Source organism: Pongo pygmaeus, chromosome 8 (assembly GCF_028885625.2).
Source record: "Pongo pygmaeus isolate AG05252 chromosome 8, NHGRI_mPonPyg2-v2.0_pri, whole genome shotgun sequence".
NCBI lineage: Eukaryota > Metazoa > Chordata > Mammalia > Primates > Hominidae > Pongo > Pongo pygmaeus.
Genome location: NC_072381.2, coordinates 80,303,493 through 80,447,671, shown reverse-complemented (window position 1 = coordinate 80,447,671; position 144,179 = coordinate 80,303,493). Strand labels below are relative to the sequence as shown.

Below are 144,179 nucleotides of genomic sequence, written 5' to 3'. Positions count from 1 at the left end.
TTATTAATTTATTTATTTGAGATGGAGTCTTGCTCTGTCACCCAGGCTGGAGTGCAGTGGCGCGATCTCGACTCACTGCAAGCTCCACCTGCTGGGTTCACGCCATTTTTCTGCCTCAGCCTCCCGAGTAGCTGGGATTACAGGCGCCAGCCACCACGCCTAGCTAATTTTTTTTTTTTTTGTATTTTTAGTGGAGACGGGGTTTCACCGTGTTAGCCAGGATGGTCTCGATCTCCTGACCTTGTGATGTGCCCGCCTTGGCCTCCCAAATTCCTGGGATTACAGGCGTGAGCCACGGTGCCCAGCCCAAACTTCTTTTATATGACTATTTGTGGACATATTTACTTAGTTCTTTTAGGTATATGTTTAGGAGTAGTATTTCTAGTTCATCGGGTAGTTGTACATTTATCTTTAGTGGTTATTACCAAATAGTTTTATTAAGTGATAATCTCCATTCCCATCAATGTTTAAATGTTCTAGATGTTTCACATCCTCAACAACACATGGTGTTTCCAATGTTTATAATATTAGTCATTCTAATGGATATATACAAGCATTTTAGTGTGGTTTTAATTTTCATTTTCTTGAAGAATAATGATGTTGAGTACTTGTCCGTATGCTTATTAGTCATTTGGATATCCTCTTTTGTAAATTATCTGTTCAAATCTTTTGCTAGTTTTTCAATATAATTTGGGGGTCTTCTTAATATTTTTAGAAAATCTTTATATAATCTGGATTCAAATATTTACTTTCTTGATGAAGTCTTTTGATAAACATAAGTTCTTAATTTTAGTCAATTCCAATTTATTAACATTTTATGATTAATACTTTTTGTGTCCTATTTAAAAATTCTTTGCCTACTCCTAGATCATTAACATGAATTCACTTATTTTTCTTCTAGAAAATTTTAGCTTTAGCTCTATATCCATTTTGCGTTAATTTTTGCACATGGCATGAATAATGATTAAGAAACTTTAACAAATATATGAATGTCTTCCAGCACCATTTATTAAAAAGGCCAACTGTTCTCCATTGAATAAAGGGGTACCTTTTCTATAAACCCAATGACTATATATATGAGTGGGTCTATTTATGACCTCTCTATTATGTTCTATCACTTCACATCTAGCCTTGTGCCAATATCACATTGCCATAATTACTGTAACTTTATAGTAATATTCTATGCAGAGAAGGAGGGCTGGAGATTGAGTTCAGTCACATGACCAGTGATTCAATCATCCATGCCCATATAGTGAAACCCAATAAAAACTCTGGACATGGAGCTTGAGTGAGCACTTTCCATACCATTGATATGCTGGGTAGGTGATGTGTCCTGAGGATAAGGAGCTTCATATGTGGGACTCTTCCTGACCTCACCCATGTGCGTCCTCATTTGGCTGGTCTTGGTTTGTATCCTTTATAATACAATTGTAATCAAAAGGAAAACACTTTCATGAGTTCTGTAAGTCATTCTTTTTGTTTGTTTGTTTTTGAGATGGAGTCTTAATCTTTCATCCAGGCTGGACTGCAGTGGCGTAATCTTGGCTCACTGCAACCTCCGCCCCCCAGGTTCAAGCAAGTCTCCTGCCCCAGCCTCCTGAGTAGCTGGGATTACAGGCGCCTGCCACCATGCCTGGCTAATTTTTGTATTTTTAGTGGAGACAGGGGGTTTCACCACCTCGGACAGACTGTTCTTGATCTCCTGACCTCCTGATCCACCTGCCTTGGCCTCCCAAAGTGCTGGGATTACAGGCGTAAGCCACCACGCCTGGCTGAGTTCTGTAAGTCATTCTAGTGAAGGATCAGGCCTAAGAGGACAATGGGAACCCCAAATCTGTAGCCATTTGATCAGAAGTGTGGGTAGCCTGGAAACTGGGAGCTTGCAGCTAGTATCTGAAGTGAGAGGAGATTTGTGGAGGACTGAGCCCTTAACCTGTTAAGTCAGCATCAGAAATACATTGCAGGTGTGGACATATTAAGGATTGTAATGTCTCTTGAATAACTTAACCCTTTATCATTATGTCATGTTCCTCTTTATCACTGATAATATTTCTTGCTTTGATGCATGATTTTTTCTTAAGTTAATAATAGCTATTCTAGATTTATTTTGATTAGTGTTAGCATGCTCTTTCTCCTTTCCTTTATTTTTAATGTATCTGTATTTTTAAATTGAAAGTAGGATTATTTTTGTCAGCATATAGTTGGCTCTTAATTTTCTTATCCACTTAGAATCTCAGTCCTCTAACTGTGTATTTGGACCAATGATATTTAAAGTGATTATTGATGTAGTTGGATTAATACATACTATATTTGCCCTTGATTAACTGATCAATCGATTGATTTTTATCTTCCATTATTTTTCTGCCTTCTCTGTTTGTTGTTGTTGTTGTTGTTGTTTGTTTTGTTTCTTGTGACAGGGTCTTGCTCTGTCACCCAGGCTGCAGTAGAGTGGTATGCTCTTGGCTCCCTACAGCCTTCACCTCCTGGGCTAAAGTCATCCTCCCACCTCTTCTTGAGTAGCTGAGACTACAGTTGTGTAGTCATGCCAGGCTAATTTTGTTTTTCTTTTTTGTAGAGATGAGGTCTCTCTATGTTGCCCAGGCTGGTCTCGAACTCCTGGGCTTGAGTGACTCTCCCACCTCAGCCTCCAAAAGTGCTGTGATTACAGGTGTAACTACCCCACCCAGCCCTGCCTTCTCTGGTTTTAATTGCACATTTTATATCATTCTATTTTCTTTCCTGTCATAGCATATTAATTGTATTTCTTCAAAAAATGTTTTTAGGTTGGGCATGGTGGCTCATGCTTGTAATCCCAGCACTTTGGGAGGCCAGTGTAGGCGGATCATTTGAGGTCAGGAGTTCGAGACCAGCCTGGCCAACGTGGTGAAGCCCCACCTCCACTAAAAATACAAAAATTAGCCGGGCATGGTGGCATGTGCCTGTAATCCCAGCTACTTGGGAGGCTGAGGCAGAAGAATCACTTGAACTCAGGAGGCGAAGGTTGCAGACCACTGTACTCCAGCCTGGGTGACAGAGCGAGACTCTATCTCAAAAAAAAAAATTAAAAAAAATTGTTAGTGATTGCCCTAGAGTTTGCAATATACATTTTCAAGTGAAGCCAGACAATTTTCAAATAACATAGTATCACTTCACAGGCAGTTCAAGTACCTTATAACAGAATATTCCCATTTTAACCACAGCTGGTTAATTTTTGTATTTTTAGTACAGACAGGGTTTCACTATGTTGGCCAGGCTGGTCTCGAACTCCTGACCTTGTGATCCGCCCGCCTTGGCCTACCAAAGTGGTGGGATTACAGGTGTGAGCCACTGCACCCGGCCCTCTTGTTCTTTTTAGTTTCACTGTTGTTCATTTCACTTATCCATAAGGGATAATCACCCACTATGCTGTTGCCATTATTATTTTGAACATACTGTTATTCATTAGATAAATTAAGATCAAGAAAAAGAAAAGATATCATCTTCATTTATTCCCTCCCTGAAGCTCTTCCTTTCTTCATGCAGATCTGAGTTTTTTACCTGTATCATTTTTCTTCTCTCTGAAGAACTTCTTTTAACACTTCTTACAAGTCAGGCCTACCGGTGACAAATTCTCTCAATTTTTATTTATGGGAGGAAGGCTTTATTACTCCTTCAGTTTTTAAGGATTTTTTTTTTTGTTTTAAGAGACAGAATCTTGCTCTGTTGCTCCAGCTTGGAGTGCGGTGGTGGTATGACAGCTCACTGCACTCTCAAATTTCTAGACTCAAACAATCCTTCCACCTCAGGCTCCTGAGTAGCTGGGACTACAGGCATGTGCCACAACATCCAGCTATTTTATTTTTATTTTTAGTAGAGACAAGGTCTCCCTATGTTGCCCAGGCTGGTCTTGAGTTCCTGGCCTAAGTGATCCTCCTGCCTCGACCTCCCAAAGCATTGGGATTACAGGCATGAGGCACCATGCCCAACCACATAATTTTATTGGGATATGAAATTCTAGGTTTTTGGTTCTATTTCAACACATTAATTTTCTTTAGCACACTCTTTTCATGCTTGCATGTTTTTTTTGGTTTTTTTTTTGAGATGGAGTCTCGCTCTGTTGCCCAGGCTGGAGTGTAGTGGTGCGATCCCGTCTCACTGCAAGCTCTGCCTCCCTGGTTCACACCATTCTCCTGCCTCAGCCTCCCGAGTAGCTGGGACTACAGGCACCCACCACCATGCCCAGCTCATTCTTTGTATTTTTAGTAGAGACGGGGTTTCACCTTGTTAGCCAGGATGGTCTGGATCTCCTGACCTCGTGATCTGCCTGCCTCGGCCTCCCAAAGTGCTAGGATTACAGGCGTGAGCCACCATGCCCTGCCTCTTGTTTGTATGATTTCTAAAGAGAAGTTGGATGTAATTCTTACCATTGTTTCTCTGTACATAAGCTGTATTTTTCTTCTCTGGCTTCTTTAAGGATTTTCTCTTGATCTTGACTTTTGGTAGCTTGAATACGATATGCCTAGGTATAAATTCTTTTTTTCATTTTTCTTTTATTTATTTATTTATTTGAGACGGAGTCTTGCCCTGTCGCCAGGCTGGAGTGCAGTGGCGTGATCTCGGCTCACTGCAATCTCCACCTCCTGGGTTCATGCCATTCTCCTGCATAGCTGGGGATTACAGGTGCCTGCCACCTCACCTGGCTAATTTTTTTGTATTTTTAGTAGAGACAGGATTTCACCATCTTGGTCAGGCTGGTCTTGAACTCCTGACCTCATGATCCGCCTGCCTCGGCCTCCCAAAGTGCTGGGATTACAGGTGTGAGCCACCGTGCTCAGCCCTGCCTAGGTATAAATTCTCTTAGTATTAATCCTGCCTGGTGTTCTCTGAGCTTCTTGGATCTATGGTTTGATGTCTGTTGTTAATTTTGAAAAATTCTTGCCATTATTATTTCAAATATTTCTTGTGATCCTGTCTGTCTTTGTTCTCTTTATTTATATTCTTACTACATATTAATGATATTAATCATTTCTTATTTCTTGGATTCTGCCCTATTAAACATTTTTTTCCTTGAATTTTAATCTTTCAGGTTTCTTCTCCTTCCTTCCTCTCTCTCTTTTTCCGTGTCTCTCTTTCTCTCTCCTTCCTTCCTTCCTTCCTTCCTTTTCTTTCTTTCTTTTTTGACAAGGTCTCGCTCTGTCACCCAGGCTGGAGTGCAGAGGCGTGATCTCTGCTCACTGCACCCTCTGCCTTCTGGGTTCAAGTGATTCCTGTGCCTCAACCTCCTGAGTAGCTGGGATTACAGGCATACGCCACCACACACGGCTAATTTTTGTATTTTTAGTAGAGACAACATGGTTTCACCATGTTGGCCAGCCTGGTCTCAAACTCCTGGCCTCAACTGATCTACTCGCCATGGTCTCCCAAAGTGCTGGGATTATAGGCGTAAGCCACCATGCCTGGCCTAGTTTTTGAGGATACTGACTTATCTTCAAGCTCCCTGATTCTCTCCTTGGCCTTATCTACTCTATTGATGTGCCCATCAAAGGTCTTCTTCATTTCTGTTACAGAATTTTTGATTTCTAGCATTTACTTTAGATTGTTAGATTGTTAGAGCTCTAGTCTTTCTGCTTGATAACATGATTTTTTAAAATTTTATTTATTTATTTATTTTTTTGAGACAGAGTCTTGCTCTGTCGCCCTGGCTGGAGTGCAGTGGCACAATCTTGGCACACTGCAAGCTCCGCCTCCTGAATTCACACCATTCTCCTCCCTCAGCCTCCCAAGTAGCTGAGACTATAGGCACACGCCACCACGCCCGGCTAATTTTTTTTGTATTTTTAGTAGAGACGGGGTTTCACTGTGTTAGCAGGATAGTCTCGATCTCCTGATCTTGTGATCCACCTGCCTTGGCCTCCCAGTGCTGGGATTACAGTTGTGAGCCACCGCGCCTGGCCACATGATTTTATATTTAGAAAACCCCATAGTTTCCGCCCAAAAGCTCCTTGAGCTGATAAACAACTTCAGCAAAGTTTCAGGATACAAAACCAACATACAAAAATCAGTAGCATTCCTATAAACCAGAAACCACCAAACCAAGAGCCAAATCAGGAACACAATCCCATTCACAATTGCCATAAAAAGAATAAAATACCTAAAAGTACACTAACCACAGAGGTGAAAGACCTCTACAATGAGAATCACAAAACACTGCTCAAAGAAATCAGAGATGACACAAACAAATGGGAAAATATTCCTTGCTCATGAATAGGAAGAATCAATATCATTAAAATGGTCATACTGCCCAAAGCAATTTAAAGATTCAATACTATTCCTATCAAACTACCAATGGCATTCTTCACAGAACTAGAAAAAATTATTTTAAAATTCATATGGAACCAAAAAAGAGCCCAAATAGCCAAGGCCATCCTAAGCAAAAAGAAAAAAGCTTGAAGCATCACATTACCCTACTTAAAAACTATACTACAAGGCTATGGTAACTAAAACAGTGTGGTACTGGTACAGAAACTGACACACAGACCAATGGAACAGAATAGAGAGCCCAGGAATAAGGCTACGCACCTGCAAACACCTGATCATCGATAAAGCTGACAAAAACAAGCAATGATGAAAGGATTCCCTATGCAATAAATGGAGCTGGGATAACTGGGTAACCATATGCAGAAGATTGAAACTGGACTCCTTCTTACGCCATATACAAAAATCAACTCAAGGTGGATTAAAGACTTAAATTTAAAACCCAAAACTATAAAAACCCTGGAATATACCCTAGGAAATACCATGCTGGACATAGGAACTGAGAAAGGTTTCATGATGAAGATGCTAAAAGCAATTGCAACAATAGCAAAAATTAGCAAGTGGGATCTAATTAAATAGAAGAACCTCTGCACAGCAAAAGAAACTACCAACAGAGTAAACAGGCAACCTACAGAATGGGAGAAAATTTTTGCAAACTGTGCATCTGACAAAAGTCTAATATCCATCTATAAGGAACTTAAACATATTTACAAGGGAAAAAAACAAGCAGCCCCATTAAAAAGTGGGCAGAGGACATGAACAGACACTTTTCAAAAGAAGACATACATGTAGCCAACGTTCAACATCACTGATCATTAGAAAAATGCAAATCAAAACCACAATAAGATACCATCACACACCAGTCAGAATGGCTACTATTAAAAAGTCAAAAAATAACAGATGCTGATAAGGTTATGGAGAAAAAGGAATGCTTATACACTGCTGTTGGGGGTGTTAATTAGTTCAACCATTGTGGAAAACAGTGTAGTGATTTCTCAAAGAACTAAATACAGAACGACCGTTTGACCCAGCAATCCCATTACTGGGTGTATATCCAAAGGAATATAAATTGTTCTACCATAAAGACACATGTGTATGTTCATCATAACACTATTCACAATAGTAAAGACATGGAATCAACCTAAATGCCCATCAATGGTAGACTGGGTAAAGAAAATGTGGTACACAAACACTATGGAATAATATGCTGTGACAAAAAAAATAGAACAAGATCATGTTCTTTGGAAGAATATGGATGGAGCTGGAGGCTATTATCCTTAGCAAACTAATGCAGGAACAGAAAACCAAATAACGCATGTTCTCAATTAAAAGTGGGAGCTAAACGATGAGAACATATGAACACAAAGAGGGAAAGAACAGACACTGGGGCCCATCAGCAGGCGGAGGGTGGGAGGAAGGAGAGGATCAGAAAAAAGAACTATTGGGCACTATGCTTAGTAGCTGGCTGACAAAATAATCTGTACACCAAACCCCTGTGACACAAGTTTACCTATATAACAAACCTGCATATGTACCCCTGAACCTAAAAGGTTTTCTAAAAAAGAAATAAACACACCCAGTTTTAGTTCTTATCAAAAAAGAGAAATCATTCTGCTTACATTGCCCATCTTTTCTTGTAGGTTGTCCATTTTTTTCTCTTAGAGCTCTTAGTATATTAATTAAGAGTTATTTTAATTTCAAAATCTCTGCTATATCTGAGTCTGGTTCTGAGGCTTGCTTTGTCCCATCAGACTGTGTTTTTTTGTTGTCGTTGTTCATTTTGCCTTTGTGCATGCCTTGTAATTTTTAGTTGAAAGCCTGAAATGATTAGGTCAAAGGAACTGAGTTAAATAGGATTTTAGCATGAAGTTTCATGTTTGGCTACTTAGGTTGTGTTTACTTCTTGCTGCATCTGTGATATCAGGGGCAAAAATTGCCTCTAGCATTCTTTCGTCTCACCCCTGTTGTTTTGAGTTTTCTTAGAGACCTATTAAATAGAGACTGAGACTTGCAGTTCTGTTAGCTGTAATCCTGCTACTATTCAGGAGCTGGCCTGATATGGTGGTGAGGTGTGGACAGAGGAGACATTTTCTATAATCCTACAGTGAGGTCCCAGTGTTTTAGAAATCCTGAATTGGGTATTCCCCTTCTTCCAGGTTGGTTAGGCTCTGGTAAAACCACAGTATGTCAGGAACTTGGAAATTAGTTTCCCTTGAAGTTGGGCCTTGTTAAGGAGAAGAGAGAGCTCTTGGTGCTGTTCAAAAGGTCACTTTTCCCCTCCCTCTGCATAGAGGGATTTTTCTCCAGTCCTCACAATGAGAACCTGGAGAGAGTACTGGAGATAAACCTCTTCAATGTGTGAGAGCCTCCATAAAATCGAGTTCCCTTAGAGTTTTAAAATTCTCATGTTTGTCCACACGGAGCCTTCAGCAATTCATCCATATTAGCTTAAAAACATTCCTATGGATATCAGCTGTGGCCAAGGGCTTCTGCTCCATGTAAGCTGTGGTTTTCTGAATCCACCTGTTTGTCTCTGTAGTTTTCAGGGCAGCAGTTGCCCTGTAACCTCAATTCTCTGATGGATCTAGGAAGAATTACTGATTTTCAGTTAGTTCAGCTTTTTTCTTGTCATAAGGATAGGAGTGATGACTTCCAAGCTCTTTACATGTTGACAGACATCAGCAGTTTACCAGGTCTGTTTCTGATACTTAAATTAATATAAAGTCACCATATGTCTATATGAGCAGGAAGTAGTATCTTTATCTCGGAACCCCCTGGCTACACTGTCTTAGAACCAGAGCACTTAGTCTAGTCAGTGGAGTTTTCAGACATCCCTTTGGGAGGAATTGCAAAATCTGACCAGTCCACTAACAGATTTCCCTTTTTATCCCTAGTTGTTTCTGTTATTGCAATGACTACATTAGACTATGTCACCATGGAAAAGACGTGGCCCTCCCAGCCAAATGCATTCTTGCCCACTACTGCCATAATGCCACACACAGTTCAGACTGCAGTAGATTTTTGAGGAAGGGTGGCCTTGTTAGCTTAGTGTCATGCTTGTCTATGATGCTCCACCCTTGGGCTCTTGAGGTTATAATCCACCCTCATACATTCAGCCAGTGTCCCAAAGTGAACCCACCATGCTAGGTAGATGATTTAACAGGCGCATCTTCAAACTCCAATTCCCCTAACTTAATGGTGAATTCCTTCTCACTTGACCTTCCTTTCTTGTAAGTAGGCCTCACTCAGGACGACCTCAGTTCATCAGGCCTTCAAAAATGGGAGGGTTCCAACGCTAGATCTATTTGATTTACCCACTGGTTGTTCAGAAACTAGTCCTATATGCCCAGGGGTATAGAGAGAAGTAACATTGTTAAGGCACCTGTGGGTCTTCAGAGGTGTCCCGTGAAGCTGGAGCCACTTTGTTTGCATTTGTATAGAGGTTTCTATTGTCATATATTCAAGCTCAGATATGTCAGTGACTGAGACTTTACCTCCAGCATCCTCCACCGAATGTGGCCCTTCACCAATGTAGAAAACCCAGCTAGCTCCCTTACCTCTGGTTGGACAACTGAGAGGTGTAACTAGCGCTCCAAAGTTTCTCTGTGGGAATGGCGGTGAAGCAACTTCATCTCCTTGTTCAGTTTCTTTCCTTTCCTTGTTCTGCTTTCTTCACCCGCTCACTGAACTCTCTTGGAAGCACTTCCCTAATCAATCACTTCTCATGATCCTCATCTCGGGGTCTGCTCTTAGGGAACTCAACTCAAGAACTCAACTCAACTATATCTAACGAGGTCAAGGCAGTGAATGCCTTCTATTGTATGTATGTATGTATGTATGTATGTATGTATGTATGTGTGTATTTGAGATGGAGTCTCACTCTGTTGTCCAGGCTGGAGTGCAGTGATGCTATCTCGGCTCACTGCAACCTCTGCCTCCTGGGTTCAAGTGATTCTCCTGCCTCAGCCTCCCGAGTTGCTGGGATTACAGGCATGTGCCACCATGCCCAGATAATTTTTGTATTTTTAGTAGAGATGGGGTTTCACCATGTTGGCCAGGCTGGTCTTGAACTCCTAACCTCAAGTGATCCACCTGCCTCAGCCTCCCAAAGTGCTGGGATTACAGGCGTGAGCCACCATGCCCGGCCGGCAGTGAATGCCATCTAGTCTTACATTTTCATAGCCAAGAGGGTCCCTCAGTGTGCTCCAGAAGGATTTGTTTCCTCCAAGTGGAATGGCAAACACCGTTGAAATGGTAGCTACTCATACAAATAAATGAAATTCTCTATTTCTGCCCAAGAAAACTCTTTTCTATTGGTTGCTCCAATATTTTTACTTATTAGTTTTCTTGTGATTATCCCTAAGAGGCTTGAAGATGGCCAAGGTCCACAGTCACCCAATAATTCACTTGACTGATCATCATATTCAGGAAACTTGCTTGAGTATTTACTCTGAAGTCAAAGACTTTCTGACGCCTCCTTTCCCAACCTCTCCTTTTTTTTTCTCCTAGTGCCTTTATTCAGGTAAAACTGACACCCATATGTCCCCCGTCTTGCCCAGTCAAGGCCTATGCATGGAAATGATTAAACCAGTTAGTGGCGAAAGGCATGGTTTCTACTTTTCTTCACTTGGTAAGAGACGGTGGGGGAGGGTCAGGATAAGTAATGAAAAGCTCTGGATGGTGCTCAAGGCATTTCAGAGATCAGACAATCAGTATGAGGAGAATTCTGGAACACAGGGGCCTTTGAAGATACCCTCTGGCATTTGTCCCCAGTACACAGTTGCTGGTTGTAGGCTATTCCTTATTCACAGTTTGTAGATTAATCCTCGTGAGAGAGGGTTGTGCTGCCCCTTGTCCCCATTGCTGTACCTCACCTGGTGCTGGTGAGAACTCAAGAATACTGGTTACTTGGGTTTCAGGTCAGCAACACAGGTGGCCACGGAAGTCTACATGGTGTGGTGGGCGAGGCCTCAAGTTCAGCAGAAGACAATCTTGATTCAAATCCTGGCTCTACACTTGCGAGCTATGTGGCTATAAGAAAATCACTTAACCTCTCTGTGGCTCCATTTCCCTGGATAGAAAATGAAGATAATGATAGTGACCTCCAAGAGTTGTTCTGAAGCATAGAAATGAGATCAAACATGTACAACGGTTGGCACCAAGTAAATACCTGAGAAATAGCAATTCCTTCCTATCCTCCCATACAGCAAGGTTTAGTAAATGACACGAGGTTTATCTGAGTCACCATTCAGCTTCGTAAAGACTGAACATGCCTCCCTCGCCCCACAATTAATTCCCCAAATTAACATTCTGGAACATTGAAATTAGAAGGTAATTTTCATGTCACTTGTCTAACCCACCCATTTTGCAGGTGATAAAACTGAGGCCTAGAGGATTCAGGGCTTTGTTCAAACCTGCTGTTTCTCCTCTATTACCCTTGCCCTACACCTTGTTAATTATCACCTTTTTGAAGTCCATGTTTACAAATCCTGGTGAATGTTTAGCTATTTGCGCTTGCAGTGTTATTTTGTGAGGTGTGGCCATGTGGGGTTATTTCAGGTCTTTCGCTATGGTCCCCCCAAAGGAAAATGCTGTCAATTCTTCAGAGCCCCCTAAGGGTGTCAAGTCAGTACTTAGCCATAGGCCATTGGTTCTAGATACTTCCTTCCTGAGAGAAGACTGTTCTCTCTGGACGCATTTCTCCCCTGGCCTAAATGCATTCTGCCATGGTCAAGGTGGTGAGGCTGGAGGAGAGAGTTTTACATAAGCTGGGACAGTCCAATCAGCTTCCTGGCCTTTAGTGGCTGCTGACTTTGCCAGACACTTGTGCTCTGGGGAGACAGCTCTCCCTCTGTCTAACCCCAGGCTCTGTTGCAAATTTAGAGATCCAGAGTTGGGTCTTCAAGGCCAGAGGCCTCCAGAAGCCTAGAGCTCTGCTTCCTCACCAGCCAGCTAGCCCATTTCTGCACCATAGCCTTTCCAGAGTGGGACAGGCCACCAGTGGTCCTGGGGACAAAAATTATGAAAACGGATCAATCAGAACATCGGCATGAGCGTCCTGCAGATTCCCAAAGAGTTGTTCTCGCAGTGTCAAATGCATTAAGTCCTACCAGGGAGAACAGGAGAGATGTGACTGAAATACTCTTGGCGCCTCCTCAACCCCAGAGTGCTTCACCGCACAGCCCCCACTTCAATGCCACCCTCAGCCCCCAGCTTCTAGGATACCCTTGGGAGAAGATATCAAAGTCTGAGTGATGGCAGTTGGGTGGATAGACATATCAGAATCTGGTTGTGTGTGGGGAACACAGGACAGGTTTGAAAAGTTCCTCAGCTTATTCTGATGAACTTCTCCCTCTGTCTAGGTTTGCCAGACTTAGCAAATAAAAATACAGGACACTGGCCAGGTGCGGTGGTTCACACCTGTAATCCCAGCACTTTGGAAGGCTGACGCCGGCAGATTACCTGAGGTCAGGAGTTCGAGACCAGCCCGGTCAACATGGTGAAACCCCCGTCTCTACCAAAAATACAAAAATTAGCCAGGCATGGTGGCACACGCCTGTAATCCCAGCTACTTGGGAGACTGAGGCAGGAGAATTGCTTGAGCCTGGGAGGCGAAGGTTGCAGTGAGCCGAGATCATGCCACTGCACTCCAGCCTGGCCGACAGAGCGAGACTCTGTCTCAAAGAAAAACAAAAACAAACAAACAAAAAACAAGACAGGACACCTAGTTAATCTGAATTTAGATAAACAATGAATAGTTTTTAATTTAAGTATGTCCTATGTGATATTGGGAGAATACTTATACTAAAAAAAACTGTTTATCTGAAACTCAGTTTTAACAGGGCATCATTGTATTTTATCTGGCAACTCTCCCACCTTCCCCACCCTCAAACAGGAAAGTGACATTTTAAAATACCATTCTAAAAAAAATACACTCACTGTCAAAAAGTAGAGAAGTATAAAAAATAAAAATAAAAACCAGGCATAATTTTACCATCCAGAGTTGTTAAGCACTGCTAACATTTTGGTCTATTCCTTGTCAGTCTGTGTGTGTGTGTCAGAGGTTTATTGTCAACCATGTATTTATTTATAAAATTTGGATTGCACCAAACATAGTTTCATGTTATCCTTTTCCTCTATAAAATTATATATATAAAGGCCAGGCACGGTGGCTCACGCCTGTAATCCCAGCACTTTGGGAGGCCGAGGCGGGCAGATCACGAGGTCAGGAGATCGAGACCATCCTGGCTAACACGGTGAAACGCCATCTCTACTAAAAATACAAAAAATTAGCTGGGCATGGTGGGCAGGCACCTGTAGTCCCAGCTACTCGCGAGGCTGAGGCAGGAGAATGACGTGAACCCGGGAGGTGGAGCTTGCAGTGAGCCGAGATCGCGCCACTGCACTCCAGCCTGGGTGACAGAGAGAGACTCCGTCTCAAAAAAAATAAAAAAATAAAAAAAATTATATATGAAAATATATAACATATTTTCTTACATATAATGCATAACAAATTTTCTTATATATAATATATAGCATTAAACCTAAAAATATATGTTATATATATCTTTATTTCACATATCATTATATATATTTAATGTTATATATCTTCTTATGTCTTTAAATATCCTTTATGAGCATGTCTTTTTTAACTTTTATTTTAAGTTCCCGGGACACATATGCAGGTTTGTTATACAAGTAAACTCATGTCATGGGGGTTCAGTGTACATATTATTTCATCACATAGATAATAAGCATACTACCTGATAGTTACTATTTCTGATCCTCTCCCTCCTCCTACCCTCTCCCTTCAAGTAGACCCAGTGTGTGTTCTTCTGTTTGTGTTCATGTGTTCTCATCATTTAGCTCCCACTCACAAGTGAAAACATGCGGTATTCGGTTTTCTGTTCCAGAGTTAGTTTGCGAAGGATAATGGACTCCAGCTCCATCCATGTTCCTGCAAAGGTCATGATATCATTCTTTTTTGTTGTTGCTGCATAGTATTTCATGGGGTATAGGTATTTTCTTTATCCAGTCTATCACTGATGGACATTTAGGTTGATTCCATGTCTTTGCTATTGTGAATAGTGCTGCGATGAACATACGCATGCATGTGTCTTTAGGATAGAACAATTTATATGCCTTTGGTTATATACCCAATGATATGGTTTGGATCTGTGTCCCCAGACAAATCTCATGTTGAATTGTAATCCCCAGTGTTGGAGGTGGGGCCTGGTGGGAGGTGATTGCATCATGGGGGCGGATTTCCCCCTCGGTGCTGTTCTCCTGATAGAGAGTGAGTTCTCCTGAGTTCTGGTCATTTAAAAGTGTATGCACCTTCCCCCATCCCCTTCCTCCTGCTCTGGCCATGTGAAGTGCTGGTTCTCCCCTTTGCCTTTGACCATGATTATAAGTTTCCTGAGGTGTCCCCAGAAGCTGAGCAGATCCAAGCATCATGCTTCCTGTACAGCCTATGAAACCATGAACTAATTAAACCCCTTTTCTTTATAAATTATCCACTCTCAGGTATCTCTTTGTAGCAGGGCAAGAATTGACTAATACACACAATTAATGAGATCACTGGGTCGAATGGTAACTCTGCTTTGGGTTCTCTGAGAAATCACCAAACTGCCTTCCACAATGGCTGAACTAATTTACATTCCCACCAGAATTGTGTAAGCATTCCCTGTTTTCTGCAGCCTTGTCAGCATCTGGGTTTTTTTTTGACTTTTTAATAATAGCCATTCTGACTGGTGTAAGATGGTATCTCATTTTGGTTTTGTATTGCATTTCTCTAATGATCAGTGATATGGAGCTTTTCTTCCATAAGCTTGTTGTCTACATGTATGTCTTCTTTTGAAAAGTGTCTGTTCATGTCCTTTGCCCACTTTTTAATGGGGTTGTTTTTTTCTTGTAAATTTGTTTAAGTTCCTTATATATGCTGGATGTTAGACCTTTGTCAGATGCATAATTTACAAATATTTTCTTTCATTCTGTAGACTGTCTGTTTATTTTGCTGTATCTGTTGATAGTTTCTTTTGCTGTGCAGGTCTTCTGTTTAATTAGATCTCATTTGTCAATTTTTGCTTTTGTTGCCATTGCTTTTGGCATCTTCATCATGAAATCTTTGCCAGTTCCTATGTCCACCATGGTATTTCCTAGGCCATATTCCAGAGCTTTCATAGTTTTGGGTTTATATTTAAGTCTTTAATCCACCTTGAGTTGATTTTTGTATATGGTGTAAGGAAGGAGTCCGCTTTCAATCTTCTGCATATGGCTGGCCAGTTATCCCAGCATCATTTATTAAATAGGGAGTCTTTTCCCCATTGCTTGTTTTTGTCAGCTTTGTCAAAGATCAGATGGTTGCAGGTGTGTGGCTTTATTTCTGGGCTCTCTATTCTGTTGCATTTGTCTGTGTGTCAGTTTCCGTACCAGTACCGTGCTGTTTTGGTTACTGTAGCCCTGCAGTACAGTTTGAGGTCGGGTAACATGATGCCTCCAGCTTTGTTCTTTTTGCTTAAGATTGCCTTGCCTATTTGGGCTCTGTTTTAGTTTCATATGAATTTCAAAATAGTTTTTTTCTAGTTCTCTGAAGAATGTCATTGGTAGTTTGATAGAAATAGCACTGAATCTGTAAATTTCTCTCGGCAGTATGGCCATTTTAACGATATTGACTCTTCCTATTCATAAGCAAGGAATGTTTTTCCATTTTCCCTAAAGAGATGTGTCAACTCTTTATGAGCAGGTCTTTTTAATGGCTAAAAATGCTCAATGTTATTTCAACTCAGGCATGTAGGGGAATGAGAAGAACAGATTTGCTCAGACCCCTCAATTTTTGCAGATGGCAATTAGCAATCAGATGCTTGATATAGCAAACATCCAGCACCATGCTAGACCCATAGGAGGGGTTCATAAAACGCTTGTGGATTAAGTGAATAAAATATTCTCTCATTATAATGAGAGAATAAGTATTCATTATAAATGAGAGAATAAATCCCTTTAGACTCTGGGAGCACTCTAATCCAAACACAATATCCACATTTCCATTGTACAGTTTCCCGATGAATGAAATAGGGGCTCTTTGGACTTCAGCAAGAAGTTGATAATGTAGCATTCTGGCCTTTGCTGTTGAACACAGGCAAAGTTGTGATTTTACTTTAAATTTCATAAATACTCAGCATCCATTTGGTGTCAGGCCCTATTGTAGGTACTCAACACAGAAACGAACAGGAGGAATGACATACACATGAAATTATATTTGTATGTGGTGATAATGAAGAGACAGATACTAAAAGAGTAATTAAATAAACATAATAATTTTATAGTGATGAATGAGAACTGAAACCATTATAAGCGCAGAGCTTACTGTACATCCTAACATGATCCAACTATTTGACTCAGCATTAACATGATTGCACTATTCCACAAAATGCTAGCCCTAAAATGATGAAGCTGCAAATAATGTTATTGTTTGTTTCAGGAAGTTCCTGGAAATGCATTTGTCTGACCAATAGACTCTTCACTAGTCCTCATCAGAGTAGCTGGCCCCTTCTCAGAACAACCCAAGGGGGTTGCATACCTGTTGGGGTGCTGTGTGAAAACCTCACTTCACTATATTCATCAGTCCCAAACTATTATATCACAACTTTGCACAATTCTAATTAGTCTCTACATTAAAAGACCCACCTAAAGTAGTTCCTCAAAATCTTATCAATATTCCATCCTTGACCACCCCCTTCTAAGATGCTTCTAAGATTCCATCAAAGGAGCCATATCTCTTACTGCACTGGGCAATAAACTTGGCCTTTGCAATTAGCAGTTTATTTCAGTGGTCTGTGTGCGATTCAGCAGTCAACATGAATGGTCTAAAGTCAAAGATGCAGAAACATACAATCCGCAGTGATGGAGGTGGGGCTGGTGGTGACAGTACTTTCATGTGGATGAAACCTCTTAAAAGTGGTTAACATTTGAGCTGAGACCTAAATGAAGAAAGGATCTGGTCTGGTCATATCCTGAGGACAAAAATTTCCAGGTGTGAAAGTAACAAAAGGAAGATTGATAGTAAAGCAAAGGAGGTCAGAGAGGTAGGGGTGCATGGCAGATAGTGTAGTTCATTACAGGCCAATGTAAGGAATTTAAATTTTATGCTAAATATGATTTTTTACACTGGAGTATTTAAGCAAGAAAGTAACATCCCTTCATCTGTCCATCCAGTCAATGAATGCTAACTGAGACCTTTCTCTTGCCTGGAATTTATGGGTATAAACTGCACTGCAGATTTAGCATTCTGGAGGAAATATAGACACAAATAGCCCCATGCAGAAGACCAATCCCAGTACATTGCAGGAAGTGTGGGAAGAAAGAATGACCCCTAAGCTACACAGTCAGAACTGGCCCTTCCTTGTTGTGGTTCAGCTCCCACATATCCAGGGTTCAATGTGAGCAAAGTGTGCCTGGTAGTGGTTCCCAGTCGTTGAGGTTCATAGGGCACTACAGCACACCCAGGTTGTAAACTCCCCAGGAGCATCGATCTGTATTATTTTTATCTAAGGGCCTCAGGACCAAGCACAGGGCATGGCATAGAGTAGGTGTTCAATACATGTTGGAATGGATGGTCCGCTTTTTAGGTATTTGTGCTATACCCAGTTCCAGAAAGTTTTAAAGTTGTGTACAGAGCTCCATACATTATTAAAACACAAAAATAAATGATGAAATGGATCAAGGGAATGGGAAGTTAGGGAAATAAGATAAAACCAGGGATAAAGTCGGTGGTTAAAAATCCTTAATGAGCAGTTTTGAGTAGAGGTGAACTACAAAGTCTTCTAGCAGCCAGTGAAAAGAGAGCAAAGGCCAGTTGCTATATTCACAGAAACAAAATTAGGAGCAATAACAAGAAGCCAGCGCCTCAGGAAGAGCCTAGCTCTTTCTAATGTTGACTCAAAGACATTTTTTTTATGGTCTTCATGAAGGGATTTTCTGTGAGACAGTAAATAACAACATCCTTAGAACAAATACAGTTGTGGGTTTCAAATGGCCATTTCTTGAAACACCCCCTGGGAGCATTACCCAGGCACATCTGAGCATAACTCCATCAAGGAGACTTGGCCAGGGAGGAGAGGGTAGAGCACACAATTCTGATCAACAGCTTGCTGGTGACTGTAATGTAGAATGGTAGAGAAACCGTGATGGGTGCTGGAGAGAGTGGAGGATTGAGCTGACTGACCCAGTGCTTACTGCACTTGCTAGAGTCAGGTGCATGTGTGCCTCTTACACACCTATGGCAGGGAGCAACTTGTAATGCGGGAAGTACCTTCTTCTTACAACCTGTATGGAGCACTCTTAGGCCCTCTTCCTAAAATGAGGGGGAGGGGGCCTCCATAGAGGAGGGATTTGTGGAGAAGGGAATCTTCATGAACTGCTATAGTAAACACTTCATATATTAACTCTGTGAAGAAAGCATCTCCTGGCAGGCAAGCTTACAAAATGTGTGCAGTTAGTGGCGGGGTCGTCCAGGGCCTGTCTGCGGCTCCATCAGGGTGCCCCATTTCCTGGCTCTTACAGGGGCCATAAAAGCCTGCTCTTGACTGATCGTTGACATACGAGGTGACAGGCAAGGAAATGGTTTCCTTTGGCCACATGTGTGTATCCTAATTTACAGCTCCTCTGGAATTAGCAAGGGCAGATGCTATTGAACAATTATGGACTTCCAATGGCTTCTTCATAAAGGAGAACACTTGGTTTTGAAAAGAAAATCATGGTGAATTCAATACAAAAAACTAACATCTTTTTATCATTGTCATTACTGAATATTCATAAGCAGTCTTTAAATTACTGGATTTTCTTTTCTTTTGTTTTTGTTTGTTTGTTTGTTTGTTTTTTAGACAGAGTCTTGCTGTTGCCCAGGCTGGAGGGCTGGAGTGCAATAGCGTGATCTCGGCTCACTGCAACCTCTGCCTCTGGGGTTCCAGCAATTCTCCCTGCCTCAGCCTCCCAAGTAGCTGGGATTACAGGCACCCATGACCACACCCAGCTAATTTTTTTGTATTTTTAGTAGAGACAGAGTTCCACCATGTTGGCCAGTCTGGTCTCGAACTCCTGACCTCAGGTGATCCACCCACCTTGGCCTCCCAAACTGCTGGGATAAAGACATGAGCCACCGCACCCAGCCAAGAGAGATTTATCTCTTGCCAAGCTCATTGTCTTGTTGGATCCTGACATCGCTCATAGATGGGAAAATGGAGGCCCAGTGGGGGTTAAGTGATGTCTCTTCAAGGCCACAAAAAGTTGTTCCTAAATCCTAGTTTCCTAACCCCTAGTTAATAGCTCTTTACATGACATGATGTTGATGAAGTGTCCAGCCCAGTACCTGGCACTAGCAGCAGAAGCCTGGTGATTATTCATTTACCCTGCTTCCAAACTTCCTCCTTTCTACTTTTCTACTAAAGAGATACTCATAGATTGAAGGATAAGGTGTAACTCTCCCCATCGGTCTACCTGCTATTCCCACTTTGTGGAGATACGTGCTTTTCTTTGAGTCCCAACTGGAATGCTCTAAACATGTGTTCTTAATAAAATACAGAGACCAACTAAAATGTAGAAGGTTGTCAAGTCTCAGATCTATAAGGTCGGCAATAGAATCCCCTCTTAGCCTTCTAACTCAGGCTTGTCACTGAGTCTGTGACCCCAGACCTGTCCCCATGTCTTTCTTTTCCACACGGCTTTACAGTTACCACGTGTTTTGGGAGTGCTCACATCTGAACAGAGGGATAGGGAGAAATATCAAACAGGATGGAGCCATGAGCTTCCACAAGAAGAACAGAAACAGAGGATGGGAGTGTCCGTGCAGACCACAGGTTGTACATTCTGGTGAAAGAGATGAGGCAAGAAAGAAGTCCATACATTCTCAGACAATAAGGTCTGGGAAATAAATTCTTTGGATGACGACAGGGAGGTGGTGAAATTTATGAGTATGATTACATAGTGCTGGATTTGTACTGTTTAGACTGGAAAGTCAACAACAATACAGAGCTTGGGGTATTCTCCATATGATCATTTTCCTTCCATTAGGCATAGAATTTTAAAATTATTTCCAAATTACATTCTGACTTTGTATTATGCACATATTTGTTTCAGTGCTATTGTAAGGGAGGGGAAGCAGGGGAGGAAAGATGGTGCCCAGTGCCTACCAATACTGATCCTAAAGAGATTATTCTCTAAGTAAATGCCTTCCGAAGGCCCACCTGATGAATGAAAAGATGCACTTTAGGATGGGTTGCCTGATGTTACAACGGACTATGGAAGAAATATTAATAGTCTTTTTTTTTTTAATGGCAGAGGAAGAACTGTAAGTGGCTTAAGGCAAACAGGAAGGGGAAATAAATGCAAATTGCCAGTATCCCAAGTATAGGAAAAGAAGCTAAGGTACTTCCAAAGGATTTCAACATCAAGGGTTGAAACAAAAGCTTTGCCTTCTGCTAACCAGAACACTAATTAACCAGATCGGGCTTCTCCCTGACATTTGTCTATTTGCAGACTCTGAATCCTTAGTCTCCTTTTATCCAGCAAGTTCCCCAACTATGATTACCTCCAATATATGAGCTCATTTCTCTGCACTTATTCCCAAATGGTTGACATCGATTTGCAACGTTAATGAAGTAAGTACCCAACTATCCTTGTTCATGAGCTATTAGCTTGGTATTGATTGTAGCCTTAATTGACAATTACTTGAATGGGCCGGGCTACACTGAGCTTTTATTAATTTTCCATTGTGATGCTCATTACTAAACTTCTTTGCAATTGTGTAATAATGTAAACTCCCACTGTGGCTAATTGAAGTGGAAAATTCCACTGGCCATTTCCCAAACCTATTTATCTTGGAAAATAAAGAATTTCGTATTGTTAAATTTGATATCAGGATTCTAGATTTTGATTCTGTGGGAAGTGAATCGTGACTTTGGCTCTGAAAATAAATAGAATTTGCTAATTATTTTTCTTTCACTGCTATTTCAGAGGACATGTGGTATCCAGAGACTTGATTCTTCCCTCCCCTCCTAGACAAACAGTAAACTGCATGCTATTGTTAAATTTTGTTAATTCTTCTACCTCCCTTAAATTTTTTAAAAAATAATTAGAGGTGGAGAAGGGACAGAGAGAAAAGGAGATTATGTAGTTTTAGGGATTTTCATTTCTTTCAGCTAAGCCCTATAAATCAATTTTTTTTCCATTCTTTCCAACAAACAAAAAAACTCCTCTGCTTTTAAACCTCCCTCAATTAATACACAAAATGTAGGAGAAATACCAAGAACCTGTTGGAAATAAAAGTCAGAGTTTTGTCACAGAAGAGCAGTTAGGAAGAGGAAGGACTTGCTCACCAGTACAGCTCCCAGAGACACATTGAGAAACCCCTGGCCTCTCACATCTAGACATCAGAAATCAGAAACATCTCTGGCCCTCACCTCTTAGAGAGCTTCATGCTGACCACCCTTCATCACCCTAATTTGCCCTTTAGTGTCTCCGACCATGTTGGGATTGTCAACATGCACGCTAGGCTTAGTTACAGGTACACTCAGAAAAATGTAATGGTAAGGCTCACGCCTTCTGGTCTGTGACTGAGATGAGCTGAGTTTGGGGCATATGATGGGAGAAAGTGATTTGGAAATGTGACTTATGACTGAATAAGTCAGAGGAATGGATGTAATGTAATATATAACTGATTAAAGTTGGAGTTCACTTTGTTGTGAGCTACTAAAATGGAGCCACTCCTGTGGTCTTCTGAGAGAACCACAAGTGTAACAGAAAGAGAGTTCAAAAGTGAATCCATCAGGGAACTGCTTAATTCTTAGTTTTGCTGCTCTAGAAATATAATCAGTGAATGTCCACAAATTTTTTGTGAAAAAACATTGGCACTCAACAACTTGAACTTTCGATTAATAAGACTAGTGACCTTTTTGTTTTGTTTTGTTGACCGTCACACATGCCTTCTGAGCCTCACATTTGTCCTTTTTTTTTTTTTTACCCCTTTACAATCACTGTTTTTCCCACTTTATAAAATGCAGTAGATATGAAGATCGACTGCCCAGCCATCCCTCAACAAAGGACTTGCTGCCTGTAGTGGGGTAAATGATGACCCCAAAAAGATACATCCACCCTAAATCTCAGAATATTACCTGAAAGTAGCAAGTTTTCTTATCAGTGAGATGTTTTCAGAACATCTTCTTCAGAGAGATGTTCTGAAAGAAAAAAATTAACCAAGATTAGCTGACTTTGAGTACAATCATCTCCATCTGTGTGAAAGGCAATGCAGTGGGTGGAAAATAATCTTCCCTGGGAATCAAAATTCTCATGGGTTAATGTCTCTAAACCTTATGATAAAATGAGGGGTTTGGCCCATATGACCTGAGGGGCTTTTGTTCTCTAAAATGCTGTGATTTGGTCTTGAGACACTGAGCTGCATGACAGTAGAATAGTGGAAATGGTACTGGCCTGAGAGTTCAGAGCATGGCTTTGCATTTTCATTCTCCTGGCCAGCTGTGTGAGCTTGGACAGGTCACTTCCCCTTCCTGGGCCTTCCTTTCCTCCTCTGCACCAATGAGTGTGATTGAGGCAGCTAACATGTCAGCATGGTGAGTAATGGCTCTTGGGATGGTCACTTTTATGTGTCAACCTGGCTATGCTATGGTACTCAGTTACGTGATTAAACAGTAATCTAGGTGTTGCCGGGAAGGCTATTTCGCAGATGTGGTTGACATCTATCATCAGTTGACTTCAAGTAAAGGAGATTACCCTCAAAATTGGCCAGGCCTCGTCCAATCAGTTGGAAGTTCCTAAGAACACGAACTGAGGTTTGCAGAAGAAAAAATTCTTCCTTGAGTCTGCAGCATTAACTCTTGCCAGAGTTTCCGACTTGCCAGCCTGCCCTACGGATTTTGGACCTGCCAGTCCCCACAGTTGTGTGAGCCAATTCCTTAAAATAAATCTCTTTATATAAATATATATCCTGTTGGTTCTGTTTCTCTAGAGAACCCTGACTGATACAGCCCTCTAAATGAGATGGTAAATCTGTGGTCATCAAAGGAAGATGCCTTTCTTCTACTTGCTGTGGTAGGAATAGTTTCAGAAACATTGTAAAGTGCAGGTTACCTCAGGGGCCATTTTCAGCCCACAGACTTTTTTTTTTCCTTCTGCCTACATCGTTTGTTTTGAACTAGCTAATATTTAAAAACAAGGAGATATTACTTAAATTATGAATTTCTAATTCTCTTCAATAATTAGAGACCTAGCAACCTAAGATCTGTATTCCTGCAAGGAAATAATCAGCTTAAACTAAATCCTCAAACTGGGTTACTTGTCACCCTAGGGTACACAAAGGCTTTCCAAGGAGTATCAATTTCCAGACGTTCGTCTTCCATATGTTCTCATTTCTAAAGCTGATCTGCTTGGCAACCTGCTTGCCTTCTGAGCCTCACATTTGTCCTGTTTTTCTCTCAGCTCCCCTTTCCAATCACTCTTTTCCTACCTGATAAAATGTAGATATGAAGACAGGCTGCCCAGCTATCCCTTCAGCACAGGACTTGCTGCCTGTAGTGGGGCTAATGGTGACCCCCAAAAGATACGTCTACCTGAGACCTCAGGATGTTACCTTACATTGGAGTAAGGGTCTTTGCAGATGTAATTAAGGTAAAGATCTTGAGATGAGATTCTCCTGGATTAGGGTGGGCCCTAAATCCAGATAAGGATCCTTATAAAAGACTGAAAAGGAGAAAGCAGACAGGGAGACACAGAGGGGAAGGCCATGTACAGACAGAGACAGAGACTGGAGGAACGCATGTGCATGCCAAGGAAAGCCAAGGATGGCCAGGGGCCACAGAAGCTGAGAAACGCGTGGGATACTTCTTCCTCAGATCCTCCGGGAGGAACCAGCCCTATACACACCTTGATTTTGGACTTCTGGTGTCCAGAATTGTGAGAGAATAAATTTCTGTTACTCTTAGTTACAAGTTTGTGGTAATTGGCTATGGCGGCCCTAGGGATCCAATCCACTGTCCATCTGTGGAGAGTGTGGCCAGCAGACAGCCCCCCAGCAGACAGACCCAGCTCTTTCAGGGTTGGCCTCAGCTGCAGGGATCACACCCTTCCTGGTGACCAAGCCTCTAGCGGTATAAAGACCTGTCTCCAAGACAACTCTAATGGGCAGCACTCACTTCAGAACTCCTAGCCAGGTTGGCCAAGGCTTCACAGATTTCGTCTGTGCCCAGGCCTACTCCCTTTCACAGATACTGATCCCTAATAAACATCTTGCCCCATGTTCTGCTTCCTGAGATCCTAACCTGCCCTGCAAAGGAAATGCACACCTTTTGCCCATCTCAAATCTGTCTGTGGCGCATTGCCTCAGGGTGTTAGAACTTTCTCCATGACAATGAGGCAATTCAAAATATTCGTATGGAAGTAACAAAACAGTTCCTATTCACATTTACTTATTTTTATAAACCAGGTTTCTCAGCCTTTATAGCTATAAATGCCAAAAATAGGAACAGACTTGATGCTGAACCCTATCTCATTCTAGCATTAAATAATAGCCATCCATGCATACATGAACTAATTAGAACAAATAAAACCCCATGCATTTTATATAGCTATGCACTTTTAATAAATTTTTAATTTCATGTTTAATAATCATTCATAAAAATGTTTAAAGTACATTTATATTGTTTTGATCAATTTTTCCAGATGATAAATTTCATGAACACCTATGGCTTACAGTAGCAGGAAATAAAATTTCAGTTTGTATTTTTATTTATATTATCAAGAAGCCTGATAGGGTGATGCATAAAACACTTGAAAACAAACATACTATATTAGAATGAAATTTTTTGGGTAATAGAAATTAAAATATGAGTTCAAGGAGAGAAAAGAGGTAAAATTTCTGTATGTCAAAAAGAACTTGTGTTTTTTATTTATAGTTGATGATATCAAATTGCTATGGGGTTTACATTTTACTAGAGGGATGTAAACTTTTATGTTTTTATTTATTTATGTATTTATTTTTGTTGAGATGGAGTTTCGTTCTTGTCGCCCAGGCTGGAGTGCAATGGCACGATCTCGGTTCACTGCAATCTCACCTCCGCCTCCTGGGTTCAAGTGATTCTTCTGCCTCAGACTCCCGAGTAGCTGGGATTACAGGCCCCTGCCATTATTTTTGTATTTTTAGTAGAGACAGGGTTTCACCACGTTGACCAGTCTGGTTTCGACCTCCTGACCTCAGGTGATCCGCCTGCCTCGGCCCCTCAAAGTGCTGGGATTACAGGCGTGAGCCACTGTGCCTGGCCTAAACTTGTATTTTAAAATGTTGCCATTTACCATACACCTCTAATTACCATCTTAAAAATAACTATTAAACTTATTATTAAAAAATTTAGATGTTAACTTAAAAATCTGATATGGGTTACATAGTTTTGCAAAACATTTTTAGGAGGTTCATGAGCAAAAAGTTCGATGACCACTGATTTGTGTTGCCTGCTGGCCCCTGAGGGCTTTAGCTAAACTACTAAATACCTCTGTGCTAAAGCACATGTTAACACTTTAGTGCAGTTCCTGGGAGCTTTAATTTTTTCAATCATCTAAGAATCATGGCTGAAATACAGAAATGGGGAAGATTTTCTAATTCCCACCAAGGTTATTTGAAGGCAAGGGCCACAGGAGAATGCTCGGAGGGGCAAGAGAAAGACACACAAATTCCCCCAAAAGAATTTTAAGAGAAGCTGCTCCTTCTGCACCCTCTCCCATGCCCTCCTGCCACTACCACCAGCTTTCTCTCTTTCCCCTCTCCTGTAGGCTGTATTAGGGGTGGAGGAGAATGAGACATCAGAGGAGAATGTATTCACTTTGCATATTGCCGTGCCTTCCAAAACAATAATTATAACCAAAATAATGACTGCCATTTACTGAATGCTTACTTTGTGCCAGGTTAAAAAAAAGAATTCTCTTAACAGCTGGCATCAGGATTCTTCATAGGAAGGGAACTATGTTTGGGGAATCCCTTGAATAAGCCCTCTTAGGGACTGATTCTAAAAATTATTCAGAAGATGAGTTAGAAAAGCAAGAAAATCTGGGGAAAAATTATGACAAATAACAGCCAATAACTTTATAAATGCTTGCCATGTGGTAGGCACTGTTTTAAGCACTTTACATACAGAAATTCATTAAATCCTCACAATCACATTATTATTATCCCCACCTCAAAGATGGGACAACTGAGGTACAGAATGACCAAGCAAATTGTCTCAGTTCAAGTAAGTGGTAAACTGTCCCCTGGCCCCAGAGTCCAATGCTCTTATCTACTATGTAGTATCTAAGGTCTTAATAACAACTGTGCTGTGCTATGCTAGGATTTTTAAAAACCAAACAATAGTAATTAAACCAGTGTTATGCCTTTTCATTATACAGTAAGGAAATAGGAGAGAGACCAAAAGTAGACCCACATGTAGAAAATTAGCATATGATAATTAGGCATTTCAAATCAGTAGCAAAAATGAAAATAAATTTCTACTTTACACCTAAACTGAATTATATTCCAGATGGATCGAATGTATATAAATGTAAATGTATCAAAAATCTTAAGTACTAGGAGAAAATATTGGAATATTTTTATAATTTTGGCATTTCCTTCTAGGCAGATGATGCCTGGAATTTTTATTTAAGAAAGAAGATTAGTATCTTTTTCTACATAAATATAAAAAATTGAAAAAACACTTTAAGCTGTAAGACAAATAATACTCTGAAAAAATATTGCAAAGATATGATAAACAAAAAGACCAAACCTTATAGATATAGATATAGATATAGATATAGATATAGATATATAGATATATGGATACATAGATATATAAACATTTATTTATTTTTGAGAAGGGTCTCGCTCTTTCGCCCATGCTTGAGTGCAGTGGCATGATCTCGGCTCATTGCAACCTCCACCTCCCGGGTTCAAGCTATTCTCCTGCCACAGCCTCCCAAGTAGCTGGGATTACAAGCGTGTACCACCAAACCCAGCTAATTGTTGTATTTTTAATAGATACAGGGTTTCACCGTGTTTGTCAGGCTGGTCTCGAACTCCTGACCTCAAATGATCCGCCCACCTTGGCCTCCCAAAGGGCTGAGATTACAGGCGTGAGCCACCATGACTGGCCCTCATAATATATTTTTGAAATTTCTGTAAATTAACAAAAATGCCAAACTACCAATTAGAATAAGAAAAGAGATACAAATATGCAATTCACAGAAAAATAAATGCAAATGGAAATGAACAAATAAATCACTGCACAATCACACTCAAAGCCAAAGGTGTACGAATTAAAAAACAGCAGCTAAAAAAATTCAACTCATAGTAGAAACATGGTTGCCAGAGACCAGGAAGGGTGGGACTCGGCGGGGTAAAGAGGAAATCGTTAATGGGTATTAACCCAGCCTGGGTGACAGCACAAGACTCTGTCTCAAAAAAAAAATACAATTAGATAGAATGAATAAGATATAGTATTCAATAGCACAATAGGGTGACTATAGTTAAGAATAATTTATTGTATATTTTAAAATGAGTAAAACAGTAGAATTGGAATGTTCCTAACACAAAGAGATGATACATGCCTAAGGTGATGGATACCCTAATTACCCCGATTTTTTGATCATTACGCATTGTATGCCTGTATCAAAACATGACATGTACCCCACAAATATGTACAACTATGTATCTATAACACTTCAAAAAATAGGGAATATCACATTTAAAGAAGAAATTAGCAAATATTAAAATGTTTGAAAAAATGTCAAGTGAGAAAACTCTTAAGATATTATTGGCATATGGATGGTAGTGTAAACGTTAAGCTTTTTTGGAGAGAACTCTGGCAGTAGCTATTCTAACAGAAAATGCATATTCCATTTGTTCTAGAAATTACAGGGGAAGTTATCATGTCCCCAATATTCAAAAACCTAGAACGAGTACACATTTCCTCGCTGGGTCAATTCTGCATGTCTGTCTGGTATTCAGACTCCTCCATAACACAGGCCCACCTACCTGTTCAATGCAACTTCCCCACACCATCCTGTCACCCCCAAGCCTGTCAGGTCCCAAACAGCACACCTCCCACCCCCAGGCCTTTGCTCATGCTGTTTCATCTTCTCGAAGCACCCTCCCTCCTTGCTTTTCACGTCTCCCTACCTGCTTCAAGGCCCAGCCCAAGCTCCATCTCCACCAGGATGCCAGGTCCTTAGCACAGTCCCTGATATTAAGTAAGGACTCAATAAACGCAATATTTTGTTATTTTAATATTATTAACATTTACACATTTACTTTCTCAGGTTGCTCCCTAATTCTTTGGGGTATGTTTTCTTTACAATTAGGTTGAAAGTTTATTGAAGACAAGAAATACTTTGGGCTTTCCATGTAAAGACAGTATAGTGTCCAGGGTTTTAACATCAGACAAACCTTGGTTGTCCCTTGATCTGCCTTTTTCTTTTTCTTTTTTTTTTTTTTTTGAGATAGAGTCTCGCTCTGTTGCCCAGGCTGGAGTGCAGTGGCGCGACCTCCGCTCACTGCAAGCTCCGCCTCCCAGGTTCACGCCATTCTCCTGCCTCAGCCTCCGGAGTAGCTGGGACTACAGGCGCCCGCCACTGCGCCCGTTTAATTTTTTGTATTTTTAGTAGAGACGGGGGTTTCACCATATTAGCCAGGATGGTCTCGATCTCCTGACCTCGTGATCCGCCTGCCTCGTCCTCCCAAAGTGCTGGGATTACAGGCGTGAGCAACCATGCTGAGCCTGATCTGCCTTTTTCTACTGATGGTTAAAGTTATTCCACCTGTAGGCACTAGCCCATAATACCTGCTAAATGCATTGTTACTAGGATGATTACAGCCGTTTACCTGCTCTCTGTATCACGGTTCCCCAGTCCCATCAATGCCAAAATAGAATCAAACTCATGAAAAGTATTCAGCAAACTCTTATTGGAAGCTGATCAGCTAGAGGTCCAAATTGTCATGCATTCTATCAAATACGCTTTAAATGACATTTTGTGTGTGTGGTGCACGTGTGTGTGTGTGTTTTCATTCATTCATTCATTCATTTAACTAAGAAGAACTCTTTGCCTTTAAGTGGGCTAGTGACTATTCTCAGTTTAGAACTAGCCAAAGAATCAATCTTGACCCAGTTGCTAGGAAACCCTGTCTTTCGAAAGAAGTTAAGAATCAATTTCCCCATGCTTTAAAGAACATGTATTTAAGTAAATTACTTCCTCAGAAATATTGATTCATTCCAAAAGCATTTAAATAATATGAAAAACAAGAGGGTTTTTATGTGGAAGCTGTATCTTGACAGTAAAGTAGATGTGCACTTAAGAAAATATATTTACACAGATAATCTACATCTTGTTCAAGAGAGAAAATAGACTTTAATGTAGTAATAGGACTATTTATGTAATGAACTCTCATGGGCTCTTGCATAAATCATGATTCCTGGGTTGTGTGAATGTTTTTATGTGCCTTTGTGAACTTTCATAAGACTTTGGTTATGTGATTATATCAAAGGCTAAATTTATATTAGCAAATGAAGCATTGTGAAGACATGAAGACATTTTCTAATGGAAACATCATAACCAGAAGCACATTTTCCCAAAAGATGTGTTTTGAAAAATGCTAAATCATTTTAATGACCTCAATGTCTTGCAAAGGATTCTCTTGGTCAGCAGCTGGCTTCATATGCATTCTCGGACATCAGCAAGCCCTGCTCCAAAGAGGGATGCCAGCCAGCCTGTGAAATGTTTCTGCAAGAACTTTTGGCTGCCTTAACCGCCTAAAGCAAATGTTTGTTTGCTGCAGTACGAGAATCAAATGCTTTTGTGTGAAAACACTTGCTAGAGAAACAAATGTTTGTTTTGGTAATCGACATTTGGACTGTTGGAACATTACCACTTAAGATATTGGTTTGAGAAATATACATTTAATTTGGAAAGCACCAGTCAGGATCAAGCGTGTGACACAAATCTAGGCTGTAAGGAAATGAGGTTGAAATTGGACCCAACATTTTCACTTCCCCTTGTCAGTTCTGACTAAGAAAATGGTTCCTTGATTTACATGTTGCCTTATAATGTTACTGAGCAGCAGCATAAAAGAAAAAAAACTGATTTACTTCCTTCTGGAAGAGTATGACTTATAAATTATCAAAGATAGCAGCAAGAGTGTATTTATCTAGTATTAATATTTAAATGCCATTTTCCTATTGAATGTACCACATGCTCCATATTAATCTTTTAGATTAGACTTAGTTCAAATTGATGTTTCCTAAATGGAAGATTTCTCCTTACAGTTCACTTTTGATTATCCATGCTAACTGGCAGAAGGAAAGGTACAGACACTCCAAAACAGCAGGAGATACAGAAATAAGCTTTGGCTTCTGAAAGCATTAAATTTTTTAGTAGCAAAAAGAAACTAATTACATTTTAAGGGAGAGAGATACAAGGAAGTTTGTGTGGCAAGAGTGTCATTTATACATTAAACATATTATATTTGGTCGTAGATAATCCATAATTAGGAAGTCAAAATATACTATACTGATGTCGAGACTGATTGCTAGAGCAAAAAGGGTTTTAATTTGAAAGTTTCTTTTTTTCTATACATTTTAAACTATACTTTTTGCTTGATGAAAGCCAGAAGCATATGTAAATGCATCTGATTTTTTTTTACCATTATGTTTGAGTTTTTCTCTTTTGTGAAAATAAATTGAGGATCTAGGTTCACCTTAAAATGTATGAGCTGAAACCTATAATCAAATCAATACTTACTTAATAATACAATACAATTATAGCTTGAATTCTTTGTTGCTGGCCTTAGCCCTATTTGGTCTTTAGCTTAAAAGAGACTATATTTTGAAATGGAAAAGAAAGATCAGTTCAAAATAGCCAAATGTAAGAATTATTCATTAGAACATCGAGAAACATGACTTTGTATCCTGAATCCACCCACTACTAACTGTTTCCATTTGTAAATTTCATTATTCTGTTAAAAAAGATAAGTGATATAATGCATGTATATTTGAAGTAGTACTTTGAGCTCCCCAGAACTTAATAATTCAAAGTATTACAGTAAATTCTCATTTATTCTGAATCCAAACTACCAGAAAGCTGAAATAATGAGAATTTTTTTGTACAATTTATAAAATGGTAATGTCCCTGGAGCATTACAAGATTCTAAATTCCTTTGAACAGTCACAGAAAGATTAAATTTTGTTCAGCATAATTTTCTGGTAAGAATGTTTGATAGAGTTCTAATTCTTTGAAGATGGTAATTAATCCATGTGTAGCCTATGGTAATTCTTTTTTAACTTCAATATAGAAATAGTATCTTTGCATTTCCAGAAAACCTTGGTCTTGTGTTTCTAGCTGATAAGACCCTAAAACATATGGCACATCATAAACCTTACAAAGGTTGAGAACAGATCACATATGTCCTACCTTACCATATTTTAGTTTATTTATTTTTTTTTAGAGATAGGGTCATGCTCTGTTGCCCAGGCTGAAGCGCAGTGGCATGGTGATAGCTCACTGCAGCCGCGACTGCCCAGGATCAAAGGATCCTCCTACCTCAGCTTCCCAAGTAGCTGAGATTAGAGATGAGTGCCACCAAGCCAGGCTATTTTTTTTTTTTTTCTGCTATGTGGCCAAGTCTGGTCTTAAACTCCTAGACTTAAGCGATCCTCCTGGCATGGTCTCCCAAAGGTCTGCGATTACGGGTGTGAGCAACGGCAGCAGGCACGCAGGTGGTACCTAACTATAAGTGATTCAATGTGGTTGCAAGTAAAAGAAACCCACTCAAACTGGCTAAAGGAAAAGATAATATTTAGTAATATGACACTGGGCTCTTTTATAGAACTCAAGCCCATCTTCAGGCATAAACTAGAACCAAAGAATGGAGATCTGGGAAACCCTAGAAATTTGTGCTTTTCTGTCTGTCTCTCATCTTTTCCCCTCTTCGTGTATCTGCTTTATTCTCTTCACGGTCTTCAAACCAACTTCCCCTCTTGTTCTCTCCACTACGTGGGAAGTTGGACCCTTTATGTAATTTACATCATATACTATGGGGTCAGGCTTTAGATAGACATTAACACGCTTTTGACCCTACTTGAATTGTAAGGGGAGAGTAAGATAGGCCCTGCTGGGGTCAAAATCGACACCCCATACCCCTACCCATTAACCCTTCTATCCCTCAATACACTGATCCAGGGAGGAGAGGAAGGATGATAGCCTAGGTAAAACAATAACCTAGGCTATCTTCCAGTATCCTTCATGGATAGAGGGAGAAAGAGCAGTTATCAGAGAAAAGGAATCAGTGTGAGCTGAGAATCTACCAACAGTTCTCACACTTGTTTTTCTCAGAATCCCTTTATAGTGTTAAAAATTATTGAGGACCCTGAAAAGCATGGGGTTATAGTTACCAACATTTACCATATTAGAAATTAAAACTGAGAAATTGAAAACCATTTAATTTTAATCCATTAAAAATAATAAACCCATAATGTTAATACTGATGTAATTTTTTTTTTGAGATGGGGTCTTGCTCTGTTGCCCAGTCTGGAGTGCAGTGGCGCGATCTCAGCTCATTGCAACACCAGGGTTCAAGTGATTCTCCTGCCTCAGCCTCCTGAGTAGCTGGGACTACAGGCACATGCCACCATGTCTGGCTAATTTTTTGTATTTTTAGTAGAGACGGAGTTTCACCATGTTAGCCAGGATGGTCTTGATCTCCTGACCTCATGATCCGTCCACCTCAGCCCCCCAAATGCTGGGATTACAGGCGTGAGCCACTGCGCCTGGCCTGATATAATTTTTATTTAAAATAAATATATTTGGCTGGGTGTGATGGCTTATGCCTATAATCCCAGCACTTTGGGAGGCCGAGGTGGGTGGATCACCTAAGGTTAGGAGTTCGAGACCAGCATGGCCAACATGGTGAAACCCTGTCTCTACTAAAAATACAAAAATTAGCAGGGTGTGGTGGTGCACGCCTGTAATCCCAGCTACTTGGGAGGCTGAGGCAAGAGAATCACTTGAACCCAGGAAGCGGAGGTTGCAGTGAGCCTAGATCTTGCCACTGCACTCTAGAATGGGCAACAGAGCAAGACTCCGTCTCAGAAAAAAAAAAAAAATATATATATATATATAAAATAAACATAAATATATTTTCCAAAATAAAAAGAAATTAGTGAGAAAAGTAGCACTGTTTTACAGTTTTGCAAGTTTCTTTAATAAGTGGCTTGATAAGAAAGAGCTGTAGTCTCATATCTGCTTTTGCATTTACTCTGTTGTGATATGTTATTTTGGCTGAATATATTTAGAAAACTGGTTTTACACAGATATGTATTTGGGAAAGGGAGGAGTATTTTAGTAGCCTTTTCATATAATCATAGATATTCTTTTTTGATACTATACTGGTCTGACAAATAATAGTTGTAATACAGAATCTGAGATCATATCAACTAACATTTTGTACTCTGTTACAGTAGTATCCATTGGTTTATCTTGCACTTTTATTCAGGCATGATCATGCACTGGCCATTTGGAAAATATTGGCTGACTGAGTTATAGAGATTTTCCAAATGTTGATACGTTTTATTATGCGATGTAAAAAATCATATTTTCTAATATCACTATCAATTTATCAGAAGAGTTTTTAAGTATTAGGAAGCTGTCACATTCATGGTGACAGATACAAGTTTTCTAAAGTTCTAATTTTCACTTGAAAGAATAATACATTTTAGCATTGGCAAAAAATACTGTCAATTTTATGTCTTATAATGACAGGCTGACTTCATTCATTTTTTAAAAAATGTCTGCCAAATATCCAAGTATAAATAGCCATAAGTTGTCTGTCAGTTGCACCTTCAAGTAAAAGTAAGTTTCTATTTTTTTTTTTAAAGGAGGTTAGTTGCACTCACAACTCAGGCAACCACACACGTGCTTCTCCTTGAAACAATTGTTCTTTAGTATGCAGAAGAAATACTTATGCATACTTCCTCTTTCATCACACAGAATATTAAAAACATGTAATCAAGGGTTACTGTTCAACAAAATCAATGATTTTTAACTGCTCCATCAAGGATATTAAATAAAACTGTCTTTTTCTTTCCCTTTGAGTGCACTGCAGTGAAGAATATGACTACTAATATAGCCCTGGCGTTTCTGCTAAGGCACCAAAAGTTTTATCCAATATAGCCTTTTTATCATCAGTGCAAATGTCAACATAATGAAGAAGGCAAGTGTCTTTTTTTATTTTTTGAGACGGAGTCTCGCTCTGTCGCCCAGGTTGGAGTGCAGTGCCGCGATCTCGGCTCACCGCAAGCTCCGCCTCCCGGGTTCACGCCACTCTCTTGCCTCAGACTCCCGAGTAGCTGGGACTACAGGTGCCTGTCACCACGCCCGGACAATTTTTTGTATTTTTTAGTAGAGACGGGGTTTCACCGTGTTAGCCAGGATGGTCTCGATTTCCAGACCTCGTGATCCACCCGCCTCAGCCTCCCAATCTTTTTAGTGCTTTTATAAAAATAGTTTTGCCCTCTCAGATCATCTAAAGGTGTCAGAGACACACCCTTTACCTGCCCTTACCGCCAGAGATTTGTGGACCACGCTTTGATAACCACTGTTATATGCCAACCTGCTAAACACGGATCCACATTAACTGAAATCACTGAGCAATTTAGAGCAATTTATTATTTTGGTATATTATCTTCTTGACAAAAAAAGGAAATATACATCCATATTAAGTGGGAAAACATCACATTTTAAAAACAATAAATTATAACTTTTTAGTAATCAGTTCTAGGGGAGAATTAAAAAACTCAGACTGGTAAAGTTGGTTAAAAAAAAAGGCAAACAAAAAAAAGAAAACAACCCTCAGAGCTGGTGGAGTTCAATGTTATACCCAGTGGAAGACTATTTAGAACAATAAATGCCGTGGTTTCTGTTTGATGGATTACTTTGCAGGAATTGAGAGGGCCATGCAATGAGCCATGTGGTATGGCAATTTTCCAAATCACATAAAATTAAAAATGCAAGGAAATCCTTAATGCTTAAGTTACCACAAACAGGTTTGTGAATTAAAACAATAACCATAAAAGCAGTAACACTAAACTAAATTTTCAAAGGAGGCAGTTACCACATATAGTATTGATTTGTCATCACCAACATAAACTTACTAACACTCAGAGATCCAGGACTAAGGAAAGACGAGTTTAATCCAAACTCAACCATTTACTAGCTGTGTAACCATGAGCAAGTGTCAGTATACCTGTTAGGTCTCAGTTTTCACATGTGTAAGATAGGAGTAACAGTCCATCCTCCTAGTATTGTTATATTACATGACCTGATGTATTTAAAGTGTTGAAAAGTATGTGGCACAGAGTAGACAGTAAAAATGTTCCTGTGAAAGTTTTAGGAGGTAGGTAGTAACACAATAGAGAAACCCCATAGCTTATCTAACAAGATGGCCTTTACTGTACACCCTAAAGAAACCACTAAAACAACAGAGTTGTATCTTAAAAAGGCAATAAGGGTGATACATGAAATAATTTTTAAAGCCTAATTAACCCAGAAGAAGGCAGAAAAAGAAGAACAATGAACTGATGGGACAAATAGAAAACAGCAAGATGATAGATTTAAACCTAATCACGTCAATAATCACATTAAACATAAATGATCTAAACAGCTCAATTAAAAAACAGACACTGTCATATTAAAAAACAAGACCTTAACTGTATAATGCCTACAAAAAACTTGCACTAAACACAAAGAACAAATAGGGTTAAATGTAAAAGGATGAAAAGAGATAACCATGGTATTACACAGAAAAGAAAGAAAAAGAAAGCTGGAGAGGCTGTTAATATCAGAGGAAGTAGTTCAGAGCAAAGAATAGTGCCAGGGAGAAAGAAGGTCATTTCATGATGATGAAGAGATTGGTCCATCAGGAGGACATAAAAATCCTAAATACCAATAAACTAGTAACAGATTTTCAAAAGGCGTTAAGTAAAAACAGATAGAACTGCAAGGAAAAATAAATCTATAATTCAAGGTGATTTTAATGCCTCTCTCTCAATAATAAACGATAGATAAAATTCAGCAGGTATATAGAAGACTTGAACAACACAATCTGTCAACTGAACTTAATTGATACTTAAAGAACGTTCCACCTAATAACAGCAAATTAGACATTTTTTTCAAGTGCACATGAAATATTTACAAGGACAACCACATTCTGGGCCATAAAATAGATCTGAATATTTTGAAAAGAATTCAAGCCATAGATAGTATGTTTTCTAACACAATAGTATTAAATTAGAAATCAATACCGGGAAGATCTTTAGAAAATCTACAAATATTTAGAAATTAAATAACACTCTTCTAAATAACTCATGATAAAAGAAGGGATGAAAGAAATTTTTCTTCATTTGCATTTCTCTGATGGCCAGTGATGATGAGCATTTTTTCATGTGTCTTTCGGCTGCATAAATGTCTTCTTTTGAGAAATGTCTGTTCATATCCTTCGTCCACTTTTTGATGGGGTTGTTTGTTTTCTTCTTGTAAATCTGTTTGAGTTCATTGTAGATTCTGGATATTAGCCCTTTGTCAGATGAGTAGATTGCAAAAATTTTCTCCCATTCTGTAGGTTGCCTGTTCACTCTGATGGTAGTTTCTTTTGCTGTGCAGAAGCTCTTTAGTTTAATTAGATCCCATTTGTCAATTTTGGCTTTTGTTGCCATTGCTTAACCCAAATGTCCAACAATGATAGACTGGATTAAGAAATTCTGGCACATATACACCATGGAGTACTATGCAGCCATAAAAAATGATGAGTTCATGTCCTTTGTAGGGACATGGATGAAGCTGGAAACCATCATTCTCAGCAAACTATCACGAAGACAAAAAAACCAAACACGGCATGTTCTCACTCATAGGCGGGAATTCAACAATGAGAACACATGGACACAGGAAGGGGAACATCACACACCGGGGCCTGTTTTGGGATGGGGTGAGGGGGGAGGGATAGCATTAGGAGATATACCTAATGTTAAATGACAAGTTAATGGGTGCAGCTCATCAACATGGCACATGTATACATATGTAACAAACCTGCACGTTGTGCACATGTACCCTAAAACTTAAAGTATAATTTAAAAAAAAAAGAAAAAATTTTTTTTTTCTTTCACCATGGAGTCTCGCTCTGATGCCAGGCTGAAGTGCAGTGGCACAATCTCGGCTCACTGCCACCTCCACCTCCTGGGTTCAAGTGATTCTCCTGCCTCAGCCTCCCAAGTAGCTAGGACTACAGGCTTGTGCCACCATGCCAAGCTAATTTTTGTATTTTTAGTAGAGACGGGGTTTCACCATGTCGGCCAGGATGGTCTCAATGTCTTGACCTCGTGATCTGCCCACCTAGGCCTCCTAAAGTGCTGGGATTGCCACCACGCCTGGCCGAAAGGAAAATTTAAAAGTGTTTTGAGGATAGGCGTGGTGGCTCATGCCTGTAATCCCAGCACTTTAGGAGGCTGAGGCGAGTGGATCACTTGAGGTCAGGAGTTCAAGGCCAGCCTGGTCGACATGATGAATCCCCACCTCTACTAAACATACAAAAATTAGCTGGGCGTGGTGGCATGTGCCTGTAATTCCAGCTACTCAGTAGGCTGAGGCAGGAGAATCGCTTGACCCCGGGAGGCAGAGGTTGCAGTGAGCCGAGATTGTGCCCCTGCACTCCAGCCTGGGCGACAGAGTGAGATTCCATCTCAAAAAAACAAACAAAAAAACCCCAAAATGTGTTTTGAATGGAATAAAAATGAAAACACAGAGGAATAAAATTCGTAGGATGATGCTAAAGTTGTACACAGGAGAGAACTGATGCACTAAGTGCCTGTAGTAGGTAAGAAGAGCAGTCTCAAATCAGCTTCCATCTTAAGAAACTAGAAAACATAAAACAAACGAAATCCAATGTATACAGAAGAGAAAGCATAGAAAGCAAGTAGAAATCTGTGAACTTGAAAACAAAGAAACAATAAAGAAAATTGATAAAATGAAAACTGATATTTTAGATCAATAAAATTAATAAACCTCTAGCCAGAATAGTCAGGAAAAAAATGAGAAGAAATTACCAATATAAGGATAGAGAGGTGACACTACAATAGTGTCTACAGATATTAAAAAGGTAATAAAGGAATATTACAAACAATGTTATGCTGGTAAATTTGAAAACCCAGAAGAGACGTATAAATTCCTTGGAAGATACAAACTGCTAACGATTTCTCAAGAATAAATAGATAAACTAAATAGCTCTACATCTATTAAAGGAATTAAATTTTTTGTTTAAACTTTCAAAGAAAGAAAAATTCAGGCCCAGATGGCTTTACTAATGAATGCTATCAAACATTTAAAGAAAAAATAATACCAAGTTTAGGCAAGCTCTTCCAGGAAATTGAAGAGGATGAAATATTTTGCAACTCATTCTTTGAGGTCAGCATTAGCCTGATTCCAAAATCTGACAAAAACATACAAGAAAAGAAACTACAAACTCAAATCCCTCATGAACATGTATGCAAAAACGCTGAATAAAATTTTAGCAAATTGATTCTACCAATATATAGAAAGGATAATGATGAAGTGGTCATTTATCCCATGAATATAAGTTTAACTTTTTAAAATCACCATAAATATGTCACCAATGTAATTCACTATATTAGCAAGTTAAAAAAGAAAAAACATGTGATTATCTCAATAGATGCAGAAAAAGCCATTGACAAAATATCACAGTATTCCTGATAAAAATTATCAGCAATCTAGGAATACAAGAGAATTCCTTAACCTAATAAAGAACATCTATGAAAGATCTATAGATAACATCTCACTTAGTGATGAAGAACTGGATGTTCCTTCTAAGGTCAGAAATAATACAAGAATTTCTGCTCTCACCACTTCTATTCAACATTATAGTGGAAGTTTTAACTAGTGCACTAAGGCAAGAAAAAGAAATAAAATAAATTCAGATTGCAATGAAAAAAAGTAAAACTGTATTTAGAGATGACATAATCATCTATGTTAAAATCCAATGGATTCCATAAAAAACCTATTGGGACTAATAAGTGAGCTTAGCAAGGCTGCATGATACAAGATTAATATACAAATATCTACTGCATTTCTATATATTGGCAATGAAAGAAGATATTGAACTCAAAAATATGATTTATAATAGCACCACAAAAATGAACTAGTTAGGAATAAATTTGACAAATGATGTGCAAGATCTGTACCCTAATAACTATAAAATATTTTTGAGAGAAATTAAGGAAGACTTAAACAAATGGAAAAATATCCTGTGTTCCTGGGCCAGATGACAGTTAAGATATCACTTTTGGCTGGGAATGGTGGCTCATGCCTGTAATCCCAGTAATTTGTGAGGCTGAGGCAGGAGGATCACTTGAGCCCAGAAGTTCGAGACCAGCCTGGGCAACACAGTGAGACCCCATCACTACAAAAAACCAAAAACTTAGCTAGGCATGGTGGTGCATGCCTATAGTCCCAGAGACTTGGGAGGTTAAGGAGGGAGGAAAACTTGAGACCAGGAGGTCAAGGCTGCAGTGAGCTGTGATTGTGTACTGCACCCCAGCCTTGGTTACAGAGTAAGACCCTGTCTCAAGAAAGAAAAAAAAATGTAACTTTTCCCAAATGAATCTATAGATTAAATATAATCCCAATCAAAATGACAGCAGGAGTTTTGTAGAAATCAACAAGACAATTCTAAAATTCATATGGAAATGCAAAGAATCTCAAATAGCCAAAACAGTTTTGAAAAATAATAGTTTTAGAAACAATAACCTGGTTTTAAGACTTATCAGAAAGCTGAAGTAATTAAGACAATGTAGTATTGGTGTAAAGATAGAACAATAAATCAATGGAACAAAATAGGGAATGTCTGAATAAAAAAATTGCTCACAAATACATGAACAATTAACTCTACAAAATCTACAACTGTAAAGGCAATTCAGAGAAGAGAAAGTAGTCTTTTAAATAAAGAGTGCTAGAGTAATAGGATATTCATATGCAAAAAAATTAATCGATATATCACACCATATACAAAATAAACTATAAAACAGATCGCAGACCAAAACTGTACAATTTTTGGAAGTAAAAAACTTATGAGAAATATCAGTGATGTTGGGTTAGGCAAACACTTCTTAGACATGACAACAAAAACATGGTTTGTAAAATAATAAAAACCAAGATTCTGATAAATCTGATCTCATCAAAATTAAAAGCACTGGTCAGAGAATGAACAAATAAGCGAGAGTCTGGGAGAAAATACTTGCAAACCACATATCTGATAAAGGACATGAATCCAAAGTACACAAGTAACTTCTGAAACATAATGAGAAGAAAAAATTTAATTTTAAATGAGCAAAAGATTTGAACAGATAGATAACCAAAGAAGATATACCAATGGGAAGAATGCACATAAAAAGATGTTCTACATCTTTAATCACAAGGAAAATGGAAACTGAAACCTTTACAAGATACTACTATCTACCAATTAGAATGGCTAAAATAAAAAAGTTGGCTACCATTATACATATATACTGAAATTTTACATAAATGGATAATGGATGGTAGGAGCCAGGTTTTTCACTGTTTTAGTGAGAGATTACAGATAATCAAGGGGAGGGGGCTAGACTGATCCTTGTGGTCACGGTTTAGAGTTGGAGACATCAGTTTAAACTCACGTTTAGCTTAATATAGATAGAAGTATTTATAGATATGAATATATACATTCATATATACACATTTATTTTCTTCTGTCTGCAGAGGCTAGAAGCAATGAAATCCCAGTAAAAATGAGGCCACTAAACTACCAGATCTTAGTTTCTAATACCATTCTTTAAATAAAATAAACTAGGGCTCTTTGGAGAAATGGCTGGTTCTAGGATTGGGGGAGGAAATATATAGGAGGAGCCTGGAGTATTTTGTTTTACCAAAAAGAAAAGAAGTGCTCAAACAAAAACACATTGATGGAGGCATGTCAAAGGAACAGAGGAGCCAACTGCGAGCTCCCACCAGCCTGACATGGTGTTTGTCAGCTTCTTCTATTCTGAAGCTACTGGGTTTTTTTCCTACCTTTTCACGCTGTACTCTTTGAAAGGAAGTCACCAAGTGAAGCACTGGCTTAAGAAGTGAAGTCATGCTTCACCTCCTTGATAGTAGAGAATCTGCATAAATTATTTTGAATTCTTCTTTCCTATTTACCTATTCAACAATTTATATCAGTATGGATAAAAAATAGTTATTTTACATTGTGTTATCATCCAATAATACTTTATTTTGTTGCTCAAATGTTTCCAGCTTTGGTTATTGAGGGTATTTTTTGGAGCAACAAGATATTCCAGGCTCATCATGTACTGTCCCTATCCCAGAACCAGAATCAGTCAAGGATCTCTGGTTCCTTTTACTGGAGAATAGTATTTAGAACCAAGATCTGGGGGCTCAGTATGTTTATGGCTACTGGTATGAGCTAGGATAGATATGTAAAAAAAAAAAAGTAGCCCATAGTGATACTTCCAACTCTAACCCAACACTACAGTGTATGTTCTAGTCTTCCCCTTTCCATACATGCAAGTTCCATTACCAACAGTAAGAAACCTGGCTTCCACTATCCTCAATATATATACTCATTTATCAGGTCTAGATTGCACAAAAGATTGTTTCAGAGTTGCTAGTCCAGTCATTGCTATGGAATACAACAATGCAGCACTTAGAGATAAGGAGTTCACTTTCTGTAACAGAGGCAGTAGAGAAAGAAAGTTAAGAGCATAGCTGTGGAGTCAGAATTGGAATCTATCATTTTCAAAGTGTTTGACTTTGGGCAAGTTACGTTGCCCCCTCAAGTATCAGTTTCCTCATCTATAAAATGGGAATAATGATGATATCGACTTCACTGGGTTGTTGTGAGGATGAAATCGTCTATTGTATGGTGGCTGCTATATTTTGGATATTTGTTCCTCCAAATCTTATGTTGAAATTTGATCCCCAATGTTGGAGGTGGGCTTAATAGGAGGTGTTTGGGTCATGGGGGTGGATCCCTCATGAATAGATTAATGCCCTCACCCCAGGGGTGTGTGAGTGAGTTCTGGCTTTATTAGTGCCTGCCAGAGATGGTTGTTTTTGTTTTTTTTTTTGAGATGGAGTCTTGCTCTGTCGCTGGAGTGCAGTGGCACAATCTCCACTCACTGTAACCTCCACCTCCTGGGTTCAAGGAGTTCTCCTGCCTCAGCCTCCCGAGTAGCTGGGATTACAGGTGCACGCCACCACGCCCTGCTAATTTTTGTATTTTTAGTAGACACGGGGGTTTCACCATGTTGGCCAAGATGGTCTCAATCTCTTTATGTTGTGATCCACCTGCTTCAGCCTCCCAAAGTGCTGGGATTACAGGCTTGAGCCAATGTGCCTGGCCCTTCCCACCTTGCACCTCCCCCAGTCCCTTGCTTCTGCTCTTGCTATGTGATCTCTGCTCACACTGTCTCCCCTTCAACTTCTGCCATGAGTGGAAGCAGTCCGAGGCCCTCACCAGATGCAGATGCTGGCACCATGCTTCTCGTACAGTCTGCAGAATTGTAAACCAAATAAACCCCTTTTCTTTAGAAATTACCCAGCCTTAGGTATTTTTTTTATTTTTTTATTTTTATTTTATTTTTTTGAGACAGAGTCTCACTGTCACCCAGGATGGAATACAGTGGTGACATCTCTGTTCACTGCAACCTCCCCCTCCTGGATTCAAGAGATTCTTTCACCTCAGCCTCCCGAGTAGCTGGGATTACAAGCGTATGCCAGCACACCTGGCTAATTTTTGTATTTTTAGTAGAGATGGGGTTTTCCACGTTGGCCAGGTTGGTCTTGAACCTGTGACCTCAGGTGATCCACCCATATCAGCCTCCCCAAAGTGCTGGGATTACAGGCGTGAGCCACTGTGCCTGGCTTCAGGTAATTATTTATAGCAACACTACACAGACTAACAAGAGTAGCTATAGTAAGCATTTAATAAGTAAAAGCTAATTGTTGTTGTAGATGCCTTTAGGAAAATCTCTTTAAGATACTATGTAGGGTGAAAAAAGAGAGAACAAAATAGAATGAATCTTAAGGCCTCACTCATGCCTAGACATTTTCTAACTACTACCAAAGGAACTGTTAACTTCAGGGTAAAAGGAAACTCTTTTCCTTCTACAACTTTCTGTGTTGTATAAAAGTTTACCATGTGCCTGTGTTACTTTGCATTTAAAAAGACAAGCTTCATCTTAAAAGATGATTTCGCTTATTAAAAGGTTGATTTAATGTCTCAGAAAAAAAGGTTTGAAGACAATGTCTGTGAAACTGGTTTTCCTGAGATATATTGCCAAGTGTTCTCTGCATCCTGGCCAGCCTGGGAAGCTGGCCCTGCAAGGCAGCACGCCCATGGCCACTAATTTCTCTTATTACTGCCATAGTTAGGTTCCATATCCTATTTTTTCATGGCACTGGAAAGAAACATGGATCCACTAGTGATGTTCTCTTCATTATGTTCTCTCTCTCTTTCATTCATATATTCATTCATTCAACAGATATTTACCAAGCACCTACCTCGTTCTGAGCACTACAGCAGGCATCAGGGATGCAGCAGGCAAAAAAATAAAACAAAAACGATGAAAAGTCTTTATCCTCGTGGAGCTTGCATTATAGTATAGGAATATTTCAAGAATCTATTGCTGCTTAACGAACTATTCCAAAACATAGTGTCCTCAAACAACAACCTTTATTTCATCACAATTCTATGAGTCAGGAATTCAGGGCTCAGCTTGGCAGTTCTTCTGTTCCATCTAGTATTGACTGGATCTCTTCCTTGACTCCCTTCAGCTGATTGGTGATGTTGGCACAGACGGCTCCAGAAGGCTTTAGTCACATGTCCAGAGCTTTGGTACGTGGCCTCTCTTCACCTGGCTAGTTTGGGCCCCCTTAGAGCATGGTGTTCTCAGGGTATTTGTTCTTCTAATATGGCTGTGAACTTCCAAGAGGAGGCATCCCAAGGATGGAGGGCAGAAGCCCAGATTCAAGTGAGGGCAAAATAGGCTCCATTTCTTGATGGAGAATGACAATGTCACATTAGAAAACAACATGTGGGATGAAAGTTAATGTTGTAGTCATCTTTAGAAACATAATCTACCTTAGAGAGATAACTAAAAAGACAAATGAGTAAAAATGAATTTTAAGGAGAAAACTAAAGCAGGAAAGGGAATACAGAGTGTGAGTTTGGGGATGGAGTTGCAATTTTAAGAGGGGCTAGAGAAGGACTGATTGAGAAAGTTACATTTAAATTAAGACTTGAGGCCAGGCGCTGTGGCTCACGCCTGTAATCCCAGCACTTTGGGAGGCCGAGACGGGTGGATCACGAGGTCAGGAGATCGAGACCATCCTGGCTAACACAGTGAAACCTCGTCTCTACTAAAAATACAAAAAATTAGCCAGGCATGGTGGCAGGCGCCTGTAGTCCCAGCTACTTGGGAGGCTGAGGCAGGAGAATAGTGAGAACCCGGGAGGTGGAGCTTGCAGTGAGTTGAGATAGCGCCACTGCAGTCTGGCCTGGGCGAAAGAGTGAGACTCCATCTTAAAAAAAAAAGACTTGAAAAAGTGATGATAGTTGGCGTAAGAGCATTCCAGGCAGAGGAAACAGCAAGTGCAAGGCCCTGAGGCAGGAGCATGCCAGGCATGTTCAGGACAGCGCAAAAGCCAGTATATGTGTAACAAAGAGACTGAAGTTTCTCTAGAGTAGCGGGAGATTAAGTCATATAGGTAATGGGGTCAGCAGACCATGGAGAGTCTTTTACTTCAGCTTTTACTCTGAATTAACTGGGGAGCATTTGAATGTTTTTTGCGCATGGAAGGTATATGATCTGACTTGTGTTTTCACAGGATCCTTCTGTCTGCTATCTTAAGTATAGACCGTAGAAAGCTATGTAGCAGCAGGGAGACCAGTTAGAAGGCTATTGTAATAATTCAGGCAACAGATGCTAGTGGCTTGAGTTAGGGTGGAAGCAATGGAGATGGTGATAAGTGGTTGGATTCTGGAGATATTTTGAACATATACTCAATAAGATTTGCTGGTGAATTGGATAGATGGTGTTTTGGGTAGAGAGGAACCAAAGATGACTTAAAGGTTTTGATCTGAGCAACTGGAAGGATCGAGTTGGTGTTTACTAGATGAATAAAACTGTGAGAAGGTCAGAATTGGAACAGAATAGCAGAAGATCTTTTTAAAGTTTGAAATGACTACTATGCTTCCAAGTGCAGCAATTTAATAGGAGCTGCAACACACAAGTTAAGTCCTCACTTAACGTCATCAGTAGGTACTTGGAAACTTCAGCTTTAAGGAAACACACAATGGAACCAAATTACTGCAGGCTAATTGATATAAACAAGAGTTAAGTTCCTATGGCATATTTCTGGTCACAAAAACATCACCAAACTTCTAAAGACTAAAGCACTTCTAATATTAAACACTGAAATAAATGCAAACTATATATACTTTTAAGAAAGATTAATAAAAACAAGATAATTATTACCCAATTATTCCAGTTGAGGGTTGAGGGTGGCCAGAGTCCATCCCAGCAGCTCAGGGTGCAAAGCGGAAGCCACCCTGGCCAGGACACCATGCCCTAGCAGGGGGCACCTCACACACACACACCCATGCAGGCTGGGACAATGTAGACACGCCAATTCACCTAACATGCACATCTTTGGGATGTGGGAGGAAACCACAATACCCAGAGAAAACAAACACAGACATGGGGAGAACATGGGAACTCCACACAGACAGGGGCCCCAGGCAGAAATCAATTTTTTTCCAATCAACAGTATAATGAAATGACGTTGAATGGAATGATGTTATTTGAGGACCAACTGTCATTGCGTGTATGTATATATGTACACATTTTTATTTTACTTTTTATTAAGTCTTTATTATGTTATTATTTATTTCAATAGGTTTTTGGGGGAACAGTGGTGTTTGGTTACGTGAGTAAGTTCTTTAGTGGTGATTTCTGAGATTTTGGTGCACCCATCACCCACATGCACACACTTCTAAATGGATAAAAAATTTTTGGAAATATACATTAAAAATTATTAACAGTGGTTACCTCTGGGTAATAGGAATCTTTGGAAACTGGCACTGGAATGTTAGAGGAGGAAGTAATATATGTTTTTGTTTTTTGATACCTTTCTGTATCATGTATGTATGTATATACATATTACTATGTTCTATGTTACTTTTATGATTAAAAATTACTTAAAATCTGTGTGGTTGGTGAAATGAACCAAGTCACTGCAAACAGAAGTCTTACTAGGAAAGTCCACATTGGATCAGGGGTTTATAAGGTCCTTTCAAGCTCTGACATTGATTTCTGCAACTGGGCGTTAACTGGTAAGTCTCCCCGTCATTTCCTCCATAGGCTTCTGTGAAATTTGGTGTGTGAACAGCCTCTCTAATTCATCTGCTTCATCTTGAAAACAGTACCAAGAGCTCTCGGTGCTTAACTACCTCACAGGAAATTTGAGGTTGCATGAGATAAGGTGTTCAAATACTTTGAGTTACCACAAACACAGGTGCTCATGTAGGCAGAATATTATGAGTCCTGGAATATTAACAGACCTAGTAAAAAGAAGCTGTTTCTGCCTTTTGATCACATAGGCATTTTGATACTCATGAACTCCATTTAGTCTGCGGTGGAATGAGTGTTTCTCCACAAACAGTATTAATTTTAGCATTTTTGTTCATGCCTTCTGTCAAACAAGATTTCTTCAGCCTTTGATTTTTATCAAGATTCACTTTATTCTTCAAAGCATTTAATTCAAAGTTCACTCCATCAGTGGGTGGATTAGTTGAGTAACTGAAATACCAGTGTTGAATGCCATAGTACTTATAATATTTCTCTTCACAGGAGATATATTTACCAAAGTCATGTACTAATGAACAATGAAGTGACTGTCCAAATAGCAGACACCTGGTAAACACTGAATGGAAAATAAACATGGACAGCTCTACAAAATGTTTATTCAATTACTCTTAAATATTCTTCTAAGGTCACTATTATGTGTCAGATGCTGTACTGGGTGCTAGGAATACAGGAAGGAGACGTGTGTCTTTTCCCTCATGAAGCTTATATTCTACTAGAGAAATGTCATGTTGTATTTTAAATTTTTCACACTGGTTCTAATAAAGTATTTGAGAAGCTATGTGAAGAGGAATTTGGAAGTTGCTGGCAGTTTCTGGAGATTATGTAGTTGATTACTATTATTCTGAAAAAAAAAAAATCATCTTTAGTCCCCCACAAAGGTGAAGAGAAAACCAGAAAGTCACCACCAATCAGAATCACAAAAGGCAGTCAGTGGAAAAGATTGCAAGTTTCAGGAAAAATGAGTTGTCTTAATATGTAAAAAAGCCTTTCTTGGAACTGGAACTTACAAGAAATGGGCTGAAAATTCTAAAAGCAAACAACCTTAAAGAATAATGTCAAACAGAGGCTGGATATTCATGAATATGATTGGTTGGGAGCATGGCTTCTGCCTACAGAAAGAGGTTGAAGTAGGTTACCTCTGAGGAGCCTTCCTAGTCTAATTGAATAAGTACTGCAGTTATGAAATTATATTTTCTCTAGAGAACACTTTCTCAACAACCAAATAACCCAAGATGCTAATATTCTATTTATATTTTATAATTTCTTCACAAAGATCTCAAATAAGAACTAAGTAAAGAAAAAAACAGGCCTTGTTAGTTGCCGAAGAGTAAATAGAAGTATAGTTTTCACTAGACAGTCTTGCCTGAAGCTCAATTAGAAATCTTACCATTCACTGGTAAAACATCTGCCAAAGTTAACAGGTAAACCACTAATTGGTAAGCGGTCACTCCAGAGCCCCTGCCATCATCACCATCCCCAACTCCCAGGAAATCTTGCAAAAAATTTTCCCATTGTTCTGCCTCCCTTTTCTAACTAATTTGCCAGCCAAATTTCTGTTTTCAGTACTAACTTTAGATGACTCTCCTCTCATGACAGCTTGACTTGTCACTCCTTATTTCTATAATCTATCAAAAATAGGACCTTCACAGTTAAAAAAAAAAACCCTCATAATTTATATGGCAGACCCTCCAAGTTGACTGGTACTCAGGCACCAAGTCAGTCCCAAACTAAGGAATATTGATTCCATCAGTTCTTCCAGCTTTGATTCAAAGATTGCTTTTGGCAGGCCGGGCACGGTGGCTCAGGCCTGTAATCCCAGTGCTTTGGGTGGCCGAGGTGGGCAGATCATGAGGTCAGGAGTTCGAGACCAGCCTGGCCAAGCTGGTGAAACCCTGTCTCTACTAAAAATACAAAAATTAGCTGGGTGTGGTGGCGGGCGCCTGTACTCCCAGCTACTCAGGAGGCTGAGGCAGGAGAACCGCTTGAACCCGGGAGGTGGAGGTTGCAGTAGTTGAGTGGAGATCGTGCCACTGCACTCCAGCCTGGCAACAGAGCAAGACTCCGTATCAAAAAAAAAAAAAAAAAAGATTGCTTTTAGCAAAGACATTGACTCAGTTTCAAATCATGGTGAGACATCAAAGGAAAAAATTCTTGGTTTGGTTCCTTTAGGAAGAGACCCAGTTAACCTGACATCTGAATTCATGGCACAGTTACATGTGACTGCTGACTCCTCACCTTGCAGCCACCCCAATTTGGGGAGTCTCCAAAACAGTATATCAGGTGCTTCTTGTGCCCAGAACAACCTCTGGGGTTGGGATAATAGTAATAGCCACAGTAGCTAACATGTATTGATTATTTGCTGTTTTCTTGGTATTTCACGGTTTTATATATAACCTCTTATTGAATTCTTGCAGTGGTCCTATGATTACCATTTTACAGGGTCTGGGCCTTAGAAGAGTTAAGTTGAACTGCCAAAGGCCAGTCGGTGAAAGTAGCAAGGCTAGGATTTGAACCCAGGACAGTGTGCTTTCAGCACTGCAATGGCTGGAGACTGTAAGGTGTGGCTGCCGCGGGAGGGAGCTGGGCTATCATACCTTTGCCTTTGTTTGCTCCATGCCTGGCTCCCCTGCCCTGGAGCTCTCAGTCTTGCGTATTCTTAATGTATATGCTTTCATTTCATCTTGTTTTGTTTTACATTAGGGGCATTTTTTATAATTCAGCTAATGTTTCTACTTAATGCATTCAGAGAGTGAGAAGTTCCAAAAAAGTTTCCTTTCTGTACATGTAGTTAGGTTTTGCTAAAGAAAGGTGAGTTAAACTGGTGATGTACTAAAAATAAGATCGATGAGGGAACCTTATCTCATTTTGAAGATGACAAATATGGAGACTTTTCAACCATGGAGGAAGACAGAACGCAGTAGCTGAATGAAAAGGAGATTAAAGCAATAAGGAAAGTAGCTTTCTGCCCCTTGACAGAAGACGTGTGTCCTATAGAGAAGCTTCTCAGAGTGCTGGGGTGGGGGTGAGGGAGAGGCATAGTGGGAGGCCAAGTGCTCCTCAACCTTCCCGCTCTCGTGTAGTTCCACTTGGCTCTGTCTTATGTATTAAAAGTCTACATAAACTATTGTTTGGAAATACAATTCTGCTGCTAAAACAAAAGTACGACATTGTACAATGGTTATTTTACTGCTGGTTAATGGTCAGAAAAACATTTTTTTTTTCTGATACTGGAACTAAACCCTATGAATAAATCCAACTAATTTCATCCTCCATCCTCAGATGCCCAGGCAGCTAGCAGAGTCCTGTATACGATGAGGACTAGCAATAAGTTGGCTGAGTACATTTTTCCTAAAATATTTTATTAATAGTACAAGTTATTGATTGCGTCCCAGGAAGTTTATGGCAAAAAAATTAAACATACTATTTTCACTGGTGTTGATAAGATTCGTGGTTCATTTAGTCCAAAGCTTTCTGGGTTCTCCACCCTAAGCATTTTATTTTAGTAATTGATCTGGGTTGAAATCGGTCTAAAGTGGAATTATTATCTCCAAATTATTCCAAAGTTTTACTAAACTTAATTTCTTGGGCTGCTTTGCTGCCTAATACAACAAAGATGTTGAAGTATACCAGACACACTATTCTGATTTCCCAGATAACCTCTGAGTGACTGATTCAGGGATGACGGCAGCTTTGTTCTCGTAACTGACTATTTAAGGAACACTTTTGGCATCACAAATTACAAAAAAAAGAAAAAAGAAAAAACATAGGGAAAAAGTTCAGTTGAATAGTCCTCAGAGGGAAGCAGAAATCAGGGACTCCATTCAAAGTCCTTGGACACATGTAAATGAGGTTTGCCTGAAGCCCCTAAAGTTTCCTCCCTTCAATCTGTTCACCCGTCTGTGTCACCCTTCAGAGCCCTCAGGCCTCTCCTTTCCTCTTGTGTACCGAAGAGAATTTGATACATTCAGGCACCTTAAGATGTCACAGGTGGATGCAATTTAATGTGTCACCCTCCCCTTGCAAAAGAGCTGCCAGACAAGAACAATCAAGTCAATAGTGTCACATTAGTGACCTGGATATATGTGAACCACTTTTTTTTCTTTTTTAGAAATTTTTAAATCAAGTCAGGTGAGGTGTGATTCTCTCAGCATACTTATACTGACAAAGCATGCCTAAAAAACTGGCCTGTGCCCTCGGTGAACATAATGTGTAGCGGTGGCATTTACAGGCTGCTTTTCTTCTTCTAGAGACAATTTATGAGGATGCTCCCCAATACTATCTGTAGCTATCCCTGCCCCAACTACTCAGAGAGAATCTGTCAGAGATGTGATCTGAATCCACTAAAGCCCATATGGCAAATTTCTTCAACATACCAGAAAAAAAGCAAACTTTAGACTGACATTCAAGGCCATCCATGATCTGACCACATCTGCCTTATTAACCTTATTTCTCAGTAATCCCTAACCATATACAAATGAAACAGTTTCAAGTTTTTAGGTAGACCCTACATTTTCATGCTTTTTAAGGTATCAATTACAGTGGAAACAACCCCAAAACTTAGTGGTTAAAACAATATGCATTCATTATCCTATTATCAGTTACTATAGGTCAAGAATTTAGGAGCAGCTTAGCCATGTGTTTCTGGCTTGGAATTTCTCAGAAGGTCGCAGTTATGCCTAGACTTGAGGTTCTGCTGCCAAGGTGTCTCACTAGCAAGTTGGGGCTGGTTATTGGTGAGAAGCCTCAGTTTCTTTCCGCATGGGTCTCTCCCGGGACTGTCTGAGTATAGCTACTGTCTTCCCCCTAAGTGAGTGATCCAAGAGAGGGAAACAGCAAGGGTGTGCTATCTTTTTATGACCTAGCCTCATGTGTCACACAGTATCACTTCCATTATATTCTCTGAATTAGAAATGAATCACTAAGTCCAGCCCACAATCAATAGGAGGGGAACTAAGCTCCACCTTTGAAGGGAAGAGTGTCAGAGAGTTCGTGAACGTATTCTAAATCACCATCATGCTCTTACCCCTTTGCTCATTCTGTTCCTGCTGCTCAGAATGCTTTTTCCCATATCCGCGGAGCCCAATCAATCTTACGTCTTTCGAGACCCAGTTCAACTGTTACTTCCTCCAAAAATCCTTCCCAAATGTCTCCTAAGAGCTTTCCTTTCTTTTCATTCCCATTATATTTTCTATATATATATATATATTTTTTTTTAATTTTTTTTTTATTTTTATTTTTTTGAGACTCAGTCTCCCTCTGTCACCCAGGCTGGAGTGCAGTGGCATGATCTTGGCTCACTGCAAGCTCCGCCTCCCAGGTTCACACCATTCTCCTGACTCAGCCTCCTGAGTAGCTGGGACTACAGACGCCTACCACCACGCCAGGCTAATTTTTTGTATTTTTAGTAGAGACGGGGGAGTCACCGTGCTAGCCAGGATGATCTTGATCTCCTGTCCTTGTGATCCGCCCACCTCGGCCTCCCAAAGTGCTGGGATTACAGGCGTGAGCCACTGCGCCCGGCCATGTTTTCTACATTTTTTTTTTTTTTTTTAACTACACTTGTTATTTTAGATGGTAATTATTTGGTATTCCAAGCCCGGGTTTATCAACTTTGGCACTACCAATGCTTTCGGCTGGATAATTATTTGTTGTGGGGATCCTGTCCTGTGTATTATAGGATGTTTAGCAGCATCCCTGGTCTCTTCCCACCAAATACAAGCAGCACCTTCTGCCGCTAGTTGCAACGATAAAAAATGTTCTCACACATAGTCAAATGTTTTGTGGTGGGCAAAAAAAATCACCCCTGGTTGAGATCATAGTTCTAGGCAATTATGCTCTGTGATTCATTTTGAATTTCCAACTAATGGCTCTGAAAGGCCATTCTAACAAGCTAGGAGAGGAATAGACTATTCTTTCAATCTTGATGTTGCTGAGGACCCCTGAGTTTTCCTGTCCAACCTTTTCTAGGCATTCTTCAGTCTTCTGAGTGATTCCAATAGCCTATCAATAAATTCGTCCACCAGGTGCAGTGGCAAACGTCTGTAATCCCAGCACTTTGGAAGGCTGAGGCGGGCAGATCACCTGAGGTCAGGAGTTCAAGACCAGCCTGGCCAACATGGTGAAACCCCATCTCTACTAAAAATACAAAAATTAGCCAGGCATGGAGGCACACGCCTGTTGTCCCAGCTACTTGGGAGGCTGAGGGAGGAGAATGGCTTGAACCTGGCTTGAAGGGGAGGTTGCAGTGAGCCAAGATCACGCCACTGTACTCCAGCCTGGGCAACATAAATTTTTTTTTTCTTAAAATAAATTCACCCACCATTTTTTTTTTTTCATTTTCAGCTTAAGTTAGTTTCTGTTGCCTTCTACCTAAAGAAATGTAATTAATGAAAACCAACTCGTACTTCAAGGTCTGGTTCAAATACCACTTCTAGTTGTCCCAGATGTCTCTGGATAGAATTTATCTTTTCCTCTCATTCATATTTTTTTTAGTGCTTTCTGCAGCCTGAGAGTGGAGTCTATCTAGGTTTACATATGCTCAAATGTTCCTTCAACCCAGGGCCAAGCATTATGCACAGAATAATATAGGCTGGATCTAATTGTGAAGGAAATGGATTTTCATTTAGGGCTTTAATGCAAAGGAATACATCAAGTGACCACATTACTGGGGAAAAAAGAGTTTGGAGGCTAGTCTGGCAAACCTTTGTCTCAATGCTTTTTTGCTATTTCACGTTTATTAGAGGCTGTTGGTATACTGAGGAGGATGAGAGCACTTTCTTCAATAACTGATTAGGTTCAAATCCTGTCTCCACTTACTGGGAGACTGTGAGCAAGTTACTTGATTGTTTTGTGCCTCCAATTACTAATCTGTAAAATGGGGATTGTTAAAATACTACCTCATGGGGTTAAAACATAAAACAGATCAACTTAGAGCTGCTCTGGCCGAATTAGGAGAGATCCAGAGACTCCCCCACTTGGCATCACCCTACTGGTTGCCACCTCCAAGGGCATCAACTCAGGGACCTAGGGCTGTCTAGATCAATTTGAGACAAACACCAGTAGCCATCCCAGTTGTTAACTAGCCATGTTGTCTTGAACAAAGTATTTACTCACCTGTTTAATGTTAATAAGGAAGTTGAACAGGTGAGTAAATACCTTGTCCAAGACAACGTGGCTAGTTAATGGTAGCCAGGGGCTGAGTGCTCATTCTACTAACTCTGTCAGCTCTAGTTCTGATGCCAACTATTCCAGCTTAACCCGTCTTACTTTCTTGAACTGGCATTCAAGGTCCTTTATGTGGTCCAACATATCCCATCTCTCCCCTACTGCCACATTTGTTTCAATCATGCCTACTTGTTTTACCTACAATTTACTTCACAATATGCTCATTCAATTTCTGCCCAGCCAACTGCCCTATCCATTCATTCCTTTCCACTTCTACGACTACTAACCTCCCCTTGAATGCTGCAAAATGAAACTCCTCCAGGAACCCATTGGATGAATTATCTTCTATTTTACTTATCCCTTCTAGATTTGAAAACCCTATTATTAATCCTTATATCTTTGCAAGATATTCATAGTATACACTTTTGCACTTCTTAACTCGTTAGTTTTTTGAGGCAGGGTCTCACTCTGCCCAGGCTGGAGTACAGTGACTTGATCACAGTTCATCGCAGCTGGAACTCTCAGGCTCAAGTTACAAGTTATCCTCCCACCTCAGCTTCCCAAGTAGCTGGGACTGCAGGCATGTGCCACCACACATGGCTATGTTTTTTTTATTATTATTTTTTGTAGAGACAAGGTTTCACTATATTGCCCAAGCTGCTCTTGAACTCCTGGGCTCCAGCAATCTGCCTGCCTTGGCTTCCCAAAGTACTGGGATTATAGGCATGAGCCACCATGCCCAGCCTTAACTCAATCCGTCACAGATCTTTCATAGCACTTAAAATGAGATGCTAAATTGTGTAATACTGATTACTCTTTCATATTGCCCACAGTGTTTTATGTATTTTTTAATCTTTATAACCTAAGTTTCCCAAGTGGGAGGTAGAGATTGCTTGTATCCAGACAGATTTATGTTAGCTATATGGGACGCAGGTCAAACCATGCTTCATCTCCATAATCTCTAAGGATTGGTTCTACTCACTGGAATTCACGTGAGCTTAAGAATAGGCTGTCTTTTCATTTATAAGCCCCAACAGTGCCAAATATAGAGTTCAAGAGACAATGAACAATAAGTTTTTGGATACACTTTCAGGTATTTCCTAAACTTTTATGCACTGTGAGCCTAACATGTTCACATCAAGCAAGAAATGAAAATAGGAGAGGGGTTATAAGTGACTAAGTTACTGTGTGTATGTTGGGTCTCTATCAGCTGTATCCTCTTCCCTCTTCATACACGTGTTACATACTATATGTCAACCTATAGAAACAAGGCAGGAACTTAAGTATTAGGTCCTAGACTATGTGTTACATGCATTATCTTATTTAATAAACACAACTATAAGGTTTTTATCTTAAACATTAAAATAAAAAACCCAAATGAGGTTAAAAAAAAAAGCCCCAAATCATATAGCTAAGTCATGACAGAGCTAGAATTTAACCCAAGTCTAACTCCAGTCTGTAGTCAACTACCATGCAGTATATGACCCAGAGCAAGTCTTCCACTCTTGTGTGTGTGTTAAGTGGGGCTACTGAGAGAATACGGTAATGATTTATATAAAATATTTAACACAGTACAGTATCTTACACATATTACCCAATAAGCTGTACTCACTCTCATTACAGTATACTATGAGAGGGTTAAATGTCAATAAAACATGATTTCTGCCCTTGAAAAATCTAATAAGATGTGGTGGGTAGACTGCTAAAATAGCACTCCAGTGGCTCTAATTCAATGGCTCTTTATCCATGAAGACGATGAGATATCACACCCATGATTATATTGCATGCAAAAGGGATTTCCGAATCAGTTGACCTGGAATTACTCAAAAGGGAAATTATCGTGGTGGGCATTCCTCATTTAATCATATGAGCCCTTTAAAAGCAAAGCACTTTCTTCATTTGGGAGCAGCTGAAATAGTCAGAGATTTGAAGCATGAGGGAGGTTTGATGCACTGTTGCTGACTTTGAAGACTGAAGGGGCTACCTGCAAGGGCCGGAGCACAGTTTCTAGGAGCTAAGAGTGATCCCTAGCCAACAGCTAGTCCTACAAGCACAGGAACTGAGCATAAAGCACCTAGTAGGGCATGGCAGATTGGAGCAGGGTTGTAATGGTTTCTGTAAACTATGGAAGGGGATTTGAACTTTTTATTCTGCTCCATTGGAAGCACATTTTAAAAGAATTTTTTAAAACTAACTGAAAATACCTGAAGAATCTAACACAGTATGTGTATGAGTATGTATGTATGTACGTTATATCTATAGTATTATATTTTATATACATAAAACACACATTTTAATATTTGAGGTAAGTGAATAATTCCTCTTACTACCATTCTCCCTGTTAATATAAAATTACAAAATTGCTACAACTAATTCAGTTAAATATATTTATTAAGATGGCTAAGTTCTACAAAAATGCATCCATTCATAATTTTGAGTAGATAAACAAAATATAAAAATATTTTTAAGCAAGACACCAAAAAGTATTCATTTTCAACAAAACAATTTATTTTGATATCTTGAAACATCTGACATAATTATGTATATACAAGATCATTTCAATCTACCTCTCCTTTAGTAGTTACATTAAGAGATTACCATATGTCTCAAAAGCAAACTGCTGCAATTTGAAACACAATTTTCCATAAGATCTGGAATGATCTTTCCTAATTATTAAATGTGTCAGCATTAGTATTTTCTCCCATACTCAGATAAAGAAAAATGTTAAAATTTCTGTAACTTTTTTTGTTGTTAATTGAATGTAAAGGTAGTTTGTTTCTCTAAGCACATTGATTGGTAGGCCTCTCTCCCTAAAGTTTTTTTTTAATGTTAAATATTTCTGATCACATTTTCAGATTTAGAAATAAAATGCTGAAATAGTCCAACTGAGCCAGGATTGCTCATTTCTCTCCCCCACTCTGAGGCGCTCTGCAGGAATAAAGTACTGAGGGAGGTACATTAAAATAAGGAGACTCCTTGTGGCTAGCAGCGACTAAATATCCTAGGTACCTAATTTACTGCAGTGGCTTAAGCTCTGGGGAAATTCTGGATCACTAAACTAAAAGTAAGGTTATGTCAATGGATTTTTAAAAGAGTATACTTTAAGAAGGATTATATATAAACATTTAAATAATGTTAATTATACCATGGCTTATCAGAATGTTAGTCTTATAATAATTAGTACCAGCTATTTGGTATGTCTTTTTCTGATTAAACTGATTCCACCACACTGTCTACTTCAATCAGTCTAGTCTAGAGGAGCACTTAAAGAGAAAAAGTTAGAAAATGTCTTCACGAATCAGTTCTTTTAATGTATAGAAGTTTCAATTACGTGACTTGGGCTTGCTTACCACATACCTTTGGTACTTTAAAAAATGTATGTCCATGATATAATACTTTTTAATCCAGAAGTCTGACCCATATTTAAAAATAAAAATTATAAACAAAGCCAATTACACAAGCATGTCGGAAAATAACACACCCTAATATATTTTCAAACGATGACTTGTCTTTTAAAAACCCAAAGGTAACATCTTTCCCAGAGTTAACTAAGAACATCTATGATCCAGAATAAGCAGATTTCATTTAACTATTAATAGCAATGAAGCAGTTGCACACAAACATGTAAACATATGTAAACATTTAAAAATAGAGATACCTTTGAAATGTAAGGGGAAAATGTCAACTTTACATTATAATTTAAGACTAACAGTGAAGATAGCTACTAGAATATAAATGGTCATCAGTTAAAGTTTAATTACTATTCAATAATTCACTCTTTAACAAGAAAATGAGTTTTGATAAATTCAGACCACAGGGACAGATATTTTTCTTGCAGAGCAGTTCTTGCTCATGGTGCAATGCAGCATTCTGTCCATGTAGTATAGTTGTACCTCATTCGTGGTAACACAGGTGATTACATTCAAATGGCATTTAACATAAATTGCACCAAACTGCCCTATAATTTCATTTTGGACTGAATTAATTAACTTCCCAGTAGGTGGCTGAGGTGCTGAACATAAGCCTAAAGAAATACTTGACTGCTTAACCTACCTTCCGTGAGGTATCTCTAATTCAAGATAGCTTCCATTTTTAATAAATAGTAGCAGGTAAAATGCATTTAGTAAGATCCCAAAGGGTGAAGATAAGGCATTTATAATAAATGGATTTAGTTTTCCACATATATTCACATCCATTTAAAAGAAGTCAGGGGGCACTGCAGACAGTTAAGGAGGATTTAACAAAACTCAGCAAGAGTTGGCATGCCTGATATTTTTGAAAGACTATTTACCTTAGGAGGTGTGCATTTAGAATTTTAAAAATGCCTTCTTTGCCCTTGCAAGATATTAAAATACAAAAGTTACCACTTAGTAGCAATTAAAAATAATACTGTCTTAATGCTGACTACGTAATTTATATCCCAGAGCTTGAAATGTAAAGGTAATTGTCTAAGACATTATCTTTAGATCATCAGAATTATCATATCATAAAATATCTATTCTATTTCCCCAATTATATTATCAAGAGCTGACAGCTAACTCTTTGTTTCAAGTTTATAGTCTTCATATATCAAGAAACAAATTAAAAGGACAAACAAGGAATATGAAAGCTCATAAAAAGCTGAAGCAGCTTTCATATTACATGCCATATTTATTTGTCATAAACTTCTGGTTTAAGAAATGAGAAAACAAACACTTCTTTTGAAACACTCTTTGACACAGTGCTTAACTATTTCTGGATTTTTTTTTAAACTGTAAAGGAAGGGAGGAAGGAGAGACAGAAGGAAAGTGGGAAAAGGGGATGAGACAGAGAGAGAGGAGAGGGGGCCAGAGAAAGAAACAAAGACAAAAAGGAAGGAGGGAAGGAGGGAAGGAGGGAGGGAGGGAGGGAGGCAGAGAGGGAGGGAGGGAGGGAAGGAAGGAAGGAAGGAAGGAAACCAACTTTGTATTATAACTACACTCCTTAGGTAACGGGTAAATTAGCATTTCAGGAGCTGAAGACACCAGATCCATTTCAAAGACTTGTAACATACAGTAAGCTGGGCCCCCCAGAAAGAGACCCAATAATTTGGTGGGGAGGGGGTGGTGGTCCTTGCTCAGGCTTTTAAATGGTTCTAGGTAAAAAGGGCTTCAGTCCTGTTTCAAAGTTCTGCTCTGAGGGCACAACTGCTAGGTAATTTCTATATGAATACTTTCGTTTTCTTATATACCTTAAATCCTTCCTGCTGTTATCTGCATGAGGAAAAATGACAAGAATATAATCTGGAGGTTTTAATACGGATTTGTAATAAAGGAAGGCATCAACTAGGAAAAAAAAAAAGAATGCTTAGATGCCAGCTTCAAAACAATTTTGCCTACAGCATCTTCTAGCTCAATAATTTAGTGGCAATGGCAGTCACAAATGCTGTCAAAAACAGCAATGAGGTTTTAAAAAATAACCAAAAAATTCAAACAATAATATCCTTTAGATTTTTAATGTCATTTATTGAAATGGCAATCATAACAGAAACTTATGAGAGCCTTCTTGTTAGCAAAAATAAGTCCACTTATTAAGGTTTCCATACATGTGATGATCTCTACATGCTATCAAGCAGGCATATAGTATTTTCTTCTCACCAAAAACTGTGTCTGTCCTGGTGTTACCAGTCACAAGAAACCTTTTGTTATCATTACTCCCTCAAGATTCAATTCTTACTAGGAGTCCTGGGCAAACACAAAAGTGTCCTGGCAGTTACATCATTCTCTATAAATGAAAAAGACCCTGCTATCTGAAAATAATGAAAGGCTGCATTTAAATTAATGTGGTTTTTTGGTCAAGTGTTCATTTTGTTTTGTAATAATGTAGTTCTGATCCAAATAGAGTTCTTGTTAGCTTTAAAAAGATCTCAAGAGATTATACACAGGGCAGCAATTTAATTCTTAAATTTTTACTTCTTGCAATGACATTTAGGGTTCAGTGTGATTTGAGATTTTTAGTGCTGTTGCTGACACCTTATGGAAACTATTTGGAAATTCTGATTAGATTTTTAAAACTGTTCTGCTCTTGTTTACAAAAAGCATTATTATAAAAAATGGATTTTTTGTTCCTTTAAGGTATTTTTCTGCTATTTATTCCTCACTTGACTTTATAATCCTGTTTGGGTCACTATGATTAGTTGCTATGGAAATTACCTCCTATGGAAATGATTCCAATGTCACTGTTGTAAGAATATGACATTTAATGAAAAATACCGCTAGCAGACATCAACTCTTACTAGGAAAAGAAAATCTGATTAAAATTTTAAAAAAGAATTCTGAAAATTATTTACCATGGCCAACTTTTCTGATATTTTTGAATCTCTCATCTTCTTTTTAAATAAGTATTAAATGAATTTTAAGGTGTTGATCAGCTACTCACATCCCTAAATTCCAAAGTCACAATGGAAATTAGCACCACACACAGAAAATTGAATGTAAAGAGCATTTCATCTACCATTTCTCTAAACTAATAAGTGTTATGCTTCGTTTATGAAAGTTAATGCCAACAGTATTTCAGGGCTCATCAAGGAAACAAGTTTGAATAAATAGCACATTACAAATTCCCTTTAAAGATGAAGAATTTAATATTCAAAAATTTATCCCAGGAATTTAAAAGGTCAGGCCTATAAACTAGTGAGTTAAACAACAGATGAGAGCCAGTGAACCATTAGATGAGAATTCCAGAATGCTAAGAAGAAAATTTTCTTGGGTGGATTCTATAATTTGTGGTTTGAATAAAGCCTTTGAAACATTCCATTAGTATTAAAATTCTCACAATGAGAATATGGCTCATATTTAACACATTTTAAATTACTAGACAGTCTCTCCCCAAAAGAAATTTTAATGCTTTATTCCGCCTAGGGCTTATTCACTGCCTGGTACTAATTCAGGAATAAATTAACCCTTCCAACAATTAGGATATTGTCTAGAAACTGCCTCTTGCACACTGCTGGAGAAATCACTTACATTCTGCAAATCAGGAGTAAAAGAGAAATCCATTTCTTCATTATAAAATGTTTTTCTATACCTAATAGCTTATTAATTATTGGTATAAATCACTATATTTACCTATATAATTACACATTATTCTATAATGCCTCTGAATTAAGCTTCACAGTTATAGATTTTGTTAAATGTTTTATCATTAAGAGTTTTCTATACTTGTGCCTGAAGCCATGATCTAGGGTCCAGAATGTCTTTGATGGATTTCTGCCTTGGAGCTGGCACTGGCTTGGCTTCAAAATTGGTTTTAGTGTCTGTGTTCTCACCATCACTTAATCTATTTTTCCTGGCAGGTAGAAGTTTTCGAGGAGTGGCCATTGGTTTCTGTAAGTGATGCATTAGGGTTGATAGTTTGGTATCCAACGACGATGTCTGAGATACACTTGTTTTTCCCCAGTTGTCCTTAGCCAATTGATCTGTGTTACTCTGTGATTTTAAGCTGAATGGAAGTTTATCAGAAGGAGGAAGGGGAGCTTGTCTCTTTTTCCCTTTTTCATCATGTAATGGCTCACTTGCAGGAGACAGTATCTTTTTCTGGATGACCATTTGATGGTTACCATCAAAGAGTGTGGCCCAAGGAGGTGGTAAGGATGCTTCATGCTGACCAATAAGGAACTGCCCATTTGTCTCTTCAATTTTTTTTTGTATTATATCCGTTAAACTTTCAGGTTTCATAGGTGAATCAATGCCTATAATAATTTTAAGAAAAAAAAACATGAAAAAATTCAAAAGCAGTATGCACTTTATCTGAATAAGTTCTTTTCCAAACTAGTATGCTATATACAATGGTCATCAAAGACTATGATAAGGAAAATGTTCACTTGTAAAAATAACCACACCATCAGAACTAAAAAGATCATGCACTGCACTAATCATACATTATATACGTAAACATACACATAATACATAGTATATAAAACATAACATACATATAATGTACATAATACATACACATGTATAAATATATTCCTATATAAATTAACAAAATCCAGCTTTCAAAGAAGTGGAGTTATATGAGTTTTCTAAAAAATTCTACAGATTAAGTATTTATGAGATAACATTTCTTGGATTTAAAACCTTATTCTGACTGCTAGGTAAGAAATTTCCTTTTTTACAAAAGCTAGATATACATTAGGATGACTGTATTTGGATGAGTATTCTTTCCTGTAGACCAGCAGAGTCTCTGTTAAAAGGGAAAATGCTTAAAACCAAAAACTCAGGAAAACAGAGTAAAGCCCTCATACCACTTTGGTAATAAGGGTGGTGGGTGAAACTTTCCTTGGGAAAAATAAAGGAACAGAGATAAATGTCTATTAAATGAATTACTGGTATTTTAAAATGTGTGAACCCAAATGTATCATTTTTAACCTAACATTTTAAAGTGAATGTAAGTACAGGTACATTAGTGGCAAATTAAACAGAATTTAGACTGACTTGCACTTGTTCACAACATTATTTACTGAGGCAACGGCACAAAAGTAAACACCCTTCAAGGTGTGGGAAATTGAATATTAGTGAGTCTAGAAATTTAAAATTTTTCAAAATATTAAATATTTTTTTTTTCTGGCTAGAGATGAAAGCTTCCATTCATTAATATGCATTTATCAACACTACTTGAAAACAAATTTAATAAAATACAGAAAAAAATTACTGAACATGATTACATTTTAGAATCTGCAAGTGTTTATTTTCAGAATTTTCATCAGCTACTCAGCTAATATTTATTTTCAGTGCACCTTTACTCATTTTAAGCCTTAAATTTTTGGTCTGATCTCAAGCATTCAGACTATGAAAAAATGTGTATTCATTATTTTGTATTAATTCATCTATTAAACATGAGTTCCTTAGTCTATAATTATAGTCTTTTTTCATTCATTTTGATTGTGCCCTGAAAATTTTAGCATTTTAATGTCAATAGAATAAGCTGCTTCAGTATGGACAATGTTGTTTTCGTTATCCTGCAGCTTAGAAAAGACAAACCCCACTTACTCATATCATGGTAGACTAAGGTTGCCTCTTTTGTCAAGAACAAAGGTGGTTTCCGTGGTGACATAATCTCAATTTTCATAAGTTCTTCACAACAGTGCTTCCATTGGCCTAAGACAGACAGAAAAAAGGTAGACTAGTTTAAAACATAAATGTGAAGATATATATTTCATTTTTAATAGATAGCAATACATTTTTGCTTTGAATAAGAATCAGTGAATTTATAAATAAAGCACTGCCTTAACGGAGGCTTGCAGAAAAACCTAGTACTATCCATAATTTCAAAGTCCAGTTCTGAACATAAAAGTAATCTATTTAAAAAATAAAGTTTGGCCAGGCACGGTGGCTCATGCCTGTAATCCCAGCAAATTGGAAGGCCTAGGTGGGCGGATCACCTGAGGTCAGGAGTCTTGACCAGCCTGGCCAACAGGGGGAAACCCCTTCTCTACTGAAAATACAAAAATTAGCCAGGTATGGTGGCAGGTGGCTGTAGTCCCCGCTACTCGGGAGGCTGAGGCAGGAGGATCACTTGAACTCGGGAGGCAGAAGTTACAATGAGCCGAGATCACACCACTGCACTCCAGACTGGGCAATAGAGGGAGACTCTGTCTCAAAAAAAAAAAAAAAAAGAAAGAAAAAGAAATACTTCTATGCAAAGACATTAGGCTAAAATCTCTAGGCTATTAAATACTATCCTATTTCACTAAATGGTTAATAACTACTTTAAAATTTCTATTTATTGCAAAAGTTTGTGCAGGTTCTCTTCTTTTAAATAGTAAACATTAAGTATTCGAGATGTTGAAAGGTTAAACAATCAACTGAAATATAGTTACCTAGAAGGAATAGAAAAAAAACATAAAGGAGTGAGGTTTTCAAAAATGGTTTTAACTATGAAAATTTTGATTAAGAAATAAAAATTATTTATTTAACAACTGTCCCTTTAAGATGATTATCATGCTTTTCAAAATCATTTAACTCTAGAAAACACTGTATTTTCATTTAGGTTTTAAAAGGTATATAAAAGCCTATTATTATAAAGTCATATCACCCAATAAAATTTTGAGTCTGATTTGTTTTAGGAAGGACACATTAAATAAAGGCATTTGGAATAAGAAAAAATACTCTTGAATAAAATCTTTCAACTATTAAGTTAAAATTTAAGTATGGACATTAATTTTTATTTTAATTATGTTTCACACTATTTTAATCTTAAATTTTTTAGATTTCTCCTGAGTGATGTCTAAAAATTTAATATTTTCATACTTATTGTGCACCTGCATGCTGGATAGCAACTATGCTAGTTCCTACGTATCTGTATATTAATTTTATAAGAGTAAGTTACTGAGGTTCACCTTCTTATAGCCTATCTTATACCAATAGAAAAGTAAATGTAATACACCTATGTTGTATATCCATATTTCATATCCAACTTAATTATTTTCTGTGACTTAAAAACTATGGACACTTCATATTTAGTAAAATTACTCATTTTTGTTGTTTGTAGTTGAATATACTATCATAGTAATATGATAATATATGCATAAATTAAAAATCCACCACCATTAGTTAAGAAACATAAAAAAGCCTTTCAGTATGTTTTATTATGATGCTAAGCACAGAATATGATAAAAATTTCAAAATAAGCCACATAGCAACTGATAAAGGGAATAAATTCTTGAGTACAAGGCTTCAAAGGTTGATCTCTATAATGTACATCTAGTAGGATCTGAGATCTGATAACTTATTCCTCCCCACACTTCCTTTTATAGATAAATATATAAGAGCCAGTTTTTTTCTTCTTGGGGGCAGGAAAAAAACCCTATATCTAATGGAAAAATAATGAAACACTTTAAACTGGCACACATTTCTGTCACATTCTTAGAAAAATTATGATAAAGTACAGTATTTCCTCTATATCGATAAATGAAAGCATTTCATTGTTAAACTAGTAGCAGAATATGAGTTACAATGAAAACTGGAATATAATGCCACATTATTTCACGTGTCACTAAAGTCAGAGGTACAAATGTGTTCATGCGTCAAGACTTTACGATTGAAACATTTATTTTGCCAGCAAATAAATCTCTATGCATAGCTATACATGATAGCCAATATGCTAACATGAAAACAAGGGTGCAATATGAAATATCAAATGGGTATGTTTTGTTCACATAACAATTTATATATTGAAGATGTTTCCTAAAATACCATTTACTGTTATTGTGTTCCCAGTCAAAATAATTTTTTATGCTAAGCTCCTAATGTAACTCAATATTTATATTGTTAAATATTTTTTAAAAATTTAATGTTCCAAATCTACCTTAATTTTCTCTATCTTTGACCTACCATTCTTTGCTCCACTCCTATTGACCATCCAGAACATGTGTCACTCCTCTTTTACATGTTTGTTAACTCATAAATGTTAAAAATAGCTATTACATCCCCCTTGCCCACCAACATCCACCCGAGGCAATTCTTCCCCGGGCTAAACAGATCTACTTCCATAAGTGTTTCCTCCTGAGTTCTAATTATCTCATCTTCCTGGTTTTCTATTCTTAAATAGCGCCAAATAATTGAAATTTGCTCTCAATATTAAATTTCTCTTACTTTATTCTGCCCTGAATACCTACCCTGTACTTTGTTCTATGTACCATACTTCAACCAGGATCACAAGAGGTTGCACCTGTCACTAGGAAAGTTAAACTTTTAAAGTACAAGTCAAATTTTTAGTATGGTATAAACACCTCCATCTTCACTTCATATATCCATACACAATGAATTCTGAATTTTGAAGTATAAATGTAATAGAATTTGTACTTTAAAAATTACATAGGTTGGCAGTTTTTATGCAAAAAAGCATTAAATACCAAAAAAGTAACCAGACCCAAGAACCAAGTTGTCATCAATTCCTTATTATGTTGACAGTATAAAAATGTCATGAGGTTCTTTTTCCTTCAAATCCCCATTTTAGCATGATAAATTATTTCACATAATCTAGAGAATGAAAGCATGAGATGATCATCTAATAGTAGCTGATATCTAGACTACATTCCGGTATTATTACCTTCATTTACCTCTCCTCCTGTTCTTATGCACATAACAATTATAAAATAGCTGGGCGCGGTGGCTCACGCCTGTAATCCCAGCACTTTGGGGGGCCGAGGTGGGCGGATCACCTGAGGTCTGGAGTTCGAGACCAGCCTGACCAACATGGAGAAATCTCGTCTCTACTAAAAATACAATATTAGCTGGGCGTGGTGGCACATGCCTGTAATCCCAGCTACTCAGGAGACTGAGGCAGGAGAATCACTTGAACCCAGAAGGTGGAGGTTGCGGTGAGCCAAGATTGCGCCATTGCACTCCAGCCTGGGCAACAGGAGCAAAACTCCATCTCAAAAAAATAAAAATAAAAATAAAACAAATAAAAATACCAAAATCATTTCTAAAAATAAGATAGTCATTTATAAGACGGATTCTCTAAGACAGAGCATTTAGTAAAATGGTTACAGTTTTAGCTATGATTAGCAAAAGCAAGGAAGTTCTTGTCTTTTAAGTTATACACCTGAGATCTGCTGAAATTTTTTTTTTTTTTTTTTTTTTAAGACAAGAGTCTTGCTCTGTCGCCCAGGTTGGAGTGTACAGGTGAGATCTTGGCTCACTGAAACCTCTGCCTCCTGGCTTCAAGCAATTCTCCTGCCTCAGCCTCCCAAGTAGCTGGGACTACAGGCACGTGCCACCACGCCTGGCTAATTTTTGTATTTTTAGTAGATATGGGGTTTTACCATGTTGGTCAGGCTGATCTCAAACTCCTGACTTCAGGTGATCCGCCTGCCTCGGCCTCCCAGAGTGCTGGGATTACAGGCATGAGCCACCGTGCCTGGCCTGAAAATTTTAACTAAATAAATGTGGTACATGCTGATAAACATGAAACGAATATTTGAACATTTATTGAGTGTCTAGGATGATACTTAAGGAAAACAAGTCCTAAACAATCCAAGAAGGCCATGGAGGGAATCCTCTAGTTCAATGCTGTGAACCAGAAACCTCTTCAGGCCTAAGTTTTCTCATCTTCAGAGCAAAGGGAAATAATTTCTACCTCACAGGAGTGTTATGAGAAATAAATGAAATAATCTGTTATATGGGAAATAATCCATAAATTTAGATCCCTTTCTTGCCTCTTACCCAACTTCTAACTTGAGGGCTGCAGGTATTAACTCTTCCTCACAGTGTTCCAGAAAACAGAATTCCTAAAATGTCTGTCCCTAGGATTATTTCTACGAGTTGCAGAAATAATTTCCCTTTTTTGGAAATGTCTCCACTTTCTATGGAATAGCATTAAGTAGACAAAATACTGGTAGTATCTATCAGTAGGCTTTGTTTGATCAGAAACAGACATTATCAACATTCTACATTTTCAATATAATGATAATATGCTGTTTGACTTATTGTCAGTAAACACAAAGAACTGTTACGATTTCAGTATTTTCCTGTTGATAAAATTCCTCCTTGAGAAATATTAGAACCTCATATATTTTACACACTAGAGCCCTATTACATTACCATCCATTGTTTTTATGTCCATGTAACTGGACCGTATTATTGAGATGAGAAAATCATATGTGTGTGGTTTAAAAAGAAACCTGTCTGGATGATGTCCAAGAAGATGATAACGAATCTGGAGTTAAGGGAAGGCTACAAAAGTGAGACTCCTGAATGTTTCAATATTTTAGGATCATCATTATCCTGGAAAAGTTTTTTGTTCCTCAAATGGCTTCTTATCCCTTGGATCAAATACATTGCCTTCAACAGTTAAATCCTAACATTTTGAGAGAATATGGTCTGGTTGTTTTAGTGAACAAAGGGAGCTTCAAAAAGTAGGAGGTAGAGATGCTAGAATCCAAACGTATACTATACAATAGTCAGTCAGGCACTGGAAAGAGACTGAGAGAAAGAAGCATCAGTGCATTGATGATATACTACCATTTTTTCAAGAACATAAAAAATTTTTGCTACAAACTCCAAGATTATAATTTTAAGATTGCTGTGCACATCCTTTTAGGCTACATAAATACACAACTAAAAAAATCCAAATATCTATTTACTAAGATCAAAGAAATGCTGCCAGAAGGCTTCCATCCACTTCTGAAGATCTTCTCTATTGTCAACTGCAAAAATCTGAGTTATAGCTTGTCCAGGAACAGGATTGATGACAGAGAAATTATGGATTCTTTTCTTGGCATCCTTATCCATTGCCCGGATTCTGGTTTCCTAAAAATTAAGAAAAAAATTTGGGTTTTGCATGAGAAAATTTCTGTAATGATCAAACAAATGTTTTATTGCTTAGCTACCATATTTATACCTGATGTAACCATAATCTTATTGCTGATCATTTGAAATTTAAAACATGTGATTTTGAGAATTTTTTATATTCAGACTCCAATCTTTTTTAAAAAGAATGCTTTATATAAAATACTGAATAATGTCTTATATTATGCTATATATAGCACTTATGCTAAATTACATGAGATTAAAACATAACCCCTGTTTTGATCTATCTCAGTTTAAGCAGAAGTTTAGTCTTTTATATACATCTTAAAATTTCCAATAAAACAAGTACAGCATGTCATAGCTATAATGTGGATTACATGTTAACAATATTTCAAATTAATAAAATAGAAGAATCAGTAAAGTATGTTTCTTATTCCAATATTCATGCATAATATCTAGTGCTATCAGTTAAAACAGTAAAACTGTAACTTAGTGTTTACTGTAGCAAAACAGTTAGGTTTTCCTCATTAACATTTATTTTGTAAGTAACATTCATTTACAAAGTTCATAGCTAAAGATCCATAAAGTAATATAATCTTTATAATGTTTAAATTATTTTTAAAGTGCTAAGTACAACACTACCGCAAAGACAATGGTTTCATTCACGCTGATAGTCTAAACCTTTTTTCTGAGTGATACTAGAATGCTATTATGATGACACTTATTGATTCTATACTTAGAAGATTCTGAGAAGTCTATTCCCAAGTCACACACAGGCACAGCCATGCCACATGGTAAGCTGGCAACTACATGTGGCTTTGACCAAGGAATATTGGGGGATAAAGTCTGTACTAGAACTATCTATTACACAAAGATAGAGATTTGATGCCTAGATAATGACTCACTTTCACTATTCTAGGGTAATGCTGTACAGTACAAGTACAATGTGAGCCACATATGTAATTGAAAATTTTCTAAATACCACAATAAGTAAAAAGAAACTGCTGAAATTAATTTAACGATGTATTTCATGTAACTCAGCATATCTAAAATATGTTGAAGGCTTTCATACTAAGCCTTCAAAATCCAGTTTGTATTTTACACTTTCAGCACATCTCAATCTGGACCAGCCACATTGTAAGTGGCTAACAGTCACTCCAGGATAGTGGCTACTGCACTGTACATAGTGGTTCAAGAGAATCATGGTCAAGCCTACTGTAATGTGTGACAAGGATATTTTGGCTGGTAGTAATAAAGGCTGATTAAGAATACAAAGAAATTCTTCACTGAGTAAAGTGTGAAGAGAGGCTATACAGTCACACACCAAAACCTACATATACATACAATATGTAATGATGTAGTCATTACAGAAGTAGCAGGGTTAGGAAGAAAAGCTATCCATTCCCTGAAAAATGGATAAATACAGGCAGGTGAACACCGTATATACTACACAAGGAATTCCCTTCTGAAGGAATAAATTCTTATTCAAAAACCGCAGGGGAAAAATGTATGTTGTATAAAGCGGCAACATAACTTTGAACCTTTAGAGTATCACAAAATATAACAATCATTAACTATCTTAGAGACAGTCTATCCTGTCACAGTAGAAATCTAGGAATGTGAGTGTCTTTAGAGGACTGTAATGGGACTTATGCCCAGTATCTTAATTTGATCATAATAGAGTCTTTTTACACTTCTATGTCTTGGTAATAAACTTTGTGAATTAATTCTTTTAAGTAATTACTTTTATTATGTAACAAATTTTGCCCTAAATGGTATCATTGGAGCTCAAAGATGCACCTAATCATCCACTGTAAATATAAAGCTTATAATCACAAGCAGAGAATGACTTAAGCTCTAGGAAGAATCTTTGATATGCTACTCTTATCAGACTAATTAAAGGTTAAATCATAGTAGGGGAAAAACCCTCTATTGTATTACAAAATAAAATAAAATAAAAAGTATTCTTGTTACTGAAATTGTGCTTCCCTTCACCAATTCCATTTTAATAAACATTTCTGACTACTTTTTGTATAAAGGATTAAAGTGGATTCAATCTTTAAATAAGGGAAATTTGATTTTTATAGATGAATTTGGATATTTTTACCAAGGTATCATTTCAAATGAAACCACTACATAGAAAATCTGATGAACTCAATCATTTATATCCTTCTAAGAGAATATAATGCAAAAATATATAAATACTACTGTATATACTCCATTAATTCTGGTAGCCATAAATATCACTACATTTTTAAAACATGAGAGGTTTTTAAAAGGTGCAAATGAAATGCAGAATTTGAATTAACTTCTATATGTTATCATCCAAAATAATTTAATGGAAAACTTTTAACCAAAAAAATGCATGTCGAAGAAAAAGTGATTAATACAAGTAAAGTTTCTTAGAGTGTCAGAAAGTTCATGCAAGCTGTTTTTTCACTGTGGGAAAATATCAACAATAGTTCTCAGGTCTTCAATTCTCAAAAAAGGAAGTGATTAGAAAACACTAAGGTGAATTTTAGGACTGTTATTTATGGGCATATCTCCTCTTAGGAGAAGTATCTCCTCTTAGGGTATGAAAACAAGGAACTTGGTAATTCCCTGCCTCCCCCCATATTTCTGCCACCTAAAATATTGCCTAGTACTCAGTAAATGGCTAAAAAATATTTAAAGAATAAACAAATGAAATAGGAAAAGAACAACTCAAATAATGATTAAAAAGTTTTGTATTGATATACCCAGATCCTAGAAATAATCTCCAATCCTTTATGAGGAAACGTGTTCTGTGAGAAGTATTCTATTAAGCCCAGCGTTTCCTGTATTGTTTTTGCTAATCTCAAAACTTCAGTTATCTAGGAGGTTTTATAGTCAACTTTTCTTGATTTGTAAATAGATTTGAGATTATTCACTGTGTAATTTTAATCTGTAGCTGGGTTTGCTCTTCATCAGTCTGCAATTTTTCACTCCATGAGATGGTGGTGTTACCTAGAGAATGCCAAGTGAAATCAATAAAAACATAAACTGGGAAGTCAATTTTGTAATAAAACATAAACTCTAAAGTCACAGGAAAGTTTCATTTAGGTTTTTAAAAATTATTATTTTGAATTGAAACTGTACTTCCTCCTCTTCATTTCCATATACATGGAAAATTACTAGATCAGGATAAGATTTATAAATTATGTATGTTACTTTTGACTATACGACCATAAAAAATGCACCCAGATTATGGTCTCTAAATATTCTTTACTAAAAAAATCAGAGCTTTTTGAAGAAATGGCTGACTCTCAGCCTGGACCAGGAAATGTATAAGATGATTCTGGAACATCTTGTCCTATCAGAAATCTAAGATTCCTAGGGTTATGTCAAAAGGATTCAAGAGTCAGCAAGAAGGGGCTTCTACTAGTCAAACATTGGACATTGATTAGAACATTGATTAGAATAGCAATGGCAATGGACAGACACATGACATGTATTTAAATCTAAAAATTCATAACGATATTTAAAAACTAACTCATTGGTCACCTGTGAGAGATGGTAGGAAACTATCTCATTGTTTTGGTAACTGACATATAAATGGGGAAAAACAAACGAGCAAACAAACAAACAAAAAAACAAAAAAAAAATCCAAGCACTTATCCTGTCTTCCCTATAAGAATTGTACTGCAGGGTAACCAAATAGCTGATGAAGTAGAGGCATTCCAGCTAGAAGGAATGTATAAATACTACCGGTTTGTAATCCTTAATGAAATAAAGGATCTAAAACAATGCTCATCAGTGGTTGTTAAGATGAGTGGAAGACCTAGATATATGATATGCTTCTTGATGAAAGTATATGACCCTTCCTAAAATGTATTCTTACTAACCAACCAACAAATCTGAATATGATCCAAAAATATAAGAAAAAAGGCAGGCTGGGTGTGGTGGCTCATGCCAGTAATCCCAACACTTTGGGAGGCGGAGGCAGGTGGATCACTTGAGGTCGGGAGTTCGAGACCAGCCTGACCAATGCAGAGAAACCCCATCTCTACTAAAAATACAAAATTAGCTGGGCGTGGTGGCACATGCCTGTAATCCCAGCTACTCGGGAGGATGAGGCAGGAGAATCGCTTGAACTTGGGAGGCAGAGGTTGCAATAAGCCGAGATTGCTCCACTGCTCTCCAGCCTGGGCAACAGGAGCAAAACTCCGTCTCAAAAAAAAGAAAAAGAAAAGAAAAATGGCAACCCAGGGATGCAGCTAGAAAAATCCAGACTATGGAAAAACCCTGCAGGATAAAAGATCAATTTCTTCAGCAAATAAATTGTCTACGGTGTGTGTGTGTGTTTGTAGGGGGGAGTTAGAGGTGTGAGGGAACATAAGCCAACATATTCATTATTATTATTATTATTGTTAAACTTTTAAGTTCAGGGGTACAAGTGCAGGTTTGTTACATAGGTAAACTTGCGTCATGGGGGGTCTGCTGTAAAGATTATTTAATCACCCAGGTGTTAAGCCTAGTAACCATTAGTTATTTTTCCTGATCTCCCTCTTCCCACCCTCCACACTCTCCGACAGGCCTCAGAGTGTGTTGTTCCCCTCTATATGTCCATGTGTTCTCACCATTTCGCTCTCATTGATAAGTGAGAAAATGTGGTATTTGGTTTTCTGTTCCTGTGTTAGTTTGCTAAGGACAATGGCCTCCAGCTCCATCTGTGTCCTTGCAAAGGACATGATCTAGTTCATTTTTATGGCTGCAGAGCATTCCATGATATATGTGTACCACATTTTCTTGATCCAGCCCACCGCTGATGGGCATTTAGGTTGATTCCATGTCTTTGCTACTGTGAATGGTGCTGCAATGAAACTATGCGTGCAGGTGTCTTTATAATAGAATGATTTATATTCTTTGGGTTACATACCCAGTAATGGGATTGCTGGGTCGAATGGTATCTGTCTTTAGGTCTTTGAGGAATCAACACACTGTCTTTCACAATGGCTGAACTAATTTACACCCCCACCAACAACGTATAAGCATTCCTTTTTCTAAAGAGACTTAAAAGACCTAATCAATCAACCATAATATGTGGCCCTTATTTGGATCCTAACGCAAAAACTTACAAAAATTGAGACTAGGGATCTTAAAGACTGCCTGGATTTTTAACGATATATTAACTACATATAATTATATCTACATATGATAACTTATATATAAAACCATAAATTTTCTCAAGTGTGACAATTGGAATATTTACAAGTAAAATGATATGGTCTCTGGGATTTGCTTCAAAATATATCTAATGTGGGGGCAGTGTGTGAGAGTACAAATGGATTCATTTATACTATTCTATGTATAAATTACCTTGAATTTTTTTCCAAAGAAAACAATTAAAAAATAAAATACAAACACAAAAACCAAAGTCAGTCTATTATTAATGCCTCTTTCTTGGCTGTAATGCAGATAATATCTCACATCTTCCTTACAAACATGCTGTAAAGATAAATGAGTTATTTGAAAAGTGTTTCGTCTGAAGTCCTGTTAATCAGCAATGAAGACAAAATGTTGGTGCTAAAAACAAGCTTTAGACTTTATATATACTCTAATGACAAAAAAGGATATCTTCATGTATACGACAAGGAATGTTTGAAATATGTAATGCACAGCTATAAGTTAAACCAACCATGAGGTATGATTAGTATCAGTTTAATATAATTATTTTAAATTTATATTAATTAAATCAGATGTAAACTACAGGAAAATGTTTGAAAAATTATTTTTGCTATATTTACTTTAAAAAATCTGAATAGTTGATATGATTAGATATTAAGGAAACTAACATAATTGGATTAAAATCCCATGTGCTTCATAATAATTTTGCTTTCTAGGTTCCATGATAAATATAACAAAAGTATTTTCAAAACAATTTATCCAAGGTCTACTACACTAAGTAGTGTTATTGACTTGTTTAGTACAGATTTTATTAAAATGAATGATGTATATAATATTTAAAACAAGAAAAGACTTGATCTCAAAGACTCACACTTTTTTTTAACCATCACACCCCTCACCATATTGACAATGGATGAAGCTTTAGTTAACAAAATGCTTTCTATAATGTGTAGGAAATTCAGTTAACTACCTGTTATTGAGAATGTCTTGCTCAAGAACATTCTTGTAAAGTTTTCTGAATTTGAAGCAATCACTTTTAAGTAAATTGCCCTTTCAAATTTGGATTGACAATGGGAGGGGAATAGCTTTTAGGCTTTTCTTCCCTTAATGTGACTATTTCCACAGACGGCTCCCTATGAAAATTAATGAACTAACTTAGCCTTACAAGAAATGCCATTTAGAAGGACAAGAATTATAGCTTGAGAACAGATCCCGTGACCTAAATAACAGAACTATTATTTATATACCTTAGCAACTGTGAAATTTATGTTTTCAAATAATTTTTAAGTAGCATTAAGGAAAATTATTTTCATGAGAAAAGAAGACAACCAAAAGACAAAAAACTCTGATTTGTATTTAATGTTTAACATTATTAAGCTTAAAGATCTTAGAGACCAACCATTAGAAATATACTAAAAACTAAGAGAAACACTATTCTTTTTTCCTGAGATGGAGTCTCACTCTGTCACCCAGGCTGGAGTGCAGTGGCACAATCTCAGCTCACTGCAACCTCCACCTCCCAAGTTCAAGCAATTATCCTGCCTTAGCCTCCCAAGTAACTGGGACTACAGGCGTGTGTCACCATGCCTGGCTAATTTTTTGTGTTTTTAGTAGAGATGAGGTTTCACCCTGTTAGCCAGGATGGTCTCGATCTCCTGATCTCGTGATCCGCCCGCGCTGACCTCCCAAAGTGCTGGGATTACAGGCATGAGCTACCACACCCAGCCGAGAAACACTATTCTTAAAAGTTTTATTTGATCCTTACCTGCTGTATCAGAAAATACCAAACTGGTTTTTATCCTTTGTTTATTTAAGAATACATTGTTCGAGACCACCCTGGGCAACATGGTGAAACTCCATCACTACTTTAAAAAAAAAAAAAAATTCTGGGGTAATTAACACTTTTAGGTAAATAATAGTTATGGTCAGTAGCTAGCTGTTTTGTAGGCACTACCAACAGGGCACAGCGAAAACTTCAAAAATTAGCCGGGCATGGTGGTAGGTGCCTATAATCCCAGCTACTCAGGAGGCTGAGGCAGGAGAATAGCTGGAACCCGGGAGGTGGAGGTTGCAGTGAGCCAAGATGGCACCACTGCAATCCAGCCTGGGCAACAGAGTAAGACTCCGTCTCAAAAATAAATAAATAAATAAATAGAAAAAAAAAAAAAGAATATACTAAGAAGCTGGGTATGGTGGCTCATACTTGTAATCCCAGCACTTTGGGAGGCTGAGGCAGGCAGACTGCTTGAGCCCAGGAGTTTGAGACCAGCCTGGGTAACATGGTGAAACCCTGTCTCTACAAAAAATACAAAAATTAGCCAGGTGTGGTGGCATGTACTTGTAGTTCCAGCTACTAGGGAGGTTAAGGTGGGAGGATCCCTTGTGTCTGGGAGGTGGAGGCTGCAGTCAGCTGTGATAGCACCATTGCACTCCAGCCTGAGAGACAGGGCCAGACCCTGTCTCAAACAAACAAACAAACAAACAAACAAACACAAAACCAAAAAGAAAATGCTAATAGCATGTCTCCCTTACAAATTTGCAAGGTAAGAAAAACAATCAAAATATCTACCTTAGATTTAAAAACCACGTAATTTAAAACACTGAACAGGTAAAAACCTATTAATTTATCACTATATGGACAGTGAAGGTAGGGCAGGGAGGAAGATAACACTCATCTGCTACCCCTGGAGGGAGTAATATCAACTCCAATATATATTACCAATACCAATGCAATACCAATACACGACACCAACTTCTTACCCTGAAAATTGGCAATTAAGATACCAAGTATTTATCCTGCCTTTTCACAAGAGACTGTAATTCATCCCTAGTTGATAAGAAAAACTTCTTTACAAAAAGAATGCCAAAAGGAAGGACATATGTAGAAGGAAAGTAGCATGAGAAAATCACCCAGAATCTCCCGTGTAATAACTGATTTAGGCAAAGACAATCACAGGTGGCTAAAACCATTATGTGAAAGATTGTTAGAAAACAAACACAGTCACACAGTGCCAAAGTGTCTCCTCACTGACTACTTGCTAATAGTAAAGAGGGAAGATCACTTTATGTTGGTGAGAGGGCATCAACAGTAGTGGCGACAACCTGACCTAATAAGCCTCCTAACGGGAGGCTCTATAAAGTACTAGTCTGTCATCAACCATAAAATATTCTAATAAAAATATTTTACATAAATACAATCAAGCCTCCAGACCTCATTTACAAATTAGAAGAATTGTCAAGGATGCATAATTCCTGAATAATCCTGGACTGAAGACCTGAGCTAAAAGGCCATTTTGGGAAAATGGGGAAATCTGAATGTAGACTGAATATTAGGTGACATAAGAAAGTTATTTTTAATTTTCTTAGCTGTGATAATGGTATGATGATTATGTATCTATATGAAAGGTCCCTGTTTTTATTATTAGGAGTTACATGTTGAAGTATTCAGGAATGAAGTATCATGATATCAAAGTCTTATGTTCAAATGGGTCATCAAGAAATGTAGATTTAAGCAAAGAGATAATGTAAATATGACAAGATGTTAACTGCTGAGTCTAGGTGGTATGTATATGGGCCATCAGTATAGTTTTTTTTTTCAACTTTTCTGTACATTTGAATCATTTTGTAAGTTGAGAAAAAACAAAAATTACTTTAAAAGGAAAAATAATTACATAACAGTCATGTTTTAGGAAGTAACAAATATATTTCTTGACTGGGATAGTGCTTGATTTTTTCAATAAGGAGATCAGTGAATTCACTATTAAGAGGGAAGTTTTCAGGTGAATGGAAAAATTCAAAGGAAGCCTGAGGTAGAAGTAAGAACTACAAAGAGAAAAAGGCTTCTAAAGAGAAAAACACAGGAAATCAACACTGGAGAAAATTAAGATGGCAATATTGCAAAGAAGGAAAACAGAATACTTTGTCATCAGTTTCATCTTTGAGATTAACAATTAAATTATATTTATTTATATTCTATAATAATAATAAATATATCTTTCCAACCTTAACTCTTATTTCATGTCTAATTTTAAAAATGCTCTTTTGTACTTTAGACAGAAGTTATGTACAATGGAAGAGATAATTAAGTCACCGGTCCTCAAGGTCAAATGTAGCTCACATTGTCTCCAAGTATAAGGCTAAATCTATACAAATTACTAAATTAATAATTTTCCTGTGATATGTAATGGCCAATTGTGGAAGAAACACAGGAATTTGTAAGTCTGCTGATTTCAGTCATCTTAACAATGCCACTGATTGACTACAAAATCTCATTAGTCACCTGGCCATCAGCCTTTATTACCACAAGGAAAAGTAAATCAATTAAAATAGGTCAATTCAGTCAGGCCATATAAACATTGTCACCACTTTTCTGGAATTAGATCCTTGTCATCAGACTGATAATACAGACACACTGACTACAATAACACAGTTTTATTATAAATGTTCTCTTAAATTTAAATCGTAAAGTTTCCACACACATGCCTAAGCCATCGCCTATAAGTATACTATGGTTTCATGCTCAGAACCTCATTTTATAGCTACTTTTTAACTTTCAAAATTGATTTACAGTGATATGAAGAGAGGAAAAAGTCTAATTTTGCCTTCCAAATCTAGTCTAGCAGTACGCCTATGAGGAAATAGCAAAAACAGTCCATGAATTTTTATCTATTTTTTCCTACTCATTAGGAAAAGGGTGAGCCACATAATTTTCCTTACTAGTTTGGAAAGTTCTATCTGATCGCTAAGACTATTTCTTCACTTGTAAAAGAAATAATGTACCTGTAAAACAGGGCTGCCATACCTGCTTTGCCTACCTTAAAGGGCTGAGATAAGGCGAGTTAAATTCCTTCAAGACTGTCTTCAAATAAAACTAATGACTTTAAAAATATCATTTGTTTAGATTACATTTTAATTTATTTTATGACTGAATATTCTATGGTATAAAATATAAGAAAAAAATTAGTAGGATTTCATTTTTACTCCTCAGCTATTTAGTAAACGCCAAAGTAGACATAATCATATACACAGAACTTTTACCAAAATTATTTAAGCTGAATCTAGTGAAATAATTAGTTACACACAGATTTGGAGAAATTCTAAGAAGAAAACTGGCCTGGACTTTCAAAAAATGTCAATGTAATGAAAGGCATAAATAAATAAAGGCAGGAGGTGAAGGGCACAATATAGATGAAAGGAATCAAAGGAAATGCTGACCAGATGCAGTACATGATCTTTGATGAGGTCCTGGATCAAACACTAAATAAAAATTAGAAAGGATATTTTGGGGACAATTAGAGCAATTTCTTCTGTATATTAGATAATATTGTATCAACAATAAACTTTTTTGACAGTAGTATTATGGTTACAAAAAAGTGTCCTTGGCTTTAGGAGAAATATGCTAACATATTCAGAGAAGAAATGTTATGTTGTTTGCAACTGATTTTAAAATGGTTCAGAAAAAAATTTTAACTAGAGAGAAAGCAAATGTGGCAAAATGTTAACAACAGCTGAAGAGTCTAGATGAATGGTATACAGGTGTTCATTATTCTGTTTCAATTTTTCCATCTGAAATTTTCAAAAGACTAAAGTGTGAAAAAGCGGCAGGAAATACAACACTGCATAAACCAAACAAAATAAAAAGTTGGCAAGTAATGAAAAAAGCATGTCAATTTTTCATTAATAAAATTACATATTTCAAAAACCTAATTTTCTAAGCCAAAATAGATTCATTATAATACTGATGTATTATGTCCTTGATTTGTCAAAACAAAACAGTTTAAACAAAACAGTTAAATTAGGTGAATTTATATAATAAAAGGTCTCACTAAAAGACTTTCTGTAAGTAAAAAGCAGTGTGATTTCTAAAAGCGGAATAGAAATAGACAAAAATGTTATTATTGGAAAAGATCATGAAACTAAACTCAAGTCTTTATAGATTAGTAGACTGGTACCCACGGGTTTTCAGGAATACAACTATTATATAGAAGGACATACAACTTTACATTCTTCTTTAAAGGATAATTTCAAAGACAAGGAGAACAAATGTGATAGCTCATGTTTTATCACACACTTCAACTACACCAAAAACAAGCAAAGTAGAACAACTAGAAACAACTAGGGGCAGCCCACAGGCAAAAACCATGATATTTTGGTCTAGAAATGCAATTATTCTAGAGTAGGAATGCTCTAAAAAATGAGGAAAGAAAAATCCTCTAATCAACACTAGACTTGAACAATAGACAAAGCTAAATTTAAGACCGTGAAGTAGAAGAAACTAAGTCTGCCTTATATTGAAGTTTTCCTATAGGATTCTAGATGAAAAAATTGTAGCTAGATTTCAATAGTCTCCTTTGTATCAAACCAGTATATATATACTTGACAAATTCTCTAGGTGGTGTGGTACTACTTTTTAAATGCAGTATAAGCACTCAACTATTCTAAATGGACTGGCAGGCTTCTCTGTTCTGACAGAAGATTGGACAATTGCCCATCAATCCCATAAGAAATCAGAAAGTATAGTCAAGAATGTCTTTTTATGGCTTCATTTGAATACTAACTAGAAACAGCATCACTATAACATGAGCTAACAATTTATGTTTAATCTCAAGTAAATTCAGAAAAAATTTAAATATACTGTTAATGTGGAGTTACATTCTCTGCTTTAAAACCTATTTACTGGTATAGATGTCCATTACTATGTTTTCTTAGGAAATATACATTTTCTTATAACAGATAAGCTCTAATAGAAAAACAGAAACAGATTAAATCATATTTATGAAGTAACCTGTTTTTACCAATGCTTCTCTTTTATTTATAAGACAACAACAAGTAAACTGCACAGACAAAAACAAACTTCCTAAGATATATCTTTTTTTTCTCAAAATAGCATTTCCTTTACCTTGTTAATGGGTACTACCAAAGCTGGTTCCACTTTAGCTTCAATTTCCTCTGGACTGTAAAAACAATAGAGTTTACCTCCTCGCAAAACACAATACAGCCTTCTCCAACTAATCAGACCTTCTATCAATTGCTAAAAAAAAAACCAAAAACAAGACACTATCAATTTTAAGTTATTATCACTTTAACTCTAAATTCATCAAAATACTTATCAAGGTTAAATTATTTAGAATTTTTTAAATGTGATGGAATTATCCATTAATTTGATACACAAAAGGTTAATTGCCCCAAATCCAAGAGTATGTTAATATCAGAAAAGTTTGGAATTCTTAAAGGCATTAAGTGAAATGGAGGCAACGATTACCACCTAACTTTTACACACATAAAACCATAGATCAATGGTGTTTTAGAAAAGCTAGTTGATTAAAAATTAGTGCTTACAATGCTATAGCAATTCATCAAATGACTCAGGAAAATTATAAAAACAATTCTATATGTTCAAAATATTATTTTCCCTTACTGTTCTCAGAGCATCGGAAAATGGCAACTACCCTTTAAGAATGCAAATTTTCTTTCCTTCTAATGGAATCTTTTAGAAAAAGCTATTGATTCATTGAAGTTCACAATTAATTATTTACTGAATATAAATAACTATGGTTATAAATAAATCAGCAGTAGGTGGCACAGAGGCAGGCAGCTTTGGAAGCTCAGAGTCCTAAACCGTGCCAAACGCTGTCTGCCAGAAAGACCTTTATGTGAAAGGTGTTGAGCAGCCCTCATCAGTTTCCACAAGGAGACCTCTGTTGCTGATTATCCTGTTGCGGCTATTAATGAAGCAGAGGAGCATGGAGAGGTAGCGCCTTAGCCATCAACATTGCAGCAGGTCCCTCCCTGCCTTGTCATTCTTTTCACCCCGCACCCCCTACAGTTTATATCATAACTGTATATATATAGATAACTGTTTATATATAGATAACATTTAGAAAACTGACATTTAAAAAAAGACTTAAAAAATACTTCTCAATATCAGAAGGTGAAACAACTGCCAGTATATTAAGATTTAAAGTAGAGCTACAATTGTTGTAGGATATTTAAAGTCCTCTAACCTGCTGATTAAGAAATCCTGCAAATGCATCCTCAGCCATACAAGCTGGCTGGGCAACTAGTCGGCAGCACATGTTGCCATACAGGGGAAGCCAAAATGAAGACTCCTCTATTTAAAGGAGAAAGAAAAAAAATCAAGTTATAAATATGTTTATTTACGGTCATCATATATTTTGATTTTTCTCTTTTTACAATTTTGTTTTGCTTTGTACAGAACATATTTTAGAATTAGTTTCATGTAAAGATTCATCCTACCCAAATATCAGTGCCATATTTAGTGAGAAAATCAAATATGAGAATAGAAAGGACAGGATAATATTAAACTGATAGTTTATAGCATGCTATCACCTGAATAAAAATGAACTGTTTAGTCTCTTGTTTGATTTTAATTATTCAATGAAAGTTGTTCAGAGAATATAAGTGATCTCATTTAATATAAAAACATTCTAATAAAGTAATTTACGTTTGTCAAATTCTACTTTTTGCTCTGATTTTCATTATAATAATTAGAAAAGTGATCCTCTGAATAAAATATTATTTCCCTTTGCAAGGCCGAGGCAGGCGGATCACTTGAAGTCAGGAGTTTGAGATCAGCCTGGCCAATATGGGGAAACCCTGTCTCTACTAAAAATACAAAAATTAGCTGGGCATGGTGGTGCATGCTTGTAGTCCCAGCTGCTTGGGAGGCCGAGGCAGAAGAATCGCTTGAGCCCAGGAGGCGGAGGTTGCAGTGAACTCAGACTGCACCACTGCACTTCAGCCTGGGCAACAGAGCAAGACTCCATCTCAAAAACAAAGCAAAACAAAACAAAAACAAAACCAAAAAACATTACTTCAGAGAACTTAAGATAACTTAATCAACATTTTTGGCCCTTCCTCCTCCCCTTCTCTTGCTGAATAATTCAGTCATAAGTCATTAGATAGAGCCCCCAACATGAACATCTGTGCCAGGACTGGAGAAGGAGCTGTGGTGTGCTAGAAATGGATGATGGAGACAGGCAGAATGAGAATGGTGAGTAGCAGGGGCTGCCTGCTGGAGGTATCAGCACCTGAAGGGGCTGAGAGGATGATGACACTGGGGCGCAGCCTAATTTGGGACTCTGTCTTGAGCAAGCAGGGTAAAAGAGGTATGCCTGGGAAGAGAAGTCTGACATCGAACATTAGAGCCCAATGAATGAAGAAGTAGCCCAGATTGAAGGAAAATTAAAAAGCATGATAATTAAACGAAATGTATGATTCTGCACTGTATCCCTCTGCCATAAAGAACATTATTGTGACAACGGGCAACATCTTGAATGGACTCTGAGGATTATATGGCGGTAATGTATTAGTATTCATTTCTTGACTTCAAGAGTGATGATGATGTAGCTCAATGTCCTGATAGTAGGAAATATGTATTAATACGTTTTGGGGTACAGACTATCATGTAAGCAACTTGCTCTCATATTTTTTTTGAGAAAAAAAAAGATCTTGACATTTAAGCTGAGTGTGGTGGTGTGTGCCTGTAGTCCCAGCTACTCCGGAGGCCAAGGTGGGAGGAGTGCTTGCACCCAGGAGTTGGAGGCCAGACTAGGTAATATACCGATACCCATCTCTAATTAAAAAAAAAATCTTTACATTCAACTGGCAACTTTTCTGTAAGTTTGACATTGTTTAAAAAAGTTACTTAAAAAACATTAAGATAGTCCTTTAATGAAGATACCTACCTGTGTACTACCTATCTATGTGGAGGAAAGCATTAAATAATTTATTCTAGGCATCAGAGTATAAATAAAAACCCAACATATGGCCCTTAGTTCACACTGGACCACATAAAAATGATTTTTAAAGTTTTCGCTGTGCCCTGTTGGTAGTGCCTACAAAATGGCTAGCTACTGGCCGTAACTATTATTTACCTAAAAGTTTTAATTACCCCAGAATTTTTTTGTAAAAATAGTAATATATATATGCAAGGCAGCGAAGGTTTGTAGTAAAACCAAAAAGTTTTAAACTTACCTACCCAAGATTCTACTATAGAATAGCACACAACAATGTTCTGAGACTATTCAATTTCTTTTTCATTAATATATTTTTAAAGTTGCTATATTTTAGAAATAAGGGGCTTAATCTGGGAAAAATAAATGCACAAGCATAATACATACAATTCCAAAATGCAAACACAAATAAACAAAAGTTATCTTTCCTAAAACAGGCAGCAAATGAAATAAAAATTCTGTAAAAGCATGTATTTCAGTAATACATGAGATCAACTTTGTGATTTGTAAATTTAGAAGTTTGAAAGCAAACTTCTTTATATAGGCAATCTCAGATTTATGAATAGTTTATGTTCTAAATATCTGTAAGTTAGTTGAAAAGTACAACATAAAGAGTAAGAAACACGAAGGATACAATGAAAAAGACTAACATAGGTTTAACAGGCATGCAAAAAGGACAAAAGCTACACAACAGCAGAGGCAGTTTCAAATAGATATGTGAGATTTTGTCCAAACTGATGAAACATATCAACAATGTAAAGAAGCTCAAGAAACCCCAAGCAGCATAAATAAACTCTACACCTAACCATACCATACTAAAATTTTAGAAAACCAAAGGCAAAAAGAAATAAAAAGATTACACTCATAGTGGTGACACACTGGCAAATGATTTACAACATTTATAATAAAATAATAAAAGCCAAAAATGTTGGAATTATATGTTCAATATTTAACAAGAAAAAATTAAAACTGCAGAATTAAGAAATATCTTCATTAATGAGGCAAAAGAAAGCCATCTTCAGATAAACAAAAAGAACAAGAATTCTGATATCAGCATAACTCACTAAAAGAAATTCTAAGGCTTATAATTCAAGCAGAGGGAAAAGTATCCCAGATGCAAGGCATAAGATACAAGTAGTGCATAGAAACATGTAGGTAAATCTAAATAAGTATTAAATCTAAATAAGTACTAAAAAAAAAAAAAAGAATTACAATATATAACAATAGCACATAGGTTAGGGAAAAGAGTTTAACTGTTCTAAAGTCCTTGTATTGTCTGAGAAAAGCACAAAACTATCTTTTAAGTTTAGTTTTTAGTAAGTATGAATAATGAAATTTTTAGTGGTAAATTCTAAAAAAATGAGAAAAAGGATGCATAACTTTAATTCAAACAAGGAAAAATTGCCTTAAAAGGCAAGAAAAAATAACCATGGAATAGGTGAGACAAATAGAAAACACAGGTTATCATAGATTTAAACCCAAATATACAGTTATTTGATATTAAATACAAAAGGACTAAAAGCTTCGGTAAAAAAAGATTGTCAAATTAGAGAAAAATTAAAATCCAATATAATGCTGTTTGAAGAGGCATGTTTGTAACATAAAAAGTACAGTTTGAGGTAAAAGAAGAAAACACACAATTTAAACACTTACATGCATCAAATAACAAAGGTTCAAATTATATACAGTAAAAATAAATATAACTATGGGTCGAAAAATCCACAATCACAGAAGGAGATTTTATCATACCTCTTGTAGTAATATAAAGTATATAGACTACAATCATTACTCCTAACAAATAATTAGCAAATATGGAACACACTGGTGAGTAAAACTGACTAATCTATTACAAGAATGAGAATTAAAAAACAGAGATGGTATAGAAAGCAAATATCAGAATGGAAAAGAGGGAACAAAGCTACAGAGGCTGCAGAAATTCAATAGATATAAGGATATTATAGAAAATTTAATGCCTATAAATCTCAAAGTTTAGATCAAATGGGTAGATATCTATAAAAACTTATTGAACTTATTGAAACTGACCCAAGAAATAGAAAAGCTGAAGAACCCTGTAACTATTAAGAATAATTAAATCAGTCTAAGAGATACATACTATCATACAGTAAGATACTATAAGTAATGAAAAGCATACATACTGAATGATGAACAAAAAGCAAATTACTAAGACAACATGATTCCATATCAAAGTTCAAAAGTTCAAATCAGGCAAAATTATATTATTTAGGGAAGCACACAAAGATGGTATTAATAAAACCATAAAGAAAAGCAAGGAAGTATATACCATAAAAATGGAGACATATGTACACCTAGGGTAACCGAGGGAAAGGAGTGGTAGTAATGTTCTATTTCTTGACATGTTCTATTTCTTGAGACAGGGTCTCACTCTGTAGCCCAGGCTGGCGAACAGTGGTACAATCATACCTCACTGCAGCCTTGAACTTCTGGGGTCAGGCGATCCTCCTACCTCAGTATCCTGAGTAGCTGTGATTACATGCATGCACGACCGTGGCCGGCTAATTTTTTTTTTTATTTTTGTAGAGATAGGGTCTCACTATGTTACCCAGGCAGGTCTCAAACTACTGGGCTCAAGTGATCCTCCCATCTCGTCCTCCCAAAGAACTGGGATTACAGGCATGAGCCACCACACCTAGCCTCATAATTATTTTTTAAACTACATATTTACATTTCATGAACTTTTCCCTATTTTTAACATAATCTCTCATTGTGAAACAAAAAAATACTGGTATAACATTATCAATCTTATCAGTACAGAGCCACAATCCTTACAACAGTAAGTATAATTAGGACTTTACCACATATTTTTATTTATTTTGCTTGGAGAAAATGAACAGAAGTAAATAACCCAAATCATACTTCCAAACTGCCTTACCAGCACTGCTCCATATTTTTTCATCATGAGTAAAATAACCTGGGAGAGTAGCAAGTGCTCATGCTAAGTTTTACAAATCTTCCTAATGACCTAAACCCCTTCTTCAGTTTCCTATATCTTTATTTTGGATAAACTATAACTACCACTGCCATCCAAAGAAAAAAAGGTAAACTATAACTACCACCGCCATCCAAAGAGAAAAAGGTTAAGATAATTTAACCCTACTTTCTCTTTCTTACATTCTCTGCTTCCTACCAACAGAAAGGCTGGCTTCCTTGATTTCAAATTTAAAAATAAGTCAGGTCTTTAATTTCCAGCTAGAAGAGTGGTGAAGTCATAAATTCCAAGTCAAAAACAAGGATTGAGCATACCTGAAACCTTTCTTTTCCCACTAAGCCTTGCAAGCAAATCTCAGTGTAGAGAAAGGAAAATAAACTTTTCTCCTTTGGGGAAGAGGGACAGATATATTTGAAAGAACCAACAGAATCACTCATGTCTCCATTATTTAAGCCGATATCCACTTGAGGGGAACACACTATAATTAGAAATATAGACAGAATATATGTAATAAGTAAAATATATACTGTACTTACCATTTCCATTAATAGACAGAGTATGGGTCTTGAAACTATCCTCAGCACTTTCCAAGGTTAGGGTAGTGTGAGCTAGCAAATTATACTTTACACCACTAATAGTAAGAAAGAAGACATGTTTTAAGTATTTTTGTATTTCTATTACTACACAAAATATTTGTATGTTCAAAAACAAATAATAAACAACCTGATTTAAAGATAAGCAAAGGACGTGAATAGACATTTCTCCAAAGAGAGGACAAGATCCAGCATTACATTCTGACGCATTACATTTCTCCAAAAAGAGAAATGTCTATTTCTCTTTTGTTGACAAATGGTCAACAAAACATAAAAAGATGCTCAGTATCATCAGTCATTGGGGAAATGCAAATCAAAACCACAATAAGATATCACTTCATACTCATTAAGATTAGTAAAACAAACAAAAAAAACAGTAACACGTTAGCTGGTATGTGGAGAAACTAGAACCTTTGTACATTGCTGGTCGGAATGTAAAATGATACAACCTCCGTGGAAAACATTTTGGTGGTTCCTCAAAAAATAAGAAATAAAATTACTGATCCAGCAATTCTACTCTGATATATACCCAAAAGAACTGAGAGCAGAGACTCAGATATTTGTACACCTAAATTCACAGCAGCATTATTGACAATAGCCTAAAGGTAGAAGAAACCCAAGTGTCTATCCAGGGATGAAGGAATCAACAAAATGTGGGGTGTGTGTTTGTGTGTGTGTATATACACATACATATACATAATGGAATATTATTCAGCCTTAAAAAAGAAGAAAATTCTGACATACTACGACATGGATGAATCTTGAAGACATTATGCTAAGTGAAATAAGCCAGTCACAAAAGGACAAACCCTACATGATTTCACTTATAAGAGGTACCTAGAGTAGTGAAATTCATAGAGATGGAATCTAGAATGGTGGCTGCCAGGAGGATAGAAGGAGGAATTAGTGTTCAACAGGTACAGAATTTCAGCTTGAGAAGATGAAAAACTTCTGGAGATGGAGGGTGGTGATGCTTGTACAATATGAATGTACTTAATGCCTCTGAATGTATATTCAAGAATGCTTTACTACAAAAAAGAAAAAAATTTAGATATAATAGATGACATTTTTCAACGATGCAAGTTATTAACTTAGCAAGTTTATCTCTATACTTTGTCAATAAAAATCTGCAAATTATTTGTTTTAATTCACACAAATGTCTCTCTGAAGGGTCCCCGTTCATTTAATAAATATTTACTGAACACTTAAAATGTGCCAAGTCCAGTGCTAGGTGATGGGCATTTAATGGTAAACAAGATTCAGCATTACATTCTGATGCAGGCAGAATGAAAAAAAGAGTAGGCAGAGGAATAAACCAAATACCAGCATTTGCAAGCTGGAATGCAACTTTTTCTATGAAAGAAACAAAAGAGATGAGAAAACTGAGGACCTATGGTAGGTAGGTGAACTGGGGAAGGACTTTCTGAGGAGGTAACAGTTATCCAGTGATAAAAGAATCTAGCCAAGCAAAGAATGCAGGAAAACATTCCAAGCAGAGTGAGTATGTGCAAAGGGAGGGCTGAAGGAAAACCAGTGTGGCTGGTGCACAGCAAGCAAGCAGCAAGCATGGTGCATTGCAAGGCTGGAAATACAGAGAGTAATGAGATCACCTGGAGGGTCTGTGAGCCCTGGAAGAGGAGTGGATTTAATTCTAAGTGTAATAGGAAAGTTGATAAAAAGTGGAATGATAGGGTCTGATTTATATTAATTTCCCAGGGACAAAGGCTATCTTTTTGACCAAACTCTAGCCACGATCCTCTGAGTCCTTTACTCAACTAGGCCTCAACCTTGGCCTCTAAGGACCTGAACAAACACTAGCATTGTTTCTAGCAGCTCTAACCTGCATCCCTAAGATGTCTTCTTAAAGTGCCTGCCTGAGAAAACTCAAGGCTGACAAAAGAATTTATTGTTTGTTCCAATCAAGAGCTGAAAACAGGGCCTTTGTCTTTCAGTCTCTGTGAGAGGGTAGGAGACTAATTTTGATAAATACCAGCTAGAACACCCAGGTGGGTTCCACATGGACCAATCCCCCCTTCCCACTATCTGGAACTTTTCACTTAACTAACTCTGAGCCTGACTCAACCTCTCCCAGTTTCCTCATTTTCCTTTAAAATGCCCAGTCGTCTCTACACTAATCAAAGTTGAGTGCAATTCATGTGTGACTCTTCTTATTGTAATAGCACATTACTGATTCAAATCTATCCTTACTACTTTAGCATCCAACTTTTTTTATTTTTCACAGAATGAATCTCCTTCTTCTGGTTATCTACATCAGAGATTTGAGGGTTTTATCTATAGTGTGAGAACATGGAGGACTTCATTACACTCATTCCATTTTTTTCATTATAGTTCCCTTTGTTGTACTTATGTTAAAATAGCACTTTTACCAAAATACCTAGAATTTCTCGTGATGAATTTCATATCCTGGCACTTCGTGGTGATAAAAAGTAAATTTATATTCAGTAACAACTGTATTTTCTTCTTTTTTTTTTCTTTTGAGACGGAGTCTCACTCTGTCACCCAGGCTGGAGTGCAGTGGCACAATCTAGGCTCACTGCAAGCTCCGCCTCCTGGGTTCACGCTATTCTCCTCCTTCAGCCTCCCGAGTAGCTGGGACTACAGGCGCCCGCCACCATGCCCAGCTTATTTTTCGTATTTTTAGTAGAGACGGGGTTTCACTGTGTTAGCCAGGAATGGTCTCGATCTCCTGACCTCGCGATCCGCCCACCTTGGCCTCCCAAAGTGCTGGGATTACAGGTGTGAGCCACTGCGCCCGGCAACAACTGTATTTTCTATGCTAGTAATCCTAATTTTTTTCATGATTTTATTTATTTTCCAAATCAGTAAAATCTCAAAACATCAACAAGTATATTAAAAGAGAGAGAGACAAAGAGAGATATAGAAGACAGTGATGTCTGATGGGAATTTATATTAATTGTGCTAGGTGTTATGTTTCATAAACCTCCTTTGTTTCTTACTAAATCTTTAATAAAGCCTCTGTATTACAAAAATATATATGCATACACTTAGTAAGTATGCAAAGTATGCATGCACTTCAATAAATAATAGCATACTTCATAGAATACTACTCCCTTGGAGAATGCCCCTTGGCTTTTACTATATCATTACAGATCAAAGATAACTCTCTATACCCAGTGTTTCCGGTCAATGTTTATATAGGAAAATTTATGTTTCTGTCTCCAAATTTCAACATAGCATTTTAAACAAAACAATGCATGAGTACATTTTCGAGTTACATTCTGAATTGGTATAATGTCAGACTCACACTTAGGCTTTTCAAAAGTTCACTATGTATCAACAAATCTTTACTGCTGCTAGAACTAAGAGAGGGGCAAGTGGCCATTCTCTGCTATTATTAACTTATTCTGAACAAGTTTCTACAGTGTCTTTCACAATAAGCTCTTATTTTTCCCTATTGTTCACATAATAAATCCCAAAAAAGTTGAAGTATTAAAGAAAACTGTGGAGAAAGAATCAAAGTAGGCCGGGCGTGGTGGTTCACGCCTATAATCCCAGAACTTTGGGAGGGTGAGGCAGGAGAATCACTTGAACCCGGGAGGCGGAGGCTGAAGTGAGCCAAGATCGTGCCACTGCACTCCAGCCTGAGTGACAGAACGAGACTCTGTCTCAAAAAAAAAATAACTAGACGGAGGTTTTAAATTGACAACACATTATAACTTTTCCCACTTAAAATAATGGGAAGTAGACTCACTGTGAGCACTTTAGGGCAGAATATGTTATTTTCAAGAAAAGATTATTGACAATAAGTGGGGTGCCTGCATTTGCCAGGCACTGTTCCAGGTGTTAAAACTACAACAATCAATGAAATGGGGGAGGAGAACGTATAAATATGTAAACATACATTTATATATTTATCTATTTTTCCTCTCTTATACAGGAAGAAAAATAGATAGAAAAATATATAATTGTATCAGGCCCATGAAGCTAAGTAAAGCATGGTGAAGGGATTAAGGTCAGGGGAGAGTGCTATTTCAGACGGCCAAAGGAGAAGAAGGCCTATCTGCAAAAGTAACACTTGAGTGAAGACCTGAAAGGAAGAAAGGAGCCACAAGAAGAACAGAAGGAAGAGTATTTCAGGCAGAGGACAATACATATAAAGGCTAAGGTGAGTACATGCTAGGTGTGTTTGACAAACAAGGAGGTCATTGTGACTGGAGTACAGTGAGGGAGGCAGAGTGATTTGAGATGTCCAAAAGGTAAGTAGGGGGCAAACAGACAGACAATACCACAGTCCTGGTGGGGCATGGTAAGAAACACTGGATTTGGAGTGAGATGTACAGCAAATGGTAGGTTCCGAGCAGAGTCATGTGCTATCATCTGACTTGTATCAAAATTAAATGATCCCTCTGGCTGCTATGTGGAGAACAGACTACAGAGGCCAGGAGTGAAAAATGAAGACACCAACTAAAAGTCTACTGCAATTGACCAGGCAAGAGCTGTTGCAGGCCTGGAATAGAATGGTGGTGGTGGGGTGGTGAGAAATGGTTCAGATTCCTGATACATTCTCTAAGTTTCAGTGCAAAGACAGGATGTGAAAGCAAGGAAAGAATTAAAGACATCTCCAAGGCTTCTGGTCCAAGCAACTAGAAAAATGGAATTGTTATGAACTGAAATGAGGCTGACTGAGAGAGAAACAGATACAGGAGGTAAGAATTCAGTTTGGGGCAAATAAGTTTGAGATTGTTTTTGATATCCAGGTGCATTATTTGAGATTGTTTTCAGTATCTAGATGCATCCAGGCAACTGGATATATGAGTCTGGAGTTAGAAGAGGAATAGGTATCGGAGATATAAATTTGGGAGTTATCAGTATATACATGAAATTTAATGAAAGTTAGTTAGGTGAAGTCCAAGGACCAAATACTGGGACACAAGCACTCCATTAAATGAAGAGCAATGAACAAAGGAGACAGGCAATGAATAAATGGTTACTGAGGTGGAAGAAAAATCAAGAAAGTGGTATTCTAGACGCCATATAAAAATAGTATTTCAAGGAGAGTGATCAATTGTGTTAATACCAAAAGGTCCAGGAAGAGGAACTCCAATAACTGACAATCAAATGTGGCAACATTAGATCACTGTTGATCTTGACGAGAGTAGTTTCTGTAGGACAGGATGGAGGTAACATGAGGTAAGCCAACTGAAATGGTTCAATAGAGAATGGCAGAAGAGGAAGTAGAGATAGGAATATAAAAAATTATTTTCCATGAAGGCTAGTTATGAAATAAAAAATTATTTTCCATGAAGGATAGTTATGAAATTGAAGGTATTTCAGCATGTTTATAAGTATACAGAAATGATGCTGTACTAAAGTTGGTGATGTAGGATAGGAGGGGAGGAAACATGCAGGAGCCTACTGTGAGTAACTGAGAAGTGGGCTCTAGTGCACAAGTAGACAGGCCTTAGATGAGGTGAAGGCAGTTCACAAGAAACAGCAAACACTGAGGCAGATGTGGGTAGGCTGGAAGATTTGGTGGATGGAGGTTATTTTTCTCTCCAATTATTTCAGTAATATCAATGACATATGAAACAAAGTTATCAGCTATGAATGAGGGGCAGAGAGAGGATATTGGTGGTTAGAGAGGAGAACATGTGAAATACTTACCTTGAAGAGAGGTAAAGTAGAAGACTATAGAAACAGTAGAATTGCTCGGTCATACTGAGAACGCACTTAAGGTTAGGGATTATGTATCTCAAGTGAGACCAGGAAGTATAACTGTTTTTCTCTTGCTTCTTCATCTATTCCTCATAAGTACGAGTGCAAAGGAGCTAAAAGTAGGAGTTAACCAAGGTTGGAGTTTTTCCAAGGCAAGTATGACAAAAAAAGAGAGATGCTAGGAAAGGATAAAACAGTAAATTATGTATTCTAAGCTAAGTTGGAGTCAGAGTACTGAAGGGAAGAACCTGGAAATGTGGGAGATGGTGGAGACAGTGGGATACCTACTACAAAGATTACAGAGGACATGCAATTACTAGTAATGACAAGATCTAGAATACAATCATGGGGTAGATTGTTGAATTGAAAGAGGACAAGATTACTGGTGCAAGGTCATGAAACTGAGAGGTCAAGGTATTAGATGGGCTAATACTTGTATTATTCTTAACACATGTATGTTAAGTCTATCAAGAAAAATATCTGAAATGGTAGGATACAGAAAGAAAGAGAATGAAGACACTTTTGGGTTTTATTTTTAGGACTGACACTGTAATTTATTCTCATTGACAACTAAAAACATTTGAGTAGTCTTCACTTTAGGAAGAGTCATTTCAATATACTGTAGAATGTTAAACACTGCTATTAGTGTGCACAGGAAGAAACTATGTTATTCACTGCATCTGTACTGGGTGCACTAGAGAGATGGCATGTTCAGAAGGCAATTTGTGTGGCAGAATTGACTAAAATTATGTGATAACCAAACTATATGTTTAAATTTTTTTCTTGGGCCTTAAGAAATGATTGTGACTAAGACATCTTTTAACTACTTTAAGGTTAATATGTAAGATATTTACCTCTATTTCCAATGAATGACACATAACAATATGAAAAAAATTATTGATAGCCTCCTCTAAAAACAGCTAAACTATGATATAGCCAACTAACAGATAATGTAGCCATCAAAATAATTATGTAAAGACTCTGTAATAAATTCTGAAGAAAGTTGAATGTGCAGTATAATTATTATCTAAATATCCCCCAAAGCTAGACATTTAAAAACCTGAAAGTAAAATATCAGCTTTAAATGATTAAAAAGTATTTGGTTTAGAAACTATGAGTAACTTTTTCCTTCTAGGTTCTATTTCCAAGTTTCTATTATTTTTCTTCTTCTTTTTGTATTTTGAGACGGAGTCTCGCTCTTTTTGCCCAGGCTGGAGTGCAATGGCTCAATCTCAGCTCACTGCAACCTCTGCCTCCTGGGTTCAAGAGATTCTCCTGCCTCAGCCTCCCAAGTAGCTGGGATTACAGGTGCTCGCCACCACGCCTGGTTAATTTTTTGTATTTTTTTTTAGTAGAGACAGAGTTTCACCATGTTGGCCAGGCTGGTCTCAAACTCCTGACTTCAGGTGATCCACCCACCTCGGCCTCCCAAAGTGCTGAGATTACAGGCATGAGCGACTGCACTGTGCACTGGGCCTATTATTTTTCTAACAAAATGATTAATGTGGTTAAGTGGTAACAGGATGAAAACCACCCCTAGGAATCAACTGCATGCAAAGCATTGTCATACTTCATCTCTATGTGCAGTTTAAGGCACTTTGACAAGCAACATCTTTTTTAAGATTCAAAAAAACTGCTAGAGGTAGGCAGGGCAGATATTTTGTTCCACATTTTCAGATGAAGAAACTGATGTTCAGAGAATGTAACTGACTTGCCTGTAGCTTGCAAGAGGTATACTGGAAAGAGAGCCCCAGTGTATCATATTGGCTTTATAACTCATTGAGCCCCAGTGTATTATATTGGCTTTATAACTCATTAAGAAATAGTTCAAGATACTTTTTCCTTTAAAACAAATAGTGACTACACTTTACTAAACTGGAAGAATTTTGAGTGCAGGGACCTATTAACCTTTGAATTTACCAAATGACATAATTGCTGAATAATCATTTCTACAATGATTTAATTAATTATATACAATAGTTGAATAACTTCTTAGTTATGTTTACAAACTGTATTATCTGTCACATCACCAAATCTTTAAAAGTCTCGTTCCTCAAAACATAAATAATCCATGTATTCTGAACAAGTGTTTGGATGCACGTTTTATAACTTTAATCATATTTAAAATGTAGTATTATAAAATGTAGTATTAGTGGCTTATTTTTAAGAAACAATACATCTTTTGTCAAGTAAATAATCATACTGAATTTTACCAGTTTTCACAAGATGATTGCTTAAAATGATGTATATTTAAAGAATAATGTACTAAATAGTTATCAAGGAGCATAAAATAGTTAATTCAGCTATTAGATGCACTGGGAAAATCTGGCTAAAGGAATTTTAGTAAGCTAAATTCCACAATAAAATGAATAAATGAATCTTATCAGGGAGCTTACTAAAAATTACCAAAAATGTTCACTGTCTTCTTTCAGATCAAACAATACTTTATGATATTTCAAGTTGCTTCATTTTTAAAACATGACTAACTACAATGCCAGTGCTTCCAAAACCAACAGTGACCTCACTTTTAAAACATTCTTGTCAGGATAACATTTTCTTTCTAAAACATTACACTCATTCCTTTTAGCCAACCCTAATATTGAGTTCCCAAAAGTTTAATCAGCTACATTTTTTTTTCTATCAAATAGGCCAATTGTTACAACATTTTTTTGGAGGAAGGGGAATGTTATGAAAAAAATGGCTTAAATGGTAGTCTAAAAAATGCACTCTTGTCAGGAAGAACGGCTATATTTGGTCACATATCATATTACTAGGGAAAATTTTATCATTTTATATGTGTACATTTTGGTTAAAGACTAAAAGCTGTATTAGAAATCTTTGCATTGACCTAGATCACTTAAATATACAAAATTGATCCCCTTATGCATCCTGATTTTTAAACTCCTACCATGGTGCTAAAGTGGTCAGTTAAGGAAGCATCAGGTAAGAGTAGTCCTGGGCTATGAGTTAACCTAGAAGACTCTGGGTTCACACTACAGTGTCAACAGAATGCTGGTATTAGAAGGACATGATTTGTGAAATGTTGTAAAAGGTTTTATTTTATCTTTTGACCAACTTTAATGGTATCAAATAAACAAACGGCATGCAAGATTCAAGGGGGAAATGTTTACAAAGAAAATTAGTGTTTGAACTCAGAATAAACCAAATAGAATGAAAAATTCTGAACAGGAAAAACAGGCACTCCAAGATCTATATGCCTGTCTATTAAAAAGAACTTAATGCACAATAATTTATTCTCAAAAATTCCTCTAGGCTTCAAAAAGAAATATAGATTAAATATAATTTCTTTCTTTCTTTCTTTCTTTTTTGAGACAGGGTTTCACTCTGTCACCCAGGCTGGAGTGCAGTGGCATGATCACAGCTCACTGTAGCCTCAACCTCCCAGGCTCAGGTGATTCTCCTACTTCAGCCTCCTGGGTAGCTGGGACTACAGCTGGGCTGGTTTTTTTGTATTTTTAGTAGAGAAGGGGTTTCACCATGGTGCCCAGGCTGGTCATGAACTCCTGCGCCTGCCTCAGCCTCCCAAAATGTTGGGATTACAGGTATGAGCCACTGCCCCCAGCCTTAAATATAGTTTCTAACATCATTTAAATGACCTCCTATAAAATTATAAACGTAGTTTAAATGAAAAAATGTGGCTACATTTTATAATCCTATGTCAAGTTTCTAAACTGTAAAGTTTTAGCATGAGTTAAAAAAAAAAAAAAAGGCCTAGAAAAAGCACTGGTCTGGGAACAGTAAAAATAGTAACCATAATGGTAACAGAGCTTACACAAAATGCTTCCTTTATAAACCAAATCCATGAATTATCTTATTAAATCTTGTAATTATCCTATGGAGTTGGGATATTATTATGTATTATTATTACAGAAGGAAAAACAAAAACTTAGAGAGTAAATTAATTCTGTTGGATCACAGAAGTAATAAATTACAGAAATTAAAAATCGAGTATTCGTGGCCAAACAATGAAGTTTTAAACTGTTTAAGAAGTTCATTCATTGTTTTTACATACTGTAAAGGTGCATGAAACTCCAAAAATGTTTCTGAAAAGCTTTCAAAAAGGAGTGATTGTGTATGAACATCTTTGCCTTTCATATGAGAAAGTGAGGGAAAAATGTAACTTTTCTACCATATAGTGTAGTTGGATAAGAGACACTACTGGTCCTGTCATTTTTAAAATAGGAGTTTTGCAACTTAAAAAATGTAAAAATTATTGAACTGGGTAATTATCTCTAAGATCTCTTTCTGCACTAAAACCTGCTTAAACCTGGAAATAGAATTGTTTATCTAATCATTAAAAAGAATTAATTCTACCACCTTATGACTGAATTAAAGTACCTTCCAGCAAATCCTTGATATCATATTAATGCAGAAAAGTTTTAAAGATGGTCTTAGATCTAAGAGAAGAAAATTAAAGGTCTCTTGCCTCCTTTTAACTGACATTTATATTGGAAAGACATCTTCTATGACTGTTTTTCAGAATGTGGACTGGGAATGATTCATGGGTCATGAAATCAATTTAATGATTTACAAACAGCATTAAAAAACTGAAAGCAAAAGAATAAGAAAATGCCTGATAATTATATTGTAAATAGTAAGGGTTAAGAATTACTTCATAAAATCTATCTGCTTACATAACTGTGCACTCAGTCACGATGTAAAATGTATTTTTTTAGCATAAGCATCAATCCAAAGAGATTGAAAGACACTATGCTAGAGTGCCAAAGTATATTTTGCATGTAATATATCTCACATGAAAAGAGTAATTTCATTAAATTTTGATGACTGGCGTTTCTAGGATCTATACCTAAAACATTTTGCTTTTTATAATTACAGTAAAATTATTGACGTGCTGAAGAGCCAACTCGACGAAACATGCAAAGAAATTCTAGGAATGCAGCTTGATCAACAGTGTTCCAAAGAAACATCAACATAAAACTATTTGTGAAGAAACAAATACAATGTTTAAAGAAGGTATCTGAAGGAAACCACGCTCCTTGGAGAAATGGTGTTTCCAAGTCTTGGCAGAAAAATACAAGGTGAAAGGGGAACATCGTACTGTGTCAGAAAGCAAAAAAGCTATCAAAGATTAGGTTGTGTCAAAGGATGTAGAAGTCAGCTTAACGGTTTCCCACTGATCAAAGATGAACAATTTGGGCATCAAAGAGAACGGCAGATTGAAACACAAACATTATAAAAATTCAAGGCTGGGTGTGGTGGCCTCATACCTGTAATCCCAGCACTTTGGGAAGCTGAGGCAAGTGGATTGCTTGAGCCCATGAGGTTGAGATCAGCCTGAGCAATGTGGTGAAACCCTATCTCTACAAGAAAAATACAAAAATTAACCACCAGGCGTGGTAGCATGTGCCAGTAGTCCTAGCTACTCAGGAGGCTGAGGCTGCAGGGAGCTGAGAGCTCTACTGCACTCCAGACTGGGCAACAGATCCAGACTTGTCTTAAAAAAAAAAAAGAAAAGAAAAAGAAAAGAAAATTCAAGAGTTCAAATAAACAACACTGATCACCTCCATGATTGCTAGGGTTTCAACTTAATATTCTAAAATCTAGTAAACAGAAGAATCAGGCATTTTTTCTTCTGTTTCCTCCACCAATGTCATTGTAGTTGTATCCACAGAGTTTACAAGGACACATTCTTTGCATGAATTCCAGTTTGGAAGAGAAGAATGCAGGACAGATATACAAAGTCACCAAATTATAATCCATAATGAAATAATAAATGATTAGCCTTGGCTGTTAAAAACCATTAGATAAAAGACTGATAGAGAACTTTATACTGGATGGGTTAGGCTGGCAACACCTAACATTTTAACATGATCAATTTTAACGTCACTGAAAGTGGGACAAAGCCTCCTATTAGAAGCTAGTAGGAAGTACATCTAATAATATTAATATTATTCCCCTAAAAGAGAACCGAATCTAATCAGTCCTCTAGATCTAACTGCGAGGTTATAGGAAATACAAGGGCCAGAAAAAAATGTAAAAAAAGACCACAAAGATGCAATCAACTAAATTCAAAATATGGAAAATTCTACAAGACCTAGTCTCTTCAATAAATAATGATAAGAAAAAAAGAGGACAGGAAATTGTACTAGGTTAAAAGAAACTTAAAAGACTCACTTTAATGTAATATTGTAGACCTTGTTTGGATTCTGATTTGAACAAATCAAGACAGGATTTTTTCCAGAATTGGGCAATATGAATAAAGCATGACATACATACAGCAATTTAATTAGTAGATTAATATGTAAAGAAACACTTTGACATATACATAGTTCCTTTCCAACAACATTTCATTTTTTTGGTAGATACAAGCTGAGCATCTCCACTCTGAAAATCTGAAATGCTCCAAAATCTGAAACTTTTTGAATGCCTATATGACACCACAAGTGGAAAATTCTACACCTGACTTCATGTGATGTTTGAAGTCAAAACTCAGTCAAAACTTTGTTTTATGCACAAAATTATTAAAAATATCATGGAAAATTACCTTCAGGCTATATGTATAAGGGGTGTGTGTGTGTGTGTGTGTGTGTGTGTGTGTGTGTGTGTGTGTGTACATATATATATAAAATTAATGTAATGTTTAGTCCTGGGTGCCATCCCTAAGATATCTAATTATGTATATACAAATATTCCAAAATCTGAAAAAGTCCAAATCTAAAACACTTCTGGTCTGAAGGCTTTCAGATAAGGGATATTCAACTTGTATTAGAATTCCAAATCACTGAAAACACTTTCACCCAACTTCCTACCTTTAAAGGAGTATTAAGGATACCTCAGTTGAGTAAATGTCAAACAACTAAGTTTTGTTTTTGTTTCCTGATGTTTTTCCATTTATAAAGTAAACATACACTTCACATATACTTTAAAATATCATGAATGTATAATTATGTCATCATAAATACAGTATTAAAAACTTACAAAACAGCAGAGCTGAGGAGCAAGCACATTTCATGATCCTCTTCTTGAAGCACTGAACTTATTTTCTTTCCTGTAGCTTTACTTATAGATGTCTTGAGTTTCTTAGCTAGCTTTTTTGGTGTGTTGGTTATAGAAGATTCTTCTGTACAGCAGCTATATACTTCCACCTTTATCTGAAAGTCTGGCCCTGCTTCATTACTAAAAACAAGGGCATTCATAATGTTGGAAATTTAACTCAGTAGAAAATAAAATTATAACATTCTTTTATGTTTATGTAACATTAAAATCAGCATTTAACATCAGGAAAATGCAAATTAAAACCACTATGAGATACTACTTCACACCTATAAGGATGGCTATTATCAAAAAGGCATGAGATAAACTGTTGACGAGGGTATGGAGAAAAGGGAACCCTAGTACACACTACTGGTGGAGTCATTATGGAAAGCAGTATAGAGGTTCCTAAAGAAATTAAAAAGGAAACTACTATATGGTCCAGCAATCCTTCTTCTGGGTTTATACTGGAAGGAGTAAAATCATTACCTTGTGAAGTTATCTGCACTCCCCTGTTCATTGCAGCATTATTCACAATAGCCAAGATATTGAAGAAACTATAAGAATGCAGCATTATTCACAATCACCAGGATATGTCCACCAATGGTGAAACAGATAAAGAAAATAAGGTACATGTGTATACACACACACAACGGACAACCATTCTGCCTTAAGAAAGGAGATCTTGCCATTTGCTACAACACGGATGAACTTGGAGGATATTAAGTTAAATAAGCCAAGCATAGAAATAAAAATATTGTATGATCTCAATTATATGTGGAATATTAAAAAAAAAAGAGCTCAAAACCATAGAAATAGAGAAAAAAACAGTGGTTACCATGGGCAAGGATTGGGGGAGAGGAAATGGGGAGATATAGGTCAAACGACACAAAATAGCAGATATGTAGGATGAATAAGTTTAGAGATATAATGTACTGTAAAAACATGAAGCAAATGTTAATAAAATTGTGTTAGAGATTTTTGTTAAATAGATTTTAGCTGCTTTTGTCACAAAAAGTAACTGTGAGATGACAGATGTTAATCTGTTTGATTATAGTAACATTTTACTATTTATATGTATCCTGTAACATCGTGTTATAAACCTCAAATATACACAATAAAATTTCTTTTTAAAATAAATAAAAGACTGCAGGGGAGCCAAGAGAAGACTGCAAAATCTTCTCATTAAGTGCAAGGTTTATGGGGAAAAAAATAAGAATTTAGGATAAGTTTATGTTAATATATGTTAATGAGACAGAATCTCTCAGTGTTTATTTAGCATCTAAATGGCCTGAGAGAGTTACTTCAACTTTCAGAGATATCAGCTTCAAAACTAGGGCAATCTTAACTCAATTTAACCAATATATACATAGGCATGTTAAAGAAAGCATAAAATACCCTGGTCATTTTGTTGCCAATACTATTTCTCCTTGTCATTCCTTTAATACATTTTTAAGGTATTTATATGTATAATTTTCTGAAATGACTGTTCTTCCAAAAAAAATCTGCTGAATCTTTCATTTTCATTTCTTCTTTATAGTCACTTATAGTGCCCTCGTCACTGTGTCCCCTGACCCTCCCCCACTTTTGTACCTAATAACTATAAATAACATTTTACTATATGGTTATTAGGGGGAAAATGTACTTCAAAGCATGAACTCCTTGAGAATGGGTGCTGTCTGGCTGATCTTTGTGTTCTTAACCTAGTATTGTGCCTGGAATGTAGAAGGTACTAGATATATATTTATTAAATAAATATGCAAAATTCTCCAATTTTAGCAAATGTTAAGATTGGCTTTACCCTTTTTCAGACACAACGAACTACCTTTGAACTACCTTTAGCATTAAAGACTGTGGTGGTGTTACTAACAATAAAATATACTTAAGACTGCAAAAGAGGTCCATCAGCAGCAGATGTTACTTGCAGATGGAAGATCCATCAGTTTCAGAGATATAAAAAATGGAGCAGAGACTTTTAAAGATATAAATGGCCAATCTATAGTTTGAATAAATCCCAGGAATAACTTCCAGCTATTTTTATAGTTTATTATTTGGCAACTTTTAAACATACAGTATTCCTGGTAATGACTAACAAATGTCAATATTTAGAGAAAAACCAGAGATTCATAAATATTGAATACTTATTAAAAACAATCATAACAAAAAGCACATTTTTCAACATTTAGAACATTTGTCAGCAGTTATTTTTAGTACAATTTAAAATATTTACAGAATTCTCAAAAAACTATAAATCATGTGTTGTCTTCCTCAGTAACTTCCATTGTTCTTTCCCTGGAAAAAAGTCTGATTTTTGTCTTCATGATCAAAACAAACAATAGCAAAATGATGTGAAGAAAAGGGCCCATTAACTGGTAATTTTGGCAGAAAAAAAAATTCACTAGCAATAGTTGATAATGGAAATAAATGTATTCAGATAATTAAGAAAAAAGTAATTTTTTTAGCCTCAATTATATAAGCATTTGGGGATATGTTTTGGATCCTAAATAAATTCCTTTGGTTCAATACAGCTTGTAAGAAGGCCTGAATTACTACTTATAACTCAGAACAATGCATTTTATTTTTCCAGGCTATACTATTACTATGAGACACTGGACCAGAAGCCACAAAATATGGTTTGCTACTGGTTTTTTTAATGTTATGTGAGTGGCAAAACTAGGCATCTGAAATCTCACCTGTCTAGCTCCACAGCTGAAAATGGCAAAAACCATGCACATGGATTTTTATATTAATAGTTAGTAGCTATTAACATTTAGATCTAAATATCGTGTCTTTAAAAGTCTAAAATACAAATTCCACACTGATTTAGGCACACAGAACCTTTGAAGGAGGGCAGGAAAAACTATGTTAGTTAAAAATGACTTCTATGGCTACACAAGGAGTTCTTTCTTATTCTGTATTATGACCACAATAAAATGAGCCTGTAAAAGAGCAGGGACAATAAAAACAGCCCTGAGGATCACCCATTTTTTTTTATTGTTTTGAAGTACATGAAAGAAGTGCACCATAAGAAAAAGAACACCCCAAAATTTCAAAGTGCTCTTCCTATAGCATGTATTTCAGGACTATCTTGTAAATAAAGTTGCTATACTATTTTAGTATTTCTGCAACCAAACATCCTACATCAGATAAAAATCCTGTTTTATGCTTAAATTCTCTCTATATCAAGTAACATTACAGGATATTCTATTCTGTTGTATGCATAGCTTAGTTAATAACTGAACTATATTTATTAAAAATTTAAAAAATGGGTCATATCTAATAAGTCAAACATTTACTGCTAATAGTAATTACAAGATTTCCATTTTTATTTCACATCAGAAAACTGCAGATAGAGAAACGGACTTCTTCTGAACAAAGTAATTTTTAAAATGATATTAAACATTTAAAGATCACTTAAACATTTAAACATAAAAAGAATCCAAAGAACCAATAATAAGAACTTCCTTTTAAAAAAGAAGAATTTTAGATTATTTTTATTCTCCGAAGATTAAAAAATACTTACAATATGGTTACATTTTCAAAACATATATCTGTGATTGTTTTATCCACATTCACCACATCAGTATCAAACACATTAGCTCCCATTTTGAATAAACAAAAAATGGCATAGCGTTGTGATCCTGGAGGAAAAATAACAACATATTAAGCAACAATCCATGTAATAAATCATTATGTTAAAATCTACTTGAAAACAAATATTAGCTTAAATATTATTAATAGATTCTTTTCATACATTGTATACTGTAACCCTTAAGTCTTACAGTGACTTAAATATTATTAATAGATTCTTTTCATACATTGTATACTGTAACCCTTAAGTCTTACAGTGTTCTGCCAGTATATAGGAATATCTTACTCAACTAGAACACAACAATTAAACAAGGAAGCAAAAAATAAAGTTAAATATACAGGCCTCTCAGCAGCCTAAAGAAACCACCTAACTCATAAATTTAATTCCTATTAAACTTCTTAAGCTTTAATTAATAGTAAACTTTATATACACACATGCGCGGGCATGTGCGCGTGAACACACGCACTGCTACTACCTCTGTCATTTTGGTTTCCAAGTCTATTTAAGAAAAAGATGTTTTTTATTAGAAGAGGTTAAGAGTAGGCACATTAACGACAGCAAAATATTTTCCACCAAACTAACAGCAAGGGAGGAAACCACAAGAAAAAAAAAAACAACAATAAAATAGACATGAGAACACAAAAAACATAGCTGCTGGGCCTTTTAATTTGGTGATGTTTTAAAAAGTATTAGGTGATTAAAAGGCTAAATCCTCATTATTGAGAAAATGTTGCTCTTCAGAAAAACTTACTCTCTTTAGTAATCAGAAAGCTTTACTTAATTCCCACATGTATTCCTTTGTAAAGTAAATTATATTTCCTAATTGAATAATAAACACTAACCTGATTTTAAATTCTTCATATAAAACTAATTATGCTTAATATGATTCAGTTTTTAAAGTACAAGGAACAAAGCTATCACAATAGACAAAAAAGATAAAGTATTATCATATCTTTCCTGCTTTGCCTCTAACAGCTAGAAGTCATTCCAGGTTAATTTCCATGACCTAAGCAATACATGGATTTATAAAGACTATATAAAACCATAAAATATTGAAGGAAAAAAAATCAGATCAAGCTAAAAATCTTTCCTTATTTCATCCTGTTAAATAACCTGAAGTAATGAAATAAGGCAGAAAAATCTTCCAGATTCTGGTCAAATACAAGAAATGTTGGCTTTACCTTTATTCGCTAAACATTTGCTTTTGTTCCATATTTCCCTTCCCCCATTCCCACTGTGAACCCGCACTGTTCTAGCACTGGTTCCTATCAACAACTAAAAGTACACTACATATGCACTATATTAATTAGTATCAAGTGACTGCAACATATTTATATTAAAAATCAGAAAACAGTTCAAGATGCTGCTTATTCTTTCAAATGACATCAATTTATTTCAGCAAGGAAGCAGTCCTTTTTCTCAATAATCAGATACACTACATACTAAAGAAAACATTTCAATTACAAATTAAAATCATACATACGTTCTCTATTGCTGAAGTGATCAGAGTCTTTCCACATTAGTGGTATTCGAATATCTATAAAGAAGGGAAAAAGAAATGACAAGTAATAATTTTGGTAAGTTTTATTCTTTACAGTGACCTGAACCTCTGCATTCCATAATAATTCTGACTACTATAGCTAAAATAAAGTGTTATTATTTAACAGCACATTTTCTACACATTGTTTGTAGTTTGTACTTTTAAAAAGTTGATCTGTGAAATTTTTGTGGGGTAAAAATATATTCTTCTTACAAAAATAACTGTTCTAACTCCATATATATCTGTTTCTTCCTTACTGATTAATTATGACATCTTTATCATATATGCCATTCTGAGTAAATGTCTGTTCCTTGGCTATACTTTTATAAATTTGAATCATTTATTAATTTACTGTCTAGCTAAATACCAACACCATACTATTTTTCTTTTTTTTTTTTTTTTGACAGGGTCTCGCTCTGTTGCCCAGGCTGGAGTGCAGTGGCACGATCTCAGCTCACTGCAACCTCCGCCTCCTGGGTTCAAGCGATTCTCCAGCCTCAGCCTCCCAAGTAGCTGGGACTATAGGCATGTGCCACCACTCCCGGCTTATTTTTTTCTATTTTTAGTAGAGATGGGGTTTTACCGTGTTAGCCAGGATGGTCTTGATCTCCTGACCTCATGATCCGCCTGCCTAGGCCTCCCAAAGTGCTGGGATTACAGGTGTGAGCCACTGCACCCGGCTGCCTAATTATACTTTTTTTTCTTTTTTTTTTTTTTAGAGACAGAGTTCACTATGTTTGCCAGGCTGTTCTTCAACTTCTGGGCTCAAGCAATCTGCCCTCCTTGGCCTCCCCAAGTGCTGGGATTACAGGCATGAGCCACCATGCCTGGCAACACTATACTATTGTTAACTATTGTACCTTTATAATATACTTACTAATTTGTTAGATATATTTCTTTTCTGAAAACACCTTAATCTTACTTGCTAATGTCTTTATATAAATTTTAGAACAAATTTTGTCAAAATCCCCCTTTCCCAAGTGTTTTATTAGTATTCCATTATCCAAATTAATTTGGGAACTGATAACTTTATAATATTCTGTTTTTATACAGAACAGCATAATAATTTGTCTTTACATTTTTATTAAGGTTATTCTTGAATAATTAATATTTTTGGTTTTTGGAGGTTTTCTTGTAAAGGGTATCTTTTTTGCTATTATATTTTCTAATTAGTTATTGTTGATTTTAAGATAAACTACCACTTTTTGTATATTTATCTTGAACCCAGCCACTTTTACTGAATTCTTTATTTATTCAAATAGTGTTGCAGTAAATTCTCTTAAGTTTTGTAAGTCTACAATCTATTATCTTTTTTTTTTTTGAGACAGAGTCTTGCTCTATCACCCAGGCTGGAGTGCAATCGTGCGATCTCTACTCACTGCAACCTCCACCCTCCCCTACCACCCCTGCCCCCGGGGTTCAAGTGATTCTCCTGCCTCAGCCTCTGGAGTACCTGGGATTACAGGCATGCACCACCACACCTGGCTAATTTTGGGATTTTCAGTAGAGACGAGGGGTTCACCATGTAGGCCAGGTTGGTCTCAAACTCCTGACCTCAAGTGATCTGCCTGCTTTGGCCTCCCAACGTGCTGGGATTACAGGCGTCAGCCACCGTGCCGGGCCTACAATCTATTATCTTCAAACAGTATTCAATTAATCTATTTCTTTTCAATAGTTTCATCTTTTATTCTTATTATTTTAGCTAGAATTTCTAAAATTGTTAAATTATATTGGCATAACAGACATTGTAATTTTGTTTTTGCTTTTTATGAGAATGCTTTATTGTTTTGTAATTATGACTTGGCTGGTATCCTGCCAAAAAGTCCACTTCTTCTTGCTTGACCACAGCTGCTGACTCATTTCATTTCACAACTGTACTTATTCACAGCTGTTCTTGCTCTGTTAGTATTAACAGAGCATTAACTATTTACACTATCATGGGAGGGACATGGATCCTGACTTCCTTTGCTGTACACCCACAACCTGTGGGTCAGCCTTCTTCTATCCCATGCCTAAAAGAGGAGGGTAGATATCAGCTCCACAAGAGGAGAAGTTGGATACCGATTTTCCAGGTAGTCTTGTGCTCTTCAGATAGCAATGGATTTGTAACCCATCAACTCTATTTCTGAATTCAGCTTCCAATGATAGAACTTCCTTCCAGATTCTTGCAAATGGCTCAGTTTCAGTTTACAGTACTCTAACCTTTGTCTTGTTTTATGTCTTCATTGACATTTTAATGGTAAACTGGGAGAGTCATAATAAGACAGCTGACTTGATGCTATCAAGTCCCAGAAGTCTGTTTATCATTTTCAATAGTGAAAACTAAGGTACTTGGTGAACTGATTTGGTTTATTCATTAAATTAGTAGTCGGTGACTAAGCTAATTACCACAATATAATTACGGTAAATACTACATTTACATATGGTAAATATTTGGTGTTCAGCAGAAATAATAAGAGTAAATTTGTGATTTAGTTTCATAAAGACCTGGCCAGGGAGTGGTGTAGCTGGAAACAGAAAACCCAGGTATTTTCTGGCTATCAATGTAATCTCAAAACATTATGAAACTTTGTTGCAAATATTCATCTTTACCAAAACAAAGGTCACATTTTCATCCCAATATCAAGAGAAAATGGATTTATAAAGGTGAATTCATTTTTTATTTTGTTTTTACAAACACATACAAGATATAATTAAGTCTAGGAAAAGATGAAAAGATTACGTAAGTATCCGATTTTCTCAGAGTTTCCGTTCCTTAATTTAAAATTATCTTTTGGAAAGAAGAAACACATGCAGAAATAAGTTCAATTTTTACACTTGAGTAATTGTGGGCAGGAAAGAGTTTTTTATTTTATTTTAAATACTTTTACTTAAGAGCCTCCTTCTAAATGTACAGTTATTTCTAATATTATGAATTGCTACAATCAAACTGTTATGAAATGACAATAGATGTTCACTATCATGGCATTTGAGTGTTTAACAGCAACTTAACATATGTCATTTATATACTGAGTGACACTATATTAGAAGCAAGAAATGAAGGATATGTTTAGTTTTTATAAAATCTCAAAGATCTATAGTAATTTATTCACAAAAAATGTATTGCACATAATGAACAATACCACATAAAAGTACATGTTTGATAGCAAAAGGATACAAGGATAAAACATGTTGTTTTGTATTATGAAGATAAAAACAAATATAAAGAACTATAAAACAAGCAACAAATTTTTACATATTCCAGTTATTTTCTGAAGAATATTTTGCTTAGCTGAATGCAATTCTTCAGATTTTGGCCATTTATGTACTTTGTAAAACGTAGGTCTACTGTCCTGTGTGATAATTTTGTTTATCCAGAAAAATATTACTAGAAACAGTTCCTTAGGTGACAGTGCCTCAAATGTAGCAGCAGGCTCTCTAGTAGAAGACTTTTAACCAATAACCTAGTGATTACTTAAGGACCAATGGCGGTATATACTGTGTTTCAAAAATGTACTGATGAGAAAATATTTGTAAAAGTGCGTTACCTGACTAGTGTACACACGAGTCAGCCATGTATTCATTTCAATCTGTGGCATCTCCAAGCCATTGTCTTTAGCTTCCTGAACACTTTGGAGAAACTGAGACTGCACAGCATAAGTGCCATCTAGTGGTGAAGGGTCTCCTAACTGCATTAGGAATTCAGAGAAAGGAAACATCCTTTCTAGCTGGAACGGTAACAGAGATTACATTATATATAGATAAACAAACAGATATTTAAGAGAATGTAGCTATTTCACAAGCTAATTGGGTGTCAGAAGCATGGGTTATGTTGCCAGGACAAGGAGAGAAATGTCTGCTAAAGCAGACAGCTTATGTTTAGGAGTAATAGAAGATATGACTAGAAAAAAAATTGGGTCAAAATGGAAGACTGGAGAAAAATGTTTGGTCTTTACACTACAGGCAATGAAGAGCAGCCATCCATCCAAGAGTCATTGAGCAATTACTATGAGCCAAGCACCACGCTAGCTTCTGGGTATAAAGTGATGACCAAAATAAACATGGTACCAAAACCTCATGGAACTTCTGACCTAGACAAAACATTAAAAACATTATTATAGCTTCTGAGCAGGAAAGGAACAGAGTCAAAAGACTTGGGTTTGGCCCAGCTCAGTCACTTAGCCTCTGAGTCTGTAGAAAATAACAATTACTCTACCTATTTTACAAGGCTGCACTAGGGAGAAAACTGTAGAGTATGTAACGTATGAAACAATTTTCTTAAACTCTAAAGTTCTATATCAATGTAGCATATAATGCTGAAAACAGTGTTTTAGAACAAATATTCTGATAGAGGTATGAAAAACAAAATGAAGAGAATGGAGACAGGACATAAAACAAAATCCACCATATAGTTACGTTATAGAATTTATTCAGCAATATAAAAGATTCATTTATAGCATACCTGATATGGCAATCTTTCCTTTACATGCTGTTCGTTCTTTACTTTCAAATTTCACATCACTGTCAAAACAAAAAAACTTATGGAAAAAAGATCTTTTCTAATAAGCAATTGTTTTAACAGTGTTTCACAAATGTCGAAATATTAAAAGCAAATGCATATCCATGAATAATAATGACTTCCAGTTAATGTAAACTATTTGACTCAAACTTTAAGATGTTTAGTCAACAGCAAGTTAAAAGAAATATTTGGGGCCACTCCCTGATTTTTCATATAAACTTGATATTCCTTGATGACTGTATACTGGTTACTTTACAATGAAAGACTTTTGTGATCATTTGTATCTGTAAACAAGATGTACAATATTTGTCCATGTCCCCACAAGTATAATACCTTAGATCACAATTTCATAAATTACATTTCTAACTTACCAGATACAGTGGCCTGAAAAAGTTAATGAACTTCCCAATCATGCAATTGACTGTCCAGGGGTATCTTATCCTTATAGAATCTAATAAATATCCAAAAAAGTACCCTCTGCTGTATAATCATATTTAATATCATATTTAATTTCCCCAAGATTCCAAAGAACTAAGTGTATGTTAAAACAATAAATTAACAAACTAAGATGAGAAACAGAGTAGCTCTGTAGACAGAATAAAATTTAGAGAGAAAAATATTATGATTCAAAGGAAATTCTGGGGATATAAGACACTTCCAAATCTGAAGTTAGAATATTTTATTACCATGAAAACTTTAAAAATAGATAGAAACAATCCAATCTTTGACTATTTCCCTAATATCCTATTTTCCCAATAAACTGCATTTAGACATTAGCATTCCATTTACCATTCCATCACATTCTAAGAGTATTCTTTGTATTTTTCATTCCTATTTAATTTGGTCAGCTAATTAACTACCAGCTAATTTAATTTGTTACTTCAAATAAGTGATAAGATGGAAATTTTCCATTTGGATATTGTTTGATTCTAAGAAGGCTTCTGGAGAAAGACTGGATGGGAGTTTGAAATGGGACGTTATCTAAGCAATTTTCGGAAGAGGATGACAGCAACACACTGCTTTCAGTAGGTCTGTTAAAAAGACTGCCAATATATTCATTATAATGCATTCAAATTTGAAAACAAATATATCATCCTACTTTTTTGCCCCTTTACTGGATTAAACTCATAAATATATAGGTGACGTATATTTCGAATGAGCTAAAATAATTTACTGATGTAAAGTTCGTAGGTTTATATGAGATATTTACATAGTATTTATAGAATTATACATTACGTATGACTAAAATAATGCAGTATATTTAAAGCCATATAGTCTCAGAATTCTACCTAATTACTTTATGGCCATATCTGGTATTAAAACTAGGGAATTCACTCAGTGAAACATACAAATACTCATTGTTTATTTCAAAATAAAGTTTCGTTGAATCATACATTTTAAAAAGAGTGAAGTTCAACATTTTATATTAGTTTGTAATGTCGGAGAAGATTATCTTACTTATTACTTCCTCCCAGAGTAAAAAGTTCAATTCAACAGTTCAATTGAACAGTTTATTATCTATTTTAGTGAAATAATATACTGAAAGGCCCACTAGAAATCAAACACAAATCTCAGTTTCTTCAAACTTGTACAAGAAATACAATACAAACATAATTGGTTAGCATTTGAAAGTAATATTTCTAAAAATGCCTATATGAGCAATGCATAATATAAATTCTTAAAATACTTATTTCAGTGAAAAAGTACAAGGAAGCTCAAATATAGTGAGTAACTTAAGTATTATGGAATAGGTCATAGATTATGCTAAAGTTGAGATCCATTAGGTATTATTAAATTGGATTAAATTTGAGGCTTTGGCAGGCGAATGAAATTCTGAAATACTAGAACTACCAAAAGCAAACTTGCTGAATATTTACCAAGAAAAATTTCCCCCTTCCAAACTACTCAACTACCTGGCAGAGTATAGCTTTCTCCCCTGCAATTATAAATTATTTGCATAGGCATTTCCAGGACTGGTGAGGAAACTTATTATACACAAATATTGTCAAACTATAATATAAATTCAATTAACCATATAATCTTAGAGAATTAAGTCTGTCTTTTAAAAAATGAGAGGAGAAAAACTGAAGTAATTCAGCCTCAATTTTCTGAAGCTTGAATTACTTTCAATTCAAATAACAAAACTGCTATTTAGGGTACTAAAATGTGATGTTTTTCTAATTAATCCAAATTGACAATGAAATTGTTAAACACTATCTGTCTAATAAGGTGCTACTGTAGCTAATAGTTTGCTTAATATAAATACTTGTTTAAAAATCTGCAATATTAAATCTAATTCTGAATGCTAGAATTAGAGAGCCAGCCTGAGGAAATAGCAAATAACCACAAAATTACCAAAACAAAGCACAGGTAGATAATAGTCGACCTTATCCATATGAACCCAGTCTAGGGCATTATTTTGGTTGAGATTTGAAAATGCTAATTTAAAAGATAGAGATAAACATATAAAAGACAAACTTAATTTTTATTACTTATATTTCTGCCTGTAGGTAAATAAAATGACCAAAAGAGGGTGCCAATCTGCCACATTGTTGCTCAAAAATTTGTATTAAAATTGACTGAGTAAATACAGATTATCCTACCTTATACTGTTCCAAGTGGGAATTTAAAAGAGCATTTCTTTGCCCAAATTAACAAGTTATAATGAGAAATAGCCCAATGATGAAAGCATTTTACATTTTCTTAACGAAGTACTAAAATAATTCTAAATGGGAGTCTATTATTTGAAAGCAGGTTATAAAATCCTTTACCTCTCATACAAATAAGTAAAAATTAAAACACTCAGAAACATTTAGCATGAAATTTTAACCCATCCTAAAACTATGGCATAAAATTTATAGCTTCATAAATATCTTAAAAATAAAATCAGTAATGTATTTAAATACAAGTTTTATTATAGAACTAAGAGTACACAATTTTCACTTCCAACCTATATGTTTTCTTTTTTGAGATATAGTACCTGAGCAATGAACAAAAAAACTGGGGATGAGAGAGTAGGATCATAATCATACAAAACTCACAAAATTATTTTGGCAATATTAAAAATCACAATTATGTTGAATGACACACATAATTCAGTGCTATAAATGACACTGATTAGTATTGTTTTTACAAAGCCAAATAAAGCATTTCAGAAGTAAGTCAAGAAGAATGAACTGGGTTGAGCAGGGGTTGCGGGGTTGGGGGGTGGTGGGGGCAGTGGGAAGGGCACAGATGGAGGATATTGCCGAAATATAAGCTCCGTGTGCACTTTTTTGTGTGTGGGGGTGGGGGTGGGGTGTCTAGTTTGTTCAGTGCTCTATCACCAGTGCCTGGTATTCAGTTCAGTACATTCTAAAGAACTCAATGAATGTTTAGGGACTGTTAAATGAAATGAAGTAAGGATACGGTCATTTTGATGGAGCAGACAGTAGATAGGGATTCTAAAGTCTTAGAATTGGATTTTACTCATTATTAACTAATTACGTAAGTGGGCTGCTATTAATCTTTTAACCTCAGCATCTTTATCTGTAAAATGGGGAAAAGATTCACTATCTCACAGAGCTACTAAATGAATTAATATTTTAAATGTATCCTATGTCATTCTTCAAAATGTTACACAAATGCAAGGATTACTTTCTGAGTATTTATATTTTTGGCCTCAGTATTTAGGTTGGGGCTCACATAGAAGAGGCACTAAACCATTTGTTAAAGTGATCAGAGAATGACTTACCAGTTCCTGTAAAACAGTAGTAGCCATCTAAATCAGATTGCTTTCACACATTCTACAAAAGCCTTCAGATCAACAAGGAAAGCAAATAAAATGACCTATAGTCCACACCAACAGCATAGCTAGAAAACAGAGACTTCTATGAATTTTAATTTACAGTAAATGGGGAAACTAACATCTGAAACCGTCAAAACCAGCTTGTAGAAGCCTTGCATATAAGAGTGAGGTGGGCATTGCAAAACACAAGCAATATCAACTTGGGATTTCCCCTAGAAGAAGTGTGAATGGGTCTAAGACCTAGTGGATACCAGAGCACTGGTTCCAGGAGAGGTAAAAGAAAGGGCTCCAAAAGTACTTTGATTCAAAAGTTAAGTCCTGTGAGAAACACAAGAATGAGTGAGGTGTCCTTTGGAGCCTTGGCTACGAAGAAAAAGAAGGAAGAAAGTAGATGAAGTTTAATATCCCAAGAAACACTAGTTTCAAACATTAGTATCAAAGAACAGAAAATTAACCAACCAGCATCCCAAAAGACATCATTTATTAAGGAAACTACGCTTCACAGTTCCAATAATAAAAAACATTCTTGAACTAAGAAATCAAATACAGTATTCTCTTCTTAGCCATGGTTTTGCTTTCCATAGTTTCAGTTATCCAGAGTAAACTGCAGTCTGAAAATATTAAATGAAAAATTCCAGAAATAAATAATTCATAAGTTTTATTATTTTTATTTATTTTTGAGGAAGGGTCTCACTCTGTTGCCCAGGCTGAAGTGCAGTGGCATGATCTCGGCTCACCGCAACCTCTGCCTCCCGGGTTGAAGCAATCCTGCCACCTCAGCTTCCTGAGTAGCTGGGACTACAGGCACACGCCACCACGCCCAGCTAATGTTTATGTTATTTGGTAGAGACAGTGTTTTACGATGTTGCCCAAGCTGATCTCGAATTCCTGGGTTCAAGTGATCCACCCACCTTGGCCTCCCAAAGGGCTGGGATTATAGTCATGAGCCACTGTGCCTGGCCTAACAATTCATAAGTTTTAAACTGCACACCATTCTGAGTAGTGTAACGAAACCTCACACTGCCCTATGGGATGTGAATCATCCCTTTGTCCAGTGTATCCATACTGTACACATCACCGGCTCATTAGTCACTTAGCTGCCATCTAGATTATCAGACTAACTCTCAAGGTATCACAGTGCTTGTGCTCAAGGTCCATAGTAGCCTAATGCTATACCACAATACCTATGACATTCATCTCATTTAAACTCATCACAAAAGCAATTTATCATCTCACATCATCACAAAAAGGGTAAATATTTTGAAAGAGAGAACACATTTGCATAGCTTTTATTACAGTATATTGTTATAATTGTTCTATTTTATTATTAGTTATTGTTCATCTCTTACTGTGCCTAATTTACAAATTAAACTTTATCATAGGGGTGTATGTATAGGAAAAAACATAGTGTACATAGGGCTTAGTATTATCTATGGTTTCAGGAATCCAGGAGGGATGATGGAACATACCCCCTCAAGGATAAGGGGTCCTGTGATCCCTTCTAGTAACCTCCCACCTGACTCCTAATCACTTGGCTCAGAAAAATCCTACATATTTCACTAGGGACAAAAATGGACTCCAATTACCCATAGAAAGCTACTATAAATAAAAGTAGATAATCAAAACTCTTCATTTGATTAAAATCCTCTACCAACTCCACCTCCAAAAAATATAAAGTAACAAAAACCGTAACACAATACTCCAAAATGAATTAAGTGCATTTATACAAATTATTGCAAATATGAAAGAAACCAGGAATCTAAAATCCAAAATTTGAGACTAGTAAAGAATAAACAATAAGCAGATATGCAAAGAGAGGAGAGAATGAGAGGAAAGAACAAGGAGAGAAACTGGAAAAATAAAATCATTTCTGAAATGAACATTAAAATATAAGGTGTCCAATGATAAATATATAGAAGCAAAAGTACACAAAGGGACACAGTAAATGGGAATGAAAAGAACCAAAAGAACAAAAATGATACAAGGTATTAAAAAAGATCAGAAAGTGATAGACATAGAGGACAGGCAAAGAAGATCCAAGATATATGTAATCAGAATTCTTAAATAGGAAAAACAAAATAATGAGATAGAAATAATATTTTTGTATAATTCAGAAAGACGTTCTGAAAATAAAAAAGAACAATCTACATATCAAAAGAGCCCCAAAATGTGCCAAATGGTCAGCCTTACACACATTCCAGTAAAATAATCAGACTTTAAGATAAAGAAAAGTACTTTCAGTCTCCAGGCAAAAAGTCAAACTCATTTACAAAGGAAAGAAAATGAAAGATTAGATTTCTCAATAACAATACAACAATGGAGCAAAGTCTTCACAAAACTCAAGGAAAGAATGTGTTGGCTAAGGAATTTATAACTAGCAAAGTCACCCTAAAAGTAGAAACACTAAGGAAAAACACTTTAAACATGCAAGAAAGTGAAGAAAACAGTACTCACGTGGAAGAATCTTCTAGCTGATGAACTTCTTCCAAAAGAGATGATTTTGGAAAGTACAACGGAAGAACAAGAAGTGAAAATTATACCTATTTAATTGCATATCAAAGACTAAAACAAAGGTGAAGATATGACTATAAGATTATTATGTAAATATTATCCATTCCACCAAAGTAGAAATAACACAACTTGAAAAAAAAACTGGAGTAGGGGAAATACAATAAGCTCATTGATCTTGACATAGATAGTAGCTGGAAAAAAATGATATTACTAAAAGCAAAAAGTCAACATAGCAGAAGCCTGAGTTAGGCCATTCTTGCATTGCTATAAAGGAATACCTAAGGCTGGGTAACTTAAGAAGCGGTTTAGTTGGCTCATGGAACTAAGAGAAATACATTAAAAAACTTATAAGAACTAAGGGCATTATATAGTTATCAGTACGTAAAGTTTTTTTTACATAAAATTATAGTAACTACTATGACTTATAAAATGCTTCCAAAATTTAAGAAAACAGACCACATAGTAAAAGACTAATAATACACACAGTTAACATAATATAAAAGAATATTACAGTGGCTGAAACCAGATATATCAGTTATATCAGTAAATGTAAAATGTCTTAATTTTCCCATTAAAAGGATTTCCAGATTGGCTCGTAATATAAAACCCAACTCTAGGATGCATACAAGAAACAAGTCTTCAAAGGTGAGTCAGAAAGGCTAAAAATAAGGAGATGGACAAAGATATATGAAACAAATACAAATAAGAAAACAGAGGATGTGATTTTGTTACCAGGCAAAATTCGGGTTCAAAAACATTACCTGAGACAACAACAGAAGGACACTTTATAATGCAAAAGGCTGCAACTAACAATGAATATATCACAAGTACGGAATGTACCAAATGTTACAGAGCATCTTCCTAAAGCACAATGTACAGAAGATACAAGGATGAAGACAATTAAGCCTTAATAATAAAAAATCTTAACCTATCTGTTTCAGTACAAGACAGTTCAATGGGTCAAAAAATAAGAAAGGTTACAGAAAACCTAACACAGTCATTAACACAGATCTTTCAAACTCCTTTGGCTAACTTTACACCCTTATAAAAAGAAATGTAACTTCAAAAGCCAATGTGACAGTCATGAAAATAGACCATATTAAGTCATAAAGGAAACCTCAAGATGTTCCATAAAGTAGAAAAAATAAAAATTTATTTGATTAAAATGCAATTTTAATCAATTAAAATTCCTCTTTTGGTAATGGCAGAGTAGCTCATGCTGGAGAAATCTTCCCACAGAAAACAATAAAAAATATAGAAAAACTATTTTAAAAACATCTACTTGAAGTGACTGGCAAGTGACCAAAACTATACAGAAATTTGAAAAGAATCAACACTGGAAAAAGTGATACACTGGAAAAAAAAATAACTGATACATGATGAATCTCAAAAGCATTATGCTGAAAGAAAGAAACCTCCACTGTATAGTTCTATTTATACTAAGTTCCAGAACAGGCAAAATTAACCTACAGTGGAAAAAAAAGTCAGAATAGTGGCTGATTCTTGGGGTGGGAACCGTGGCAAGAGCTACTAATTGGAAACTGGGAAGGAGCACACGGAAACACTATCTATCCAAAAAATGTAATTAATTCAAAGAGAAAAAAAGCAAACAGAAACAAATAAGTCTGTTTATGATTTAATAACAAGACCATAAGAAAAAGTTCATTGATATGGTTTGGCTCTGTGTCCCACCCAAATCTCATGTTGAATTGTAATCCCCAGTGCTGGGGGAGAGACCTGGTGGGAGGTGATTGGATCATGGGGGCGGATTTCCCCCTGGCTATTCTCGTGATAGTGAGTTCTCATGAGATCTGGTTGTTTAAAAGTATGTAGCATTTCCTCATTAGTTTGCTCACTCTCCTGTCACCATGTGAAGGAAGTGCTTGCTTCCCCTTCACCCTTTTGCCATGACTGTAAGTTTCCTCAGGCCTCCAAGCCACGCTTCCTGTATAGCCTGCAGAACTGTGAATCAATTAAACCTCTTTTCTTCTTAAATTACCTAATCTCAGGTGGTCCTTTATAGCATTGTGAGAACAAAGTAATACAATCATTTCAAGTAATTTTTGAATACTCTCTACCCTATATCCACAGGGATGTACATATATGTGTATATATACATATACACACACAAAGAACTGCAAAGAACTTATTTTAAATTGTGTCATAAAGAAATAAAATAGATTAGGCTGAACATGGTGGCTCATGCCTGTAATCCCAGTGCTTTGGGAGGCTGAGGTGGGAGGATTGCTTGAGGCCAGGAGTTCAAGATCAGCCTGGGCAACATAGCAAGATGCTGTTTCTACAAAATAAATAAATAAGCAAGCTGAGAGACAAAAAATAAATAAATTAGCTGGGTGTGTTGGCATGAACCTGTAGTCCTAGGTACTTGGGAGGCTGAGGCAGGAAGATCACTTGAACCCAGAAGTTTGAGGCTATAGCAAGCTATCATTGTGTCACTGCACTCTAGCCTGGTAGACACAGTGAGACCCTGTCTCTTAAAAAATTAAAAAATAAAAATAAAATAAAATGGACCGGACAGAGGGATAAAACAAATATTAATTGTAGAACCTTAGTGGTAGGTATATGAGTATTCACTGTATAATTCTTTCAACTTTTCTGTATGTTGGAAAATTTTCATAATTTCTGTATGTTAGAAAAGAATTGTAACGAAATCTTGAACTTGCCTAAGTAGGTTTACTGTCAGTAATAATATTGGTACTGTAATCAAAAACCTATACATATTGATACAAACTCATGATTTTTTCATCTCTTTCATCACTATGTCCACTGAAAAAGCCTAGAAGCAGTGATATCCCAGGAACCATGAGCATACCTAGTGCCCAGGTTTTGCATTCAAAATACGATTCACCGGTAAAGGGAGCCAGGTGTCAGAGAAATGGCTGACTCTAGGCATGGGGCAGGGAAAATATAAAGCAAGAATGGATTGTCTTTTTGTGTCAGGAAGCAAGAGATTATTAGTGACTATAAATGATAATAAAACATTGAATAAAAATCCAGGAATGGAGAGACTAAAGAGAGGAATGTCCTTCTTTATAGAAGAATATCAGCCAATAAGTGTAGAAGGAATACTAGAATTAGATAATCACAGTTTTACAAACCCAATTATAAATATAATTGATTTAGGAAAGAATCATAAATGGATGATAAAGCCATTAAGTTAAAGCTCATTGGGTAACAGAATAGTCACCCAGTTCCAACATCCCACAGATTACTTATGAACTCCAAAGGGAAAACCATTTTATCTTGAAGAAGAAAGCTGGCAACTGCCATCTAAAGCAAGGGTTCAAACTCAGCATTACCTGGTGGTAAGACCAGATATCATATTGCATCAATTGGGAGCATGTAATGGTCCCCAGCCTCACCTAGAAAAAAATGTTTAACTTGAGTCTGATAAAGCCTTTAGACTCAATGTCCATCTATGGCAAAAACACAGAATATGAGAAAAGGTTCAACGATACTTCAAGGAAACAACCAGGCAAATGCAGAATGCAGGATATTTTAAAGGCTATATTTTTAAAATCTAGACTCTTTTTTTTTTTTTTGAGACAGGGTCTTGCTCTGACGCCCAGGCTGGAGTGCAGTGGCATGATTGTCGCTCACTGTAATCTCAAGCTTCTGGATGCAAGTGATCCTCCTGCCTCAGCCTCTTGTGTAGCTGAGATCACAGGCACACACCATCACACCTGGCTAAATCTTTCTGTATTTTTTTGCAGAAACGAGGTCTTATTATGTTGCCCAGGCTGGTCTTGAACTCCTGGGCTACAGCCATCCTCCCACGTCAGCCTCCCGAAGTGTTGGGATTACAGGCGTGAGCCACTATTCCTCGCTGAAGCTCTTCAAAGTATAAATGACAAGGGGATTTTAGAAATAGGCAGAGTAATTAAAAGAAACTGGAGATATAACCAAATGTACTACATAGGTCTTGACTGAATTCTGGTTTGGGGAAAAAAAAGATAAACAGTTCTCTTCTGACAACTTAGTAAAATTGAATATGGACTGGATATTAGATTATTATTATGGAATTACTAATATTTTGTATATAATATTTTGATTATGTAGAAGAATGTTATTTTTAAAAGATCCATGCCAAATTATTGTGGTGTGTGTGCCATGTTGTCTGCAACTTATTTTTAAATGGTTCAACAACAAAAAAGAAAAATGTGTGCATGTATATACATGTTAGTATGTGTATTTGTGTATGTGTGTGTGTGTGTATAGAAAAAATGGTAGAGTAGATGAAGTGAATATATATAGCAAGCTACTAACTGGACAACCTAGGGGGAGAATATACATGATGTTGATTGTATTATTCTTGTAATTTTTATGTATGTAAATTTCATAATAAAAAGTTGATTAAAAAGCAAACATAGTTGGGAATAAATGACAATCTGGAACATGATGAACAGACACTTAGACCAACAAATGACAGTAAGAACCTAAGAACATAAAAGTGATAAAAAAAAAAAAAGTAACTAGTATATAATTAACTCCTATTAAATTCTAAGCCTTATTTGCTCATCATACACATTAAGGGGATAAAAGACAAAACTTTATTTATGAAGCATACATTAAATTATTCTTAAGTACACAACACTGTTGGTGTTCTGCGGGATATAAGGTAGAAAGACGGAGAGAACCAAGAGTTACCTCAGCTATGAGTTGCCTCTAAGCTCCAGGCACCAAATTCTCACAATAGTCCTGTGAAATTAATGGTGATATCATTTCTATTTCACTGATAAGAAGTAAGAATCAGACATTGTCCCTGTTTCCAAAAGCTTATAATTTATGAAAAGATATGTTGCTTATAAATAGCTCTATTAGAATTTAGTATGTTATAGTGAGGTATTCATGATTTGGATGGTACTAGAAGTAAAAGGAGGTAAATAGTCATTTTTGGGGTCCTCACCATGGACATAAAGGAATAATTATTTTCTGAATAGAATTATCAAGGAAACTTTGAGGCAGGTATGGTGTCCCAGAACAAGTGGGTTTTATCAAGTGAGAATGGAAGATATGGCACTTCAGTGTAAGCAAACGCACTGGAGATGTGAAAATCCAATAACTGTTTTCAGGATACCGATCAAGCATTTGGCTGCAATAAATTTGTAAAGCAGAAATTGAAAGGTAAGAGTGCAAGTAGTTTGGGATCAGACCACAAGGCTTCTGGAATGCCTATTTCAGTAAATGGAAACCAATAGCTGTTTTTTGAAAGTAGACTGAAATAAACCATCTTTTAAGTAGCCATATCCAGCCACAGCATGCAGAAAAAAAGGTACGATGATAGTTTACTAGTCAAAAGTCCAGCAAGTTAACAGACTGCTGTAACCAAGCCATGATACCTCTAAATTGAGGCAGTAAGCAACCTATGCACCTCATCCTAACGACCTACTGCCTACCCAATCCAGAAAGGTTTTTACATACTGACTCCATTGGGAACTGTACAGAAGCCTCGGTATTTTGGCTTGTTCAAGCATAAAGAACAGGCAGTGTACTAGGTATTTCATACCCAAACACAACTTAGAACAAAGTTTTTGTTATATTATTGGAACAGTATGGTAATAGAACATTTAACCAGTTGCCAATATTCTCAGGATTGTGTGGTTTTAAAAAAACAACAAATGATATTACTGATTTCTCAACTGTGGTGCCTCATCTAAAGCACAGAGTAACCATTTATTGAATTCTTCCAAGGGTGGTACAAAAGTAGCACTATTCTATATGCAGAAGTTAAGTCAATGCATACAATGAACTTCTTGGGACATTAGGACTTAATTCTTTCCTGAACCCGAGTTTTAAAAGGCTTTAGAATGAAGTAAGATTATTTGACTTTTTAAATAATTTCATTGGATAGAGAAATAACTTAAAACTTCTTGCAGAATGATTATGTACAAAGAGCACTTTGAGTGAAGATCTATTAGAAAAACCCTAAAGAAATCCACACAGTTTTGATTTCCTCATTTCTCTAATAAAAGATTACTTCTTTATATGATCATTTCTATGTCTCCCTATTCTTAAATATTTTCCCTAAAAACTGGTTATTTCAGTTATTTACTGTCATCTTTTTAATACCCTGCTGCCAAATAACCTTCCCCAAATACTTGTTTTTATCATACTTCTTCCTTGCTTAAAATAAAATGATAAAAGGTAACAGGATATAGAATATTCAAGATTTTTTAAATTCCAGAATTCGATAATTAAGAGAAACAATGTTTTTATATGAATGATGAAGAAATATACATGTGTATATATAACATAAAAGATATTTTCATGGGTAAGCAAATATATATATAAAGCCCTGTAATAGCCCACCATGGCAGCTTGGAGCAATAGTAAAAAAAAAGTACAGGTTCTTTTTTGGATGGAGTGGGAGACGGAGGACATGGGTTTTTAAGCCACCTGGATTCATGACCTAGCCACAAAGGCACTGTGTATCCTTAAAGAGTTACAGCCTTTAAAAGAGGTTTATATCTGATATGGTTTGGCTGTCTCCCCACCCAAATCTAATCTTGAATTGCAGCTCCCATAATCCCCATGTGTCATGGGAGGGACCATGAAGAGGTAACTGAATCATAGGGGCAGGTTTTTCCTGTGCTGTTCTCATGATAGTGAGTAAGTCTCACAAGATCTGATGGTTTTATAAAGGGCAGTTCCCCTGCACATGATCTCTTGCCTGCTGCCATGTAAGACATGACTTTGCTCCTTCCCCTTCTGCCACGATTATGAGGCCTCCCCAGTCTTGTGGAACCATGAGTGCATTAAACCTCTTTTTCTTTATAAATTACTCAGTCTCGGGTATGTCTGTATTAACAGTGTGAAAATGAACTAATACAATACCTTTCTCCATTTTTAATGTGATATTTGTGAACATCTTACACAATGCCTGGCACCTGGAAAGGCTGTTAATTAATACCAAAGAACTTCGTAGCATTCCGGACTTTCTTGAATCTTGCTTCCTCCTTCATCTTTCCCTTGATCTTCAGACTCAACACAACAGATCTTTTCACCGCTCCTGAATAATTCATATTTATTTTTCAAAGTAAATTTTTATTTTGCTATTTCTTTTTGAGACAGAATCTCACTCTTTTGCGCTGGCTGGAGTGCTGTGGTGCAATCACAGCTCACTCCAGCCTTGATATCCCACGCTTGAGCAATCCTCCTGCCTCAGTCTCTTGAGTAGCTGGGAGTACAGGCACATGCCACCATGCCTGGCTAATTTTTGTCTTTTTTGTAGAGACAGGTTTTTGCCATGTTGCCTAAGCTGACCTTGAACTCCTGAGCTCAAGCAATCTGACCACCTTGGCCTCCCAAAGTGTTGAGATTACAGGTGTGAACCACTTCGCCCAGCCTATTTTGCAATTTTTCTTGGAATGCTGCCTTCCTCCTGCTCACCTACCTGGACTCTATCCATCCTTCACAATCTAGAAGATCCAAACCCAATTGTTCTATTAGATATTCCTCAATTCCACCATTTCACACTTATTGGATTCTTCTTTGAAAAAGTCTAGATTTAGTGTCTATACTTATTTTTTGACATCTTATCATAGAATTTAGAGAAGGTAGACTAGTGTTCTCATTAAAATGCTATTTGTTTTAACTCTGGCAGCAATATAAAACTGAGCATTTTCCACCTTAAGGACTAATCAAACTAAGGAACAGACTGCTGAGTCTCTAAAGGCAAATATTTGCTGAATATACAATATTGTCATATTTTGACAAATTCTGTTCTTTTAACATAGACACCCTAGCACAGTGCTTAATAAGTGTTCTGCAAGTGGTAGATATTCAGTAAATATCTGCATAATTTACATAACTTTCTTCAAGGAACTAAATCATTAATCTTCAAGTCATTTTTGTGTAATAACAAAGCAATTATAATTTCTAGTTACATCTGATCAGTCACCTCAGGTTATATGTTCACATACAAAATGAAGCTATAAACAAAGAATACATACAGAATATACAAGATTTTTTTTAATTTCAGCAATAATTAAGGGAAACACTGTTTTTACATGAATGATGAACAAATATATGCGTGTGTGTGTGTATAGTGACAAAGATATTCTCATCTATCACAGATAATTAGCAAAGAAACTGAAAATCATACACATTTCCAGTTATGGGTCCTAATTTTTCCCCATCACTGCTATATAAATTGAACAGGCATTAGGCTTATTTAACAGTTTTTATAAATCAGCAACTTCAGAAAAGCCACACTGCCAAATTTAAGAAACAGTCAATTCATAACTCATTATTAATATTTAAAGAGCATTAAATATGGAGGCAGATATGGTCCCAAAAATAATATTCCAGATATTGTGATAGATGACAAAATATAATGTTAGTCCATACTTTCTAAAATCAGGGCTTCTCAAACTTTTCCATTGAAACTGCCCCTCTTGACAAAATATCCTAATAAAAAGGCTGAGAGGGAACATATATCCTCTATTCCCGGGAATAAGAAAGCAGAACCTCCGAATACTCCACTGTTCTAAACTTCTCACGCTTAATTTTAAAAATTCATGCTCTAAGAAGACATGCCATATTTATTCTATGACTTTGCATCATGTACTCTCAGTGCTACATGTTACCGACTTTGAGAAGCACTGACTTAAACCAATGTATTTCTATCTGAAAAACATTTTCCCACATTATGCTAATGGAACAATTTCATTGTATAATGCTGGGGGCATATAACAATGAAAAGTGACATTTGTTGAGTAGTAAGTATGTAAAAGGCATTACATTAGGTTTTTGTATATATAAAATCTCAATTTTCAAAATGTAAATATTATCATGCCCACTGTAAGGAAGGAACTGAGGCACAAGGAGATTAAAATAGCTATCCTGGCAGGGCACAGTGGCTCACGCCTGTAATCCCAGTACTCTGGGAGGCCGAGGTGGCCAAATCACGAGGTCAGGAGATTGAAACCATCCTGGCTAACATGGTGAAACCCCATCTCTACTAAAAATACAAATACAAAAAAAAATTAGCTGGGTGTGGTGGCACACGCCTATAGTCCCAGTTACTTGGGAGGCCGAGGCAGGAGAATCGCTTGAACCCGGGAGGCAGAGGTTGCAGTGAGCTGAGATCGCACCACTGCACTCCAGCCTGGGTGACAGAGTGAGACTCTGTCTTTTTAAAAAAAAAAAAAAAAAAGCTATCCCATGGCAATATAGCTAATAAGGTTGGCTACTTTGTATCCAGGTCTCTATTACATTACATCCTCATCAAAATTTTATTTTTACAGAAATCTCAGACTCTGACTGGTGTTAACTTACTTTTCAAGAATTTAATGATGCTATGCTCAGCCCAACAGTCACTATTGTCTAACAAGAAACTCTTCCCTTGTGTCAGAGCTGTGAACAAAGGGGAATGTAAGACTGTTTTTATTTAAAATACACCAAAATCCAGCCTCTAAATTGAACCAATTCTTAGGTTCAAGTAAGATTTGGCATTGTAAAAAGGTAGGATATACATTTCATATACAAATCATAGATCTAATCTAAAAGAACAGCAGGAGATGACAGAACACATGACCAGAAGTTATTAATACTTTGCAAATCTTAACTCTCATTAGCTTCCATCACTTGTTGCATGAATGTCCTTGAGGTTTTTTGCCTCTCTGGGACTTATGTTCACCATATCAAGAGATGGGCTAGCAGATTTTTAAGTTCCTTTCCATTCATAAGGTTTTATCTCTTTATAATTTTGCTGCTCACTCATCTCAATTTCTATACTTGAGTTTCCATGTCTCACAGCTAGTACATTTTTATTAGCATATTTCTAAGCAATTAATTTTCTTACTTTACATTTCTATCAATACTGGTACTTTCTTCTTAAAATGCTCCCTCAGTCATTGCTTCTGAATAATTTTCATTTTATAATTACATATTGAACACAACAGCCCAATAAAAGCTGCTGCCTAAGTTCACTCTGAGCTGTGTCAGCAAACTGTTTATGATGTCAGCTGCTACTTCAGTGTATTTGTTTTTTAAAATAGTTTGGTGATTTGACATTGGTACTTAAGCTTAAATTATACTGTGTTTTACATTTACATATTTAAGTACATTAAAAGCCACAGGTAAACTATGTTACTAACCATCTTCCAGTCTGATTTGCAATCTGTTCTTCTAATTTCTGTAGCTCCGATGTATAGGCCATTAGTCGAGCATTGCACACCATGAGATTCTTAACTGCATGTAAAACTTGATCTTTCTGAGTGCTCAGAGAAAGGAGTTTCCATATTCCTTCTCGCACTCGAATTTCTAAGTCTATTTTTTCTTGAATGTTGCAGTCCTAAAAAAAAAATGCATCTTTAAAATATAGCAAAAACCCAAAATTACATCTTAACCCATAGTAGATGGAAAATAGATATCATAATTGTATACCATATTGAGAAAACAACAAAGTTTTAATATATGTAGTGTAAAAATAGCTATTTTAAAATGCTCTTTGCAATTCTTAACTTCTTGCTTCATTAGAAGTCTTTACAATCTAAAGAAACTGAATAAACGAACATAAACAAAGGTGAGAAACATTATGTGTTCTTATAACTATACAAAGTTTAATAGCGTCCCTCCAAAATTTATGTCCACCCAGAACCTCAGAATGTAGCCTTATTTGGATACAGGGTTTTGCAGATGTGTTTAGGTAAAATGAGAACATACTGGATTAGAGTGGGTCCTAAATCTAATGACTAGTGTCCTTAAAGAAAGGTACCATGAAGACACAGTCACACGCAGAGAGAATGACATGTGAAGACAGAGACTAATATGTCTATAAGCCAAAAAAATACCAAGGATTGATGGCAATAATCAGAAGCTGGAAAAGGCAAGAAAAGAATTCTTTCCTAGGGCCTGTAGAGGAGCATGACCCTGCCAATTCCTTGATTTCAGACGTCTGGCCTCCATAAGTTTGAGAATAAATTTCTCTTGTTTTCAGCCACTCAGTCTTGGTCATTTGTTATAGCAGCCTTAGAAAACATACAATAACTAATGTGAACAATATATCACACATATATGTTATATACATTGTATTAAGAGATGGCAGTGTGGTTGATGACAGTGAATTAACCAAGAAAAACATGCTGAAAAAGCAGATACTGAGTAAAGGAGCCAAAGTTTAGTAGCAGGGAGGAAACAGGCTATTTGTAACAGTAGGCAGTGTAAATAGAATCTCAGAAGCAAGAGAGTGAAAGCACTGTACACTGAAAATGTCAGAAGCCTTAGCTATCCGGAACAGAGCTTTAGAATACAATTCTGGATATACCATTTATTTTAGTTTTAGGGTTCACCATGAAGCTACTAAGTATTTTATTGCTGAAAGTCTTTTATTCCATATAATTATCTTTTAATGGCCTGATTCTACATACAAGTTTCACACGCAACATTAAAATTCTACAAACTGAATGTACAGTTCTGATTTAATTCACAATGACTTTATAAAAATTATAAATAAAAGGTACTCTTTATTATATCACAAACATGTAATGTTTCTGGTATGTCTATTTCTAAAAGATAAAGTGACCACCCTAGTTTCTATGGCAAAAAAAATAAAGACTATAATTTACCTTTTGATTGGATCAAAATGTAAATTTAAAAATGTAAATGAAATCTAATAACAAAAGGTCTAGACAACTTTTCAAAAAGAAAAGATGAAAGTTAGGAGAGCTAACAGTTTTTGAAGACTACCCCAAAAGACAAACTGCAGTAGATAATTTAACTTGACTATCCAAATCAATCAACTGTACTATTTACACACAGAAAACAGATCTGTTTAATTACCTTCTGTAATTACATCATGTAATCACCACATAAGAACCTTCTCATATAGTGTTGTAACTCAAAACTGGTGTACTATATAAATGTAGTCATTTGCTGGTTTTCCTTTGTTACACATGACTGAATTTCAACAACTCCATTTCATCTTTTTATGACTTACCAGCCCCAAAGTAAATTCTTCTTCAATGTAATTAGCAATTAATTTTAAGAATTATCTATGTGACCCATAAGTCTATAGGAATAAACTCTGGCAGACTGACTATATTGGGGAGTGCACATAGGGAGCAACCTAAAGCTGGGATGAATAGCTTTACCCCACAACTCAAATATAAACAAATACCATCTGGTGCCACTAAATTCAATTTTGGTTTTAAATGATGCAATGAAACAGGCAGTTGAACTAGCACAGTGGTTCTCAAAGCTGGTTGCATATTAGAATCATCTGAGGCAGAGAGGCAGGGCCTTATAGAAGTACCTAAACCTGTGACCTACCCCAAACCAATCAGGATCTCTGGAGGTGGGGCTTGAGCATTTGTTTTTTACAGTTCCTCTGGTGATTCAATGGTCAGCTAGGGTAGAGAAGCACAGCTGGACTATTTGAAATTCCACAGCAATCTTGAAACTTGCAACAACCTTAAAGAACCAGCAGGTGGCTACAGCCACATTAAGGAATCAGTTTGGGTTTCTATCACATAAATGAAGAGTATCTTCTCACCATCACTTACAATGAAGACTCCATAAAACTATAGAAGCTTGGGAAATAGTGGAGAAAGAAAATGTAAAGTCAGGATTTTAAAAAAAAAGTACGTGTAAAAAGTCTGAAGATGATATAAGATTAAAGTACTATTTATTAAGGAAATGAGGTGTATCTAACAGATACTACTATTAAGATTTTTTCCTTTAGAGCAAGGGTCAGAAAACTATGGCCTGGTTGGGACCTAGTTTTGTAAATAAAGTTATACTGGAGCACAGACACACTCATTCATATTGTCTATGGCTCCTTTAAGCTACAAGGGCAGAGTTGAGCAAGTTCAACAGAGACTGAGTGGCCTGCAAAGCTGAAAATACTTACTGTTTGCCCCTTTATAGAAACAGTTTACTGACCCATAATCCAGCCAAATTAACATACACAGTAAACTATAATCTTACCTCCCTCGCTGAGGCAGGTCTCAGGCAAATGTCAGTTAAGTGGATCCCAGAAGGCTAACATAAGCAGGATGAATTGTTAAGTGTACATATGGTTTTCAATGTATTCTGAGCTGTTGGTTTTTTTTTTTTTAAGGCTACTGTTTTAGCTAGTTTTGTATTTCCCATGCAACTTCTTTTAGTACACATCTACACTTTACATGCAGAAAAAGCCTCTCTGGTTAAGCAATGCTAGCTCTAGCAAGGAAGGGTTTATGGAACCAAAACTCTAGTCTTTAGTTACTAAGGGTATACAGTGCATCAGGGGTAAGGGTTGATGTCTAGTGCTATCCCTAGCAAGAATAATGATCATGTAATAAGGGTACCGATTGGGCATTCAATAGTGATGTTTATTAACCTCAAAGAAGATGAGTAGGTAATGGAAAATCATCAGTGTTGCTCCCTCAGCCATAATGGCTTGGCCAGGTAGAGTCAACGCTGATTAGCACCAAAGACAAAAGCTGGTCTCTCTGTAACCATTCCTTTTAGGATTGTTTGAATGCCAGTCTCCAGGAACAGCAGAGAATGAGGTAAGGCCATCATCCTCTTATTTCTTTTCCGATTTTCTGAGTAAGGGCTTGCCTCTAATCAAGTCAAACAGAAGCCTGTGTCACTGTCCTGACGCTATAAGTAGTTAAAGTCAGGCTGATAAAAATATATGGACAAAGCTATGAATGAAATAGGAGCATACCTTAAAAATAGAAATTTAGGTTAAGTAGGAAACAGAAATCTACTAGGTTTTAAGAGCTAGCCTAGCATGAAGGAAGAGCAAAGAAAATGGCTTTATTGTTGGTATTAAAAACTGACTAAAAAAACCTGAAATTGAACTCCTGGTAAGACAACTGCAGTAATCAAGATAGAAACTATGATTCACCTAATGGACATAGTTAAGCCATGTTAACCAAGAGACCAAGGTGAAGAAGAAGAAAAGAGTAAATACAGTACGTTCTCATTTTGCTAAAAGAAATTGTGTGGATTTTAAGAATTGTTTATGTACAGAAAAAAGTCTGGAAATTGTTAACAGCGGCCATTCTGGGGAATGGAACCGGAGACCGAATTCTTAAATTCATGTTTCTGTATATGTTGACTTTTCTGCAATGAGATAGTATTACTTTCTGAATTTTATTTTTATTAAGATTCCAAAAGCTTAAATATTTGTAAGAAAAGGTAGGGGACTGCCCTAACCACTCAGATGAATAGGACACAGGATAATAACAATAGTCATCTCTCAAGCACATCCTGAGTGCTAGGTGCTGTGATAAGTACTTCAGAGAGGTTCTCGAATTCCAACAGCTGTCTGGGATAGGCAGAATACCCAAGCTACAACTGTGGAAACTGAAACTTAGAAAACAGAGATAACTTATTCAAGGTTGCACAACAAGAAGAGTTTGGTTTGACCTGAATCTGACTCCAAAGCCAATACTCTATGCTGTGAGGAGTCGCAGAGGACTCCAGGATTTCAGTAGATGTGTTTGACTAGTGTGTGACCACCTCAAAATCTTTGGCCTTATCTCGATTACATGGCAGCTTCGTTCATGTATCAAAGGAAATACCAAATAAAAATTCAGTGTTAGTCAAGTATAAAATTATCTGACTGACTCTCAATATTCCTGTTAGGTTGAAACCTACTACTATTTTGTGTTTTTTCTTCAAATCCAAACTGAAGAAGTAATTCCACATTTCAATCATTTTGATTTTGTCCTGCCTAAGAAATTAACTATTGTATCTTCCCACATGTAAATAACCCAGCCTTTATGTATATTTAAACATTTATTTTCATTCCATGCAACTAAACTTCCTTCATGATTTTATCCTCTTGTCGCTTCTGTACCATTCCTAATCTTGCAGCCTGCAGCTCAATAAATACACCTGGACAGCTACACCTACACCTATATGATACGTGCAAGAACATCAATAGAATGCCAATTCACTATAAATCAAGATTTTGTTAACATTCAGGACAGCCAAAGTACATAACAGGACAGGATTGAAAAAAAGTACATCAAAATCTTTGAAATTTTTGAAAATGCTGGCATAAAACAGCATAAAAATTACTGATAAAGACACTGGACTTCTTTTGCATCATGGATCTTAATGTCTTGCTTTATTTTTCACAGTATTATTGAAAACTAATAATTTTGTGTCTGCTAAGGAAATCCCAGATTTTTAAACAAAGATATCAGGTGCCTCCATATGAATGAAATTGCAAATATTCCAATTTTGACCTACAAAACTGGCAATTTCATATGGCTTAAGCTATTTCTGAAGTAGGTAAAAGAAGTTAGAGATTAAAATAGAAGTGAAGGTCCAGCTTAAAGACATCAGAGTTTTCTTTTAAGACCCTAAAGTTATGGTTAAGAGTGAAAAGTGGTAACATTTTAATAACTGATGCTGCCAAGAAATAATGTTAGTCTAGCAAAAAGTAAAATAAAAAGGTTTCTAACACATTTTACATGGCTCAAAAGCAAACATCAAACTTCTATCGAATGTAACGTGTACTTCCTCTTTTCTTTCAAATGATTTGAGAAAGAACCCACTATCAAATCTTCAACTTTTTCTAAAGTGCAGAGGTTGCTGTTTGCCTCTACTCCGCTTCGACCCCTCTCCCCTCAACCAGTTCTGTGTTGTGTGTAGACATCGCTCCATTACTGTGCTTCCCATTAAATCCGTAATAAGCCAACTGTCCACTGGCCTCGCTGGGTTTCTTGGGAATCGAGGGGCTCCCATTTCCCCGGCATCACCTACACTTCCAAAAAGACAGGCGTCCAAAGCCTGGGGAGGGCGGCAGACAGGTGCGCCCGCAAACGCGCGCCGGGACCCCGGCACCGCCTTCCCAAACCGGACCTCAGCTCTCTGAGAAATTCGGAGGTTCCGATGTCCAGGCCATTTAGAGCCCCAAGAGTGCAGTCTCCTACTCCCTCCCTTTGTTTCTGGCCACCGCTGAAATAGAGGAGAGAGTGGGAGGCCTTCCCGACTCCTCCACAAAGCGAATGCGCGAGGAAGAGAACCCCGGCTCCCTCTCCTTCCGCGGCAGGGTCCCTCTCCTTCCGCGGCAGGGTCCCTCCCGCAACTCACCTGCTGGGTGGGAAGCCCCGCCAGGCCGAGCGCAGGACCCCTCAGGCTCTGCCCGTCCATCTCCAACGCGAAATGTCCGGGCCGTCGCCACTCCTTGAAAGGGAAGATTTGAAAAGCCCGCCCCTGGCAGGAGCCGCGGAGGACGCCAACCGCCCGGCCGTACCAAGTCCCAGTCGCAGGGGCCAGGGGCGCAGGAGGAACCCGGCCGAAGCGCACGCGCAGTGGGCGCGCCTCGCGCTCCGCAGCTCCCGCCGCCGGAAGTTGCCGAGACCCCAGGCTCTAGCGCGGCGGGGCGGGGGAGAGGGCGGCGGTGCCGGACTTAAAGCCCGGACGGGATGTGGGCGGGCCTGGGACGGGAGTGGGAGGGGCCGCGGGGAAAGCTTCGGCGGCGGAGCCCACCTGTCCCAGCGCAGGTTTCTGGCTGGTGGTTTTCGTGGCACGCCCTTTGCACTGGGAGCCTTGTGCCCGCATCCCACCGAAGGCCTTCCAAAGTGATCGTAGCTGGACAGACTCCAGGCTGCAGTCCCTGTACTCCCAGACAACTCAGGAACCCAAAGTGTCACTAAGAGCCCACGGTCTGGTTCCTAGAAAACCAATAACATTGCTCTCAAACACAGCGCTCGCTGTCTCCTCTCACCTTGTCCAGCGTTGTCACCGGGGTCACCCAGATATCATGGTTTTATTCATCAGGTTCGTGAGATACTATGTCAGGCATTTCACAAGGTCTTCTCTTTGCCCCCAGTGTTTATAACCCCAGATGTTCCCCGCCCACTACTCTGTCCACTTACTTCGTTTTCTTGCGAAGGATTTCTTTCAGCTCTCTCGCCCTCTCTTTCCCTCTCCAACATCCAAGGTGACAGAAAAATGGGGTAATATTTCTCAAGAGCCTCATTTCTTGCTGCCCTAAAGATTAGCACAAAGACCCATTTTAATTCATGGATTTTGTTAATTATAAAGGGAAACATGGGATTTTTAAAAATCAAAATGAAAGCAGCAAAGATATCACACCCTTGAAAAGTCCTTAAAATTCATTGTCCTTAGTTTATCTTGATTTCCCCCTTGAAAAGGCAACAGGAAGCCTCTTTGGGCTTCAGACATTTTTTTCTTCTTGAAGAGTCTACCAAATCAATCCTCCAGCCCTCATCGCCTAGAAACCCTTGGACATTTTTCCTCCATAAATAGGTGCCCATGTTTTTTTATTTGCCTGGGACAGACCCTGTCTGGGTCTGTTGTCCCAATGTTGCACCAATCTTGCACTTATCCCGAAGTGGATATTGTATGGTCATTTTAACTGCAAGACCCTTTTAAAAGCAGTTGGTTTGAGAATGTACTTTGAAAATATAATGGGTACCCTTCCTCAAATAGGTAAAATGCCTCTTTAAGACCCTTTGGACTAGGTGATACTAGAAGCTTCCCAGTTGGGAATGATGGTCCCCTTGCATTATGAATGACCCATATCCTTACAACAATAAAATATGTGTTCAAAATTATCAACACGGAGCTCACCTCATTTTCTACAAACACAGGTCTGAATTTCAGGATCATTATATGCCCCTTCCTCCAATGCACATCTCTCTCTTATGCTACCACTTTGTGGTGTAATTATCCCCTACTCAATATGAGGCTGCATGAGCCTAGCTGTAGTACCTGACTCAAAAGAAAAACACACCGCGAGCCCATCATCAGACACATAGTACTTATAACACATACAGCTCTCAGATGCAGATCAAAATACATGTAGAAGCCAACACTTCATAAAAACAGAGGTGAGTCAACTAGTTTAGAATTGGACACTGATAGAGGAGTATTTGATGAGTTAAAACCAGATATTTAACTGGAGATACATTTATTTATGATACTAGAAGAAAGAGGTTAGGCAAGGCCATATTTAGTAATTATCTGTAGAATACAGTTGTTACAAAAGACCTTTCTCTTTGGAGAAGAAGTTATGATGTGGTCCTGTTTTTATTATACACCGGGAGAGGTCCCCAGGAAGTGCATAAGTACTTAATTATTACATGATGATGAAAATACCTTGGAGTAGGACTTATGTTTCCTTATTTATCCTCAAGTCCTTACTTGTTACTGCTAATTTCATCAGACACAGTTTTCTCTGGTATATGTAATGCACATAAAATATAATCATCCATGGAAACTACAAAATTTAAAGAGTTCACATGCAGTGGTTTCATTAGCTTGAGGATTTATCTATCGATCTATCTATTTATTTTACAGTTCCCAGAAAGTGAGAAGTACTACGTTTTACCATCTCAAATATTTGAGAGAGAACATTTGCCTATCTCTTAACCCATCATCCCTGGGCTCTTACAGAAGATCGATATCCACCAAACTGCCCAGTTGTAGTAGCTTCAGCTAGAGGATGAGTGATGGAATTACTGTCCTACCAATATTACTTCTCACTATAAGGTCAATATTTAATGCTAATTAAAAATATACATATATTAGTTATCCCTAATATAACAGATAGTATTATAATAAATTAAAAACTACAGAAGTCAATCTAGATAATACTAATAGATGCCGAAGTATATTTTTCTTCTCTTATTGTCTGTATTCTTGTTTTAAACTAAGAGGCTAAAGGAAAAGAAAACACTGAACTTAAAATCAGCTCTCTGTTACATAACAGATCCATTATTTTGAAAAATGTGGTTTGTCACAGAACAGATAACTTGTGATTTTGAATATCCTCCTAGCCTCTCTTATAAAAAAAAGTCCTCTTAAAAATTCTCTTGGTGCTTTCTTTTACTCATCTGTTCATCTTGTAGATAATCTGTTTAGGTTGAACTGAATAAATTAAAGCTATATTTTGAATTATATATGGAAGAAACAGAGAGAGAGAAGGAACTGAGGTCAAGGTGCTAAGCAGAGGTGCAGCATTTTCTTAAATGAATGTCTACGAATAGCTGAAGCATCACATAATTAGAAGGAGGCTGTGGAATGTGGAGTCTGAGGATTTATTAGCCCGATAACCTTGGGCAAGCCACTCAGTTTTCTTATCTATAAAACAAGTATAATAATACCCATCTTGTTTTTTAAAGTTGTTGGGAGACTCAGATAAGATTTTTGAGAGTGCTTTGTAAACTGTCCCACAAAAACAGGAGTTGTTACTACTGTGGGAAGAAAACATGAGTACCGAAAGGCAACTGTAAAGTACCTATAGAACTATGAGAACTGAATGAGAAAAATTTATGTGAATTGGATATATTCAAGATATATCACCTACCACTGCTAAATAATATGCTATCTATAAAGAACTCCTATAAATCAATAAAAATTCAACTAGAAAATTGTCAAAAGGTATGGTAGGCATATTATGGGAGAGTAAATCCAAGTGACAAATAAAATAGGAAAGGTTGCTCAACCTTATTATTAGTCTGTAAACTGCAGATTAAGATCCCAAGGAGATATTTTACAGTCACTAGATTAAGAAATACTAAGAAATCTGATAATACTAGGGGTTGGCAAAGATGCAAGTCCAAGAGATATTATATGCTGGTGGAGGAGAGAGAAATATGTCCAATCACTTTGGAAAAAACAAATTTAGAACTGTCTTGTAAAGCTGAAAGTGTGTTTACCTAGCAATTCTGCTCCTTGGTATGTATCCTGTGGGAAATTCTTGCAAATTTGTCTAGGCAACATTGCTTATCATAGCAAAAGTATTTTTAAAATCCAAATGCTCATTTCAGGAGCATGGATTAATAAATTGTGGTGATTTACCCAGTAGAATGTCACGTATCTTTTAAAAAATAAGCCATAATTATGTTTAGTAACATACACATAACTAAATCTTAGAAATACTGAATGAAGAAAACTAGTTGCAGAAGAGTACACAGAATATATAATCTTTGTAAAGTTGAATAACAAGAGACTCTAAACAACACATTGTTTAAGGAAACAGGTGTGTGATAAAAGTTTATACTTAACAGGAAAGGAATGCTAAAAACAAAATTCAGGCTAATGGCCAGCTTTGGAAGGAAGGCAGGAGAACAGGATAGTCACAGAGCCTGCAGATATAGAGCTACTTACTTGTCACGTTTTAATTCTTAAGTTGGGTGATGGGTTCACCAGTATTAATTGTAATGTTTACCTGGTAACTTACATATATCACATATATTTAGTATGCATCAAACCTTTCATAATAAGAAATTTTGAATATGTAAAAAAGTCCTTGTAAATGTTAAACAATAGTGATAATGTGTGGGTTTTTTATAAAACTAATAATACATATTATTATTGTATTATAATAATACATATTTTAAAACTAATAAAACATATTTTGACTTACAGAATTTGACTTGACATTTGATTCATTATCTTTGTATTTTTATTATGTGAAAGCGTGGAAAACACAGCTGTGATGCATTGGTACCTATAACCAGAAAAAAGACGCTGAAGAATTGGCTATGTAGATTTATTTGTGAACACTTAAGAACCACTGCCTGGGAGTAGTAAGGGGTAGGAGTCTGGCGGAATTTGCAAGGGATGAGAGCTCTTGTCAGCAGATGGAAACAAAATGAAGTGCAATTTAAGTTATTACTGCCAGTGTGACCTACATATTACATACAATCCTGAGGAAATTTAAGTGACATTATAATCAGAATGCTCTTTACTCACCAAGCAAATCAGTCACAGGAATTAGTTGTATAACTTGAATCGGTGGTTCTCAAGTTGGGGGACACAAAGACTTTGCAAGGCCTGGGTATATGTAAAGGTCTGACTGTTTAAAGGAACGCATTGTTAAGATTTTCAACTTAGGTTCCCTCATTCTGAAATTGATCGGCCTAACAACTTACCTGCTGGTCTAGGCCTCCTCTTGGTCCCCCTTTCACAATCAACTTTTCCCATTTGATAAAAGAAAGCCATCACTTCCACCCATTGCATTGTCCTGGAATATAAAAACCATCTGGAGGTCAAAGGGACAGTTAAAATTGTTGGTATTGGGCTGGAAGTGGTGGCTCAGGCCTGTAATCCTGCACTTTGGGAGGCCGAGGGGATGGATCACCTGAGGTCAGGAGTTCGAGGCCAGCCTGGCCACCATGGTGAAATCCCATCTCTACAAAAAATACAAAAATTAGCCAGGTGCAGTGGCAGGTGCCTGTAATCCCAGCTACTCAGGAGGCTGAGGCATTAGAATCGCTTGAACCCGGGAGGTGGAGGTTGCAGTGAGCCAAGATCACGCCACTGCACTCCAGCCTGGGTGACACAGTAAGACCCTATCTCAAAAAAAATATATATATTGGTATTGATTCTACATTAAGTAATAGTTACCTATGAATACATAACTAATTGGAGGAAAAAGGGCTCATCCACCACATGATATGTGAAGATGTATAAAATTTCAATTTATATACATATGTTTGTTGCAGAGAAATATTATAAGATGAGCAGTAAAGACTTCTCATGCATAAAAATATTTTATTTTAGCATACTATTCTGTGGGGGAAGTGGAATAAAAATACAAGTTCAAGTAGGAAAAGAAATAATGTACAATTTTCAGCATAAAATTGTTTATATATTTTTTACATGGATGATGCTGGATGGGTATCAACTGTTAACATTTTAGATTCCACTGGATACATTTAATAAATAGAATTTTTGAAATTTGAAATTTTAATTATTTTCAATATACCCACAATTACGTCCTTTGTAACTATTTAAATGTATGGTAAAACATGACAAATGCCACCTTAAAAATATGTAAGGGGTAAAAAGATTTTTAAAATTATTTTAAAATAATGAAATCATGTCATTTGTAACAGCAACATGGATGGAACTGGAAGTCATTCTGTTAAGTGAAATAAGCCAGTCACAGAAAGACAAATACTGCATGTTCTCATATGCTGGAGCTAAGAAACTATCTCATGGAGACATACAGAGTAGAATGATAGCCAGTCGCGATGGCTCATTCCTGTAATCCCAGTGCTTTGGGAGGCTGAGACGGGAGAATCACTTGAGCCCAGGAGTTCCAGACCAGTTCTGACAACAAAACAAGACTCTGTCTCTAGAAAAAAAAAAAGGTAAAGAAATTAGTTGGGTGTGATGGCACACACCTGTGGTCCCAGCTGCTCAGGAGGCTGAGGTAGGAGGATTGCTTGAACCTGGGAGGTTGAGGCTGCAGTGAGCCATGATCATACGACTGCACTTCAGCCTGGGCCACAGAGTGAGACGTTGTGTCAAAAAAGTATTTTTTATATATATATATGTGTGTATATATATATGTATATATGTATATATGTGTATATATGTATATATGTATATATATGTGTATATATGTATATATGTATATATATGTATATATGTATATATATGTGTATATATGTATATATGTATATATGTGTATATATGTATATATGTATATATGTGTATATATGTATATATGTGTATATATGTATATATGTATATATGTGTATATATGTATATATGTATATATGTATATATGTGTATATATGTATATATGTATATATGTATATATGTGTATATATGTATATATGTATATATGTGTATATGTGTATATATGTGTATATATGTGTATATATGTATATATGTATATATGTGTATATATGTATATGTGTATATATGTGTATATGTGTATATATGTATATATGTGTATATGTGTATATATGTATATATGTGTATATGTGTATATATGTATATATATGTGTATATATGTGTACATGTATATATGTGTATATATGTGTATATGTATATATGTATATATATGTGTATATATGTGTATATATATATATAAAGGAGAGAGAGACAGACAGAAAGAGGGAGAGAGAGAGATATCAGAGGCTGGGAAGGATGTGAGAATGGAAAACAGTAGGAAGGGGGAATGAAAAGAGATTGGTGAATGGGTACAAAGATACAGTTAAACAGAAGAAATAAGTTCTAATGTTTGATAGCAGGCTGGGATGACTATACTTAGTAATAATATTATGTATATTTCAAAGTAACTAGAAAAGAGTACTTGAAATGATACCAACACATAGAAATGATAACGCTCAGGTGATGGAGACCCCAAATACCCTGACTTGATTATTACAAATTCTATGCATATAGAAAATATTTACATGTACCACATATATATGAAAATATTATATATGAATAAAAGAAAAAACATTTTAGGGGTATTTGCATAAAAATATTTGAAAACTGCTGATTTAATTATCTGATGGCACCCACAACAATACCCAGATGCATTGATATACAGCAGAAGGTCCACTTGTAGATGGAGCCAGACTCACTTCCTCAAATTCCCCTCTGACCATTTCCTCCACTGTCTGCAATCCCTCATATTCTCTCACATGCCCCTCTAGTTTCCAAGCCAGTCTCAGCTCCTTTCTTAGGTAATTGTTTTTCTTTAGATGGATTAATAACATGAATTAGGCTAAGGACAGATTCCTCTTTTCCTACTTTAGTTCTGGAAAGGTTCTTTTTGTAGACATTTACTACCTTTTTCTCCTCAGGAGTATCTTGGCTATTATTGTGCTTTTGCCCTTTTACATGAAATTTTGATTCAGCTCCTCAAGTTTGAAGGAACAAAAAAGAAGCGTGTTGGAGTTTTTGTATGAATTGCATCAATTTAGAGAGAAATTGTTTATTTAGGATATTGGGTATTCCAATCCATGAACATCATGTATGTTGCAAATTTAGATTTTCATTTGAGGTCTTTTGATGAAGTTTTACAGTTTTTTCCACATAGGCCTATGCATATCTTTAGTTCCATGTATTCTTGGGTTCCTTATATCTCTTCTTGCTATTGTAAATAATACTTAAAATACATATCTTCTGTTTGTGGCTGGTGTATAGAAATAAAACTGATTTTTATTGGTTGGTCTTATATCCAAGTGCCTTGCTAAATTTGCTCATTATTTCTAATAAATCATCTGTAGGTTTTTAAGTATATTCTGTATGAAATCAAGTGTGAATAATAACACTTTTGTTTCTTTTCTGATTCTCATATTTCTTTTTACTTGACTTACTACATTGGCTAAGGCAGCCAATACAATATTAAGTGGAGGTGGCATTCTTGTTTTATTCCTGATTTTAATCTTTATCTCACTAAGTACACATCGTTTACCTTGCAGCTTTGGGTTTATGCCTTTCTTAATCTATTGTCTTCATCTCCTAACTTTTCTTTTATATTCTCTACTTTCTGGACTCTTTGTGCTGAATTCCGAGTATTTTTCCATCTTCTCATTTTTTTCTTTTATCTGCGTCCGATTTTCTCTTAAATCCACACACTGAGTTTTTTATTTCAACCATTAATTTTTTCATTTATAACAGTGCTGTTGTAATGACTTTTACAAATCTCCCTGGTCATTTTGAATATTTTGTTGCCTGTTCATTTCTGTGATTCTTCTATTTCTTCAGATCTTTTTCACAACTGTTCTACATTCTGTTTCTAATCATTGTAATATTTGTAGTGCTTAAGGATATTAATTTGATGTTATTTCCACTGACATTTACTCACGGTGATTGATTTCCTTGAGATTTGTAATCATTGACTGGGTGTTCATTTTTACCTAATCCAAGCTTTCTTACAGGGGGGATTTACATACGTTTTTACTGGGAATCATAGCCTCTAGATGTCCGAAACCAGTTCACTCAGGTTTCTAAGCATAATATAAGAATCTCAGATGCAGGTCCTTCCACTTGCCATTGGCAGAGCTAAAACCATTTGTGTGTGTGCACATGCATTTGTGCACTAACTGTGGCTTTAACTCAAGTTTCTTGATTGGTTGTTTTTCTTGTTACTCTATTTCTAGTTCCTAAAAGGTGTTTTTTTTTCCCTGAGATCCCAGTAATGCTATAGAAGTTATATTTATGCAAAATATATCTATTTTACAAAAAATTATTCATCAGTGAGAGGAACCATTATTCGTGAAGTCCACTGTACCTGTAATATAGAATTCCACAGAAGGCCGGGGTCGGTGGCTCACGCTTGTAATCCCAGCACTTTGGAGGCCAAGGCAGGTGGATCACGAGGTCAAGAGTTCAAGACCAGTCTGGCCAACATAGTGAAGCCCCGTCTCTACTAAAAATACAAAAAATTAGCCAGGTGTTGTGGTGTGCACCTGTAATCCCAGCTACTCAGGAGGCCGAGGCAGGAGAATGGCACAAACCCGGGAGGCGGAGGTTGCAGTGAGCTGAGATCACACCATTGCACTCCAGCCCGGGTGACAGAGTGAGACTCTGCACGCAGCCCCACCTCACCCCCCAAAGAAAAGAAGTCCACAGAAACTGCTAATATAGAAATTCACAAGAAAGGATAGTTTAATACCAAAATATAATAAGTACATAATTATACATAAAATGTAAGAATAAAGAACTGTCCTTCAAATTGCACTCATTTGGTTTTAAGGGAAACTCACCACGTTATATTTTTCTCCTGCAGATATAGTTGCCTAAAAAAGCTGGTCGGTGTCCCAACAGAGTCAGATTCCTTAATGGTCACTTTGAATATATTCAATTTTGAGGAAAATGGGAAAGGAAGAATTTTTCAGATGGTAGAACAAAGTGCTATGAAGAATAATGGACTGGGGAGTCCTCTCCAAGGTCTAATCAAGAAACCTTTCTTTACCTTTGGGATAGAGGATCGTTACAATTTCTACTTGCTGAGATTTCACAGCTGCTACAGAGCAGCACTGCTGCGTCTCCCCTTCTTCTCCTTTCTAAATGGGAAGAGTTATGTGGAGGTTATCCTGAACATGTATCCCCAGTATGTATTGGATGTATGTGGGGCAGATGACTTGCCCTTTTTGTTCAGAGGTTTCTGGTTCAAGAGGACTCCCATCCTCACATGAAGCACGTTGCTCCCTGTGGTAAGGACTACACTGTATTACCAAAGATCCTCCTTTTTGAGCTTGATACCCTCACTACATGGGAGTTTTGGGTTTTCTCCTTCCGGCAGTGCATATTTCCAACAGGAAAGAGAGTGGACTGAATACTTAGTGCCTAGGAAGACTATTGTAATCAGTGACACAACATAGTTCTGGTTTGGTTTACTTCCTCATAGGTTTGCCTGTTTGAGGTCAGCCTTGACCATGAGACTTGCTTTCTTTGCTGAACCATGAGCAGAAGGGTCTGTGAAGCAGCTGTAAGAGCAAGTGTTTGACTTGCTGTCATTTTTCCCCCTCTGTCCCAGTGACAGGCAACTTTCCAGATTGTAGATGGTATAATATTGCATGGTTCAGAGTGAGATAACTAAAGAGAGCGCCCACCTGTCTTGTGCTGAACACACATTAACAGCAATAAACATATCTTTGTTACTTTGAGCATTAAATAATCTTCGTTATTTTTAGCATTATTTTGAGCCTCTGAATCTGGGAATTGTTTTATGCTACAGTGTTACTTAGCTTGTTCTGGTTTGATACAAGCACCAAACTGGGAGACAGAGGACTTAAATTATAGTGTCAGTCCTGCCATCTAATATCCATTTGGCAAGTCGCTTGACATCTGTAAAGCTGAGTTTCTTAATCTGTAAGATACAACTAATAATTCTTCCCCTGTCTGCTTCATAGGCTTGTCTTGGGTATCCAGTATATATGAAAGTATTTGAAAAATTTAGGGCGTGTACAAATATCTGCCTGCAGTGTCATTAACATTGAATTGGTTTATTTCATCTGTGTAATGCCAATCCCCAAAAAGAAAACATTAGAGAAGTTATGAAAACTAAAGATTTAAATCAGATAACGATGGAATGAAAGACTTGAAAAGTTGAGCATGAAGTAGAGATATTTCCATCTAAAATATTTCAATGACTATGCACACCCTATTTTATAACCATAAATTTCTTTAAAGAGTCATTAATGTTTTTGAAATTCTATTGTAAGTTAAAAGTTATGACTAACAAAGCCAAAACCAAAGGTATTTTTAGAAGAAAAAAATTTATTTTGGACTTAGAAAATACTGTATTTTTCTTTTGTGTGATATCAAAGTGAAGCTTGATTGAGTTGGCTTGCTTACTACACATTCCAGAGTCAAATCTACTAAACTGCTCTGTTTTCAAACTCCATCTGTCTTTCTCTCACCCCCAAATTCTGAGTACCTAGGGGTTGATCCTCGCCTTCCAATGAAATCACCACATCAGAAAGAACAAATCATAGGCCGGGCGCGGGGGCTCACGCCTGTAATCCCAGCACTTTGGGAGGCCGAGGCGGGCTGATTAAGAGGCAAGGAGATCGATCCCGGCTAACAAACATGGCGAAACCCCGTCTCTACTAAAAATAAAATTAGCCGGGCGTGGTGGCAGGCGCCTGTAGTCCCAGCTACTTGGGAGGCTGAGGCAGGAGAATGGTGTGAACCCGGGAGGCGGAGCTTGCAGTGAGCCAAGATCGCGCTACTGCACTCCAGCCTGGGCGACAGAGTGAGACTCCGTCTCGAAAAAAAACAGAAGAAGAAAGAACAAGTCATAGACTCTTGTAGCGTGCCCTTCCTATTATTTTCTGAAAACCTAAAAGCAGGAGAACATTCTATGACTTTCCAGAGTGTGTGAGCCTGTTCGTAGTTCTGCATCGGTTGATGAAGAATATACACTGATCACTGAAGCTGTCAGTGAAAAGGAACTCTGCGCCTTACGGAATGTTGTTTTTGGCTTGCCATTTGTTGTTATGAATGTCCGGGCAGGTAGGGCAGGCCCCCCCAGTGATGCTATGAAGTGCTACATTTATTGGTGCTATCACAGTAATGATGATGATGTGTAATGAATAATTATACATGAAACTCTGAGTTCCTTCTCGTATTAGACACCTGGAATGAATTACTTATCTCTGTCCTTTCTAGTTTTGCATTGGAAGACCTAAAATATTCGGGTTTCATTTTGAGCTGTACAAATTTTGCTGATTATAGGTGTTAAATAATTTCTTTTTCTTTCTTTCTTTTTTTTATATTTTATTTTTTGAGATGGAGTTTCACTTTTTTTTGCCCAGGCTGGAGTGCAATGGCCAGATCTTGGCTCGCTGCAACCTTCGCCTCCCAGGTTCAGGTGATTCTCCTACCTCATCCTCCCGAGTAGCTGGGATTACAGGTGCCCGCCACTGCGCCCAGCTAATTCTTTTTTTTATTTTTAGTGGAGACAGGGTTTCACCATGTTGGCCAGGCTGGTCTCGAACTCCTGACCTCAGGCAATCCACCCGCCTCAGCCTCCCAAAGTGCTAGGATTACAGGCATGAGCCACTGCGACCAGCCTGGTGTTAAATAATTTCTAATGCTAAAGGAAAGCTTGCTTTTTGCTGGTCACTGTTCTAATTTTTTTCCATCTATGAAATCCACTATGAATATAATTTCATTTCTTCAAACCATTTTTCTGTCACTTAGAAAATCCAGTCATTCATTTCTGAAATACCCAATAAATTATTTAGTTGAAATAAATAAATGAAGTGTAAAATAGCATATACTATCAACAAAGAATTTTTTGCCACTCTTTACCCAAATAATGTGGCTCTGACTTTTTTTTTTTTAAAGACAGGGTCTCACTCTGTCATCCAGGTTGGAGTGCAGTGGCATGATCATGGCTCACTGCAACCTCGACCTCTGGGGCTCTAGCAATCCCCCACACTCACCTCTTGAGGAGCTGGGACTACAGGTGTGTGACACCACACACACCCGGCTAATTTTTTAACTTTTTTGTAGGGATAAGGGAGGTCTCATATTTTCCAGACTGGTCTAGAACTCCTGGATTCAAAGGATCCTCCCACCTTGGCGTCCCAAAGTGCTGGGA

General features: G+C 36.8%; 1 protein-coding gene across 2 annotated transcripts; it reads right to left on the bottom strand.

Moving 5' to 3' along the window:
- Positions 1-56,485: 56,485 nt before the first annotated feature.
- Positions 56,486-131,755, bottom strand: RTKN2 (rhotekin 2). 2 transcript variants are annotated; one of them, XM_054436007.2, is made up of 12 exons: positions 131,435-131,755; positions 125,494-125,690; positions 109,018-109,076; positions 104,520-104,573; positions 102,968-103,085; positions 99,391-99,588; positions 86,677-86,771; positions 81,421-81,527; positions 80,316-80,447; positions 68,107-68,272; positions 63,008-63,115; positions 56,486-61,707 (listed from the first exon to the last, which is right to left on the bottom strand). In XM_054436007.2, the coding sequence occupies exons 1-12, from the start codon at positions 131,492-131,494 to the stop codon at positions 61,172-61,174; spliced, it is 1,830 nt and encodes a 609-aa protein (XP_054291982.1). In that variant the 5' UTR covers positions 131,495-131,755; the 3' UTR covers positions 56,486-61,171. The 2 variants fall into 2 exon arrangements, with proteins under 2 accessions (XP_054291982.1, XP_054291983.1); XM_054436008.2 differs by lacking the exon at positions 125,494-125,690 and having other exon boundaries at positions 131,435-131,687.
- Between the last annotated feature and the right edge of the window lie 12,424 nt (positions 131,756-144,179).

What these genes read in the sequence shown, in the direction of transcription:
- RTKN2 (XM_054436007.2), bottom strand. Translation starts at nt 131,494, where the DNA reads ATGGACGGGCAGAGCCTGAGGGGTCCTGCGCTCGGCCTGGCGGGGCTT. An exon ending in AGGAAAGATTGCCATATCAG is followed by an intron (nt 104,574 to 109,017) that starts GTATGCTATAAA and finishes CCTTCTTTATAG; the next exon opens with ATATTCGAATACCACTAATG. An exon ending in TTTGAAAATGTAACCATATT is followed by an intron (nt 99,589 to 102,967) that starts GTAAGTATTTTT and finishes CCTTGTTTTTAG; the next exon opens with TAATGAAGCAGGGCCAGACT.